Source organism: Maylandia zebra, linkage group LG12 (assembly GCF_041146795.1).
Source record: "Maylandia zebra isolate NMK-2024a linkage group LG12, Mzebra_GT3a, whole genome shotgun sequence".
NCBI lineage: Eukaryota > Metazoa > Chordata > Actinopteri > Cichliformes > Cichlidae > Maylandia > Maylandia zebra.
This window is the reverse complement of record NC_135178.1, coordinates 2,637,250-2,781,428: the sequence shown is the minus strand read 5'-3', so window position 1 is coordinate 2,781,428 and position 144,179 is coordinate 2,637,250. Positions and strand designations below refer to the sequence as shown.

Genomic DNA, 144,179 nt, shown 5'->3' with positions numbered 1-144,179 from the left:
TCACAGTGGGATTCATTATGGCGACAGACAGGGCCGCCTCTAAAAATCTGACCGAGTGTGTGCGTGTGTTTGTGCACGCGTGCCAGTGTGTGTGTCTTGACAGGCCCTCCACTAAAATGGCGTCTGAGGATTACACAATGACTGGGAAGGAATAAACAGCCTTGTGTGCGTGCGTGTGTGTGTGTGTGTAGGTTTGATAAATTATTTACATCAATGAGAAAGCAGCGTCGACACTGTTTATGCCTGCACCTGCTCTTCTCAGTGCTTAAAAGATGATTTATGTGTTATGGTCACATCGGATTTCGGCAACTATTGGTCTGCCGTCTTTTGGGACATAAAGCGGTGGTTACAAAGTGCCGCAGGCTTGTTTGGGAGGCGGCACAGTGAGAGAAGAGCAGCATCATATAACTGGACCATACAAACTCCTGTCCAGAGAGCTGTTACAGCAGTTTGTTTGCGCTTACACTCAAATGAGTTATGGACACACTAAGGGAGGGAAGGCTGGCAATGCTCTCCATGAATCTTGTAGTGTAAGAAGCTATCATCAGGATAGGTTGACACCACCTAAGATCCTCACTATTGCTTAGGAGAAGATAAAACAAGGCATCGCCGTGTGATGTCTCAGCTAATGGGGTTAATTAATGGGTATAAAACATGTTTCAGAAGTAACACAGGAAAAGATTCATGAGGAGTAACATCTGACATGACAATTGTTACTGTACTCAAGTAACAAAGATTAAAGTTGATACTGATTTAAACTATTTTTTAAAAAATGGGCACAATTCTGTAGTAAAATGATAAATGGTCTTTTTTAGTGAAAGCTGCACACTTCAGCCGGACAATGTCAGGTAAAGTTTTTCCAACAGCGTGGCTTCATACAACTACACTGCCCTCATTTCAAACGATATGACTGGGAGAACAGGGGAACAACAAAACGCAACAGAAAACCATTAGTTTACTCAGGTAACATACACTTAGTGCGTGTTGTTAAAAGATGATGAAACACAGTGATAAACATACTCCTGTCAACTTTTTTTAAAATGTGTTACTGGCATCAAGCTCTGAATGAGTAAACATGTCTGGAGGAAGAGTCGCAGTTTTCAGATTGAACAGTCATTATTTTGTCTTTGTTCTGTTTCAAAATCTTGTTTTTATTTTGGAATTTGTTTTCGCTGAATGTTTCACCCGTGTTCATACGTCAAATTACAAAACAAAGTGTGCTTGATGTGTTCTCTGCCGCTATAAACCTGACCTGACATAAAACAAGTAAAACAACAGGCTTGGATGTAGATTTGTGTCTTATTGTAAGGGAGGAATAAAAAATGTAATTAAAATTCAAATTAAATGTTCTGTTCTGAAGCATTGAAAATGTGTTTTGGATAAATCATGTCACTGATTTATACCAGCAGAGCTGCACTTCTTAGTGAGCACTGTCAGTGCCATGTACTGAATAACTGTTAACCCCCTCAATGGAATAATTTCACCTGCTGTAATTAGTGAACATAAATTCTGACAACTAAAAGTAGAAAGAAGTCATATGTACCTATTTTATAATAAAAAGGTTTTGCTACCCAGGCTGCTTGTTGTAAATGGAAAGACGCAGAAAGCTAATAATAAACAAGCAGCATAAAAAATAATAAAAACTGTCAATGGTAAACAATGTTTGTAAACTTGACCATATACTTTTACATTGAAAAAAGTTTTTATTCACTTTTAAAATGCATGTCCAAATTTTTAACTTTAACCTCCTAGGACCTGCGTCCACATATGTGGACGTCACATTTTGGGTTATTTAGACCAAAATACTCCATTTTGCTCTACAAGGGCCTGATATCCACTTACGAGGACATTATCCTGCTACCGTTCTATCAAAATCTTAAACAAATATCCTCATATGTGGCTCTTATTTTTCTTAAAAGCAAAAATAAGGTAAAAAAAAATAAATCTGGTAATTCTTTGTTTTTAAATTCATCGGGCCCCAATCAGCCCAAATATCAAAGAGAAAGTAAAAATGCTGCTGTGGAAGAGTTCGGGTCTTAGGCGGTTAAATTGTAAATCTAACGATTTGTGTATTATATTAACAACTGCCTGTAAGTAAATGTGGTATATGGTCACCGTGTGATACAGCAGGGTCTGCAAGCGTTACATGTCATAAAATCTGTAGAAAGTTTTCAGTTTAAAATTTGCTCAGTATAATAATATCAAATTATAATAAAGGCCAAACTTTTAAAGATTATTCTAGTTGATTCTTTAAGATTCGGTGTGAGATGAATACTGAATGAACAAAATCCTTCTTTTCTGTTTGTCTTCATATCCACGCTTTACATGCTCTCTTACTTGAACTTTTACCAACATCATTGCACATCTTACATTAATTTGCCTCCAAAGTTGCACCAACATTGCTCCACTGTAGCAAGCAGAATGTGATACTGCACTCGTCTGGAGCGTCTTAGCTTCACATTGCATCATTTTCCCTGTAGTAGCTCCCAACATGTCCCAGATATCAGTCTCCTGCTGCAGACAGGGGTGTCACAGCCAGATTTACATACAGCCCCAACAACACAGACACCCAGCGGTACCACAATGCCACACACCAGTTCAATATTTCATAGCCCTATGAAATATGCCTGAATATGTGCTCGGCATCTGCCATCTTTGGGGCTTTGCAGCCCCCAGGAGGCCTGTTTGATCTGTAATTGGGAAGTGTGCTGAATTAATCAGCAGTTTATCCGCTTTTTAATTGAAATAACACTTTCAAAAAACACAGATAACACAGCACCACTGATCCTCCTCATATTGTCTTTCGCCTATTGTCAATTTTCATCTGTGTATTCACGAATGGTCCGTTGAGATTCAAGGGAAATAACAGTGTTGGGAATCAGAAAAAAGCTAATAAAGACAGAAATATCTTCACTGTGCAGACAAAACAGCGTTCCATGGAGATTTCCTCTGATGTTTCGATTTTTTTTTTCCACTGTTGTGTTGCTTGTTGATTTTTCATCCTAATGCTCTTCAGTTAAATAGCAACAGTCAAATAATACTGGATTATATAATCCATAAAGCATAGTTTGCATTTTGCTTAGTGATGCCTGAGGCCATGAGCTTCTGTCATACGCGCTTGGCTTACAACCTTGTAGCATGTAGCATGCTAATGCTGTTTGCAAGATGCCATAGAAAGAATTATGCTGCTATATGAAAACGAGTGAACTCTCACAGATAGAGTAGTAGAGCTGTGGGCATTCAGAAACAGCTTCCCTTTAAGTATGTTTTTATATATTTCCTAAATCATTTTATTAGCTTTGGTGTCTGCAACTCTAAAACAGAATTCAAAGTTGCCTCCCTTCCACTACAGCATAGGTGTCAAACTCTGGCCCGCGGGCCAAATTTGGCCCGCAGCCTAATTACATTTGGCCCGCGAAGCCATACCAAATTACTATTAGAGCTGGCCTACTGGTATTATACAGCTAATATATATATTGTTTAGTATTAAGCTTTGCTTGTTCCATATTCATGTCACGGTCTGGCTGGCAGACCGTGGGGATGTGGGGAAAGGAGGACCCAAAACGCAGACTCTGCGATGCAAACAGTGCTCTTTATTTACAGTGAAAAGGCTGTAAAAACAATAACTCCCCGTTGCTCCCTCGAACCCCGTGTGCGTGCTTCCCTCCGATATCTGTGCTCGTGCTCCCCGCTGTTGTGTTTCCGCACCCCCGTGCGTGCTGCCTCTCCGGACCACTCCTCCTCCTGTAGGGAAACCAGAGACGCAGCCGTCAACACTAACCCTCGGCGGGCATATACGCACAGCACAGACCTACGCTAACACACACTGACTTGGTAAGATAACTCAATGATCCCGAGTCGGTGGGAGCTCCAAGACTCTCCTAAGTAGCTCCCCCGACGAGCCCTGATCAGCGGCAGGTGTGTGGCTTCGGGTGTGGCCAGTCCCTCCGCAGGGCCACACCCCTCAGGCCTGCAGGTGGCCGAGCTCCATCCTCCAGGCACACCCGCAGACATACACACCCATACCTCGCCTAAACATATGAGTGGGACACAGACTAACACAGCACAGAGAAACACACATATGTACACGCACAGAGAAGGAGAAACGACACCAAAAATACATAATAATAATACACAGGTCCATGACTGCCCAGGGATCCTGGGTCGCCCAGTCCCAGGACCCTGACAATTCAGTTTTTCAGCAAAACGTGTTTGAGTCCATAAGAAAAGATTAATTCTTATATCTGGAGGAATAAATATATTTCAGTAAATATTAATGTTAGCCCGCAACTTTGTTCCAGTTTTGAATTTTGGCCCACTGTGTATTTGAGTTTGACACCCCTGCACTACAGCAACACGAGCTGAACAAGGTAAATTTGAATGGTCTTAATCAGTCATATTAGCCTTTGAAAGACTGATGAGGTGATTCATTAGTTTTGCAACATCTGTGTCTAATGTAACTAAATTTCATGAATAACTATGGATAATAGTGAAAAAAAAAACAACAGAACAAAAACAACAGGACCAGAGGAAACCAGGTTTGTGTTCATTTCTATGCCAAATATTCTTTTTTGTGTGTGTGTGAGCAGCAATCTGCTCATCTCTGTCTTGCTTCTGGTTGGTTTCTTGGGTTTTTAAAAAAACTGCATCTTTTCCAAAGCTCTCAGGAGTATATAAGTATTTTAATCTAAAGAACAGTTATGTCCTACTGGAGCAGTTCCTGTAGCTGAGACGTATATTGTGGTGTGGGCCACTTTGAGACTATTTGCTTCCAATTATTTGTAAGAAAAACGCAGCAATCACAGAGGTAAGTCAGCACGACAGACTTCTATATTAATATGCTCATCAGCTATAAGAAATAACAAAGGATAGTGTTAAGATCTGAAATTACAGCCATGGCTGCCTTAATCGACAGTGTGGGGACAAAGCAGGGCTGCTAGCGCCTCCACGTCACGTAACTGGACCACTTCAGCACAATTTTTATGAAATTATTTCACAATTAATATACCCAACTATGACACATAGACAGTCCAAAAATTCTATCCTTCAGTTCTGGTCAATGACATTCTTGTATTTTATTTGTATGTCACTATAACAGGTGTCTGTATCTGTGCATATAGAGATGATGGGTGCAGGTTGCTAATCAAACTTTCTAGAATAAAATCATTACTTGGCACTCTACCCTCTCAACAAGTTTCAAGAAGAGGAAAAATGTCAGATGTGATTCAAAAATGTCGTTTTACATTCTGATTATTCAGGATTTTAGTTAATGATAATTGTTTGTTAAATCCTTGGCTATACCAGCTTTAATGGCTTTATTATTGCAGAACAGTCTCAGTGCTGCATAGCTCAGGGTTGAGATCTGAGTATCCATATGCTGTCACTACAGTACAAAAATGGTTTCTCTCAGCTGCCTGTAATGTAGCTATATTTATACTGCTTGAAAAAAACGTGGAAGTGTCTCCAAGCATCCCCCCGACAGCAGCCATATGTGATATAATAAATTGTTGCAGTGTAGATCAATGTCTGTGGGAAGAGGTGAGGGAGGAAGGGAGCAAGTCTCATTGTTCCTGCTCTCTATATTTTTGCTCTTAAGGAAGATCCTCCGCTGCCTACATGACGGATTGCGACCATTCTGGAGTGGCCGTTTGGTACTTGGCATCAAGGTGGACTGGGAGCCCGGGGCCGTCAGGTCTGAGACGGCGGCTGTCCCCAGCGCTCTTCAGACTCATCCCCAAGGGTCTCTGTACTGCCTGCATCGAAAGGAGACACCATAAATCAGCCCATCTGGGGGGCTGTGTTCTGCCTCACCATCCATCTCAGCCCCTGGTCCCCACTGGGGAAAATGGGGCAAGAGGGGTTGCAAGGCAGAGGGTATATGGGGTTCACATACCTGGGGAAATGTAGGAGTAGCTACAGGGAGGCAGGGCAGGGGTCTCTACCAACCCAATGAACCAGTAACCTAGCAGGCAGGAGACAGTGTGAAAAAAACAACCAGAGGAAAGGCCACACCAAGAGTCAAGAGCAGGTAGTGGACTGAAACACTGCGTATGTACCGTGCATCAGATTTTGGCCATTGTTCCATTCAGCAATAAAACTGGCGAGATCTGTGAAAATAAAACAGCAGCTAATTAATAACTCTATAACTACCAGCCACACTAACTGAACTCTAGTTAGGCATTAAATTTAAACATGTAAGTTAGTTAAGCTAAGGACTGAACCACATTTATTCATAGTAATCATTGACAGTGGTAGTAGAGCCTGTTTTATTCATCTCTTTAATCAATGATAATCACTACTACATTAAATCTCTCATTGTTTTAAGTTATATGATTTGTCCAATCACCTGAAAAGTTTTTTTAAGTGCCAAACATGCAAAACTGTTTCCACCAAAGGTCACCAAACCTTCCTTGATGTTCCCTGGAGAGTGTCCAACAGCGGGTGTTTGTTTGTGATGCACACTGACAGCTCAGTCTGCATATAAATAAGTGTCTGGCTGATCCCATTAGCCAATTCTAGATCCTTCGGTTCCCATTATAAAACGCATAACCCTCATGAGGTAACCAATAATATGAACAGTGTGGCTGTTCTCCCAGTTATTAAAAGTTTAACTTCGAGCATCAATTAAAAGGAGGATTTACAAGCTTTACCAGCATTAAACCTCAGATGGGCAAAGACATCTGCAACGCCATCATTTGGGAGGAAGCAGACCTGTCACACGATGAGAAGAGAAAACACACACAAGGTTAGTTATTAATGTGTCACATGGTTGGGAGCACTTACAGTCAACAAGTCCTGATCCTAAGCTTAACGTGCACGCTGAAGTCCTAATCAGCCTCTGAAGTGTTCAAATATTTGGTGTCCTGAATGCTGAGGCCATCGGATCTTAAAAGCTTAAAAACGTGCTACAGATGAATGATAGTCACTTACTACATGCACTAACTAGCCACAAGATTTCATTTGAGGAGTTTTGCAGAAATTTTGCACCGACGGTTTAGAAATTACAGCCCTTGTTTTACAAACTCCCCGATTTTTAGAGGCTCAAAATTAATGGGACATCTAGCAGTGACACACTGTGTCATGGTCATGGTGAATGGCTGTTCTCTAGTTGTTTTGTGACAAATGAAGCAGACATAATATCTGAAGCTGATTCAGATTGTTGAATCTGTATCTTTTGACTGTCATTTTAAATATGAGGTCTGAAGAAATCTATCATTAGCCTGAAAAAGAACTTTGTAGTGAGAGCTGTTTCACTGCCGCACTGCAAAGATTACTCAGGATCGGCTTTGAGCAAAAAGACAAAGGATGAAAGCAAACTCAGTGAATCTCGATGTGGTCGAACACCAGCAGGATGCTCCAGAACAGGCTGCCGAAGAACTTCTACCTCGCAACAAACAGGGCCATCACACATCAGCATCTGACACATCTGCACAGTATGTATTTGTACATAAGGAAGCTATAGTTAACCAACAGTTTATTAGCATTTGTAAAAATCTCTCCAGTTAAGCCAGATTGTTGTTTTGAACCTAAATCTGTGCCAAGCTGCAGCAACCAATGCTTACCCTGAATAAATGATAAAAACACAACTAAATAAAATGTTATGTTACAACTCTAAGACCACTGTTGCTGCTTGTTACTGGGGTCTGAGAGGGTGGGAGTCAGACCATGGGCGCATATCAAAGGGTAACAAGAAGAAGCTGAGACTGATTTTGATTGTGTGAGTGGGAATGTGTGTGTGTGTGTGTGTGTGTGTGTGTGTGTGTGTGTGTGTGTGTGTGTGTGTGTGTGTGTGTGTGTGTGAAAGAGACAGAGAGAAAAGCATTCATGTCTACGTATCAATGTATGTGTGTGTGTGCCTGTGGCAGTAGCAGGGGTCGAGGCGAGAAGCCTTTCACTCCATATCTTCAAACAGCGGCACGGTTCTGTACAGCAGGACCCTGTAGACGGTGGCAGTGCCGGGGGCTGCCGGGGTGGCTGAGAGGAGTCACACCGCTTCAAAGAAACAAGATACAACTGCAGGGCAGAGCATCCGATCCAAGCACGCGCCTTCACCCTCCAACCAACCACAGCAAGGATGGTAGGGGTAAGGGTGGTGGGGTGACTTCTCTATTCACTGCTGCCTTACTCTCTCTCCAGTGCAAACAAGAGAGAAGGAGTGAAGAGGCTACAATTACAGCCTGTCATGCAGCTTAAACACCCTGCTCCATCTCTCTCAATCTCTCCTCCTGGGAGTGGAGCAGCAGAAAATTTGCCAAAAGCTACAGAATAAACTAGAAAAGATACATTAAAAAAGAAGAAGAAGTGTTCACACGGCATGAAAAAGTTCACATTGTGATGTGACCACTTTAAATCTTCAAAGCAGTGGTATTTGAAGCAGCAGTCCTGGTAACAATAGTTCTAGCTGAGTTTGGAATGGTCTATAGCAGAGGTTACAAATAAGAGTGTTATGAGTGATTGTAATAAAGGTGATCATCAAACAGCAATAGCACTGGAAGCTAAAGCAGTAGAAACACTGACGGTCATCCAAGGACTACGGGGCTATTTCCAGCTATCAATATGTGAACATGGTGGATTTAGCCATCTAGTTTTTCTCTAGTCCCTGAATGGTTGATGCCATTTATCCGGTCGTTCAGTCTGACGTCACTAGCCGTGTCTGGGCCTAAACTCCGCTGCAGGTCCATATATCAAATGATCACTATGGCATTACTGAGAGTTGAAAAACTGTCTAAAGTCTTTCATCTTTAATAAAATGATCAGCGTTTTGCTCTACCAGGTGTAACAATTGAGTTTAACATCCAGGCATCCATGAAAACGGAATTTATGACATTTAACGGAGTTAGAAGTTAGCAGGGAGTTAGCTCGCTAGCTTCTATCTAAATACAATATAGCATGTCCTGACTGCGGGGTTTTGGAAACAAATTAAAACGTACAGCTCTGTTATCACTTCCAACATAAATGAAGACAGAAAACTAAACAGCAGTGACGTTTGTAGGGTTACTGAAGTTGGGCTAGCTGGTATATAATGATGTGCTACGTGACCGCTAGCGACACAGCTATGTTAGCATAATATAAACAAGCTAACTTTTTTTCCACTCGATAAAAGTTAACGTGAGTGTTCTCGGTGGTCAGGAACAAATGTAATCGCATGGCAGGATGCTGTAAAAGGACCAAACTTCAGCCAGGAGAACAACTGATCCATCCACAATACGAGGTTAGTCATTCATATACTGCTGCATGGGCTGGGCTGTAGTTGCATCCTAAGGTTTTAAAAACTGAGCTTAAATAAATGATTAGCGGTAATAAAAGCCGAGGGAGGTCAACAGTGATCACTGACTGTTTTAGGAGCTTTTTGAGATTAAATAGAAGAAAATACATAACATTAAACATGTTAACAACACAAAAGCCATATTAAACGCAGACTACTTTAGATCACTAAACGACCGGATAGAATGACAACACAAATATGTAGAGAGGAAAAGCAACGCTTTGTAGATCCTCCAACAACAGCAACTGTCACAAGATTCATGAAGAATGAAACAAGTGAACTCCCTAAATGAGAACGATGCTTTAACACTGTAACTGACAGAAGAGACGTCTTTGGCCGTGTCCACACTGAGATCTTTTTCTCTCCGTTTTGTCCTTCTGTCCACAGTGAGACACTGTTTTTGGTGAAGGAAAACTGAGCTTTTTGAAAACGCTCTCCAAAGCGGATAAATTTGAAAGCGCTGTTTTTCGTGTTGCAGTGTGGACTGCAAAAATGGAGGCTTTGGAAAAATATTACGCATTTTAGTCCTATGATGCAGTCATGTGACCTATTCAACTAAGATGGCAAAACTTCATTGTACAGCAGTTCTTTTGTTTGCTCTCAATTGTGACAGCCTCATTAAAGATTAATACCAGTTTGTACATGCTGCAGTTGGCTCCAGATAAAACTCGGCACTTTTCCTCGACATTTCGCCGCAACGTTTCAAAAAGCCGGAAAGTAAACAAACGGCAGATGGAAATCAGGCAGATCGAATCGTCTTACTTTTCATGGATGTGCAGTACAGGAACGTAGTGTTTTCAGTGTGGATGAAAACGACTGACAACGATAGTGTGGACACGGAGCGTTTCAAATTTATCTGGATTAATGTAGACGTAGAGGTGTATATGACACATCAGTTCTAAGTTGTAAGTTATTGTTGTTGATGTGATTTCATTACATCAATGATGTGATTTCATTACATCAACTTGTCTTAATGTTGGTTTAAAATGGAGCACTGTAACAAAAAATAATTTCCCCCAGGGATCAATAAAGTATTCTGATTCTGATTCTGATGAAATGTCTTCACATATTGTACTTTTCGTGCATCTTTTAAATGTCATGCCATGGGCCTTCTACTTGATGCTACAAGGTACAAAATCAATGAGAAAAGCTAAAATAATATATATGTGGCAAAATCACAAAAATAGGCAAGGGCAAAGCTATACGCTATATTATGCTATATTTTCATTCATTATGTCATCACTAATCATTACTAATATGACTGGACACTACTACAAAGAGATTTGCCTGAATCATAGAAGTTGTGGTCTTTTTCTGCACAATGTGGCAAAAGCCAGTTTTAAAGGGTTTTTTATGTAGTATCCACAGCAGCAGCAGCAGTGTTACCAGTCACAAGGAGTTCCACTGCAGTCACACTGCTTCAAAGTAAAAAGAGCCTTTTGCAGGCCAGAGCATCTGATCCTTGTGCGCACTTCCACCCTTCGATCACCGCGACAAGCAAAGAGGAGAGGGCGACTTGGCTTCTCGCTGCTGCCTAACACTCTGCAGTGCAAACAAGAAAGAAAAAGTGCAAAAGTTACCATTATAGCACGTCACACATCTTAAACACCCTGCTCGATCTCCCTCTAACTCTCCTCCTGGGAGTGGAGAACCAGAAAATGTGCCAAAAGCTACAGAATAAATAACAGAGCTGTAAGGAGGAGGGGGCTCTCTTCAAATGAATGCTAATTCTATTCACACCCACCATCCCCGCACCCCACCACCAACAACTTTGTTCACATATTGATGCGCACTGCAATCAACTTCAATGGCACGAGCCATCTTGTGGGAAGAGAGAGGTTGATCAAGCGAGGGAATGGGGGAGAGAGAGAGCGAGAAAGTCAGAAAAGAGGGGGAAAGTGAAATAGGGGTCCCAGATTATTTCTTCACTGGAGCCCAACCACTGCTTTCATTAGCCCCTCCATTAATTAGCCTCCTTGAGCTCATTTGCAAGTCAATGGCTGTGGCTCTAGGACCAGCAGCTTTGAGCCACAGCGCCCCTGTGATCTCTGGGTCCTCCAGCCCCTCCACCCCTCACACACTGGATGCAAGCCTTCCTGACAATTAGTACAAAAGAGATTCATGCTCCGTATAGCCAATACATTATTCATATTTTCTCCTCACTTAAATAAATCATAATGTTCTTGAGGGTTTTACTTAAACAACATGCTTTCTCTCCTTCTCTGTCTCCCAGCCACAGCCAACTCACTTAGCTAACACACAAATGAAATTGGTTTGCAATGACCTTGCCCCGTATTTGGGTCACTTCCTCAACAGTGCAAGACAATCAGACACCCCACCCCCCCAAGATCATCGTTATAGCTCATGGAAACGAGGACAGTTTGTCCACTAGTCTCCTCTGTCATCTGTAAAAGGACAGATCAGACTCTTTGCGTTTAACTTCTAAGAATTCCACCGTTTCAGATTCATCGAAACAGCCTCCCATTTTTATTATGCAAAATAGGTTTTGATGCTTCCAACTAATCAGCCCCTTTTTCCCCACCACAAACGCCCGAGTTGAAAGTCCTCCTGAGTTCTGAGCGCTCGCGCTGAAAGCAAGCCGAGGCTTCGTCTGGAGGATCGTGGGCCTCGACGCCTCTTATGTCCTCCACATTGATCTGTTAGCAGTGTTGTGCTGGACCGGTGCAGTCTGGACAGAGCAGAGAAGCTGTCTCAATGATTTAGCAGCCCTTTGTACTATTATTCATCTGACTGGAGGGAGTCAGTGTCCAGCTGAGGGCCTGCATCTTTTATGACCACTTGCACTCCATTCAGACAAAGGTACTTCCATAGAATACTTTTGAGACCCACAGCACATGTATATTGATGTACAGTATGTGGCTGCATATTGGTTTTGAACATCTTTATTTCATTGTGAAAAGGAGACGCTTTGCTATGATAACATGTGAATTTCTCGGGTTACCTTTAAATGGTCTGTCTTGTCTTCTCCCTACGTGGCAGTGCTATTATGAGACAGATGCTGTCATATTTCCCAGCACACTTGTCACATTAGCTAATCCATCGGCACCTGCCCGACCACTATCTCTTTTTGCAGCTAACTCGTTTGGAAAATTAACGCTGTTCAAGGAACAGAATCCATGTTCCCTCTCAGAAGTTGCTCAGCCTCATTGTGGCTGTTATATTTTGTGCGTTACCCCAGCATCAGGAGATCTGAAGCTTCAGCTAGAGACAACTAGCCTGTCAGCGTAGTGCAGTTAGCCAGCTGACAATATGTTTATTAGTCAGCCCAAAGACAAGATAGGAAGGCTCTGAGGAGAGCGGATGCTCAGGTCCTTTTAACTCTACTCAGGCTACTGGACCAGCTGAAGTAATATATAAAGTTAAGCTTCAGTAAATGATGCAAACTGTCAGTATAAATGAGTGCAAATATAAAAATGAAAGTAATAAATTGAAAGGACTACTTCACATAAAAATACCTCAAAAAAACTCATCACTTCTACTTGGTCTCTTCAGAAAGGTTGTTCCAAAGCTTGGTGCTGCTGAGGGGAGGTGCACGGACGTAAGTGCACGGATCCCCACCTAAGAGGCTGAGGCTCATACTGGGTGAGCTTTTCTGTTATTTAGCTTGAAGGAAAACACAGAAATGGTTTCAAAGTGATCAGAAAATTGTTGTGATGTGATTTGCTAAAAAAAGGAATCCTGGCTTCTTGCCTAGTTGGAGACAAATACATTTTCATGTATACTAGAGAGAATGAGTTACAGCTGTCAAACTTGAATTACTTTGAATACTTTTTCTAACCCTAGAAAGAAGTTACAGAGGTTTCAGGTTTATCTTTCAGGAGAAAATCTTTTGCATCCCCTTCAGGCTGTCATATTTTTTATTCGGTTTTGCTTTTTTTTCCACTCACGATTTCATTTTCTTTTAAGTGTCTTTCAATTCAAACCACAATTCATGTTTAGGCACTGAAAAAATTATACTTGGTTAAGTTTTAGTAAAGATTTAATTCCACTGTTGAAACACTGGTAAGCCTTCATAAAAGCAGGCGTCGCTGCATAAAGACATCTTCATACTGGAGACACAGCAGCAGCTTCAACAAAACTTCTTTATTTTTCACCTTTGGAATCCAGGCTGGCCCTGTGAACCGCAGAGTTCCCAATAACCAGGATGAAGGTGGTCTGAGGGGGGAGGCCATGAGGACCTGAGAGGGGGGCTGAAACAGGTAAAAGGTGGTGCTGGGGGCTTCTTTAGAGAGCTAATTTCTAGATAGAAAAAGGGGAATACCAGTACTTTCACCCCCTCGATCCAATTAGTAGAAGATTCCTCCTTCTTCAGCATTTATTACACCTATTCAGTATTCGGGATGCTGCAATCAGTTTTCCATAACTAGGCTGCACAAAGAGCAAACGCTCCATTTGGTGTGATTTGTTGCCCCGCTTGACCACTTCTTTGTCTCAGCCGGGCTGCCTAAGCGCTGTGGAATGGGGCACCCCTGCTGTTTTATCAAGTCTGCTGAATCTGTAATGAAATAAGTGAGGGTGACAGTGACACGAGCGGGAGGGGAAGCGGAGATACGAGCAATAGAAGGCCTTATTTGAATCATTTAAGCAAGGTGCAATTACAGCTGTGCCCAATGTGGAGGAAACAGCCCATTTTAAAGGCAACACAAATCAATGGGCACAGCGTTGGTGATGTGTTTGACAGAAGTGCCTGTTAGTGGAATATGGTTGCTCTCAGGGATCATTAGACACCCTGCAGACAATACATTATCACCAAAAGAGAGGAATGAAAACAAAGAGCAGTGGGAGTTGAGCAGGAGCCATTGGGCCATCTGTATGATGGTCCTGAACCGTCTTACCGAGACAGGAAATGACACTTGGTTTGCATGTTTTGAATACGCTCACATTCTTTTGGCAGTTTTGCACATTTTAAAGGATATCTGCACATTTTGCTTTTCCCAAAGTGCTCAGTGTGAATCTTAGACTTCATATCATGGACAACAGAATCACAATACTATGCCAAATAAATGCAACTTGCAATTAAAGTTTACATATCTGAGAATGACATTTACACTGCCCATGTGGAAAAGATATTTATGAATCTTACAAAGTTTGTATCTGTCTTGTGTGAAACTTGTATGAAAAGCATACAAGGGTGAAAACACATATAAGATCCCTTGAAAAATTACTTAATGAAACTTGTATGTTTTGGATGCTTACTAAAACGATATATGAAAGTAATGAGAAAGTGGCCACTTTCATGAGTAAATCATGTAAGTTTTTACTATTTCTTTTCCATATGGGTGGTAACAAATGTGCCAAATGGTCCATTTATTTTTTTCCTCAAAATTCGCTTTTTATCCGTTGTATCAGGTGCTTGGATATAGTATGTCTAATGCATGTCAAGCTTTACTTAATCTCTTTCACAATAATGTTCCATCTTTTTGTTTATCGAAGTACTGTGTTTCCATTATGCTAATTTATGATACGACCTATAGATCTTGTTAAATTTTTCCACTGTTTCTTTTACTTTTACTTAACAAGCCATCACTTGACCCAGCTATCTTACCTAATTAGAGACCAATGTACAAACTTCCTTTCTCTAAAATTCTTGAAAGAGTTGTTGTAAAAGAGCTAACTGGTTTATCTGAAGACTTTCAGGATTCAGAACTCATCGCAGTACAGAAAGAGCACTAGTGAAAGCTACGAATGATCTTCTTATGATCTTGGACAGTGGACTCATCTCTGTGCTTGTTCTGCTAGACCTCAGCGCAGTATTTAATACTGTTGACCACAATAGTCTACTACAAAGGTTATAACATGCTATAGGGATTACAGGTATTCTGATGCAGTGGTTTGAATAACATCTGTCTAACTGACTCTGATTTGACCAGACTATGTCCTTCACTGTGTATATTAAACAAACTGACAGTTTTCTTGCAATATCTCTAAAATTACAGATATTTTTAGAAACAAACTTTTTCAGAGTAATGCTGAACAAGTAGACTGTTGCAAGTCATTACTATCAAGTTGCTCTAAAAGCTCCCTGAAAGCCCTCAGTCGATCCAGAATGCTGCAGCAGGGAACGAGAGACCATATTTCTCCTATAATAGCTTTTTATTATTGGCTCCCAGTTAAATCTGGAACCAAATTTTAAATGCTTCTCCTCACATATAAAGTCTTGAATACACACAGCTGTTATATACCAGAACAAGCATGGACTGAAGGTCTGTTCCTAATATGTTTGAGCAATTAGAGGTTAAGGAAGATTCTCAGTGTCAAAAATGTATATAAGAGAGTGGTGCACCTGATTATGTTTGAGGGCTTCATGCCATCCAAGCCTTGGGTCCTCGTGTTTCTTGACACGCTTTTCAACATGAGTAGTTCAGGCGTGAGCTTCCTCCCCACTCTTTTAATCCACTGCCACATTGTGACTGCTGCATCCCAACATCCCCCAATGCCACTGCAGCCTTACAGCTCATTGATGGGGCCACGTCCATGTCCCCACAATAAAAAGTGTGGCCCCCAACTGCAGACTCAGCAGCCCCAGTCTGCCAGCGCTGGGTAGTCTACGCAGCCCTCATTCAAACCTGCATGTCAGGCCACATCTCCTGACACCGGGCCACCTGACATTAGTGCCACAGTGAGTAAAACTGTCTTATTCCCTTGTAATCTAAAGTGTGTGTGTTAGTCCCCATAGGGAAATAGTTCCTCTGCATTTAACCCATTCACCCAGTGAAGCAGTGGGCAGCCGCCAGTGCAGCGCCCGGGGAGCAGTGTGTAGGGACGGTACCTTGCTCAGGGGTACCTCAGGGTAGCCGTTCAGTGGAATCGAACCCCCGACCTTCCGATCATGGGGCCACCACTCTACCTACTGAGCTATCCCTGCCTAGTACATCATCTACATCAGCCTATAAGTAAATTCAGTATTCTGATTTTGAACTGGGAAGTGATCGTTTTTATTCCTGAGCTTTAGTTTCTGTGTTTTTTGTTCATGAGCTTGCCAACGTAAAGACTGTATTTTGTGTTTCTGAGCCAGTGAGAGTCTATATTTTGTTTTTCAACTGATAAAATCGTTTTTGTGGTTTCCACATGTGACCATCTTCAGCCAAGCTTACCTAAGATTTTCCATCACATTGATCTCCGGCCATACCACCAGCAGCATCAATGTTGCATTATACCACATGATTGTATGTCTCCCTGCTCCGTGCTCCTGGTTTTCACTTTCTCTGGCCCTGCCCTGTATCTGTTGTATTTTACGTGGCATTAGAGCTGATTTTTAAATGTATTCTGCCTTCCACACAGCTGCTCTATGACACTTTATGTGTTTATATGCAGCTTTGTGTAGCACTTACATGGAGTTATATACAGTACCAATGGATAATAACCAAGGTAAGCCACAGCTCGTGAAGCCACAGCTCAGTAAACCTTCCGGGTTTTTTTAAACTTGTTAGAGATTAATTTCTCCAGCTTACCGATAACAAAGTTTTAGCCTGCCTGGTCTGTTCGGCTGTAGAAGCAAGAGACTGAAAACTGGAGCTGGTACTGAGGAGGGACAAGAGCTGCCTAGAGCTTCACCGATTGGTTGACACGCGAGGAGGAGTAAAACAATAGGCTCATCTCATCAGAGCTCATCAATCCTTGGAGAAACTTAACCCTTGTTTAACCAGAACAAATATATAAATCTGTGTCCCCCCCTTTTTTTTTTAATAAATATTTTGATCTCGTTTCACTTTCATTAAACAAGGACAGTAAGAACAGAAACAATGAACATAAAATCTTTTACTTTTTCTTCTTTTTTGTTTAAGATGATTTTAGGAACAGGGTTACATTTGCATTTAATCCTTAGTTATTAAACTCGTGCTCTCTTCCACAGTGTGTCTTTTGTCCTGTCTCCTCCACCTCACAAAAAAGAGATTTACATCAGTGCATCGCCAAATTTGACATAACTGAGTGTTCCAACATGACAATGACTCCAAACACACATCAAAAGTTTGTGGATGGATAGAGCAGACCAACATAAAGGCTGTGCTTATAAGTCAGGTCCATGCTGGGATCAACTTAAATGAACCAATTCTGCTAAGACGACTGGTCAAGTAAGAATTATCTCAGAAGCTTTTTGATGGCTACAGTGTGGTCCAGGCAGAAATTGCTGAGAGACATTTATCAACTATAAGTGGAGCTGTGTGTATATTTTTGAGCCTGTATATAAAATTGCGATGCTCTGTCGTTAAGTCAAGGTCCAAAATATGTGTGCCAAACTCTTGTTTTCCTCAAATCATTAAAGGTGTGTGCTTTATCCTTCCATCCTGAAAAAAGATCAAAATAAATCATTAAGATATTCACACCCAAGATGAGTGTATGTAAACTTATAACCACAACTGTAAATGCCAAATACTTACCAAATTCCACATGGCTAAGGGTTGGAAACTAGCCATGATGATCTGGTGGATACATGTCAAAGAGTAGCTTTCCACCTTAGAGTTCAGGGGCAGCGGTCCCCAAGCCCCAGGCCACAGACCGAGAGTTGAGGCTCGGGTGTGAAAATTATGGTTTTCAGAGTTTTTATCGTTAACTCAATTTTCCTTGGTCTTTTCCCGTGTTGTAGTTGTGCGTCTTATTTTGAAAGAAATATTCACGCGTTACCATAGCGACCAGAGAGCAATAAGGGACAGAGAGGAGGATGTTACTCTCAGTGTTGTCATTTCAGGAGGACGCTGCTAATAAAGTTACACAATTACACAGTGAATTCACGTTTCTTATTATATTCACAAAATACCACAGTTGTTGTCTTGGTCGTATCATTTTATTTTGTTGTGTTCATCCGCAACACGGTGAACAACAAACATTTTTATTTCAGTGGAAACGAAGTGTTGTGCTTCTAAGGTGTTTTTTTAATCGTTTATGTTTTTTCTTGCTTCTTCTTCTTGTGGTTGAGTTATTTTTGTGTTCAAGCCTGTTTTTGACCAACCGGCCCTCGACCTGTGCATACCCCTATCACATTCAGGTTAAAGCATTCCACACAAAGAGATATAAAAACAGACCATGAATTAGCCACTCCCCCAAACACTGTGGAAGTGTAATACTAAAATATTCCCTTAAAACATTAAATACAGCCTTCACATCTACATTCTTAAAAGCACACTGAAGAATAAGAGTTGAAACACATTTCCGGCAAATAGTGAAATTTACTAAAAGTTGCTTTAAGGGTTCGCTTTGTTTGGCTGATTCTGCACAGGAGGCCCTCATGTGTAATAAGACAGGATGAGATAGCAATAGGGGAAAATAGTGACCTACTATGACAGTTTTGTGGGATTTAGGCTTTTCCAGTTAGTTAGACTTAACATTAGATGAGCTCCAGTAGCATCTAGACCCAGTGTTGGATATAACTGAGCCTGGCACCTCTGGGACATGTCAAGCACCAGTGCTTTCTCTCACTCAGTCTCACTTTGTGTTTATTTCTCTCTCTGTCTTTCTCCCCGCCTGAGGATGAGGCCATCTGGTCTATGTTGGTGGAGCCAGGCAAGCCGACTGGAGATGGTGTGGGCCAGACAAGTCTATGACTGGAACACAACTCGCTCTGTATATTGCCTTGTTTTGGCCACAGAGCCTAGTTGATCACCCTCAGCAGAACATTTTACATTTGGAACACTCCTCATTTACACTTGTACAGACGAGCTGCACGGCGGCCTGAGGAGTGGCATCATGAATAAAATTATCATATCAAAATATCAGTGGTGAAATTATCCATTTTTGTCGGCCTCCTTCTCTCGTGGAGGGGGAGGAGGAGGAAGAAGAAGAGGAGGAGGAGATAGACACAGGGGATTGAGAAGCAACTGTAAGAACTTGTCAGTGGAAATGAGAGGGGCTTTCTGGACCGTGGACTCACTGACTGCAAAACAGGAATCAGAGAAGAGACCCCCAGACTTTCGTCAAACCATGTGTGAAAGGAAAAGAATCTCTTTTGCCCTTTTTTATGAAGTTATTTTTGTGTCTTTTTAAGGCACCCATAAAAAAGACTTTGAGTTGAACCTCATGAATAAGACAAAATAGAAGGGATCTAGCAGGTGTTGCACATCAAAGTAACATCTACCTTAAAGATACAACCCAAACTTTCCAGAATTCTAAGGATAGTCTGATCCAATTTGGTGGAATTTAAAGGTATGTGTTAAACTTTTCCAGGAGTAAAGCTGCATGTTGAAAAAACGGTATCATTATATTTTTAATTTAATGAATAAATTTTTATTTGAGATTTAATATAGTAGCCTGGTTTAGGCTTGATTTGGTCAACCTGCGAGTTACTGCTTTTAAGAACCCTGCAATAATTTAATGCTCTTGACATTAGGTCTTATAAATCTTTGATGTTTCATAAATGAGCAACTTTCACTATCTAGTTAACATTACATCAAAAAATAATAATTTTACTTTGAATTTCATAGACTGGTTACAGTCTGTGAATAGTATGAATACTACTCTTTATACTCGTTTTTATTCATTTCTTTCCTTGTTCACTGGGTAAATTGTACAAAGGGAAGGTTTCCTTAGCCTGTACTTGGATTTGTGGTATTTGGATGTCTAAGAAAATTTGGTATTTATTTTTATGAAAGCATTTTATTCTTACACCCTACATTTTAACACAAATGTCTGTTTTTTCCACTCAAACCAGGCTCGTTACTTTTGATTTGAAATATGTGACGAGCATAATAATTTCAGGTCGCCGCAGATCTTCAAACTGATTTGAGTCTAAACAGCAACACATTAATGTCGTAAAGGTGTATTAGTCACCAGGTTACTGCATACAATGGAATAAAAGAGGCTAAATAGGCCATATAATGTATTCATCATTTGTAGCGCCACAGTCACAGGTTAGCGTGGAAAACTACTTATAAACACACACACAAAGTAACTCCACCAGAGTGCCTATTTCGGGTCACTTTTGCCGGTCCAAGCCCGGGTAAAGGAGCAGGGTTGGAATTGTGACATTAAAAAAAACCAATAATTGCTAAAAGAAATTTAATTTGTAGCTCTAAATAAACACTAAATGCATTTAGGACGTTTTTTACTGACTTTATGTCTCTTCCACGATGTTATTTCTCTCTCCAACAACATAGGTTACAATTACATTAGCATGACCTATTATGCAAATTAGGCGATGACGTCATTTAGCGACTTCTAGCACTTTTAGGACAACCAATAGCGATTTTCCTTACTGAGGAGTTGGCATCACTGCCCTCATGTTACCTTTTGTCGAGTGGAAAAAAGTTAGCATTCATCCTCCAGCTTCACTGTTTATATTATGCTAACATAGCTGTGTTGCTAGCGATCACATAGCACATCATTATATACCAGCAAGCCGACCTCAGTAACCCTACAAACGTCACTGCTGTTTAGTTTTCTGTCTTCATTTATGTTGGAAGTGATAGCAGAGCTGTACGTTTGAATTTTGTCAGCAATCTCTCAGTCAGAACATGTTTAGGTGGAAGCTAGCTAACTTCCTGCTAACTTCTATCTCTGTTAAAACTTCATAAATTCTGTTTTCATGGATGCCTGGATGATTAACTTAATTGTTACACCTGGTAAAGCAGCAACACTGATCATTTTATTAAAGATGAAAGGATTTAGACAGTTTTTAACTTTCAGTGATGCCGCAGTGTTCATTTGACCTTAGGACCTGAAGCGGAGTTTGGACCCAGAAACGGCTAATGATGTCAGGCTTCAGGACTGGAGTGCTGTCAAGAGACAGGTACAACAGTATAACAGTGTCTACAGCCATATTAGAAATACAGTAGAAGCTCTATAATGGAATGGGGCCCATTTCAGGGCTCTTTTCAAAATTAATTCAAAATTAGGAGCAGAGAAAAGTGCTCAGAGTATTTTTCCACCATCCAATACTGTGTGCAAAGCATTCAACTGGCATCATCTTCAGTTTCCAAAGATCCCACTGGATGCATACCTGAATAGAAAAACACACAGTAGCTGTCTCAGAGGTTTGACCTTAACATTACTGAAACAATGTGGGATCATCCTCACAGAAGACAGAACCAAAGGCAGCCAGCATCCAAAGAAGAGTTATTCCAAAGCTTTCTTTAGAGGGTTCAAGTTGTTTTGAAAAAAGCAGGTCATACCAAATATTGACTTTCAAGCTCCATGGAATTAAACTCTGACTTTGCCTTTTATAGAGTATTTCCATGTGTTTGCATGTGTTTTAATAAATCATTGCACCTGTTTCCCATCTTCCAGGCAAAATGTAATGAAAGAGAGGTGATTTTAGACGAGTACCACTCATGAGTTTCCTGCAAACTGCTCTGAGACTGTGTGGAGGAAGACTCAACCCGACCCCGCCTGCCTGTGGTATGGCCTTCTAAAGTTTAATGTATGCACAGATTGGAGTTAACCCTTTCATCTCGCTTGCTTCCAGGGCAAGCCTTCCTTGTACCTGATGCACCCTTGCCTCTGTGGTTTTCCATGGATCGCGGATGGCCGTTGGAGCGCCATGCAGATCCACCTCTCATTTATCAGTGACATTGCCGGATGACAGCGCACTTATTCACGCTCACTCATGAATATTCAGTTTACTCCTGCTTCAAGGGTACGAAAGAGACGTCTATACACAGGAGAGAAGAGCGGCATCTCTCATTCTCTGTTTGTTCCCTTCCTCTATATATTCCCCCTTTTTTCCTCTACCTCTTTATACATGTACAACCAAAACATCAGCAGCAATATGCAGACCTTAATTTCATGCGCATGTTTCATTAGAGGTGTCGACCAGGAGACATTTTTCCCTGGCACTTTGAGCAAGCCAACACAATCCTGCACCGTTTGCGCAAAGGAAAAATCCCATTTGTCCTTTGTCAGCACACACACTTTAATTTGAGGCTTTCACTCCTGAGTAAGCAGCATATCTCCTCAGAAGCCCGGAGAGACACAGGAAACGCATTTGGGTCCTTCAATCTTTCCCTCATCAGCAGAGGCGCAGCTCATTCCGCATGGCCTCTGTGTTTTCATCAGTCAGCAGGGGCATACATAAGTCAAAAGGAGAGGGGAAAGTTCAGGTGTGTCAGCGTATAAATAGCCGACAGGACTGGCAGTCACACTGTTGATAGGAAGTCTTCGAATGCTGCCTCATGTGGAAGTCTTGAGTTTTGTACAGTCAGGAACGCAGTCACAAACACTATCAAAGAAATTAGCCATTAATTCAAACATACAGAGAGCTCCATGGAACTGACTGGAAAAGGCTTCAGTGTGCGTCCCACGATGTGCAACACTAGGAGCTCTCCATTTTTAATTCATTTGAATGCAACGCCATGAATGCTTGAAGGGAGTGACTTTCTGGAGCTGTGCAGTGCCGAAGAAAAGCGGCTCTTGCAGAGAGATCAAAGAGACAGTGGACGCAGGAACGCCGAGGCTGACACTTTGTGCAACGTTCCATTCAGAAATTCCCGGTTTGAACATTGAAGCGATAAACTTGAAGCGCTCCGCAGGTCACATGTTAGTATGACCTTGACTAACCTGTCAGCTTAGCCAGCTGCACTAACGTTATATATTTCACACACTGCCATGTTGATGTCACCAGAGCTCGTGAAGCTTCCCAGAGAGACTTCTGGGCTCAAGTGGTGTTTCTCCTGAGAAATGATGTTCTGTGTAAAATAACATCAAAGCACAACAGAGGATGATGTCATGCTCGTATTCCTGAATCGCCACTGTTCATGTATTTATTTGTTTATTTAATTAATTAGTGTTTTATATACTTATTTATTTAATTTGTCATATTTATGGAACCATCAATGCACTGGTTGATAAATCCTTTGGCTACAGTAACGTTTCTCATTGGTGCGAGCTCAGAAGCATCATGTGAAGCCCAGTAAACCATTTATGTTACAGGAAATTAGATAAATGAAGACACGTTTCAGTATTTGCTGTCAGACTATATATAGGGGGGGGGGTTTTATCACTAATACAGTAATTGAATTTAAATGTATTGTACTCTCCACCACATTAAGTGTATGCATTGGAAAAGTACAGTACATGTAAATCTAGAGTCTCATTAATCCTACTCTGGACAGGTTTTTCTTTTTCTTTGTAAAGAAACATTAACATTAAGAAGCTACTGAGCATCAGCATTTCGTGTGTTTTCTGAACTGCTACTACCTTAATGGAAATATATTTCTTATGATGACATTTTGTTTGTCTTCTCAGGAGTCCTGTCCTCCTCACAGCTTCGTGTAACAGACAACAAGAGAAAGCTATCAGTGAAAATGATTAATAATGATGAAAGCTATTCTGTTTGGGCTGTACCAATAATTTGGGTGTCAAGATTTCCTCAGGTTGTTGCTTCCATCTGATCTGTTGCCATTCAGACGTTGTGGTGTCGCAGGTGTACAGAGAGATTATTTTGCCTCCTTTTACAGCACATGGATGCGCGTGATGATTCTCTAACAATAATAAGCAAAAATAAAATCAGGAATGCTTCCTCATTCTGGCAACGAGAGCTGGGTCACAGCTAAGCTGTCCTTTTCAGTGTGCTAAACCTTTTTTTTTCTACTTCATTCTCTGTCAGCACTTTTATTAATAAGAGACAGCACACTAGGCGTGACAGAGAAGTAAAGCAAGTGGATTCGTGCTTCACACTTCCACTTAAAAAAGCACAGTTTTATCTACTAGTCATTTTAAAATATGTCACATAGTAAAGCTGCAAAGTTCATCAAATGTTCATTTGGGCTTCTGACAATTAAATGAGCGTGATATTTAAAATGCAATCAAAAACAAATCAAGCACTCTCAAAGTGTGCACCTGACCAAATATGAGCCAATCACAGCTCTTCCCAGCACCACACTTGAAGTTTCCTGAACTGGTATGAACGAGTAAATCAGACATCCATCCATTCACTTATAGGCCCCCTTTTCAGGGTCATAGGGGGCCTATCCCAGCTGTCTTAGTGAGGGTGAGAGGGTACACCCTGGACAGGTTACCAGTCTGTCGCAGGGCTAACACAACCATTCACACCTATGGGCAATTTTAGAGTTTCAAATTAACCTATCCCCACTAACTACATGTCTTTGGACTGTGGGAGGAAGCCAGAGTAGCCAGAGAGAACACGCCAACTCGACCCGGGCCTGATGGTGGAACTGAACTCAGGACCTTCTTGCTGTGAGGCATCCACCGTGCTGCCACATGAGAGAAATATTATTATCTGGCATAGCCAAAGGTGAGGCGGTGCATTTGTCTTTGTTCATTATCTGTTGGTTGTAAATACTTTAGTGTAAGTGACGTTACCAGAAACAAAAAAAAATAATATACAGAGTGCTGCGTGTCATCACCACAAACCAACACTCCTGACTTTTTCAGCACCTTGAAAAGGCCTCACAGACTGCAGTGTAATTAATGCATGAAGGCCAAGAAAAACAGTGCAGTGGTTCCTTATGTAAGTCGTGCAACATCCACTCTGATAGTCATTAAAGCAAGTCTGTCAGCATATCAATCCAACGTACAGACTCACTGAAATCACCAATGAGATCACGTTTTCTAGCAAGGAAAGACTTTCCAGGGAAATGGTCAAAGTGAAAGCTGTGTCCTCTTTATGTGTTTTCTGTGTTAGATTTTTAAAAATAGTCTCTTATTTTCCTTTTACAACTCAGTGAATTTAGCAGCTTTGGCTGCTGCCATATTTTGTTTTGGGGTTTTTTGTAAAGCCTGCTAACACAGGTAACACTGGTAACTATCAGCGGGTGGCTGTAGCTCAGGAGGTGGTGCGGCTCTCCTGCTACTGGGAAGGTTGGTGGTTTGAGCCCCGTCTGCTCCAGTGTGCACATTAAATAACGTTGGGCAAGATAATAACTCCAAGTTGCTCTAATATGAATGTTAGATAGAAGCACTTACATAGAAAAAAGGGCTTTTTGCAAATGGGCGAATGAGGCAAGTTGTGTAAAGCGCTGTGAGTGCTCATGTAGAGTAGAGAAGTGCTGGAAGTCCACTTAACAAGAGCTACATCAGTACTGTACGAGTGCATCATACAGACATGTTTACAAGCTACTTAGGGCGGAGTAACAAAAGTAAAACATATCATCGACACACAAACACATTTGAGAAGTTCAGCATAGCAAACAGATATGTCACCAAACATGTCAGTCAAATTAGGTAAGCTCCTGCCTAAAGTTCAAATGGTTTAGTTATTTTAAAAAGCACCCAAAACACAGTTTTACACCGTACTACTACCACAGGAACTTTTAAACATTCCCGTACTGGCTTCATTCAGCACGGCTGTAGAACAGTTAAGCATTAATGGAACCAGAGATCATGTCCAGCAACTGAAATCAGAAAGCTGGTCTCTTTTTACAGTTCACTTGTGTAACAAACGAATAAACACATTTAAGAAGAGAGTGCCCGTGTAATAGTGTAAAATATTCCAAAGGCTTTTTTGCCACATGGATATGAAAATGTCAAAAAAAACAACCAAAAAAAAAACAGGTGTGCTCAACTCAATAAAGTAATGAAAAGTGTTTTGGGTGCTGAGTGCTCAAAGACTAAATGAACTGTCAGCACTTGTGATGTAGTGCATAATACTCTCATGCTTTATTGCAGCAGAGGGACAGACACACTTCAACTTGTGACTTTCAGCAACCAGCAATGCCTGACCTGTGCTGGATTTTGCATTGTGTTACACTATAAATATGACTTACTCCAGAGTAGGTTAATGCCACTGTGATGTATCCAGGTAGGATATGAACCACCTGAAACTCCGGGGAAAACCTGAAGTAAACCCAAAATCCTACTTCATGGTGCCTCAGATGTACATCAGACAAGTGTGACATCCACAAATCAGAATCATCACACATCAGAAATGCTTTTCAGATGCAAGGAAACGTGTAAGTAACACACACACACACACATATATAAATATATATATATATATATAAAACTGTGAGTGCTTGATTTAATTCACAGCAGCTGACTGACCCATTACTACCTCGGGAGTGTGCTGAAAGCATATTTTAATTCCGTTTCCAGGCCTCAGAATTTATCAGGGTAATGAAAGGTGATGCTTATTTTGCTTGAGCACGCTGTGACGAACAGCAGATTTGACTCTGAGTTGTGTTTGTGATGATCAGTGCTTGTAGCTCTCTAGGTATGATGAGGACTTAATTAGCTGTTTGTGGATCTGGCTGCCACAGATTGCATTGTGAATTGCAGCGATGACGCTGGGGCAATGAGCAGGCTAAGTGCAAACCTCTGTTCTCATAATTGCACATCTGTTTTCCGTTGCTTGCTCCTGTAATTGCCTCCTCCTCAGTCATCTCTGCAGAGGCCGGCTGCAGGTGACTGCGGGTGAAACGAGACCAGGAAACCTGTCTGCTCTCTCATCAGCAGAGACAGGCAGGGAAAACTGGGATGGATGTTTTGACAGCTTCTCCTGGGCACAGACACACATACACAGAAACAGAGACACACACTGAGTGTGGCTGGAGATGCTCAAGTCTTACACCAGAGCACCACCTAGTGGCTGATGGCTTTCCATCTATCCCTCTTGCCCTCTTTCTGACACACATACTCACCTTTCCTCCTCTCCTTTGTCTCATTATCTAATTTTTGGCTTATATTTTCTGTACTAAAGCAACATTGACAGAGCCAGTGAACCACTAAGAACACTTCTCTTCATAAATGTATTTTTATCCATCCAGTTCCTGCCGTCACTGGGGGAGAGGTGGGTAAACTCTGGATAGGCTGCCAGAGCTGTTCAGAACTGCAGTCATAATGTTGTATAGCATTTTATGAACTACCACTGTACATCTTGTTATGATCTAAATGACTTTCTTTTAGTTGTTGTTTTAAAAGTTCTATTACAAAAAATTAAAAATGTAAACAGTTACATGTAACAAGGGCTATCAAAAGCATATTTTTGGAAAACGGTCTTCACTCACATGCACAGTACACTGAAAATGTCCAGATATTTTTAAAAAACCATAAACAACACAAATACAGTTACAAAGATATGTGTAGGTATTTGCACAAAACTGTGTATAACTGCTTCAATTATTAAATGCAAAAAAAAAGCATTAGAGCGAGAGATACAGATATTACATTAGACATGCAAATACACATTTTTACCATGGTTTACCACATGGTGGCACTGTGGCACACACACACACACACACACACACACACACACACACACACACACACACACACAGTTTGACAAGTTGATCAGTGTCCACTTTATGCATAACACTATTTTCAAAAATTGCTTAGACAAATGTATTAAACTTATATTTATTTTACTTTTAATTTGATATATGACAACTAATTTGATCAAATTCACATTTAAGTTGGCTGTGAAACAAAATGAATTAATAATGATTTGAGTCAGTGGAGGCATACATGTGGATGTGAGACAATAAATAATAACACCTTTGAATATTCATTGCTGTGTCTTTCATGATACAGCAATGTGTAAATGACTGAACCTCAGTCTGCAAGTGTGATCAGAGAGACGTCAGACCGATGTGAACCTAAATGAAGGGAACAATGATTCATAAAAATACATCCTGATCACATACAAAGAGACGTAAAGGTACAGCTGCTGTATTTCACTCAGAGATGGAGAAAAATGTAAGAAAAGGCAGGAAAGGAGAGGAAGCAGAGAGGTTACATTTAAAGGTAAAGACTGCTCAGTGGCATGTGATAAACTGGAAATTTAAAGCTTACATGTAATCTGTTCATTTTTAATCAGATATTGGGTCTGTGTATGATGTGTAAGTTGTGTTTTTTTAATAGTTGTGTTTTTTTCATATTGTGAAAAAAATATAAAAGGTTTGTGTTATTCAAAGTTGCCATTAAGATACACAACAGTTTAGTGCAGCATAACCATTTTAGCTCACTGTACTGTGGTGACTTTACAGTAAATCTGTGTTCATGGTCAGAGTTAGGCTACATCAGGGGTTGGCAACCCTGGGCATGCGTGATGGCACGACCGTAGTTGGATGGGCCGATAATTTTTATTTTTTTTGTAACAGTATAAACAATGAAAGGTGGTGGATGCTGGCAGATATGTAAAAGTAAGTCAGTTGTTTGGTGGTGGCTGTGGCGGAGCTTCCACAGAGGCCAGCAGGTGGATGAGAGAAAGGGGAGACAGGAGGAGGAGAGACCCGAGGCGGCCGGCGGTCCGAGCGTCAGGTGAACTGAACTTCAGGTAAGAAGTTATGACCTGCAGTCTGTCTGGGTCAGATATGAACTAAGTTTAGGTGGAGTTTATTTTCCTTGTGCTGACTTTTTACCGTCAGTTACAATAACTCGTACTGCGTGCTAGCTAGCATGACGGAGTTTCTATACAGCTGGATGGTGCTATGATGTTACTAATGGTGAACTTTATTTTATTCATAAGGTTAGTTATTAGAGTTGCCAACCGTCCCGTAAAAACGGAATCGTCTCGTATTCAGAAAAAATATTATGCATTTCATGTTGAGCTGAAAAGGAATACAGTTCCTTTTCAGCTCAACATTCTTCAGCTAGAATGAAAAAAGGCACAAAGCTGGAGTTATTCTGTGTCTTTGCTGCACAGCTGCCTCTTCTCCTCTCATTCTCTCCCCCTCCCTCTCCTGTTGCTACTTCAATCATGAAACTGATCAATGATCAGCTGATCGGCTTTTCTCTCTTGTTTGTTTATCTCCCACTTTGCGTCAGAAAGAGGAAACCAGCGGATGTCGCGCTAAACAACAGCAGCACGTTTAAGCTTGATCAGCTGTTGTTAGAATTTATTTAATATTAATTTCTAGTATCAGCTGATGTTTGCTGGAGCCACAGCTGTAAAGCTGCTGGTTATGATATGGTTTGGTTATCTGGTGAGAGGGAAACATGAAGATGAAACCAGGAGATGTCCTTACTGGATCATCAGAGCTGTGATGGAGAAACAGGTTTACCTTTTAGGTGACATGAATGAGTTGAAGTTATGAACTGTTTCTGAGACACAAATAACACCAGGATCCTTTTCTAAGCAGCTGACAGCTGGTAACTGTGCAGGGGCGGGTCTAGCAAAGCTTTGCCAGGGGGGCAGGTAGGGCATTAACAGGGAGAGGGGGGCACAAAGAAATACTTTTAATTTAAAATTTCTCGCTTTTATTAAATAATTATCTGAATCTTACAACCAAAGTTTTTAATTGATGTAACATGTATAGAAATCATACATATACCAACAAGACTGTACATCACTGTCACCACAGCGACTGTTTTCATTCAAAGTAGGGATGCACCGATACCGATACTGGTATCGGGTATCGGGGCCGATACTGTAAAATGTGTGTGCACTCATACTTGTAAAAGTTAACCGATACCATGAACCGATACTAACTTATTTCATTAATCAGAGGGTGGCATGTCATTTTTGTTGTAGTTTTTTAGATTGGCCACTAGGGGGACATCCCGCGCTAAACAGGCACAGGGTTAGATGAGTCAGACTGGCAGCTCCAGATAAAAAAAGAGAAACTGGAGGCTGCTGTAGCTAGGCTAAACAAAATGTCAGCAGTGTGGACCGGAACAGCCAACTTTAACTCAGGTTTTGGAAAAGCGATGAAAAATGTCAAGAGAAAATCCACGGGCAGTTAAAACAACAGAGGCTCTGACTCATTTTATCGCTCTGGATGACCAGCCAATGCCGGCCGTGGAAAACATAGGATTCTTCTCAGCACACTCGAGCTGCGATATGAAATTCCCAGCTGCCCACACATCAGGGAGATAATGGTGCCAAAACTCTCTAAAGAGGTAAAGACAAGCAGTGTGTGCGCGATGTCAGTCCTTGATTTAACGGCACAGTGGACTGATGATCCACGGGCAGATGGCGAGTTCGTTCGTCAATGCCAAATACTTTCGTTATTTTGTTTGTTTGTTTACAATATGGACACTCTGCAATAATTTAAAAGTTTATTTTATTCTCAAACCTAATTTGTAATTATTTTATTCCAAACAGAAGTGTTTATTTATTATTCCGAAAGCTCGAGACAGTGCCAATAGTTCAGTGATATTTTGTTAAATTACAATGTGGAGACTCTGCAATAATTTAACAGAAGTGCTTATTTTTCACTTGAAATTTTTTTGTGGTCTTTTTTATTAAGATATTATTTATTATCGGCAGAGAATAAAATAAAACCTCTCTTCCAATTCATTGCATTTGTCTGTGTGTGTGGTAGAAGTATCGGTTTTTGTACTCTGTATCGGCAAGTACTCAGATCCAAGTATCGGTATCGTATCGGTTTGAAAAAATTGGTATCGTTGCATCCCTAATTCAAAGGCTTTATGGCTGTAATACCTGGTGGGCCGGTCTCTAGGCCGATGTTGTGTCCCAGTCCAGCCCTGCGCATGACACGCAGTGAATTAATCTGAGAAGGTGCATTCAAAAATAAATGGCCGGGCCAGCGCTGCACATCGCAAATTAGCTCGCATAGACACATTAGTTGTGCCGCTTCTTAATGACGGTATCTTAGCTAACAACCCCAACTACCAGATTCAACTTGTAATTGGCTAAAAATAACTTCGCCTACCGGTGAGAGGGACGTTGCTAGCTGACAGTTTTTTCAAGCGATGTTGAAATTTCCACATTCAGACACTTCAAATGCTTCAGGAGCTGTTCGCTCAGCATCAGCACCACGGAAATACACGGATACATCCGTAGACTCAGGACAGAATTCACAATGTGTTTTTGGGACTTTCAGGTGTTTGGACCAATGTTTTCTTTCTGATCAAACCAGAAGCTTTAATGAGCAGCTGGATTTGTCTCTCGTTAACTGGTTGGACACAGAGGACATCGAAATGCAGCTGATTGAACTGAAAGCTCGACTCTGTGGGGTCTGGATACCTCCCTGGACTTTTTAGGGGGAGGTAACAATGTTTAAAACGATAACAATAATATTTATATTTATAACAAGGTGCAATAATAATTAATGTGCAATAATAACAGTGTGCAATACACATACACTTATTCTTCTTTTTTATACTAAGTTAATATACTGTGTTGTGTTGTTTGTTACGTTGTGATGTGTCATATCGTGTCGTGTTGTGTTATATGTAGTGCCGACGTAGGACAGTTTTTCCAATTTCATTGTACTACTGTACTATGTATGACTGTGCAATGACAATAAAGAGTTATCTTATCTTATCTTATCTTATCAAAGTTCGCAGAACTACGAAGCAGCTGGAATCCAAAGCTGTGTGTGTTCATGGAGCTGCATGTTCACCTGCTGGACATCACTACCTGACAGGTTTAACTGTCTTCAGAACATTGCAGAGGCCTTACTGACAGTGTTTGGCTCTAATGTCTGTGTGAGCAGATTTTCTCTCACATGAGTCCTCAGGTATCCGTCTGAATGCTGGACACTCGGAGACCTGTGTCTCTGAGTGGGAGACCAGAGATCACATTAACATGTGTGTCTCTGTATTAACAAACATGCCATATTGGCCCAGTTTATTTTTCTTATCATTGTTGTGAGGAGGCCATAGATAGCATTTGCATTTTCTGTTGTACAGTTCATTTGCTGTTATGGATAAAAAGTCTTTTTTTGTTTCAAAATAGCTGATAACTATTCGCTGACAGCTGCCAACATCTGAGAACAAATATAATTTTATAAAGTGGTTCTATATAGTGAGTAACTGTTAATATAGAGTGTTATTAAATTTATTGCTAATGCAATCATATGGCACACTGACTTTTGAGGGAATTTTAGATAATAATAATAATGGATTGCATTTATATAGCGCTTTTTGAGACCCTCAAAGCGCTTTACAATTCCACTATTCATTCACTCTCACATTCACACACTGGTGGAGGCAGCTACAGTTGTAGCCACAGCTGCCCTGGGGCAGACTGACAGAAGCGAGGCTGCCATATCGCACCATCGGCCCCTCTGGCCATCACCAGCAGGCGGTAGGTGAAGTGTCTTGCCCAAGGACACAACACACAAATGCAGTTGTGTAAATCCACAAAAACTCAGTAAAAACTGAGACCAGTTAAAGTCAGAATAGCACCAGCACAGGTCAGCTGAGCAAAGTGAGTGACCACAGAAAATCTACAGAAGCTGACAATAGAAATTATTGTGGTAATTTCCCACCCTGAGCCACTACAACCCCCAACTGTACTCACTGTTCTGTTTAGGTGAGGAGGAAACGACAAAAGAGGTTTGTAACCCCATGTATTACAATCATTATTACAAGGTTCAGTTTGCACAGAAATAGCTGGTAAACTGTCCTTTCTTTCTAACTTTAAGTACATTTAAAAGCACTTTTTTGCTTTTACTTGAGTAAAAAAGTTGAATCACTACTTCAGCATGAATAAAGAATGTCTGTACTTTTGCCACCTCTGGTTATATTTCACACAGAGCGGATTCAAAGCACCGATGATAGTTTGAAACAACTTTCACTTGTTAAACAAAAAAAAAGCCTTTGTTAACATTTTGTCACACATGTTTTGATGTGTTCTTAAAAACATTTTGTGAAATGAAACGTGATGATTTTACAGCAGTTTCCCCGGTGAAGCAAACGTCCCTGGATAATTCAGACTTTTTTTTTTTACTTTAACAAATGTGGTATATTTTTTACTTTGCACTTTAACTGCACTAAAACAAATATTGTAAAAAATATTGTAAAAACAAAGAAATCTTGATTATCTGTTAATGTAACATTTGTGTTTGAGATGCATTGTGAAATGAAGGTATTGTTACCTTATCAATAAACATGTTGTGATGGGGTGTTGTCGTCACCCCACCAGATCAGCAGGAGGGCTTTGTCGACATTTACAATAAAGGCAATGAATCGAGAACGAGGCAGCGTAGCTTCAAATGGATACCACAGGTGCATCTACTCAAAATCTCAGGCAGCTTGTAATTGCAGTGACCTCGACCCAAAGGTCAGTGTTTTTTTGAAAATCGTGTGACTGCAATAATAGACCCTGTGCACAAGAAAATGCTAACTTCCTGTTTTAAGACCGGATGTAGGGTTGTACATTTAGCTTTATTTTGCTGTCAATCGCTACTGCGAAGGTGGACTCAAAAAAGTCCAAAACACGAAAACGGAAAGATCGCATTAAGTTACAAAGAGCTGAAGCTGGGAACACTCACCATTACTGTTTCATAAACAAATCAAATGATCAATTTTAACGTTTGAAGAGTGTAGATCGATCAGTTGTTTACATCACTTAACACAAGCAGAACTGCATTACAAAATCAGAAGACACATCGTCCACATTCAGAAGCACATCTCTGTATAGTGACTGTTCTTATGATTTAAACAGGCAAATGTTCAGCATTCAAACTACAAGTGAACAATAGTCAAGGCCAGATGTTTCCCCTGTTATGTTGATATCGGCTAGTCAAGTACATGAAAAAAAGCCACAGAAAAAAATTAATGAATGATTGCTGGTAAGAGTCTCTATATATTAGTATTTACAACTGGTATGTTGTGACGTACCTTCAAAATTACAGCGGTCCTTCGCTATGACACAGTTCACTTTTCGCGGCCTCGCAGTTTTTCAGCGCATTGTGTCCTGCGTCCTGATCAGCTGTAGGTCAATGTCGATGTCCTCCGTGCCCTCTCTCCTGTACAGTACAGAATCGCTACATCGATCGCTAGCAGTGTGACTCTGAAGTGCTATACGCTGGTTATTTTTAGATCATAACACTGACGATAAATGAGGGACCACTGTATACAAATACTGAGAAATATAAAATTTAAATCCTTTCTCTCTTTTGCTCTGAGGCGGGGGAAAAATATCGACAAAACGATGAACATCATCTACAGATATATTCGGTAAATGCCCAGGACATCTTGAGAAATATAAATCACCACTTGATTCATGCATTTGGTTGACTTGTTTTGGAAAACCCGACCGTAAACAAGGTACGAATATCACACCGGAAACAAAGCGATCTACAGGAGTTTCCCCACCGGAAGTAGCATATGCTAAGGTGCACATAGGGGGTGTCTAAATTCATGGGCTGTATCCTCCTGAGGCCGCATTTGTAGACCGATTACGTCACAGCGATGCCACGAAGGCTATCCAAATTTGTAGGCTTCTCCGAATGCAGCCGGCAAATGCGTCCTCCTTTTCTCCGAATTTGAAGGATGGGTCGGATGTGTCCAGTTTGGCTGAGATTAAAGTTGTTAGATTAGATTAGATAAAATAAAACTTTATTAATCTCTTGGGTGTTTTTCGCACAGCTGAATAAACGTCAAACAGAAAACTGATTAAACAGAAGTGTGAGACGGTCGAGAATTTACTCCAGTGTCTTGTTATATTTTAGATAGCAAGGAGTAAGTTTATTAGACTCCACCGAGACAGCGGTGACGCAAATCGGAAGGCTAGACCGTCCAATTTCACAACCGTTTACTTTCTGAATTTGGACACCCCTATAGTCTATTTCAAAACAAGGTGACGTAAGATTTTAAATTTTGTTACAGTTTTCCTGGAAGTGTCTAACTTATTTACTTTTTAGGACTCAGTTACATCTCAAGTACCGTATTTTCCGCACTATAAGGCGCACTTAAAATCCTTTGATTTTCTCAAAAATCGACAGTGAACCTTATAATCCGGTGCACCTTATGTATGAATTCTGGTTGTGTTTACTGACCTCGAACCGATTTTATGTGGTACACAGCGCTCAAAAATCTCTCAAAAAATGTTTTAGTACAACTTTGGTAAACTACAAAGTTGCAACACTTGATGGATTGTCGTAGCGTTACGGCTGCCATAGTCAGGAGCCTCGCAGAGTAATCTGGGTCCAAAACTCCGTCCGCTTCAGGTCCCAAAGTCACACAAACTCTGCGACATCACTGAGAGTTAAAAACTGTCTAAATTCTTTCATCTTTAATAAAACGATCAGCATTGCTGCTTTACCAGGTGTAACAATGAAGTTTAACATCCAGGCATCCATGAAAACAGAATTTATTAAATTTAACGGAGGTAGAAGTTAGCAGGAAGTTAGCTCGCTAGTTAGCTAAACATGATATAGCATGTTCTGACTGAGAGATTTCTGAACCAAATTCAAACGTACAGCTCTGTTATCACTTTCAACATAAATGAAGACAGAAAACTAAACAGCAGTGACGTTTGTAGGGTTACTGAAGATGGGCTAGCTGCTATATAATGATGTGCTGAGGGTTCCTGATGGTTAGGGACAAATGTAATCGCATGGCAGGATGCTGTAAACGGACCAAACTTCAGCCAGGAGAACAACTGAGATAATCCATCCACAATACGAACAATGTTCCCTCTAATTTTTCACGTGTCTGAGCGAACACACAAACTCCCTGAGCGGACACTTGGACCACTGTGAGCAACAGCAGACGTGTGCACTGTGGTCACACCAGCATCGAATCCACCCAAGTTACATGTTTATTAAAATAATCAAATTACAGCATTTACATTTATGTTAGACTACATTTAATTAACTCCTTTAGCTCACTTACAATGAAAATTTAAAAAATCTTGTTCATGACCTGTGTAGTATGTTAACACCATTGGAAGTAAAAATAACTTGAACTCCAATTTTGAAAACACATCTCTTTTTTTTTTTATAAAGTTCTGACTTGTATTATGAGTCTGTGGTCTGGGAGAGAGTCTGTAACTCTTTGTCTGCAAAATACAGTAAATAATGACCAATGTTGGGCAATTAATTATATAGTTACTTCTTCAAAAAAGTAACTGAGTTTTGCAAACAACAAAGTTTTTTGCAGCTGTTTACCTAAAAATGCAGCCAAGGCGTTTTTTAAAATAAACATTTCAAACTATTTACAGAACAATCAGCTGTTCTGCATCAAATTTGATGCCACACAAAATTATTTGTGCCACTCCAAAAATTAATTTCTGTCCACTATGAGATGAAGGAGAACAACAGCCTGATACCCGCAGGCCTGACAACAGCAGATGTATCACTGCTGTAACACCTGTAACATTCAGCAGTCGCCTCATTGTTCTGACACACACAACAAAACTATTAACTACACTACACACTAACTACACACTAACTACACACTAACTACACACTAACTACACAATATTTGCGCTAAACGTCGCAAATCTCTCACATCTCAAAACACCGCCGTCACTCCTAAAACTTCCCCCCTTCCTGAACAACTAAATGCCATGTTGCCATATCAGTTTTGATTGGTCGACATGGTACATTTTTCCACCAATAGGAAAGGCTGGGGGGGGGGGGGGGGGGGGGGGGTTGAGAGGGGGGCTGTTTTTGCTCACAGGCGGAGAGTGCTTTTGAGCATTTTCCTTATAGAAAAACAGACTTACAGACTACATCAACTTCTGTGTGGACACTGTGGTTCCCAAAAGAACATTCTTTGCTTCCCCAATAATAAACCATGGGTAACCAAGAACATCAAAGCGACTCTGAACAAGAAAAAAAGAGCTTTCAGGAACGGTGACAGAGATCAGTTGAAAACGGTGCAGAAGGAGCTGAAAGCCATGATTGCAGGGGGAAAAGAGTCCTACAGGAGGAGGCTGGAAAACAACACCAGGGAGGTGTGGAATGGAATGTTGGCCATTACTGGCCTGAAACAAAAGAGAGGTGTTGGGATGGATGGGGACATCGAAAGTGCAAACAACCTAAATCTACACTTCAATAGGTTCGACTGCCCTGCGTCTCCTGTCTCCACACCCAGCTCTTCTCATCTTCTCCATCTACTCCATTCTCCTCCCCCTCTCCTGCCCCCTCAGCCTGTCTCATCCTGTCCTTCTCAGAAGATGACATCAAGAATTGGGCAGACTCCACTCCAGTAAAGCTGCTGGCCCTGACGGTGTCAGTCCCAGGGCCCTCAGGTGCTGTGCTTCCCAGCTGTCTGGAGTTCTACATCGGATCTTCAACATGAGCCTGAAACTGCAGAGGGTCCCATCACTCTGGAAGACATCCTGCCTGGTTCCTGTCCCTAAAAAGATTAACCCGTCGACCCCCAGTGACTGCAGGCCAGTGGCTCTGACTTCACATGTCATGAAGACGCTGGAGAGACTCATCCTGAGACATCTGCGTCTGCTGGTGGAGCCTTGGCTGGACCCCCTACAGTTTGCTTATCAACCCTGTATCGGTGTGGAGGATGCCATCATCTACCTGCTGGACCAGGCTTATTCTCACCTGGACATTGTTGGGAGCACTGTGAGGGTCATGTTCTTTGACTTCTCTAGTGCTTTTAACACGATCAGACCATCACTGCTGGGGAATAAGCTCACAGAAATGCAGGTGGACGCCCCACTGGTAGCTTGCATCACAGACTACTTAACAAGTTGACCACAGCATGTTCGGTTGAAGGGCTGCCGCTCGGACAACATCCTGAGCATCCTTATACTATCTCTTACTGTACATTACTAAATCTCCATTTGCACTATTTGCCTATTTGCACTACTCTGCCTGGTTTACACTCAATGTCATTTACCCTTACCTGAATATTGTATATTGTATATTGTATAGCTTTCTTGTTAATTTGTATTGTATTTATTTAAATTTTTACTTTTTAATTATTTTATTTGCATTTTTTAATCACTCTCTTATATTTAAATGTTCATTGCTATTTCATCTAGGGTTTGAGAGTAATGAAATTTCTATTCTCTGTATGTCCTGTACATGTGGCAGAATTGACAAATAAAGTTGACTTTGACTTTGACTTTGACTGAGCAGCACGGGGGCGCCACAGGGGACGGTCCTATCACACGTCTGACTTCAGGTCCAAGTTTCAGTCATGCCATCTGCAGAAACTCTCTGATGACTCTGCCATTGTGGGCTGTATCAGACGGACAGGAGGAGGAGGAGTGCAGGAGTGTGGTGGACAGCTTTGTTGAGTGGTGTGAGCTAAACCATCTACAACTTAACATCACAAAGACAAAGGAACTGATCATGGACTTTAGGAAGCAGGCTCCTCCTCCTCCCCCTGTCACCATCAGAGGGGCTGATGTAGAGATCCTGGAGGACTACTGGTACCTGGGGGTACACTTGGACTGTAAACTGGACTGGACCAAGAACACCAACGCTGTCTTTAAAAAAGGGCAGAGTCGGCTTTTCCTACTGAGGCGGCTCAGGTCCTTTAATGTTTGTAGGAAAATGCTGACCATGTTTATCACTCTGTGGTAAAGAGTGTTGTGTTCTTTGCAGCTGTGTGCTGGGGCAGTGGGGTGAAGACAGCCGATGCCAACAGGCTGAACAAACCGATTAAAAAGGCTGGTTCTGTCCTGGGTGTCAGACTGGACCTAGAGGAGGTGTCTGAGAGGAGAATGCTAAAAAAGCTTCTTTGTATCATGGACAACCCCGCCCACCACATGCACGCCTCCATGATGAACCATCAGAGCACACGCAGCAAAAGACTCATTGCCCCGAAATGCAGAACTGACCGCCACAGGAAATCCTTTGTGCCGGTGGCAATAAAACTGTACAACTCCTCCTCACTCTGTAGGTGATTTTCCTGAGGATTAATAACAAAGCTATTCTGTTCCCATTCAGACCGTGCACCAACAGTTTTTCATTGAATGTTTGTTTCATCTCCCCATCATATGCTGCTACTCTTTTATCCATTTGGACAATACTATGTCACTTTAGAATCACCTGCACTGATAGCTAAGCTAAGCTATTTATTATTTCTCAGGATACAGTTATATTGTTCCTCGTTACAGTTATTTGATCTTATAATTTGCACTATCCTACTGTATATTACTGTATACTTGTATTCTATTGTACATATTGTATATCTTATTACTCTGTTCCTCTGTCTCTCTTGCTGCACTGAGCATGTGTATGACAAAAGAATTTCCCTCGAGATAAATAAACCTCTTCTTATCTTATCTTATCTTAAAACGCCGTTTTTACTGTTTCTTCCTGCAGTAAATATAAACAACGACAGTATTCAGGAAGAAAACCAAACATTGCAGATATTTTATCATAACTCTGGTTTTACGTGGCCGATCAACACAATTTAAAAACTGGTATAAAGTCCACACTTTTTCCGTCAGTTGTTCTGTCTGTCCTGCTCACATCTCCAGTGGTTGTACACGTTGTCATTAACGTGGCTTCACTCCTCATCAGCCGCTTTGCTCGCTAAAACACCGGTGTCGGCACATAAGGACGCTGTCATAGCCTGTCAACGACGTTGATTAGCTGCGTATATATGAATGTGAATTGCATCATTGGCTGGACTGTGGGATAAGGTGGCATCGTTCTGATCCCATACTGGAGCAGCCAGTCACTGACTAACACTGCAGAACAGAATTGTTAAAGTTTTAATCTTAATTTCAATTCAGGTGAGATTTTTTTTGTGCACAACACAGATTTTCTGTGCGCAGAGACCGTGCCAGCAGTGCGCAGCTTAGAGGGAACATTGAATACGAGGTTAGTCATTAATATACTGCAACAACATGGGAATAGAGCAGCTGCCAGAGAATTCAGCAATAATGAATCAATGGTAGAGCAGGAAGCAAGAAGAATGAGCTGAGTAAAGTTTGACTTATCTGACTGTTTTGTTTTGCTTAATGTGCCTTCTGGTCCAAAAAATATGGCATGTGGTTAACATAATGAACATATAACTATACAGGTTAGTAAAATAAACTGATGGCTGTCTTTGGCAACACAATAAAAGGTGTTTCAGTTAAAGGCATTTATTTATTTTTATTATTTTTATTTATTTGTTTTTGCAATGATTATGAGGTCATATCCTTGAAGAGTATGCATGATTTCTCCAGTGTGTTAAAAATGTTCATAGTTGTTCCCTTCATCAGCTTCCTCAGCCTATTTCTCGTCCCTCTCAGCAAACTGTTGATTGTGAGTCTCACAAAAAGTTATGTGGTACACAGCAACTTGTCAACAACTTCCATAATCTACAAATTGTGTAGCTGATGGAAATAGCTTCATAAGCCAGGGCAGTAATGGTTAGGTTATGTCCCCCAGAATGACCAGTGTCACATCTATTTCCCCAAAATCTAACGTCCAGGGTGGTAACAGTCTGTTCTGGTCTGAGTCACAAAGTGTCAACATTTATATACGAAAGCTTCATGTTATTATCTGCTAGACTTTATGAAATGACAGAAAACTGTGGTGGTGGTGGTGCAATAATTAGCTCTGGTTCTTTCTGTGCGGACACTGCATGTTCTGCCCGTGTCTCTGTGGATTCTTTCTGGGTGATTCATCTCAGAGCCCAAAGATGTGGGGTTAGATTAACTGGTAATTGTTCATTCACTGCAACTTTATTGAGAAGGTTAAATGCAAAGTTTTGATTCGGAATGATTTTCGATTTATTTTTAGGTTTATGTTAGTGTGTATTTGGTTCCTACTTTTGGAAGTTGGCCTACAAAGCCAACTTCCAAACAGTTGTAATTCTAAGCAATCACAACTGTTCTAAGTTGTGATTGCTCAGAACAGTCATGTTCTAACACTATTTCTCAGATGCAAGATGAAAGTAAATACTAATGTTTCATTTTGGCAAACTGATGTTACCAGTGTGCAGCTCACTTTCTTGTTCTGGGTGGATAGAGGTTGGTACAGCTCAGCACTGTCCCCTGTGAGCTGAAGTCCATTTCAGTCCAAAGACAACACAACTAACTCCAGAGTCGCTCATTCCTCTCTGCCTCTATCATTCTTTTTGTATCTTGCCAACACCCTCTATCATTTATATGGCTGCTTTTAAAGACAGTCTCCGTGGCGACGGCGTGACCCCTGCTGCTGCTCATCAGTAGTGTGTCTGATTGATAGCCAGTAGGTGGCCATAAAGGCTATCTGCCGTTGCCAGATTAGCCCAGACAAACATGGCTACTAACCAGCCAGAAGTGTTTACTATGGAAAATTCCGCCATCTTCAGTCTGCAGATTTACGAATATGTGTCGCCTGAGCCTTACATGTGGGCTTGTGCTGTTTCACACTACGTTTCTGCTGTTTCATTTGAATAGAAGCACCATAAAGTACAAACAGAGCTCTCTTTTGTTTATTCGTAAAAGGGTCTTCCCTTCACAGCCTGCTCTATTTTCACTAATTTCTCTTACGAGGTGCAGGTTTACAGTCTGGAGTCATCTTCATCCCAGAGCAGGTGGATGAGATTAAAACAGAAGGAGCTTGAGGGGGTTGTCACAGCATTTCTGTCCTTCCTCTGCTGGGCCTGTTCTTCTGGGAACAGCCTTCATCTTCGCTCCATATGTAGGTCGTTGGCCTTTTGTGTGTGACGTTGTGCTTCCACCAAGTGTTTGGCGTTTCCATACCTCTCTTACATTCTGTGGGTTGTCATGGAAATGCACTGGGGGCAGCAGCAGCAAAGTTACAGTGGAGGAAAGAGTGAGCAGTGGGAGGAGGTCAATTAGTCCGGGCCTCTTTTGTGAGCCTCTGCTGGCCTGTTGATGAAGAGCGCTCTGACTAGAGATGTTGTTGGCTTCAGGAAAAAAGTAACTTGGAAAAACCCAAAAACTGGGGTTCAGCTCTTAGAGACAGTCACGCGGTATGACGTTAGATTTATGTGGCTTTACTAAAGCAGAACCCAAATAGCCCTTTCCTGAATGCTTCTCTTTTGAAGTGCAATTTCTTGCACTATTGTGTTGATTTGGCTCTGGTAAAACGAGCTGTGAACAACTATTTACACACTGAGCTCATAGTGTAAAGAAAACACTCTGTATGCACAAACACACTAAGTGCTCTCACTCCAGCCTCCAGATAGGTTGCAATTATGTCTGCACATATGGTAGGAGAATATATATTTGAAAGGTTAAGTGTGATTTTGTCTTTTTGTTAAAAATAATCTTTTATTGTTGTAAAGTAGGTCAGGGTTGCTTTTATCATGTGGTATTGCTCTGGGATGCACAAAGATATGCCTTAGTATCTCTTGCTCTGCATTTCTGTAGACTGCCACTGGTTTTATGACCCAGTTTGCTGGGTTGCAGCTGACCCACTCTCTGTTTTCGCCAGCTGCCAGTTTACTAGGAATTTGCTACACTATAACTAGAGGAATATAAGTTTGCTTCTTTCCTGCCTTTTTGTAAAGCTTGGGTATTCTAGTATTTTTTACTTTTTTAACCTTGTGAAATTGCACTATAAGATGTGGTCTGAAAGAGACATTCAGCAGGAAAATATATGCAAATAAACATGTCAAACTCTACTTAGATTTCAAAAATAAGCTTCAGAACTTGACTCAGATGCACCACTCTAAGTTTTTTAATATCATTAATAAATGTTCAGTTAAATTACATCACGAAGAAATTAGTAGCTACACATGAACCAGTGCAATATTTGACCCCTACATTGAGGGGATCAGGTGGCTCTATTGTTTTATGGTCAGTGTTTTCCTATCATGGTTTAAATCTGGGGAATAGTCACTGAAAATTAGTACAAAGTCTTTCTGAGAGAGTGCCTTTACAGTCTAATTCTTTCTTGATTTTTACCAGGGTCTATCCTGGGCCTTGATCTGCTCTGGAGCCTCCTCCCAGTAGGACATGCCATAACCACCTCAGCTGGGACCCTTCAATGAGGACGACCAGGAGCTCCTTCTCGAATGACTGAATTCCTCCTCCTATCTCTAACCATCCTTTGGAGAAAGCACGTATCTGTGATCTAATTACCACAGGTAAAGGTAGGAACCAGTGAATCATCAGCTTTGCTTATCTCTCTTTACCACAACAAACTCTGAGATACTTAAAGATATCTACTCGTCCTTGACCTGGAGTGGGAATTCCATCCTTTCCTCCTGAAAATCATGGCCTCAGACGTGAAGGTGCCAATTCTTATTCCCACAGTTTTACACATGCCTGTGAATATGGGCTCAAATTGTGGTCATAAATATTTTGTACTTGTAAATCAGTTTTGTTCTTGTAAATCAGGATTTGTATGTGCAAAAAGAATTTGTGTGTGGACTTAGCCAAAAAATATGTGTGAAACTCTGCACTCAAGTTTCAAGTTACAAGTACGAATTTTGACCCTGTTTTTCTTTTTCTTTCATCTGATTGGCCAATGTCATGTCAATCACAAATTTAACTATACAATCAGAGAACAGATGGGTTTGGCTGTCAGAGGGGCGCTTTTTTGAACTGCAGGTCCTGGAAGGGTAATACAGTTTGAAGCTGGAAGATCTCTGTGTAAATATCCGATAGCAGCTAGGTCCCCTAACTTTCAGCAGCTGTTGAAAGGATAAAGTTGTGGTATATCAGTGGTTAGAAATACCATTATTACTTTAGTATTAGTTTAACACAAAGTCAGGGCTGACCCGGGACCATTGCTGTGAGTCACAGTGTGCAGTATAAAGGTCCTTTCACATCACATGTGCTGCTAATGCTAACTGCTAACTAAAAGCCAAGGATCCAGAATTTGTTGCGCTGGCTGCTGGGCTCTGTGGGTTTTTGCAGCAGCTCTACCTGTACTAGATGCACCTGCTCCTTGTTGTTTCTATCTCTGACTTTATGTCCTCTACAAGAGTTTCTGGGTTTTTTTGCTGGTTCTTCAAATATTCAATAAAAACATGTTAACGGAGAAAGCTTTGTAAGTATCCTCACTAATGAAGACTGTCATTTCAACAACACTGCCCACCCCCCCACAAAAACTCAGACCACCACAGACTGTTCTCCTTCGTGGTGATGAAGGAAAACGCTGGGCTGGCATCTAAAAGGGCATTTATTCCCTTCAAGGACCTGAAGCTCCATAATGCACCCCTCCAATAGCCAAACCCACCTGTTCTCTGATTGGATAGTTAAATTTGTGATTGACATGACATTGGCCAATCAGATGAAAAAATAATTTTTTTAATTAATTTGGTCAGTTCCCAACGTGATTGGGTACAAAAAGAGAGAGGGAGTTCCTCAGAAGTAAGGTTAGACAGAGGTTCACCAATGTGCAATGCATAAATAAAATAAACACCTACAAACATATTATGAATATCTCATTACGTACTGTACATAACACCATCAAATGATTGTGAGAATCTGGAGAAATCTCTCTGCATAAGGGACGGGGCTTAAAATCAATATTAGATGCGTGTGATCTTCAGGCCCTCAGGCAGTACTGCATTAAAACAGTCACGGAAATCTGAACTGTAACTCAAAACCTCAGCTTTATTGCTGGCATAAAACAAAACATAAACGGAGCAATGGCAATGAACGTGAAACACTGACACGAAAACACACAGGCATAATCTGAGGATACGACGCGACACCGAGCATGGGAAAACACAGGGCCCACACACACAGGGCAACAACGGGGGAATCGGCAACAGGAGGGAGACACAGCTGGGAGAGACCAGGGCCAACGAGACAGGGGGAACAAAGCTGCACACACCAACACAAGACAAAGACCTCCACAACAAAACAGGAAGCATGAATCACAACTCAGAGACACGGACCCAACACAGAGAGACAGAAAACGACACATGGAACTAGACATATACTAAGCAGACACAACCGAAGAACAAATCCTAAACACAAATAAACAGAAACATGAAACTCTAATAATAAACATCATAATCATCATCATCATCATCATCATCATCATCATCATCATTAACACAACAAGAGAACAAGAAAACAATCCCTGATGCAAAATTAAAGCAAAACATAATAAACTCAAAATACTGGGTAGAAACTGACCCAGAACCGTGACAAGTGGAGGAAATAATTATTTGATCCTCTGCTGAATCTGTATGTTTTTCACTTACAAAGAAATGAGACGTCTCTTTTATGGTAGTTTCATTTTCACTGAGAGAGAGAATATCAGCCAAAACCAAAAACACATGACATAAAAGTTATGCACTGATTTGCATGTCAGTAAGTGAAATGAGTATTTGATCCCCAAGAAAATTATATGAGTTAGTACTTGGTGGAGAAACACTTCTTAGCAAATATAGCAGTAAGGCACTTGTGGTTGGTCACCAGATTTAGACACGTCTCACGGCCGCGGTATGACGAACGCGGCCGTGACTCTGGCAGACGAGCTGAACACTTTCTATGCTCGCTTCGAGGCTGCAGCTAAGGACTCCAACAATGCTAGTGTTAGCGGCGCTAACGGCTGCAGACAGGAAGATACTGCCAGCACCGGAAACGTGCTCGTCATCTCCGAGCATGAAGTAAGGAGAGCCTTCAAGAGAGTGAACACCAGGAAAGCAGCAGGACCAGACGGCATCCCAGGTCGTATCCTCAGAGGCTGCGCATACCAGCTAGCTCCTGTGTTCACTGAGATATTCAACATCTCTTTATCTCAGTCGGTGATCCCCACATGCTTCAAAGAGTCCATCATTGTTCCTGTCCCGAAGAAACCCCACCCTGCTTCTCTCAATGACTATCGCCCTGTAGCCCTCACCTCAGTAGTGATGAAGTGCTTTGAACGCCTGGTCAGAGACTTCATCATTTCTTCACTACCAGACACACTGGACCCACTACAGTTCGCTTACCGTCCAAATCGTTCCACAGACGATGCCATCTCTCATCTCCTCCACACATCACTCACTCACTTGGACACTAGAAGGGGGAATTATGTTAAAATGCTCTTCATAGACTACAGCTCTGCATTTAACACCATAATTCCCTCCACACTCACCACCAAGCTGGAGCATCTGGGACTCAGCTCATCTATGTGTCAGTGGATCTCCAACTTCCTAACTGGCAGACCACAGGCAGTAAGGATGGGCGGACATGTCTCAGCCTCCACCACTCTCAGCACTGGAGCCCCCCAGGGGTGTGTTCTGAGCCCCCTGCTGTACTCTTTGTACACATATGACTGCGTGGCCACTACCAGCTCCACCACCATCATCAAGTTTGCTGACGACACCGTCGTGGTGGGCCTGATCTCTGATAACAACGAGACGGCCTACCTGAAGGAGATTAGGAATCTGGAGAACTGGTGCCAGAGGAACAACCTCCTTCTAAACGTCAGTAAGACAAAGGAGCTGATAGTGGACTTCAGCACTAAGCAGGAGAGGAACTACCAGACCCCCGTCATCAACGAGTGCCCAGTGGAGAGAGTGGACAGCTTCAAATACCTCGGAGTTCACATCACGCAGGACCTGTCATGGTCCTGTCACATCAACACCGTGGTGAAAAAGGCCCGTCAGCGTCTCTACCACCTCAGACGCTTGAGAGACTTCCAACTGCCCTCCAAGGTGCTCAGGAACTTTTACTCGTGCACCATAGAGAGCATCCTGGCGGGAAACATCTTAACCTGGTTCGGGAACAGCACCATGCAGGACAGACGAGCTCTACAGAGGGTTGTGCGGTCAGCTGAGCGCACCATCCGCTCCGAGCTCCCTGACCTGCACTCAATCTACAGCAGGCGGTGCTGGACCAAGGCCAGGAAGATGGTGAAGGACCTCAGCCATCCCAACAACAGACTGTTCTCTCTGTTGAGGTCAGGAAAGCGATTCCGCTCCCTGAAGACCAACACAGAGAGACTGAGGAGGAGCTTCTTCCTGCAGGCGATACGGTCTCTCAATCACACCACCACACAGTACTGACCCACACATACAGTTCTTACACACACACTGGACTTTCTGGACATTGTTTCACTTCATCACTTTAAGCATATTTGCACTGCACAAGACATAATGTGGATTGCACAACACTGGTCACTATATTCTTCATTTCCAGTTAATACTTGTACAGCTGCTGTTATTGTGTATATATATATTTATATTTCGTCATACATTCTTATATAGTTCTATACTGTGTATTGTGTATTTTTTTGTACAGTTATTTCATTTTTAACTTTAATTTTTATATTTTGTTTTATTCCTTCCTTGTTAAATTGACCCTTTTTAATTTTTCATATTTATTTCCTATCTTAATCATAGCCTTTTCTTTTTTTTCTTTAGGTCACGAGCAGTTGTCTAAGCATTTCACTGCATATCGTACTGTGCATGACTGTGTATGTGACAAATAAAATGTGAATTTGATTTGTCTCAGGAGGTATTCCAGCCGATTCCTCTTTACAAACACCGTCTACATCATTTCGGTTTCTTGGCTGCCACTTGGCATCTCAAAACTTCAGCTCCCTCCACAAATTTTTGACCGGACTTTAGCTGCTCCTTTGTTGTCGGTATGTGCTGCTGGTAAAGTTTCTGGGCTGCCTTTCCTCATAACAGCCATCCCTCAAGATTCTCTCCATTTAAAGCAATGCATCATCAGGGACTATAACAGCTAGTCCTTTTACTGAATCATACTGGGCATTAGCCTGGTGAGCTGACAGGATTTTGGGTTAATAAGTCAATTGAAGGGCCATTGTGCATCAGCCCTATAAGCGTTGACAGCAGTCCAGTCATTTATTTTCATTACTGACATTGTATTGCCCAGTCAAGTCTCTTAATGCAACTGGCCCCTTGCCTAATTTAATAATCATTCCAGCCTTGTGCAGATCTACAGTCTTGCCTAGAATAGTAAAATTCTTCGACACCTTTTTCATTTCTCTATGTGCTTTCTGCATTTAATCATTAGCTGTTAGTAATCTCTGGCTGTCTTCCACAGCCTGTCTTTTTTTCTGTCTTCCTCAGAGATGGGCAGTAACGCGTTACAGGTAACGAGTAAAGTAAGGGATTACTATCGCAAAAACGGTAATTAGATTACTGTTACTTTCCCGTAGGAACGCTGCGTTACTAAAACCGTGATTTTTTGCGAGAATGTCTCATGACAGTGACGTAAGCGAGTGCGACGTTCGTGACAACAGCTGTGTGCAGATCAACAATGGATCATATATCGAGTGCAGAGAGAGTATGAGCGTGCAGCGTTTAAAGCGTGGAAGTACTGACCTTACTTTGAGTTTGATTCCATACAAAGTGACAAAAACATTAGTGTCCATTGTGCGTGGGAAGAAAACTTCTTTTTACAGCGAAAAAACCCCTAAACTTCCAACAAGCACCGAGTAGCTACGACGTAATGGGAAACTCACAGAGAAACTCACGGATTCTTCCACTGACCGCTGTACACCTGCACCAGGGTAAACCTCTGCCTGCCCCACTCCTGCTTTACAGGTGAAAATAGAGCAACAGGACCGCTGAGTCTTTGACTTTATTTATTTTCTGCTGTGTTTTACTTGCATCTATTTGAAAGACTGAGTGTAAACACGAAAAAAACCAAACATTTTATGTGCAGAAAATAGGTTTAAATGTTAAACTAATTTCTTCCAGTCAGAGAATGTTGCAGATAATTAAATTTTTGCTTGATGCATAAAGTTAAAAGATTAAAACTAATAAAACAAGTTTTAAAAAGAGACTTTTCCATTTGATTACATTTTGTATGATGGATTATGCAGAAAAAGTAGAATTGGGCTGAAAGATCTATCGCTTTATCACCTCTTCAGGTTGTAAATCGTGTTTTTAAAAAGTAACTAAGTAACTAAGTAATTAATTACTTTTGAAAATAAGTAATCAGTAAAGTAACGGGATTACTTTTGGGGGGAAGTAATCTGTAATTAGTTACTGATTACTTTTTTCAAGTAACTTGACCAACACTGGTCTTCCTCGCCTCAGCCCAACCAGTTGCTGTAGACGACTGCCCTACTTGACAATTCTGGCTCAGGGATAAAATACTTATTTCACTCAGTGTCATGTAAATCAGTTAAAAAAAATTATGAAGTGTGTTCTGACTGAACTTGCTGTTGACTCTATTAGATGAAAAGATATTTTTTGGCATTAGCAAACTGAATTACAGGTTCTTGTGAGGGGAAGGCACATGAACACAGGAGTAACCAGACTTTCTGCATCTTTGAGAACCTCACCTCAACTGTGCGTCTGACTGGAGGAAATAGCTTTAGCACAGTACTACTGCAGTATCAGTACTACTGCAGAATAAGACAATAATCGCAGTCTTTGGAAAATACTTTTACTACGCCATGTACTTAAAACTGTCAGACATAAAGTCGTTGTAATGTACGACTGCTGGCTGGATTTCTTGTTGTTGGTTAGTGATTTTAGCAGCCTTTGTTACACAAGCACCACCTCGCAGGATGACACAATAGAAATAACTCATTTGGTTTTCTTCTGGCTGCCTCCAACAGTCCATGTGTGTCAGGTTAATTGTACAGGTACAGTAAATGTAGTGTTTGAAGAGTACACAATGTGAATGGGTGAATGTGACTTGTAGTTTAATATGCTTTGAGCAGCCAAGAAGACTAGAAAAGTGCTATATAAGTTCCAGTTTAACCAGTGGTTTGCTTACAACCTGTAAAATGCAGTGTATGTTTCTTGCCCTTCCTTTTTGCTGTTGACACATAGTCAGTGCAATGCCACTGGATAAACCTCAGAGCAGAAGATGCCTGTTTGATGCAGGAAGTGTACTGTGAAGGTGAGGAGATGCTTGATGCTTGTAAAAGCTCGCTGACATGATGCACGAAGCCACCTGATGAAATCTGTCTACAAAGACAAACTTTGTGGGTGGATTACATGAGTAGCACTAATGTTTTACTAACTTTGAAGTACAATAATGAAACAGATGCCCCACTTAACACAAAGTGTTCTGTAGTAAACATAAATAAGGCCCATACAGTAAAAATGTCTGCCACCCTGCTGCTGCTGCTGAACTCTCTCTGGCAAATGCTTGACACTGCTTACGTAAATAGGCTTCTTTTAAAAATGGCTCTATTTGCATGACAAAGCCCGATGGTTTCAGGGTGGAGGGCAGAAGGAGAGGGAGGAGTTTGAGTCTGTCGCAAAGAGGAGGCAGGACAGACTGGGATTGTTGGACAGATGCACTGGGATCGCCAGCTCTCTCCCAGTCAGGAGATCAGACTGCACTGCAGGGTATATCGAACACTGTGGTTGAGGTATTAGCGGTACTCGTCTGGATTTGGGTTCCATTATCCGGTGTAGCTGGATCTTGTTCCCATATTACCTCACACTACTTTTTGTACTGGTTGGAGGAAAGAAGGGATTTAACATCTCCCATAAACTGGGAAAAAATTGAATATTTGCGAACCAGCTGTGGAAGAGTGACACATGCTTGCCACCAGCACTGTCATGCACTGCTCACAGCAGCATCTGAAATGTTTATGGCTTAAATGCTCATAATCAGTGGCGTTTATCTAGATTTAGCAGAAATATAATTCATAATTGCACTGGTGACCTGAATGGTTTATTACAGCAGAACGCTACACTGGCTTAGAGATGATGGGAACCCTGCTTACTGGACTCATACTCTTCCTGTTTGAGGTAATAACCTTCTCATTTTTCCATAATGATTTAAATTGATACAAATTATTTGATGTGTGATTTTTTCATTGTTGTTACCTTTTTTATGTAAAAACAAAAACCCCAAACAAACATTTAAAACATGGAAATCCAAATTATTTTAATTTGGTATTTTGGTGAACTGGTTTCCTTTGTCCTGTAGGTGGGATGTGAAAGTGAGCCGACACATGCCGTGCCAGAAAGAGTAGAGGGCTCAAATGGTGAGAATTCTGGCTTCTCCACTAAAGGCTAAATAAAATCTCTATATTATCCATGTTTAATGAAACTTCATGTATATGTCTGACTTTCTAGGAGAAACACTGGTGTATCTGACACCACACTGGGCTTTCCAGCTGGTCAATGACTCGCTGTCCTTCTCTAGGGCCGACAGCTTCTGCAGAGGGCGGTTTAGCTCTCTCATCACCTCAGACCAGAAGGAAGTTCTGGAGCTGCTTCGGCAGGCTGGACTTCATTCCTCCGTCTGGGTCAGGGATTCCAGCAGAGTAGCCTCCAAGCCTGTGGCGCTCTCCCAGCAGTGTGAGTGAAAACGCAGTTTTAAGCTGCAGATTTTTGTTTTGTTTTGTTTTACGTGAAACACCTTTTTGGTCTCATCTTTCAGATTTGCAGTTCTCAGCTCTAAAGTTTCCAAAGGAGTCGCGTGACGGCTTTGCACACGTCAACAAGTCCTTCCCAGCCCTCTCATCTGTCAGTGTTTGTGTTCGAGTTCAGTGGGACCCATGGTGGAGTGAGGTGTCGACCATATTTTCCTACGCTGCACCTGTCTTTACCAATGAGTTCCAGCTGCGAGGCCAAGCAGACATGCAGGGTCGCATTTTGCTGGCGCTCATCATCCATGGGAAGCACCTACCATACAAGGCATCCTTCCCAAATGATGGTGCGTGGCATCAAATCTGTGTCACATGGCAGCAGAGTGGTGGCCACTGGGCTACCTATGTGGACGGAGACAGGAAAGACACAGGCTCAGACACAGACACTTCCAGGGATATCTACGGTGATGGGATTCTGATCCTGGGGCAGGACCAAGACTCTTTTGGCGGGAATTTTACAGAGCCTTTCTTTGGAAATATAACTGACCTAAATGTCTGGAACATGTCTTTGGAATCACACCATGTCCGTCTGCTAAATGAATGTTCACCAGTCACCCAGGACCTGCTTTTCAGTTGGAACCTTGAGCTCCTTAGTAGCCACCCTGTGGTCAAAGAGGTGCAGGCCCGATTGTTTTGCCCGGGTAAGATGACTCCTTTTAAAATCTATAACTTAAATTTATTCTCTGCTAATAAGAGCTGTTGTATGTTGGTATACTTTGTTGGCCTTGTCAACCTTGCTTTGATGATTTTTGCTCTACTTTATGAAGGAGAAATACAAAGTAAAGTAGATTTTTTAAAAATATGCACAATGTCAGACGGTTAAAGTCAAACTGCCTTGAAAGCTAGCAGAGAAGTGTAATAATTAGACAGTGTTCAAATTTAAAAATGAATGACAACTAAAAAAATAAAAAATGAAATATAAAATAGTCCCAGGTAGCGCAAACTATCCAGTAAACTATAAAGATTTGATCTAAAACTGGTAAATATTTAAAATTATTGTAGGTTAGTTAGAAGTAACAGATAAACAAAATGTCACAGCTAAAACAGAATAACATACAAGCAACTGAAAGACAAATAAATTATGAATAAATAGTTAAAAATGTTAAATAATTGTAACAGCTAAACAGCTGTGATGAGTAAGTAAATTTAAGGTTAATAGGACAGCTAAACGTAATCTGTGCATTTTATTAAAGAACTGCAAAAGCTAAAATAATGACTAAAAAGTAATTATGTAAAGGTTAAGCTGGCCACGTGTAACACAGAAATAAAGCTGAATCCACTTCATTCAGTTTGATCTACTTAGTGGCAATTCACAACAAAAGTCAACCTGGTTTGGCCACCAGGCTGACAGCCTAGCTTACAAGAACAAATAAACAGTTGAGCTGACAGTAACCCATGTAAAAGGTAGTCATTGGATAAAACAGTCAAGGGGCTGAAATAGTTACTTTTTTAAGAATGCGACAAAAAATACTTGTGTAAAATAACAGTAAACAGTTAAAATTTCACTGATGTATAGTCACCAGTAAAATTAAACTATGAAAAAGAATTACATCCTGTTATTCTAACTATGGAGGAACTGATTCTAACTGTACTGTCTACACAAAAAAGAAAATCTTTATAACTCTTTCATGTGTTCTTACACAAAGCATCACAGAAAAGCCTTTCTGTCACATTCTTACTTTAGTATAAAACCAAAGAATTAAATTTATACAGGAAAAGTCTGGGATGCTTCCAGAACGAGCAGAAAGAAAGTGTGCAGGGAGGGCTGGATGACTGCAGGGGATTCCCAGAGCTCAGTCAGTGTGTGGGGGGGCGGCTTGGGAAGGAACAGCTCCTAGCAGTGTTGACTACTCCCCCATATTTCCTCTTACTAGATCTGAGCAGTTTTTTTTCTTATCAGCACTAAGATAGGTTTCATTTGTGTTTGCACATTACCCAGATGCAATTTGATATAATTTAAAACCATTATTCAGTTTTCTGCTTTAATCAAATGTCATACCCTGTCCATTAATTCTCACCTAACAAGGCTTCAGATATTTTTTTCATACTAACTCTTGTCTTGTGTGACCATTGGTACGTGTTTGCAGCAGTGCACCAGCAGGTGGAGCTACAGGGCTGCAGAACATTGCAGGGCTGGTCAGCTGAGCTTCCACAGTTGGGTCTGACGGACTGCCTGGATCTCCTGCCTTTCATCTGCAGGAGCAGCAGAGGTGAGCCTCACAGGCTGTACGCTGCAGAGGTCTGGTACATGATGTGACTTATTTAACCTTCCACCAGTTTAAGCCATTTACAGTTTTTTCTGAATGCTTAAACCCTAACTGTGATTCTTACAGCACAATTTCTAAAACTATTAATATTTGTAGCAAAACCACTGACTGAGTGTGCAAAACTAAAAGCACAAACACTGCTTTGCACTCAGTTTGCCATTTTGTAACACACACTTTGCAAACCTGTAGCTACAATCCACTGCACAGCACTCTCTTTGCAGAACTGTAAACACAACTCACTGCTTTACACTCGATTCCCAAATGATCAACACACTCCTAGCAAAACTGTACACATTTACGGCCATTATTTACAGTATTTTGCCAACTGTCTGGCACACTGCCACATGTGGAAACTGTTTTAGATAATTAGTTCACTTTGCAATCAGCCTAAGCACTATAATACAGGTAAGCTGTGTGTGCGGAGTACAATGGAGGGAGCAGGAAGAGTGAGAAGTAGAGGAGGCCGAGGAAGAGGACGTGGAGGTGAAGAAGTAGGACGAAGAGGACGACAAGGACAAGGAGGAGCAAGAGGAGGACGAGGAGGGGGGAAGAGGACGAGGAGGGGGGAGAGGAAGGGTAAGAAGAGTAAGAAATAGAATTGCTGATGACATCAGAGCTACAATAGTGGACCATGTCATCAACCGTGGAATGACCCTGAGGGTAGCTGGCCAACGGGTCCAGCCTAACTCGAGCCGCTACACTGGAGCAAGTACCATAAGGACATTTTGAAATGAGAGTCGGTGAGTACAGTCACTTTGCACTAAGATTTGTAGCACTGCCGTATGCTAATGAGAAACACAACAATACCATAGATGTAAAAATATTGAAATTGTTACTTTACAGAGTTGCTAGACGAGCAGATGCTGGGGCAGAGGAAGCATGTTCACTGCAGACCAGATTGCAAATAATCCTATACTTGGAAATAAACACTTGTGTTTGTTTTGATGTGTGTGAATAAACAGCAGTACTTGAAGTTTGGATCCCTCTATGCTTATGGATCTATGACAAAAGTATGAGCTCCAACTGACATGGCCTATTGTGCACAGAGAAAGCAAAAGCCAGATGTGTTTTTTATTCATACCATCAGTGTGCAGTTGGTGCATTGTGTGCTTATTAATGTGATGGCTTGTGTTAACTGTTGGATACGAAAATACCATTTTTACAAAGGTGTGGAGAGTTACAGTTTTTTCTGATTGCTTACAGTTTTTGCCCACTGCTTGAACACATTTTGCAAAACTCCGCTCTCTGTGCCAAAACTGTACACACAAGTACACATGACACAACACTGGGAAATATACCATTCACATCTGCACCAAATTGAAACTCTACTCCCAAAACCTAAACTCTGCTGTCAAAACCTGACATTCCTTTGTCAAAATGTAACTCTGTTGACAAAATGACACATACTTGCATCATATGCAAACACTTACAGAGCAGGGGGAACACACTAGTCTTCTTTATATAAAACACTGCAGTCTTTGATTTCCATTGTTTATTCAGAAGGCACATTTACAGGAGACACATTTTCAAACAACCAAAAAAGCAAATAGACCTACTCAATATTGTACATTGCAGTACCATGAATTCAGATAAAGCAAAACAACAACAACAACAACAACAACACAATACAGTTTTTCTTGATTGCTAAAACACATTTCTTGAAACTACGCCTCATATCCTCACAACAGTAAACACAAATCCATAACATCTCACTCAATTTCCCAAACATCCTATTTCCAGGTCAAAATGAAGCTCTACACCCAAAACTATTCACTCCTGCTGAAAAACCAAACTTTGCCCTCAGACATCAAACACAAGCCCTCAAAAACACACACACTACAACAGAGTTTTGCACACTGGTACAATTAATTCAAAACAATAGTTCCAAAACAAATAGGTTGCTTATGGTTCTCCCCTTCAAAACCCTTGTCACATGATAAACACAAAAGACGCAACCAATGTATGTACAGTGGCACATTGTCATTCATGTACTATACAGTACAACACACACCAGAAACATTATCCCACCTCAGCATCTTGTCTTTGGTCTGGGTCAGGCCAGAGAATCTCATCCACATCACAGGCTATATTGGCCCCAGCCAGGCAGCGGGGGTAAAATCCTCTTGCATGCCTGATCCACCCCTGGCATGCATCTACTGATATGTCTAGGCAGGCCTCTTCCATGGCCTGAAGGAGGTGAACACAGACATAAGGTTCTCGGCCATACACTTTCCACCGCCATGCCGAAAATAACTCCTCTATCGGGTTTAGAAAGGGAGAGTATGCAGGCAGAAAGATATTAGAAAACCTTGGGTTATTGGTAAACCAGTCACGAACCAGAGCAGCGCGATGGAAGCTGACGTTATCCCACACAACAACGTAGTGAGGCTGCTCTGGCTGTGCTGGTTCCCTGTAGTCCAGCTGGAACATATGTTGTCTTAAACCATCAAGAAAAGCAAGGAGAAGCATAGTGTTATAGGGTCCTAGTACGCCATGGCGGTGGAGTACCCCTCGTTGGCTGATGGCTGCGCACATAGTGACATTCCCCCCACGCTGACCAGGGACATTTACAATAGCCCGATGGCCAATTATGTTCCTCCCCCTTTTCCTTCTTTTGGTCAGGTTAAAACCTGCCTCATCCACAAAGATTATTTCATGGGGAACAGGCCGTCCTTCAATCTCAAAGATTCTCTGCAAAACACATAACACAGTAGAGTCAATCGGTACCCTGAACCACAGTTCAAGAGTGCTGAAATGGCAGCATAAACTGCCATGCTGTGATGGTACACAATACTTTATACAGTATCAAAACTCATACCTGAACATATTCCACACGTTGGTTTTTCACTCTGTCAGAGTTTCGTTCGAAAGGGACTCGGTATGCCTGTTTCATCCGGAATTGATTCTTTCGGTCAATTGTGGAGAGGCTGATGGCATTTATGCCTCGAAAAAGATGATCATCCTCAATCACTCTCCTTTGAATCTCTTGCAGGCGGATTACATTATTTGCAATTACCATGTTTACAAGTTCCCTCTCTTGCTCCTCCGACAAAAGCCTTAACCTGCCTCCACCAGGTGGTCGTCTCTGTGTCCTACAAAAATAGAAGCACTCATTACTGTAACTGTCACACATTCATTTTACAGGCAAATAATGGAAACATACTGAAACTCAAGACACATAAGTTCAGTAACTTAAACGTTACTGTACAAAGCAGTCTTACTGCAAGTACACCTACCTGTTTTCCTCCCTGAAGGTTCTGATGATGGAGGCAACAGTGAAGCGACTCAAATTTGGTTGTACTCGTTGCCCAGCCTCCCTCATAGTCATCCCATGGACAAGGACATGGTGAACTAAAGTGGCTCGAATTTCATCCGAGACTGACTGTCTTCTTGCCCTTGCTCTTCCCCTTCCTTGTCGCCGTCGTTCTCCACCTCCTTCACCACGTCCTCTTTCTCCACCACGTCCTCTTCCTTTGCATCTCTTTGGATCCATTGTTTCAAACCTGAATGAGCTGACTTTGGCCCTTTTATCTATCTATCGCAGGTTCTGATTGGTGTGTGCTAAATTTTGACTCCTAGTGTTTCCACCTGATTAATTGTGTGCTAATTGAGCTCAAGCTATGCTGACTTAAGTTAACATTATTGCATGCTAGTGCTTTCTAAATGACTACATGGTGTAAGCACTGTAAAATGTAGGGATTTGTGTGTAGAGTTTTGCAGTAACAGTTCACCAAATTTGAGTCATGTGTCAAAGCAGGGAATAGTGTTTATAGTTCAGGGAAATGGGTGAGCTTTTTGAACAGTAGCGTTACGGTTTTGAAATTTTAGTTTAGAGGCCTGGTTATAGTGTTTAAGCAATCGAGAAAAACTGTAATACTGCAATAGAAAAAACACTATACTGTAAACACAAAAAACCATGACAATTGTGCATAAGTGGGCTCATGGATCCCGCCGTCTGTTGGGGTCTGGCCACAGGACCTCATCAACATCGCAAGCAATGTCCTCTCCCGCTAGGCACCGGGGAAAATATCCTCTTCCATGTCAAAACCATCCATGGATTGCTGTCACCTGAATGTCGCCGCAGGCCTGTTCCATTGCCTGCAGAAGAGGCATGCGGGCATGTGGTTGGCGGTCATATACTCGCCATCTCCAAGCCGAAAAAAAATTCCTCTATAGGGTTCAAAAATGGTGAGTAAGGGGGCAAGTATACCACTTCAAATTGATTGTGGTTGGAGAACCAGGCCTGGACCAGAGCAGCCCGATGGAAACTGACATGATCCCATATCACCACAAACCTGGGCTGATCTGGTCTGTTCTGTACAACTATATCATGGAGAGCATCTAGAAATGTGAGTATGTGTTGGCTATTGTATGGACCTAGTATTGCATGATGGTGCAGAAGCCCTCGAAGGCTTATGGCGGCACATAATGTGATGTTTCCCCCGCGCTGCCCTGGGACGTGCACAATTGCCCTTTGGCCAATTACATTACGACCCCGTCGTCTTGTTTTGCTCAGGTCGAATCCAGCTTCATCAATGAAAATGTATTCATGAGGCTGTGCAGCTCCATCCATGGCCAAGATTCTCTGAAAAAAAGGGGAACATATCACTGTACTACAGTGCTACACATACAGCACCCTCACCCCATCACACAGGTACCTGTGTAGCTCTCAGAATAGATCCATGTGGTACTGATATGGTACATATTCAGCTGCTGCTGGACTTCACCAATACTCTATTGTAAATGTAAGGGACAGTTACACGTACCCGTACATATTCAGCTCGAAGTCCTTTGACCCCGTCACTGTTCCTCTCGAATGGGACTCTGTAGAGCTGCTTCATGGTGATGCTGAGTTTACCCAAGATGCGTCTGATGGTGGTGATGCTCACATTGTCTATGTTGTTGAACACTTGCCTGTCTGCAAGTATTTTCCGTCGTAGCTGGTGGAGACGGATGGCATTGTCTGCCCTCACTAGGTCCACAACAGCAAGTTCCTGCTGTTGTGTGAACAGGCGTTGCCGTCCTCCCCCAGAAGGTCTTCGGGTCATTCTGGAGAAATACAACCACATATTGTCATCGGTTTGCTTATTTTTCTTACAGTACTTTACTGTATGTACTGTGTCATCCACTGTACAACACTGTACTTCAATATAAGGAATCAGCCACTTTGGCTGCAAAAGGAGCATTAGCACCCCGTACACTTGATATGGTAATGTGATATACTGTAGAACAGTGCTATGGAACCATCTGAGTAGAGCAGAAGGTATGGAGGTGAAGACAGACCTGTTTTCTAGTCGGAATGTTTGTATTACAGATGCCACTGTGAAGCGGCTTAGATGTGGGTGGACTCTCTGCCCAGCTTCCCTCATAGTCAGGCCATGGTTGATGACATGGTCCACCAAAGTTGCTCTTATTTCATCAGAAATATGGGTCCGTGCATGGCCTCTTCGGCCTCCTCCTCTTCCTCCTCCTCCTCCTCCTCCTCCTCCTCCTCTACCTCTTCCTCTTCCTCTTGCTCTCCCTCCATCCATGCTTGCAAAGTTCTTGAAATGGCTACGCTGAGGGCTTTTTGTAGTTGGCTAATTGGTGTTTGGTTTTGCAAGTTAGTGCCTTCAGGTGTGTATTTGAGTGGTTGCAATTACCCGATGTGTTTTGTATTTTGGATACATGTGTTTTCCAAATGGCACCCTGACATTTCATTTTGTGAGCGAAGTGTCTTATGTATGAAATGGAGTGTAGCATGCAGGACCATGTGTGTTGCATAAAGGAGTAGGTGTGTTGCATAATTGGTACTTGGGTGCAAAGCAGCGCTTTTGTTTAAGGTAGGGGTACATGTGTTTGAGGTATGGTAACAAAAGCTTCAACTTGTGTTACTTTAGTCTAGGCATGGGTTCATGGTGTTCAAGCAACGGGAAAAAACTGTAAGCACATTTTTTGTAACTATTGGCTAATTTTGCCAAACTCTTCACACAAATAAGAAAACCTGTCACCCAATAATCAAAACATTGTAGTTCTCTTGCAAAAGCAAACACAGCTAGATTAACTCTTCACACCTTCGTAAAAATGGTGTTTCCGTATCAAACAGTACACACAAGCCATCATCTACTAATCACACAATGCGCCAACTGCACACTGATGGTATGAATACAAAACACATCTGGCTTTTGCTTTCTCTGTGCACAAGGTAGGCTATGTCAGTTTGAGCTCATACTTCTGTCATAGATCCATAAGCATAGAGGGATCCAAACTTCAAGTACTGCTGTTTATTCAAACACATCAAAACAAACACAAGTGTTTATTTCCAAGTATAGGATTATTTGCAATCGCCATAATGACTATATGGGTTACTTGGTCTGCAGTGAACATGCTTCCTCTGCCCCAGCATCTGCTCGTCTAGCAATTCTGTAAAGTAACAATTTCAGTATTTTTACATCAATGGTATTGTTGTGTTTCTCATTGGCATATGGCAGTGCTACAGATCTTTGTGCGAAGTGACTGTACTAACCGATTCTCATTTCAAGATGTCCTTATGGTACTTGCTACAGTGTAGCGGCTCGAGTTAGGCTGGACCCGTTGGCCAGCTACCCTCAGGGTCATTCCACGGTTGATTACATGGTCCACTATTGTAGCTCTGATGTCATCAGCAATTCTATTTCTTACTCTTCCTACCCTTCCTCTCCCCCCTCCTCATCTTCCTCTCCCCCCTCCTCGTCTTCCTCTTGCTCCTCCTTGTCCTTGTCGTCCTCTTCATCCTACTTCTTCACCTCCACGTCCTCTTCCTCGGCCTCCTCTACTTCTCACTCTTTCTGCTGCCTCCATTGTACTCCGCACACACAGCTTACCTGTATTATAGTGCTTAGGCTGATTGCAAAGTGAACTAATTATCTAAAAAAGTTTTCACATGTGAAAGTGTGCCAGACAGTTGGCAAATTAGTGTTAATGATAGCCATACATGTGTATGCTTTTGCTAGGAGTGTGTTGGAAATTTGGTAATTGAGTGTTGTGCAGTGAATTGTGCCTACAGTTTTGCAAAGTGTGTGTTACAAAATGGCAAACTGAGTGCAAAGCAGTTTTTGTGCTTTTAGTTTTGCAGACTCAGTGAGTGGTTTTGCTATAAGTCTGAATAGTTTTAGAGATTGTGCTACAGGAATCACAGTTAGGGTTTAAGCATTCAGAAAAAACTGTAAGCAGGGTTGTTCACTTTTACAAGAAAACTACAATGTTTTGCTGATTGGGTGAAGAGTTTTCTTATTTGTGTGTAGAGTTTTGCAAAAATAGCCAATAGTTACAAAAAATGTGCTCAAGCCATCAGAACAAACTGTAAATTTGAGCGTTGAAATCAGGTCAGGGTCACATCTTTCCTGTTTGCATGCAACTTTCAGCTGTGTTGGAAACATTTTGACACATGAGCTGTAAAGATGCTTTGTTAGAGGAGTTGATGCTGTACTCCTTCAAAAAACAAAACAAAACCATGATGACCATGAAAATGATCCTCCATGTTTTCTACACTGACTTCCTACACTGTATCCCCCCCCCCCCCCCAAGTTTCTTCTAAATGTTGATCAAAAGAATTGATCTATGGTAAAAAAAAAAAATGGTTTCAAGCAGGGTTGCTGGAGTTACAGTCCTCGACTGAGCATTAATACTGAGTAATAAAGTCTCAGTTCTTTGCCTCCTGTAACTAAATCACACTATCTGAGCTCTAAGTACGGGAGGTCACTTTTGATTTGGGTTTAGTGTTGTACTCTCGGAGGTTGCAGCAGGCCCAGGACTGAGTAATGATCTGTGAGCAGCAGTGCATGCTGCTCTTACTATATATCACCTACATTCATGTCATATTGTTTTTGGCACAGAGCGTTACCTGAAGATGAAGCAGATGAGTGACTCTCAGAGCTCTCAGCCCACTGCTTTCATGAGCCAGCTGATGAAGCTCTCCAACCAGAGCCAGGTACACTTCTACATGTTTTATATGTTTTATAACTGCACTGCATTTTTTATATCTTTATTTAAATCTAGTAACATACTTTGCATTGAAAAGTATCAGGAGACTGGTTCCAGAGCCCACACCGTGGGTTGAGGTGGACTTTATCTAGCTGGGACCTTTCAACTGCACTAACTCAGGCTCCTTCCACACCAGAGAGGTGACATTGCATGTAACAATTGCTAGTTCTGGTAGACAAGGATCGGTCCGCCAGGGTCTCTGCCCCTAGCCTCCCCTGGCCCAGAACACATTGCACCCAACCCCTAATGCGCCCCCTGAGGGTGGTGGGTCTACAAGAGGGTGGGCTCATGTCCCTTTTTCAGGCTGTACCCGGACTAATGGCTTGCTACCAAACACACACCCTACCCGGGCCTGGCTCCAGGACAGGGCCCCGGTAACCCTACCCCAGGCAGGCAGACAATTCCCTTGATCTCTGCTCATAGTGGGTCTGAATGACTCTTTGTCTGGTCTCCCCTGGTAGGGAGACGCTACCACAAACCCCTCCACCACGATAAGGGAGCGATTCACGGAGGGGTAACTGCAACATATGAAAACGAAATATTGATAGTGTGTCAGTGATATACAGGTCATGCTATCATTAGGAAATCAGACTGTTTTTTCTTTTTGTATGCTTTTGTGCAGTTAGTGTCTCCTGCCAACTACATGAATCTGCATTTTTTTAAAATGAAAAATAAATCTGAGATGACGCTGACTAATAACACAACTGTTATTTTTCACCTCCTAAACACATTGTGATCATATTGTTATTGTGCTATTTATGATAATTGTGACAATAATTGTGTCCAGACTGTATCCAGACTTTTTAAATTTGATTTCTTATTCTTTATCAGGCCTTTTCCACTTTCCAACAGGAAAACACCAATAAAAACACATGAACTCAACCTGATGTCACAGAAAGTTATTAGTAAATATTAATCACACTAAAAACTCAGCGTCGCTGTGTCCTCTCCTAGCTGATGCTGCCATCAGGGCTGAGCAGCCTGGCCCAGGCATCTGCCCTGCTTGACGTCTCTGTCCAGGCCCTGGAGGACACCCGGGACGAGGGACTGCAGCCAGCAGACATGATGTCCCTCATACAGCTTCTGTCTCTAACTGCAGACGTCCCCTCACAGCCATTTACCCATGACACTAACTACAGCCAGGACAACATACAGGAGCTCAGCCAGCACTTCATCAGCTTGGCTGACAGCATCATCAGTGAAGAAGACACCTTAAAGTGGCAAGCCATCAAAGAGGTAGTTCACACGGAGTGACTCTGATACTGACTGTGTGTTTTTACCTGCAGTGTCGCAATATCAGAAGTTTTTACACAACCTCAACTTGTCATTCAGACTGTACCAGAAGTGCTTAGAGTTCCTTGTTTTCCTGCCCTGTGGCAGTCCTGGTCAGGGTGTACCGGCCTGTCAGCCTGTGATAGCTGGGAGAGGCTGCAGCAAGCCCGCACTCCAGGATTGGGTGAACAGAAGGAAACTGATGGATAAAGGGTAAATGGACTGATTCTTACATAGTACTTTTTTACTCTACTTGAGTACTCAAAGCTTCATTTACCCTCATTCACAAATAAACACAGTCATCATTCTCTTCAGCATCTTCTGTTTGAACAGCCAGTTCCTCTAAGACCAAAAAATCTTTCCCTCTTTTTGTTATTAGAATAAACGTAAAGGTAGAAGATGCCAAATGATTACTTTCAGGATTGTTCAGGATACTTTTTCTAGTTTGCCAGAATCAGAATCAGAAAGACCTTATTTATCCCCACGGGCCAATTAAGATACAGCCAGGAAAAATGGGATGTGGCCCAAACCATAGCCTACAACAGTTATTCTAAACTTTAGGGATCATGTTCCATCTCTCAGGGAATTAATGCATATTTTGTTTCCAAATGTGTGCAATATATAACTCTACATCTGACCTGATTACTATTGTACAGTCAGACAGAAGAATGTAGTTGTCAGCCTTAACCCACTCTTCCTTTAAGGATCCGAAGCTCAAGTAGTAGGAATAGATTTTCAAATAAATGGAATAATGGCAGCTTCTAAATGGGAAACAAGTCTTTAAGGGTCATTATTCTTTGTATATGCTGAAGAACTGCTGCACAAACTCCTGCTCTCTCGCTCAACGTGGCTAAAATGGAGGCAAGGCAGGAAACGTCTGCTTAACTCATCGCTGATTATTCTGTTTGTTTTGATGTTTAGTACTCTCTATATTTGGAATTAAACCTTTGCTACATGTATTTAAAGTAACTTGAGTTAAAGTAACTAACAAAATAGTGGGTTCACTGGTGATCTGTAAATTCACCGTGGGAGTGGATTTAAGAGTGTGTGTGTGGTTCTCTATTCAAGAGCTGATCCTGATAAATTCAAAATACATTTAGAAGCAAAAATGAATTCACTGTCCTCTTCTATGATGCACACACAGATCGAATTCTGGTATTTCCTTTGTTTGTAAGTATTTGAGGTATGAAGTACTAACTTTTAGAAAGCACCAAAAACACACAGACGTAACACTTGTATCATCCACAGAAGTCCCATCCCTAAATATAAACAGTTAAATATAGATTTGCAAACCTTTTGTTAAGCCTATTGAAAATGTATTGAATTTTATATGCAATTAACATAAAATTAGTTTCAGGGATATAGTCCTGATGAGTACCTCAGATGATTAAAGGGCTTCAAACTCCCACCCTGGGTGCTCAGGAACGTCTACCCTTGCATCCTGAGTTGGAGCATCACCTCCTGGAAGTAGAAACACATCTGATGGAACCATTTGGTCCTCAGGAAGGTAGCTCATTCAGCTAGTTTAACCTCCTGAATCTGTAGGACAGACAGCAAACGTTACGCATCTGCAGCCAGGAGGACAGCAGGGGAACCAGCCACCTTAATAACAAGCTGCCATGTGCGGCTGCCAGGACAGAACGAATGAGGAGGAATGTTTACACTCAAGCCATAACGCTGCTAAATGGCACTGGAACTTAAGCCCCTACGTGCCAATTGTCCTCGGGCAGGGTACTAACCCGATGCATCCGTCAGAGTATAGAAAGGACTCAAGTAAAAAAAAAAAAGTGCTTATGTGAATGAGGCAGCTTTCGTACAATCTTTGAGTGCTCAGAGTAGAAAAGTGCTATAAAACCCAGTCCATGTCACATGACCCAATCCCAGGTTCAACGAGGGGATAATGGCAAGAAAGGAGAGTGCTTGTACCTGAAAACTGAAATGTACTAAAGACGTGTAGAAATTGTTCTAGATGTCACTATGCTTTGCTGAATCTCATAACTGTTGGTACACTTTCTATTATTTATGGTCATCATATTATATTTATATTGATGGTCCATGGGCCACACTTTCAGGACCCAGGCATTACAACCTCACTGCTACGTAAACACCTGTGACTACATTCCCTAATTTGCGAAGCTGCTTTATGCTAAAATAACTTTTTAAACTTTGAGAACTAATTAATTGTACAAGTGGTTCCCTGCCTGCTGCACTTTCCAGAATGAGACAGCTGACTCTTGATTGATCCAGGATTGGTGATGTTTCTTTTCTTCGTCAGATGCTAAATAAAAGATGCTACATGTTAGATTGGCTTTGCCCAACCTTTATAATTTGGTGAAGAGAGCACTGGTCTAATCACTGCTCAGTATCAAAAGATGTGAGGAAGTGTGAGGACCAAGAGAAAGGCTGTTGTCCCACTTACGCTCCAGTGACTGGTTTTGTAGGAACATAGGTGTTATTTTCCTTCAAATCCACCAGAGGACAGTATGCTTCTATGGTTTGTGTTGTTCCAAGAGCTCAACATCAGCTTCAGTGATGAAGAACAGAGCTGATAAATTTAAAGTCTGCCTCCAAGTCATTGCTTAGTCATCCAGATTTTCCCAAATTTTCTCTAATTATTGAGTAAAAGCATCCATGTAACCCTGTTCACACTCGCTGCACTGTGTTTTCCCTCATCTCTGTCACCAGACTCTGTTATTTTTTCCTCCTCTGCTTCTGCACTATTGATGTGTATGGATCTGTATAAAGGTTGCCTTATGACAAGTGTTTCTCTCAGCACTTTGCCTCCCTTCCCCCTCAGAACTCGCAGTGCTCCAAGGCCAACTCAACGCAGACTCAATGATGAGCCATTTAAAAAAGCTGTGCATGTGCTCATCCATAAACCTCCCTCTCTTGCTCTGCTCCCAGCTGTCTCCAAGGCTCAGTTCTTCAATGGGCAAATTGAAATCAGAATGCAGGTTTTCAATACAGACAACAGGAAATCTCTGATTGTGCGCTGCATTATAGGCCCATCCACTGAGGTGTGTACGTGCCCAGTTCTGCTGCAACAGTGTGGGAAACAGTTAAGAGGATAAAAGTACTGTATGAATGGCCATTTTGAGATCTGCCTTCTTTGGTTTGATGACTGCCGTGAGCAGGCCATAGTGGGCACGTGTCACTGCTGCTAACCTGCTCGTGGTCTGTGTTTGAGGTGGTGAACGGCCCCATGGATGTGGTCAAACGCATTGACCACATGGTGACCAGCCTGAGCCCTCGCTTAATGGCAGAGACCAATCACCTAACCATCCGCAGCCCCAACATCAGTGAGTCTATCTCTCTCTCTGACACACACACACACACATTAGAATGGCTTAAATGTGAAAATAGAGCAGAGGAATTTGGACACAAAGGTATAACAGATACAGGCTCTGGCTTCATCATCAAGCAGTTTTAGAAAGCTTCTGAAAAAATGCAATTATGTAACAAATGACCTTCAGAAAGATGAGATCTATTCACCAGTGATGACAGAAACACAATAATAGAACATAAAAAGGAGTTTTGTACTGATAATCAAATACACGTTTAACAAAATGATATACTATGACTAACTGCAGAATGTATCTTAGCTTTAATTTTAAGATCGTAGACCTTTTTTCCAGCGTGTATTCATGAACATGGATCATAAGACACTGTTTAACAAAACTATTGAATTAGCTGTTTAGGAACTGCAGCCAGTTCAGTTGACAAGTATCATTTGAGCTATAAGGATGGTTTTTAATGAAATCCACTGTTATTATTCAGACACTGATGGATTAAACTGTATCCAAACGATGTTTAAACTGATCTGTTAGACACTTCCTTATTGCACTGCTCAAATGGTAAAATCTGCCATTGTCCTGTGGATTTTGATGTCCTCAGTGCAACTATGACAATTAAAGCTGATTGGCTACTGCTTTAACAAATTCTCCACAAACAAACAATGCACACCTGTGTACCTGTGTTTATTTTAAAGTTAAGTATATGCCTTCTCGTCTGCTGATGGTCACTTTGTATAGTAATTTTTCACCTTTCTTCACTATGTGACACTAACTTAATATGACACAATATCTGAGGAAACTGAGCAGTGCTGATTTTCTAACACTGGAATATTTCTAACATTTTGAGTTATTTTCCAGTGTTAGAAGATCAGCACTGCTCAGTGTTAGCCATTGTTAATCTTCAAAACTGACTAGGTTACTTTTAAACATATAACACTGTCAAAAGTGTTAATTTAACACTCAGAGGTGTGGACCCATATAGACACTCTCCAGTGTTAATTTAACTCTGGAGTTTTTGCTGTGTAGATATGCTGGGTGTATCACTTGGCTGCATGTCTGTCTATGGATGGATCTGTATTCATATAGATATTTAATTTATATTCTGTCTTTCTCCATTAAAATAACATTACCAATCAAATCACTATTGGCCCGCTATAAATCAACACCATCAAAACAAAGTCTTACAGTAAGTCCAAAGACAAGGATGAGACTGGATTAAGTCCCATACAGAGAAGCCTCCAACAATCAGATGACCCCCCCACCCACGAACAAGCACTGGCTGACAATGGAAAAGAAGAATATGAAGAATCACTGCAGAGTGACATCATTTTAACTCGCTCAGCCTGTTACAGCCTGTCCGTTGCTGTCATCTACTATCATCAGATCACAACAATCTCCTCAAGACGCTTTATATTGTAAGGTTGCTTTATATTAACGACCCTACGAAAATACAGAGAAAACCCCAACAATCAGGTGAAAAACAGGAAGAAAGAACTGGGGGACAGACATCTGCCACGATCGGTTTGGGATGAGGAGAAAGAGCAGGACAGAACACAGACTGTTAAAGAGAGCCAGGGATTAATTATAACAAACAATTGAATGCAAAGTGGTGGATAAACACAGAGAGGTAGTGAAAAGAGGTGAGTGAAGGAGAAAGACTCGGTGCATCATGGGAAGCCGACAGCAGCCTAGGCTTATTGCACCATCACTAAGGATGTATTCAAGGTCACCTGATCCAGGCATAACTATAAGCTTTTTTTTTTTTTTAAAGGAAAATTTAAAGCCTAATCTTAAACGTAGAAATATGGTCTGTTTCCTGAATCCAGATTGGGAATTGGTTCTACAAGACAGGGGTCCTGACAGCTGATGGCATGACAGCTGTTTCCTGTTCTCCTTTTAAAAACCCAGGAACCACAAATAGGATGCAGTCTGAGGGGGAAGTGCTCTGTTGGGGCGATAAGGTACTGTGAGGTGTTTAAGTTGTGATGGGACATGAATATTCAAGACCTTGTATATGAGGAGAAGAAATAAATTCAATTCTTCATTTGATTTAACCAACTGGGGAATAAACAGTGATGGAGACATGACAGACTGGGAAGAAAAAGGACAAAGCACAGATCAGACAGATGGAGGCAGGACACAGAGACGAGACAAAGACAGACTGGACATGAAAAATGGAACAGAGATGAAAGCAAACAAGAACCAAAACTAGAAACATAAGTAACAAAACTCAGATGCTCTCAGACTGAATACAATTCAGTTCAATTCCAAAGAATCAATAACAAACACTGCATGCGGTCTGGGTCTTGGGATAAAATAACATAGTATTTTTTTAATATATACTGACTGGATGAACACATGAATGCAGCATTGGTCGTAGCAATTAAAAAACACGATGGAAAAACAATAAGCATGTAAACAATGCTCACTCTTAGCCTTGAAAAATAAAACATGGAGAAAATAAAAAATAAAATATGAGAGTAAAGTCCAAACTTCACTGAGCCAAATGTAAACATGGTCACTAACAAATTCTCTGAACTTTATTACCCACACCATAAAGCAGCTGACCCCCAACCCAACAATCATATGACCCCCCCAGTTTTTCCCTGTGTGTATTATTGTAGGGTCTACCTTACAATATAAAGCACCTCAAGGTGACTGTTGTGAGTTTGTGTAATTAATTGAATTGAATTGTAATTGAATTATAGAGAGTCTGAGACAAAACTACATGACAACAAAACCTCACAACACAAGGTCGTGTTCAGTTTCCTGTTATCACTTCAGAGTTCTGGTGGAAAAATTATTAAGAAAATGGCAACTGTGTAGCTTCTGGGTGACATCTTTAGTTTGAACTTATCACTAATAATAACATTAATAATAACATAATATTTAGTCTGAAAGTCACTGATACTAAAAGCAAAAGGCCGCAAATGTGATCTCCCACTCACAGATATGTAATAATTACAATCTAATATTCTGGTCTCATTTCTTTGTCTGGTTTGTTTTATTTGCTTTCAGGACTTTTTTAAATTTCTGATGATGTTTGAGTTATGTAAAAATACAAAATTGTAAAACTTATAAAGCTTGAAGCACCTCTGCAACAAGAAACTGTCTATTATTAGATTAAAGTCCTGGTTTGGTGCAGTATAGAAATAATGTTGCTACGGAAGATGTTCTATCTTGCTGAGGTGGCAAAGGTACAGACATTTTTGTATTTATGTAGAAGTACAGATACTTGAGTTAAAAAATACTCCAGTAAAAGTTGCAGTACTGATTCTACTTCTTTACTCAAGTAAAAGTGAAAAGGTACAGTCTCTGAAATGTACTCAAAGTAAGAAAGCAAAACGTATTATTCACAGGGAGAATGACTAATATTTTATTGTAAGATTATACTATATGTGATATTAACTGCACACAAACAGTTTGTGTGTTTGCTGATGTTTGTTGGGCTGGGTGAAAATGTGTACAAATGTTACGTTGTGTAGAAACATTACTCATGTTTATTCCTCTAGAAGCTCGACTACAACATATGGACACATGCACTCGGCCCAGTTTTACCTGCTAAGTATAAACGCTATAAATGATACTGCTGAGCCTGAAGTAACGGGCCTGCTTTGAAAATGTAAGGAGTAGAAAGTACAGATCTGTGTTAAAAATGTTGGGAGTAAAAGTAAAAAGTTGTCAGAAAAAATAATATTCATGTAAAGTACAGATAACTGAAAGTGCTGCTGACATGCAGTAACAAAGTATTTGTACTTCATTACTTCCCACCTCTGTATCTTAGCTTTCTGCTAAGATGTTTTCAGTCTTTGTAATTCACATTATTGTCATTGTTTTGAGACTTTGGTTTAAACCTGCTACTGAAAAAGTGTAAACGTGTGTTACTAAATGAATATAACACGAGTTGTAATATGTACTATAAGCATTAAAATGATGAATAATGTATCTAAACCTTTTTACTCCTGTTCGTAGAATTGGTGGTGCAGCAGCAGAAGCTGCAGGAAGTATTCAGAGGATCGAGTTTCTGTGGACCTGAAACAGAGACGCCAACCATCCTAGACTGTATTTCAGTCCCACATCAGAAGATGCAGGATCTCCATAACAATGGTTGGAGATTGCTACAAAAACCATCTTCCCTGTCTTGCTCTTCAAGCAAGCAAAAACAAAACATGTTCTTTTTCTTGGTTCAACCTGACAAACCTTTGCCATCGTATTTTATCACATGTGCAGGTTTCCATAAGCTCACGCTGGTCAACATGTGGTACGGCTCTCTGCGGCCTTTTTTCAATCCTGAGGAGAACATCACCATGGAGCCCACCGTCACTGATGGCAGCCAAAGGTAAAAGTTTAACCCACTGTCATGTGTTATCCATAAAGTTGTGACTGTGATGTAAAAAGATGGGACTTTTCAGCAAACATTGACATTTGATAAAATGAAAATTTCAATATAATTTACAGCACTGCAGTTTATGTTCACGTTTATATGGAGGATTATTCTGGAGTTATGTGAGAGAAGTAACTCCCGGGCAAAAGGCTTTAAAACCTGATTTGTTGAAATAATTCTTTTAGATGAATTTCGACTGGGTATTTGGTGCATATAGTTTTTAATGAAATTGCAGTTAATTTAGACCATGTTTCAAAGCAACTGTCCCAATAAGCACCTGGATCATTTATTCCCATTTAACACTCTGCATATCACTGGCTTGCATTAGCTGTTTATAGCCAACAGTCTGTATTGTTGATCATTTTTGGATAAAGTTTCAAAGAAAATACATTACTTTCTCTTATATTTTGATTAGTGTGAAGATTTAAGACAAAATCTAAGACTTTAGACAATATGCCACATATTTTGTTGATGACATCAAAGCATTAAAACACTGTGGTTTTAAGTGAGCCGCAGCACTCTTCACTATGAGAATGCCTGGCCTAGATGCATTTCAGCATGACTTGCTTCTTGATTTCAATCTAATATTATGATTCTTGCTAAAGTCCAATTTAATGATTTGAAAGCTTTATACTGACTCGGAGCTGAAGAATAGCCATCGTGGCTCATCAAATATCAGCTTATAAACTGTATAATTCAATTCAGCTGAATAAAGAAGTAAAGCTCAGAACAGCAGCAGCAGGTCAGCTAACCTGTGACTTATTAGTAGTTGAGGCATTTCCCCATGTTGCCCACAACACCAGTATACAGGTATACAGTATCTCCACCTCCCATGCTTGAAAACCACCAAATTACAATCAGTTATTACTCAAGGTTTTAGCTTTATCTGTCAAAATGAAAAATTACAGCTGTATATTTATGTAAACTTTTTCATGAAAACTAAAGATACAGTTATTGGCTTCAGAGTGAGAAGCTGGAGAAACCAGTGAACTTGTGCATTGTAAAATTTCTCTGTTTATTTCAGTACAGAAATGGTTATAGCTTAGTCAGTTAGCTTTTTGCTGAGGTTGTAAATGACTATTTTCCTGTTTTAATAATACACCAAATACTTTTTTAATGTTGGGAACCAAGACATCAAGGAATTTCAAAGTGATACAGGATACACTAATCCAGTGTGCTATAGACATTTTAATGCTCTAGTTGAAAAAAGAAAACCTGGCTGGTATTACATTATTATATAAAAAATGTATTGCTAGACTGCATCAAGTTTTTTTCACCTTATAACCTATTTTTTTATTTTAAGAATTTCACACTGTACACAGATGTAAAAATAATTACATCCCTTACAAAAGTACACCATTTATCTTGATTCAAGTTTGATTAAAATAATATTAAAACACTGGTTCATTTATTATTATAATATAAAAATAGAGAGAACATGCACACACACACACACACACACACACACACACACACATTGACATTCTTGATGAGCTCCATGAGGTCGTCATCTGTAATGTTTTCCAAAAGTCTTGAAGGACTCAAATTCGATTCTTGGTCAAATAACACGTACACGGCCTGTTTGGGGTCACTGACCTTTTCAAAAATAAATGATGGTCCAACTAAACGCAAACCAGGATGGCATGTTGCTGCAAGATTTTGTGTTAGCCATGCTGGCTCACTGTGTGTTCATAACATCATAACAACAATCCTCCTCCTCCATGCTTCATGATGGAAACCATGCATGCAGAGACCATCCATTTACTGTTTCTGCGTTGCACGAAGACACGGCGGGTGAACTACTCTGCAGGAGGAGACAACAAATTAATGATGACTCATAATGGTTTAGAATAACAGTCAACTTGCTGTTTTCTTTGAAATTTATATACCTCACATCCATAGCCAATTTAGAATCAGCAATTAACCTAACACGCATATGAACCCACACAGGCACAGGGAGATGCAAACTCCATGCAGAGAGGTCCCAGCTGACCGGGCAATTCAATCAGATAGCCTCCTTTCTCTGAAGCAACGTGCTAAATACTGAACAATTATGTTCTAGTCAAATCTACTATTTTATAATAAAGGTGATTAATTTCTGACTTCTCAGAGAAGCCCGGTGTGCTGGCTCAAATTTGGGTAAAAATGTGAATTCAGATCAATGATTTCAGTAATTTTTAAACAAACAGATGGCTCAACATCAAGTTTTATTGAATGGTACCCTCAAAACACGGACTCAGCATTAACAGTACTGAGGCAACCCCAGAATCCTGGCTTTTGAAGTTGAGTTACAAAGAAAAAGGCGTAGTTGAAACTGTCCAGTAGGCTCACTCTCATAAGCAATTCACTCTTAGTTTGACGCTTATTACTCACATGTGTTAAGTACAATAATAACTTCATGGAGAAAATCTGTGTGATACTTTACATTCCAAAAAGTTTAGGGAGTACATTCATTTTTTGTCATGGGCTGGGTCCAGTGTTTGAGTTTTTATATATTTTGGTATTCATTTGTGCCCTAGTTTAGTTCATCTAGTTAATTTCAAGGTTGCAGTTCAGTCCTTTGTTTCTTAGTTGTTTATGTCATCTCCTCCTGGTTCATGCGTCTACCTGTCATGTGTCATGTGTGTGTGGTTATGTTCAGTTCAGGTCACGTCTAATCCCCATGTTTCCTGTTTTACTTTGAAAGTCTGTGTCTAATGTCAGTGTATGTAGTTTCACTTTCCCTGTCCTGTCATTAGGTTCATGTGTATCAGCTGTTCCCCCTCATGTGTTTCTACTTCCCTTGATCATCTCTTATGTGTATTTAGTCTCTGGCTGTGTCCCAATTCAGGGTCTGCACGCTTGAAGTACGCGCACTACGCGTACTACGTACGGTGCATACTATAAGTACGAGAAGTGCGGAAGTGAGAGGCTTGTGAAATGGGACGGTCTAGCCTACGTAGCGCTGTTCAGGTTGCCTAGCAACCATGATACTAACCGCGAGAAACGTCTCATACAGCTGTGTTTGACAGAAATGAAGGAGAAAAAATGTTTTGTTGGTCATTCATTTTTGTCATGACATCACTTTGATTAGTTGAGTATCTGAGGATATATATATATATATATATATATATATATATATATATACAAAAAAAAAAAAAAACACCCAGCACGCCCCTGCGGGCGGTTTATCCTTCAAGCTCGGGTCCTCTACCAGAGGCCTGGGAGCTTGAGGGTCCTGCGCAGTATCTTAGCTGTTCCCAGGACTGCGCTCTTCTGGACAGAGATCTCCGATGTTATTCCCGGGATCTGCTATATTTTCTCATTTATTGTTTTTTCTTTATTTGTATTACTTTCTACATTGTAGATACATACCAAAGACATCAACTATATGAAGCAAGATATATGGAATTATGTAGCAAAGAAACAATTGATGAATAACTCTAAATATGTCTTATATTTTAGATTTCTGAAAGTAGCTGCCCTTTGCTTTGTTGACAGCGGTACAAACCCTTGGCCTTCTCTCAGTGAGCTTCATGACGTAGTCACCTGAACTCGATTTCACTTCACAGGTGTGCCTTGTGAGGGTTTAGTTGTTGCCTTCTTAATGGAGCTGGGACCATCAGTTGTGTTGTATTTGACAACTGTTAGAATTCATATTATGGCAAGAACCAATCAGCTACGTAAAAAAAGGACAGTCCATCATCACTTTAACAACTGAAGGTCAGTGAGTCGAAAAATTGCTAAAACTTTGAATATGTCCCCAAGTGCAGTCGCAAAAACCATCAAGCACTATGACAAAACTGGCTCACATGAGGACCGCTGCAGGAAAGGAAGACCCAGAGTCCCTCTGCTGCTGAGGATACGTTCTTCCGAGTCACCAGCCTCAGAAATCACAAGTTAACGGCACCTCAGATTAATGCCACACAGAGTTCCAGTAGCAGACACATCTCTACATCAGCTGTTCAGAGCAGACTGTGTGAATCAGGCCTTTATGGTCAAATAGCTGCTGAGAAACCACGACTAAGGAAAAGCAACAAGTAGAAGAGATTTGTTTGGGCCAAGAAACACAAGAAATGGATATTAGACCTGTGGACATCTGTGCTTTGGTCTGATGAGTCCAAATTTGAGCTCTTTGGTTCCACCTGTGTGACACAGAAACGGGGAAATGGATGATCTCTACATGCATGGCTCCCATCATGAAGCACGGAGGAGGAGGAATGTTATTATGATGGTGCTTTGCTGGTGACACTGTTGACACACTGTGCCTTCAACATTGAAGGCACACTGAACCATCATAGCTACCACAGCATCCTGACCAAGAAGAAGAGTGATGGAGTGCTGCGCCACATAGCCTGGCCTCCCGTCACCAGACCTAATTCCAGTGGAGATGGTTTGGGATGAGATGGACTGCAGAGTGAAGGCAAAAGGGCCAACAGGTGCTCAGCATCTCTGGGAACTCCTTCAAGACTGTTGGAAACCATTTCAGGTGACGACCTCATGAAGCTCATCGAGAGAATGCCAAGAGCGTGCAAAGCAGTAGTCAAAGCAACAGGGCGGCTATTTTGAAGAATCTAAAATATAAAACATGTTTTTTCATGTTATTTCACACTTTTTGTTTAATACATACATATGTGTTCATTCATAGTTTTGATGCCTTCAGTTAGAATCTAAAATGTAAATAGTCATGATAGTCAAAAACAGAAAAAACATCATATTAAAAGGTGTAGCTCTCTCTTTATAGTTAACAAGACCAGAAAAGTCTCCAAAAAAAGAGTCCTCATCTGCTTGAATGCATTGCAAAATAGCAGAAAATCTATATGAAATAATCTGTATAATAATATATAATACACTTTTATTTTAAAAATGCGCTGCATTCAGAAGCATTTCAACAGTAACATTCCCAGAGTAACTGACAGAACATGGCAGCATTTCTAAATGGTAAATGGTCTGTATTTATATAGCGCTTTACTTAGTCACTAAGGACCCCAAAGCGCTTTACACATCCACCCATTCACACACACATTCACACACTGGTGATGGCAGCTACATTGTAGCCACAGCTGCCCTGGGGTGCACTGACAGAGGCGAGGCTGCCGGACACTGGCGCCACCGGGCCCTCTGACCACCACCAGCAGGCAACGGGTGAAGTGTCTTGCCCAAGGACACAACGACCGAGACTGTCAATTCAATTCAATTCAATTTTATTTATATAGCGCCAAATCACAACAAAAGTCACCTCAAGGCGCTTCATAGATACAGAGAAAAACCCAACAATCATGTGACCCCCTATGAGCAGCACTTTGGCGACAGTTGGAAGGAAAAACTCCCTTTTAACAGGAAGAAACCTCCAGCAGAACCAGGCTCAGGGAGGGGCGGGGCCATCTGCTGCGACCGGTTGGGGTGAGAGAAGGAAGACAGGATAAAGACATGCTGTGGAAGAGAGACAGAGGTTAATAACAGATATGATTCAATGCAGAGAGGTCTGTTAACACATAGTGAGTGAGAAAGGTGACTGGAAAGGTAAAACTCAATGCATCATGGGAATCCACGTCAGCCTACGTCTATTGCAGCATAACTAAGGGAGGATTCAGGGTCACCTGGTCCAGCCCTAACTATATGCTTTAGCAAAAAGGAAAGTTTGAAGCCTAATCTTGAAAGTAGAGATAGTGTCTGTCTCCTGAATCCAAACTGGAAGCTGGTTCCACAGAAGAGGGGCCTGAAAACTGAAGGCTCTGCCTCCCATTCTACTTTTAAATACTCTAGGAACAACAAGTAGGCCTGCAGAGCGAGAGCGAAGTGCTCTAATAGGGTGATATGGTACTACAAGGTCATTAAGATAAGATGGGGCCTGATTATTTAAGACCTTGTATGAGAGGAGCAGGATTTTGAATTCTGGATTTAACAGGAAGCCAAAACAGGAGAAATCTGCTCTCTCTTTCTAGTCCCTGTCAGGACTCTGGCTGCAGCATTTTGGATTAGCTGAGGGCTTTTCAGGGAGTTTTTAGGACATCCTGATAATAATGAATTACAGTCGTCCAGCCTGGAAGTAATAAATGCATGAACTAGTTTTTCAGCGTCACTCTGAGACAGGATATTTCTAACTTTAGAGATGTTGCACAAATGGAAGAACGCAGTCTTACATATTTGTTTAATATGTGCATTGAAGGACATGTCCTGGTCAAAAATGACTCCAAGGTTCCTCACAGCGTTACTGGAGGCCAAGGTAATGCCATCCAGAGTAAGAATCTGCTTAGATACCATATTTCTAAGCTTTTCAGGGCCGAGTACAATAACCTCAGTTTTATCTGAATTAAGAAGCAGAAAGTTAGCGGCCATCCAGGTCTTTATGTCTTTAAGACATTCCTGCAGTTTAACTCATTGGTGTGTGTTATCTGGCTTCATGGACAGATAGAGCTGGGTGTCATCTGCATAGCAGTGTAAATGTATGCTATGTCTTCTAATGATGCTGCCTAAGGGAAGCATGTATAATGTAAACAGAATTGATCCTAGCACTGAACCCTGTGGAACTCCATAATTAACCTCAGTGTGTGAAGAGGACTCTCCATTTACATGCACGAACTGGAGTCTATTAGATAGATATGATACAAACCACTGCAGCACAGTACCTGTAATACCTACAGCATGTTCTAATCGCTCTAATAGGATATTATGGTCGACAGTATCGAACGCTGCACTGAGGTCTAGCAGGACAAGCACAGAGATGAGTCCACTGTCAGAGGCCATAAGAAGATCATTTGTAACCTTCACTAAAGCTGTTTCTGTGCTGTGATGAGCTCTGAAACCTGACTGAAACTCTTCAAATAAACCATTCCTCTGCAGATGATCTGTTAGCTGTTTGACAACTGCTCTTTCAAGGATGTTTGATATGAAAGGAAGGTTGGCCTATAATTAGCTAAGACTGCTGGGTCTAGAGATGGCTGTCGGAGCCGGGGCTTCCGATTACAAGGCGAACTCCCAAATTTTGAGCCACGATCGCCCAACATTTCTACATACTGTTCTGTTGAAATTTCATCCTCAGGTTATTTAATTCAGTTTTTTTTTTGTACAGCACCAAATCACAACAGCAGTAGATTTATCTTGTAAGGTAAAGACCTTACAAACGTACAAAGATTCATCAGTATTTGTTTCAGATAAAAGGTTTTGGTGCCTGTTCTTTATACTTGGTTCTACCTTGTGTGCTTTCACTGTGAGAATTCACAATCTTTTGTGCCAAACCAGGTATTTAGGCACCATCTTGGGTTCTTCAGTCATTTCTACCACAGTACTGGGAGATGACCAACCAGTTAGCATGGCAGTTCGCTTCCAGCTCCAACATAGAGTACAGGTCAACAAAATCTCTCTATTTTCTGCTAACTGTACATGTCTACCATTTTTTATAACTATATTCATATTTCTCATATGTTCTACAGAATCCAGATGGTACTGTGTATGATCCCGTGTGTGCCTTCTGGGATTTTAATCTAACGTAAGTAAAAATTACAGTTTTTTTTTAAGGATTTGTATTTTGAATTTCTTTAAATTCCCCATAAAACCAGAATAAATGTAATTTTTTAATCAAAAATGGGGATGTACATATGTAAATTGTGTTTGTTGAATAAATTGTGTCTTATTAGCCCAGACGCTGGTGGGTGGTGGAATACCAAGGGCTGTGAAATAGTGTCCAAGCAGTATGGATATACTGTGTGCTACTGCAACCACACCACCAACTTTGCATTACTGCTGCAGGTGTATGAAGCCCAGGTAATATTCCTCTACTCAGCTGTCACGGCTGTGGTACTCTGGATTTTATTTGTGCTTTCATCTTCACTATGAGCTATTAATACAACATTTGCTCTGTGTGTGTGCGTGTGTGTGTGTGTGTCTGTAAATGTGTGTTACTGTGTCAGAGGAGCCCAGAGAATGAAAAAGCTCTGCAGGTGCTGACGTTCATTGGCTGTGGAGTGTCTCTGTGTGGCCTCCTCTTCACCTTCATCCTCTTCATCTCCGTGGGGTGAGTCACAAACGTCACAGAGTGCACTCTGTAAAGCATCAAGGGTGAAAAGCATTTCATATAACCCTGCTAGATTCCCATCAATAAATGGAGCGGAAAAAAGCAGAACATTGTGCTCTGTAGATGTGTGAACAGCATCGCAGTAAAACTTTTTTAATCCCGAGAACTGCTGTAAGAGCTTTGCTCACATATTTTTACTGTGTGTCCTTGCGTGTGTGTGTTTGTACAGTGTCCCTAAATCAGACCGCACAACTGTCCATAAGAACCTTATAGTTGCTCTGGGAGTGGCTGAGCTGCTGTTGATGTGCAGCAGTTGGGCTTCTGAAAACGAGGTGAGTCTTTGCATATAATTGAACACATCAAGTGTTTTAAAAATAAAAATACATGAAATTAAATCAAGCAATTTCTAAATCCTGAGAACTTTGTAACTTTATGTTCTTAATATTTACTGGCAAACCCAGCTGGGGTTTAAGGAAGAGCAAATGAATATCCCCCATTTAAAAACAAAGAAAAATCCTGTTTGGACACCCAAGTGGAAAATATCTGAATTTTTATAGGTCATTTAGAGCGATATCAGCATCAGTGTTGATCCTAATCCTACGCTATCAGAATGTGGATTTTGTAAAAAGCTTTTTGCTCTTAATAAATTGATAATTTATTATTAATTGTTTATTGATAATTGCTTTATCTGAAACATTTAAGTGTGAAGAATATGCAAATAACGAAGATTTTTTTCACTACATTTCATATTTAAATGAATAAAATGATGTTTGTCATGTGGTTATGTTTCAGTTTGTATTCCTTTTATGTCAGAGTCTAAAAGACTCAATCGCGGACTCAGAATGAAGTTTGGTGAACTTATTTACAGTGGCTGGAAACGGTGGGCTTGAGCTGAGAGACGTGGAACATGGATGCACATGTTGCAAACAAACAAACTGTGACAGGGTTAATTAGAAAGTCGATCTCAAATGTTCCGATGTAATTAGGAGAGAGTTTGCGGGATTCAGTCTGTACCTAAAACGCTTGCTGGAAAGCCAAACCTTTTGACCAGGTGAGTAATGCGGTTCAAGTGTCCTACCGCGATGCGCACATTGTTTATTCTGCTCTTTCGTCCAGAGCAGGGCTGTTTGTGTCGCCCTCCTGAGTTGCCAACACCTGCCGAGATGGTGTTAAACAGGTGGTACCAAACACTCACCTTCCACAGAGGGCAACAAGAATCACTGATAGCCTATCAATAGCGGGAGCCCAGTCGCTGAGGATGTCAGGGAGTTATGCGCATACTCGACCCAGGCCAACCTGGAGTTCCACCTGGGAACTCCAGGTGTATTGAAGAGAGGCCTGCAGCTCCTGATTTGTCCTCTGCACCTGACCATTAGTCTCTGGGTGAAATCTGGGCTCCCAGAATGGAGCAGAACTCTTTCCTCACCTGTGAGGCAAAGTGAGAGCCACAGTCTGACACGATGCAGCTGGAGCCCATCATCAGTCATTAGCTGGGCCATCTCCAGTGCGGATGGCACTTTGGGTGATAAAATGGGTTGTTTAGAAAAGTGGTCAACAGTAGTGAGGATAATTATGTTACCTGCTGAAGGAGGAAGGGCGGTGATGAAGTCCAGAGACATGTGGGTCCAATGCCCCCAGAGGAATCCTGCGGGCATGGAACTGGAAGCCTTACTTTGGACACACGCCTGACAAGCTGACACATACTCCCGGTCATCCTTTTTGAGGGAAGGCCACCAAAACAAACATTGCAGGAAAATTATCATGCAGTCCAAGTCTGGATAGCACGTGAACCTGGCCGCATGCCACCAATGGATGACCTGGGATCAAACTGAGGATGGGTCGTTACCTGGATCAGGGAACCTGGGACTCGCTCTCCCACATCAGAAATCCAGCGATACAGGCGGCGATAATATAGTGGTCTCCTCTGCAGAGGCATCCAAGGGCAAGAACTGACAGAAAAGGGCATCGGGTCTGACGTTCCAAGAGTCGGGTCTGTGAGTAAAAACACAGCTAACTGATCCGGAATTAAAACAGGACTACAACAGTTCAAAATCAGGACTACTGAGGACTTAACCAAGACAGAACCAGAATCAGAACTAGATGATAGCAGCACTAAAAATCATCATAGACCTGCACTATACTTATTTTTTAATTCTACCAAAGTACAATATTTAGATTGAGAAAAGTTTATATAATTATTTAGTCTTGTTGTGCAAACAAGCTGCAGAACTTAATAAATATAGAATTTGAAAAATAGTAAACCTAAAAAGAAACACTAGGTACGAGATACATGAGGACCTGTGATACGGTGATACTTCTGGTAAACAACCATTTGACTAACATGTGTGTCTCACCTGCTCTTGTTCCATCTCTGTTCCTCTCTCTCCCTCTTTGTGCTGAAAATCATCAAATATACAGTTGAAACCAGATATTTACTCTTCAGATAAAAACACTTTTTTAATTGTAACATCAAATCAGACTAAATGTTTATTTTTTTAGATTGATAAATATAAAAAACATGTTTGTTAACTTTATTCTGAGCCACACTTATGGAGCTCCACAGTTCTTTTCCTGGTGTTTTGGTTGACATCTCCTGATGTTCCCATGTCACAGAAACAGGCTCTGTGTTTTGCCTTATATGCATCCACAGCTGTGCCACCAGTTTACTCACATGGACTCTACGAACCTATCAGAAGCTTCTTCAGCTCAGAATGGAATCGTCTGCAGTTTTCTTATTAATTAACAATAAACTTAGTGTACATGTACTCCTAAATTTGAAAGTGATAAAAACAGAAGCTCTGTCTCTCTTTATTCTGACATTTAACTAATTCGAAAGATATTTCAATATTTATTTACCCAAAACAAAACAAGTTTACTTTAAATTGATGTTGTACAGTAAAAAAACTGTTCTTGTGTTTTCCATAAAGTGTAAATATCTGGTTTCAGCTGTGAATATACTGCTGTGTGTTGAAGTTCCTCTTGTTTTGCATAGAAATATACTGAACAACATACAAAGCATAATATATAAAATAACATCTACCTGAGTTTTTCTTTGAAAGAAGCTCCTTATGTCCATTGTTGTGTTCATCAGTACATAACTGAAACGCTTTGTTTAGCCGTGGAGGGAAACAACTGAAAATATGAAATAAACACATGTAAGCTGAGACTCTCTAAAGAAACAGCTTTGTTGTTGTTCGGCTTTTCATTTCGCCATTTGTTGATTCACTTGAAGAGCGAGTAACGTAATATGGGTCAAGTGATCAGTTTGATATCAATCTTTCGTGATTCACCGTCATATTTACATTATTTGTACAGTACAAATGATTTGCTTTGGTACCTGGTCGAACTTCAGTTCTCCTCTGTCTGCCTGGCTGCGTTTCTCCAACAGCGCACTCGCAGGCAGCAGCTGCCCCGCCCCCTCGCTCAGTCGCTTAGTGCCTGAGCTCGGATCATACCAATATCAGGGGGGATTCACGCACAGTCGTAAATTCCCACAGTGTGCACTATGTGCTTCGAATATTGTGTGTAGTTTTTGCTTTATACAGTTGTCAGCCAGGCATCTAACTATGAAAAAATTACACTCCAAAAGACCCCGGGCTTCTGACAAAACAACCCGGGCTTAAGCCCATTAAGCCACACCCCCGCTCCGCCCCTGGCTAATCATATGTGCGGGCCAGTTGATTACTACCTGGATCTGCCTGGATCTATTTATAGTCTGATCAGTGACTCAGCAGAGAAAGTGCACTGCAGTAAATGATATAAGTGCATGTTATGACTTCATGCTGTGAGTAGTCTGTGAGCATAGCAGAAATATACAGCCATGTGTCATTAGCACAATTTTTAAGTATAACCATTAACCAGTAATTAATGGCTATGTTTTATGAAAATCTGCAAAGACATGACCAACAAAATCGTTTTCATCCATGATTCAGGGAGGTAATTAACAATGCAGCTCAGCCCACAGCTCACCTTTGCTTTTGTATTCCTTAAATCCTGCAGACAGCATGCTTCCTGGTGACTGCACTACTTCATCTCTTATTCATGGCTTCTTTTTCCTGGATGCTGGTGGAGGGCTTGCTACTGTGGAGTAAAGTCGTGTCTGTCAATATCAGCGAGGACCGCAGGATGAAAGTCTACTATGCCATTGGCTGGGGTAAACTCTAATCTCACTGAAGCAGCTTGTCAAATTTCAGTCTGGTTTATGACATTCAGAAAGAAACATTCATTCTAAAAACTTAATATCAGATTAGAAACTCAGAGTGTCGCCATTGAGTGAGTGGCAACAAGTCCAACAAGGATTAATTCCATTTCATCATCTTTAAATAAAATCTTTTCAAATCAACTTTACAATATCACAAAACTTTATAACAGTTAATTCTCAAATAAACTCCTGATAATGGCAGAAAGACTCTTCATCTTCCCAAATCTTCAAATATTTACTAGTTATGGGAAGTTTGGCTCTCTTCAGAGAGCCGGCTCTTGTGGCACGGCTCCCAAAGAAGAGCCGGCTCTTTTGGCTCCCAAATGGCTCTTAATTTGTTATCATCTGTAGCCTCATATTTTAGCTTTATTTGGCAAATATGAATGCTTTGTGTGTTGATAAACCCTTTTGCATTTAGCGTTTTTATGAGAAGCCTTATAATTGCCTAATTTAGTGTATTTGTTCTGTTTCAAAAGCAGGATTCTTACAAATCCACTGAACAGAAGCAGAACAAACTCAGCAGTCTGTCCTCAGTGCAGGCTGACATTCAGAAAACTCAGAAGCCTCAGCTTGGATGGGCTGATGTGATTTCTCCTCTTAGTATCTGCTTCTTTAAACTGCAGCCAGATGCTGCTTCATTTGCTGCTGTCAGTTATATGTATGTGTTTCTGCGATGCACTCGCACTCTCCTCCTCACCGCTGTCCTCGTCTCACTCACTGACTGAGGGGTAGTGACGCAATCCTGAAATATTTATACTTCCGTTACCAGCGTTTCATGTTTCAGGATCAATTCCTATATGAAAATGTAAATATCTATCTTGATTAAATTTGTTTTTAATCGTAAATATGACATCCAGACAAAAGTAAACTCTGCAATTAGCGGGATAGTCGGAAACACCCTGTTAATAGGAACTACAATCGCCTCCCGCCTCTCATTCATGTGCGTGCTACGCCTCCGCAAGAGTGGGAGCCAATGAGAAACCCGAGTCACAAAACATTAGAGCACAAAACACACAGTCTTGACTTGTTCACAGATCATAGCTGCGTTTACGTTCAGCATAGAAGTGATGCTGTGTGTGATGGATGTGGGAAGACAGTTAATACAAAGAGCCGATGCTTTTGTGCACATCACTAATATTCACCAAAGTGGCCTTAATGATAGTAAAGTGTTCACTTTGTTGAGTGGGCTCAGTGTAGCATAAACAACATTTAGCAGCATAAATACAACAAGAATGGTCGTGTATGTTAAACAGACAGTTAGTTTTGGTTTGGTTGGCTCTCCTTACAAACTCACCTTTTGGGCTATTTGTGCATTATTTAAATGTAATAACTGCAAAGTCCGTCACAGTCTTTCAGCAGTCTGAATGACATTTTGACGAAATTTGTATTAACAACAAAAATAGGTACAGCTGCTTTAACAACAGTGTCAAATTATTCTGTCTATAAAGTGGTTCCTCAAAGGATACAGATAATCTAACCACAGAGAGAGTACACGTTTATTGTTTCTGTGCGTTCACAAATCCCTGACAAGGTCACTTTTAAAGCTACATTACGTAGTTCAGCTGCTACAAGAATAAGACAATGATTGGGAAGAAGACTGAGTTAACTAGCTGCTACATTAAAAGTGTAAAATGTAGACGTCACTGTAGCACATAGTGGCCACTAAGTAGTTCTGCTTATGTTTCTTTGTCCAACTTTCATTCCTTTCAAACATGTGCTCATGTCTGCTGTCACTAGATACCACTACGGCACAGAAGTCATCCAACAACCAAACTGTGTTTTGATCTGTAGCTTGGCTCAGCTGGTACTGGTGGCCAGTGAAACTGTGAAAGATGTGCAGAAGCAGAATGATGGCGAGCCCTGATGTTGTCTAAAGCCACATGTTACACATGCTTACAGTAGTTAATCAGTCAAACTGCAGATGAACTCTTTTATATTCTAGACATGATTCCTACTAAATAGCAAACAAACCAAACAAAACAAGTTTCCTGCACCTGACTTTCAAACTTCCCAGATCCATCTGTGAGTCTGCGTGTTTTGTCATATGATGAGAAGTGAAGCACAAACAGTTTTCAGGTGTTCCTCTCATCTCTCCATGCAGATGTGCAGAGTTACCCTTCAGAGGAGACATTCAGTGGGACAGGCTTCATAGCGCTCCTCTGTTGAAGCAACGTCTTTAAACGTGTCGCCTCTGTGACACCAGCACAGCAAGGCTGGTATAGTTCAGCACAATAAACTAAAAACTACAAGTAAAAACAGAACTTTAGAAACAAAACTTTCATATTATGGAATTACAAAAGTAAATAATTTAAAATTAGAGGAAATATCTTTGGATTTGGTCTTTGTGTGAAGAACTGGCGTGAGAGAGCGTTGGCGCACATTGAGGATGAGACGTGACATCTGTTGTGTCTTTTATAACTTCTTATAAAATTTCCTTGAAAAATGCACACATTATAATAAAAATGATGTATTTAAAAACCGAACACTAACATACTAATAATGTAATATACCACACCAAACTGAGACAAAAATCCCAAAACCAATTTAATAAGCACAAAAAACTGTAAATGAAGTAAAAATATAGAACTATAACTATAACTCATAGTATTATTTGATATGCAGTTGTTCTGTTATTAAACTGTTTTCAGGTGTGCCTGTTCTGGTTGTTGGGGTAACCCTGGTGATATCCATGGACAAATACAAAGCAGACGATCATTGCTGGCTCAATGTGAAGACCGATACAATCTGGGCCTTTGTGGGACCTGTGATATTTGTCTTGACAGTATGTAATCTTATTTTTGCTGTATCTGTCCCTGATTTTCATTCTATTCAGTATCTTTATTGGCCAAGCAAACAAAATTTCATGTCGCACATTTTGTTCCAAATTTCATGAAAGTTTATAGATGGTAAATGGCCTGCATTTATATAGCGCTTTTCTAGTCCTTAAGGACCCCAAAGCGCTTCACACTACATTCAGTCATCCACCCATTCACACACACATTCACACACTGGCGATGGCAGCTACATTGTAGCCACAGCCACCCTGGGGCGCACTGACAGAGGCGAGGCTGCCGGACACTGGCACCACCGGGCCCTCTGACCACCACCATCACCATGATGTAATAAATCTTAGACATAATCTGACAGAATGCTGTTGCCATAATTAAGCCAACAGTAACCACATAAGTAACTATCCTTATACTAAAAAATTAGAGATCATCTATTGTTACTAACAGAGTCGTTTTTAACAGTAGAAGGTTCAAGTGATGTGAGATTGAAAAGAAAGTTTACAAAAAATAACATTTTTATTTGTAGCCACTTATATCCTGATGAAGAGACTTTACACTTTGTCTTATGTGTCTGTTTGTGTGGTGTTTTTTATGTTTTTTAAGAATATTTAAATGTGTTACATATAAGTTCCCATTCTTTTCAATCACTTCATTTTATAAGGTTAAAACACCGCAATATTAGAGGAGAATATTATCATCCAAAAGATCAAATGATTCCCTATGAGACAGTGGGAAGGAAGAACCCGCTTTTAATGGGAAGACTTCAACAGATCCAGGCTCAGGGAGGGAAACACAGAGTCACCAAACCAAACACAAACTGGAGAGTAGACAAAAATGACATCACAATGCATCAACAAGGAGCTGCAAAGAACCTGCTACTCAAATGTGGGGGCAAAAAATGCAAATTTTATATTTTTAAAAGATTATTAAAAATGCTTTATGACAAAATGCATTTATTTGGTTTGCCTATTCATACGGTAAATTTTACTAATAGAAATACAAATATATAAACAAATACCTGGATGTCTTAATGAGAGTATCAGGTCATTCTGGATTTGTTGCAGAATCATAACAGTGAGTGTTTCCTTAATTTGTATATTCTGTTCCCTCCACCTGACAGAGGCGAGGAGCTGTGCAAACTGAAATCACGTACACTGCATTCACTGAATGCTGTTTGCTGTGATTTGATTTCCTGCAGCCTGAGCAGAAGGGGAACATCTCCCTCCTCCTCATGTGAGCTGGAGGCCAAGTGGTTCTGCAGTGGCACGTCTTGTGTTTGCCGGAGGCCGTGTTGATGCTGTTGTCCTCTGCCTGCAGGTCAATGCGGTTGTGCTGTGTCGGGTTGTCATGGTGACTGTTTCCAGCGCTCGTCGCCGTGCTAAGATGCTCAGTCCAAGCTCAGCATCAAAGATGCAAACCTATGACCTTACCTGGTGAGATACAATAAAGTTTGTAGCACTCTCTGTCACTCCCTCTCCTCCTGCTTTTTCTGTGCTCTCCTACGATTTTTTTTCTTCTGTTGTCTGGCCAAACTCGCTCTGCCTCTCTCTCTCTTCACACAGATACACACAAGCTTGCTATTTTCTTTTTGGTTGAGCAACCCATGATGAATAGAGACAGTGTGAGAGACGGGGAGTTTACTGTGGGAGTTGTAAGTGCTTATCAGCTTAACACCTGGGCCCTGCACAATTGTTTCTGTGTGTGTGTGTGTGTGCGTGCGTGCGTGCGCGCGTGCGCGCGTGCGTGCGTGCGTGCGTGTGTGTGTGTGTGTGCGTGCGGTTGCTACAACTTTGCTACAACTGTTATTCTTTAAAGCACTTTTCTTTAGAATTTCTCCTCACATTAAAGGACCGGATTGTTCCCTTCTCCTATTTAGCATTTCTGTTCCTATCAAGTCCTCTTAAAATTAGGATACCTGAAAAAATGAGTTCCCCACCAGGATTGGAAGAGGCACAGAGGAAGAGGACAGCCAAACGCTCTCTGTAGATGTCGTACAGTACGGTGTTTGTTCGTTTTATGTAACAGTCATTGTTGCCCTTAAAGTTGTGGCAGAAACAACAAAGTGTTGTTGTCCTGCTACACTAACTGTTAATTACATACATGTAAAAATGTATTAGTCTTCCAAATGCTGAGCAGCAAACACGACTTCCACCCAGTTCTGTTGCAGTGCTACAGTTAAACTTAGTAGCTCTGCTACGATATGCTTTTTTCTTTTCCTGTTAAAATGCAGATCTGTGGTGAGTTTTTGTTGTTTTTTACATAAATATTATTTCAGACACAGTCGAGTTTTCATTTTCTGGACAAAATGAATCCAAACCATTTGATGTTTACCCCCTTAATATCCACTCTTTCATCATCGACCGGTTTAAGGTGTGTCTTTTGTTTTAGGCCCAAATAAACGTTACTTTTTTAAACCGTGCAAATATATTTCCCATTACATCCTATAAATGTTAGTTTTCTGCTTCCAATTAAGCAGATATTCTTTAAAAAGTGGTTAAGATGTTAAAATCATTACAGGTAGGGAAGAAATTATTATTTAATGCACATCTACATGTACCTGTAGATATTTTATATGTAGAATGTGTGGGCATTCTTCAGTAATGTGCTTGTCAGAGGATAATGCACAGGTCAAAATATTACAATTAGAAAGTCTTGCTGTCTGAAGGAGAAACTGGGATCTCACATATTTTACCTGATGATAATTTCAGATTCAGGTAAACAAAATGCTTCAACCCAGCATCAAGCAGCTCTCTTCCTTTTTATCTCAGCCCAAAGCTGTTTCAGTCTGTTTGTGAGGGAACGAAGAGACAGCGAGAGCGAGAGGGGTGTTACGTCAATTGAAGAGATTAGAGGGAAAACGACTTTCAAAAATAAAAGGGAAGAGAGTGTTGGCTTTGTCCTTGCAGACACAGTGTAGTCTGAAAACTCAATCTCTCTACCCAGGTGCAGCAGTGTGACAACAATAGTGGTTTGAACAAAGGCAACCTCTTCTGCCTTGCCCCACGAAATGGTTATTGGCCGTATAAGCACCGGGATCATTGAAAGAAAGATTGCAAAGGAACAGGAGCATGACTGTGGTAGGCGGTAAAATCTTTAGCTATGGAGAGATCTTTGATGAGAATTCAAGGAGGAAATATCTGAGAAGAAAATGTCATCAAAATAACTTGAAAACTCCGCTCTGCTTGTTCCTTCTGTCTGTCCTCAAGTTTTATAACAGGGTTAACAAAGAGAAAGAAAAGTACTCAGGAATCAACACAAGGTGAATTTTCTTTCATAGGTGTGAGACCTCGAGCTCATCTTTGCACACACCCGGTGTTCATGGATGTTTCATGTACATGTGTGCTTGCAGGGCTGTGACCCGTCCAGTTCTGATCCTGCTGCCTGTCCTGGGTCTGACCTGGCTGTGTGGCGTGCTTGTCCATCTGTCTGTGGTAGTTGCCTATATTTTCATTGCTCTCAACTCCTTCCAGGTAAGCAAAGCCCCAGCTCTTTGCATATTGCTGTAATATTAGTGGTTACTTGCAAAAGGAAACAAAACAGCAGCTGAATTGTGTTCATTTAGAGTCTAAATGAACACAATGTGTCGATGTGATATATAATCTTTCTTCTTCATTTACTCAGAGAGGAGAATTCAAATTACATCATTCATTTAGACTTTTGATGCCAAAAGCCACACTTCTGGCTTTATGACGTGCACATGTCATCTACAGGAGAGGCTCTTAAATGAGTAAATGGCATACAGAAACATATAATACACAAGCTCAGCGTGATGAAACATTAATAAAACACACCACAGAGGTGTTTGGACCAAACAGCACAGAGGACTCCCTGAAGGTAACTGCCCAATGAGATGCTCTCAGATAACCGCATACTTCAAATGATACAACAAAGAGACAATAACAAGTATTGGTTGTTTTGTATGGTTAGAAAGCAGAGGTGTAACTGTAGACTGTCTTGTGAAAAGTAACATTTGTGTTTTATTAATCATAATTACTGCAACATTACAGTTGCTTATGTATTGGGGGTTATCTACCAACTGGAATGTCAGTGCTTTGAACCTCGGCTTTTCAAGGGAACAATTCTATACTGAGAGTAGCTCCAGGTGCATCAGTCAGTGAGTGGGTGTGATTCAAAAAATTTAAAAAGTGCATAGAATAAAGTGCAATATGGATGTGTTCGTGAATTGGTGAATGTGTTGTGTAGCGTGGAAAGTCTTTGAACACCCAATAAATGTTTAAGAATCTCCCATTGGCTCATTCGGGCGGCCTTTTCACTTGAATGGGTTGAATTAGGTATTCAAGCAATCAATTACTTGGTTACTTTTGTCAAAAAGGTTTATTGTTAAAATGATGAAATGTATTAAAAAAGGTTTAAAGCATTTTGCACTTTTGTTGTAAAGAGGGAAACAAAGAACCCCAGCCTCTTCCAGTGGTTCAGTCTTCCTCCACCTTCTTGGTTAGCAGCTGCATAGTGAAGTGTATCCAGTGCTGTGATGTTGTGACGATACATGTTAGTGTAACCAGCACAACAGCGGAGAATACCAGAGGTGTGGACTCGAGTCACATGACTTGGACTCGAGTCAGACTCGAGTCATTAATTTTATGACTTTAGACTTGACTTGAAAAAATGTTGTAAGACTTGTGACTTGACTTGGACTTTTACACCAATGACTTGGGACTTGAATTGGACTTGAACCGGTTTACTTGAAAAGACTTGATATTTCACCCCAAATATAAAATTTAACATGCATATTATATAGAGATTGAAAATGTGACGTCATTCACGGGTAGAACCGCAAAGGATTCTGGGAACTCGTGGCAAGCGGTACTAGCGCACGCAGGCTTTCAATTGAAATCAGTCACACAGCGATAAAAAGAAACACAAAAATGTCAAGAAGCTGTTGTATTATTAACTGCAATAGCCGGTCGCATGACAGCCACGGGAAGCCGACGGGTAAAGAGATCGGTTGTTATCGGATTACGTCGTGGAAGAGAAATTGTTCGAGCCATGTTTCCGAAGTAACAAAGACGCAACGGATGGCCTGGATTGCAGCCATTCAAAGATCAAATATAACGTCCCAGAACACTCCAGCTCACAGGTTAGTCTGCTCCAAGCATTTACACGAAGGTCAGTGTTTTTTAGTAGTTAATACGTCATTTTCATAACATAATTGGTGATATAGGTTACAAGCAAGTCTGGCGCTGAACAGAAATTGTGGCGCTATGCTCCTTTGTTTATTGTGCATAAATAGTGAATTGTCCTGACACAATATTGCGTTTCGCTTCTGTTATTATGGTACACTGACAAAAACATATACTTTTATTCACAGGATAAAACAGGTTTTTTGTATCACTAATTGTCCAGTACGATTACAGCATACAGTATTATTGTCACTGCTACATTTCTGTGATGAACCAGAAATTATTTCCACTGCTAATTAATTACCGTTGAGCTCAAAGGTCCTATTAATAAACGGTTAAGGAATGTGTATTTATGACGACGATTTGTGAGACTGGTAAACTTATGATACGTACGATGGTCTTTCGTTCTACACGGTGCATTTCAAGGTCCTGCACCCATCCGTCGGTAAACTGTACCTGGGCTTGTTGCAGTGACCTGAAGTTACTAAACTTCATGAGTGTATGCACTCACTCCAAGAACCGTATGATTATAAATATGCATATAAATATGCTACGATGAGATAGCTGACTTCATCTAACTAGCAAATGTTGTCCAGGCTACGTTGGTGATACAGTTTTTTTTAATGTGTATGATATTTTTGTCATGCGATTTTAAAGCTGGTCCTACAACCGCATCCAAGAATAACATGCAGCTTATCTCAGAACTGTCGGTGAAAATTATTCTTGGAGCTAGGTTTAATTGAGCTGCATTTTAAAGAGGTGCAATTTCACAATTTGTGTATATTTTCTACGTTCACTATTTTGTCATGTGTTGAGAAAAACACAGATTTTAAAATTACATGGTCTAATATTTACATTTAGCATAACTGCAACATTATTTTTTCGTTTTGTTTTTTTTAAAGACTCGAAAGGACTTGAAATTCAAAGTTTCAGACTTGTGACTTGACTCGGACTTTTACACCAGTGACTTGAGACTCGACTCTGACTTGCCTGACATTACTTGAGACTTGACTTGAGACTTGAGGATAAAGACTTGAGACTTACTTGAGACTTGCAAAACAATGACTTGGTCCCACCTCTGGAGAATACCACCTCTATTAAAATTCAGTACAGTAGTGGTGTATAAACACACAGAGCCTGAAAAGTGATGAGTGAAGAAGAAATGCTCAGTGCATCATGGGAAGCCTCTCAGAAGTCTATTGCACCACACCAGGGGATTCAGTTTCACTTCAATTATAAGCTTGATCAAAAAGACTCATTTTAATCCTAAAGTTCAAATCCAATTCAACTCAATTCAATTCACTTGTATTCATGAACAATAATACAACTATAATTCAAACTGGGGGCTGGTTCCATAGTAGAGGGGCCTGATAGCTGAAGCCTCTCATTGTACTTTAGGAAACTGTAGGAAGCACATGTAAGCCTGCAGTGTTCTGCATGAAGTGAAGGAGTTTTAGGGCGATTGTCAGGTTTGATGATAAATGAGAACGCCACATGCAGACTCATAAGCAGGCGGGGATCTAATGAGAATAACCTTCTATTGAAGGCGGGACTGAAATCCAGGCGATAACATGATTACTGCAGACATGTCTGAATAAATAAAGCTGGATATGATCTGCATAGCAATGACAATGTATGCCATCTTTCTAACACTACTCCCAAAGACAGCATACGTATGTAATATCAGAAGTATTGTGTAATGTGAAATCACATTACAATCACATTATTGATACAGTGATGTCCTTATACGTACATTCTTCAGTCATTTAGACAATAACCTAACACACAGTTTGTAGCAATAAAAAGCAGTATGGCATTAAAACTGACTGTATGCCAACCAAAGCCAACAAGTACCTGCAACAGAGATGAGCAATCAGGCTGCCTTTCAGTTCAAGCCAATTCATGACTCAACAAAATTAGGGAGACACACCAACAATCAGATAATTACCTATGAGCAAGCACCAGGAAAAAACATCCGGCAGAACCAGGCTAATGGTGGAGCAGCCATTAGGAGTAAAGGGAAGAGAAGGGAAAAGAGAAGAAGGTTGTAAGGAGACAGAAAACATCCACACTATGGGAGAAAGAAGAAAAAACAGCATTGCAGGCTCCATTTCTTCATTACTGCTACAGGGACTTATATCTAATAAGATTAACCCCAGTTATACCTCAAATACCAGCTTTCATAAGAGAATGCAGCCACAGACACATCTCCAGCACAGGCCTTTACAGAATGTAAAGCATCTGCAGCGTTGTTTAACAGAGTAGTTTTCGAGATGCATGGAAAAAATAAATACATAAAAACAGTGCATACAGGATCATGGTGCCACTGAGTTGCTCCCCATATGGAAAAGAAATAGAATAAACTTATAAAAGACTTGCATCAGATGTGGCCTTCTTCATATAGTGACTCATATAAGGCTGATATGATTCACTCATGAAAGTGGCCACTTTCATATATTGTTTTAGTAAATATCCAAAACATACAAGTTTCATTTATATCATTTTTCAAGGGATCTTATATCTGTTTTCATTCTTGTATGCTTTTCATACAAGTTTCACACAAGACAGATACAAACTTTATAAGACCTATAAATATCTTTTCCATATGGGCATATTTTAATCTTTCAACATTCACCAGGTCACAATGAACAACTTTCTCTCAGTAGTCATTAGTATCAGTATTTTAGCAGTAATATGATTTTTTATTTTTAGCTGTGATATCTGCTGTTGTTTTGTGTGTGTGTGTGTGTGTGTGTGTGTGTGTGTGTGTGTGTGTGTGTGTGTGTGTGTGTGTGTGTGTGTGTGTGTGTGTGTGTGTGTGTGTGTGAGAGAGATGCTGGAGACACCTCCTATATCACTGAACTTCAATAAGTAGTTGGTTTGAAGAACTTTTGGCAGATGTTCATATATCTGAGTGCTGACAGAAGACAAGTTTTGTTTATCTGATAGAAACATGACGATGCAGGAAGTGACATCACTGACTTGAGCTCTAAAAGTGCACCACCGCCAAGCTGCAGCAGTTCACCACAAAATACTTTAATATGTCTTTGTGTTCTGTTTATGTGCGTGTGTGTGTGTGTGGGAGGTGGCAGTCAGTACTTTGAACCACAGGTCATACCACATCTACTTCGAGCTCTCCTGATAACACAGGACTCAGTTCCTCTCTCACATTCATCCTTACGTCCCTCTTTCCACACACTGGCTCTGTTATTCTTGTAGCTTTCTGTGCATCTCTCCCTCTCTGCCTCCTTCCTTCTTCTCTTGTCCTTTCCTAAACCTCCCACCCCTCTTTGCCCTTCCCAGGTCTTTAATTAATCAAAATGAGCTAGCCCCTGGGTGACCCTCAGAGAGCTGCTAGTTAATTTAGATTTACTGCCAGTGTCCAGCTGAGGGCAGATAACACTACAGTAGGAGTTTTTCCTCATGTAGGTAGGAGGAGGATGCTGGGCCAGCCTGTCTTCTTCTTCTTTCCACAAAAAAGAAAAAACAAGGGTGTAGAGAGAAAGAATAATAACATATCATTTGAGGTTAGACACACTGCAGGTTATGGTGGAGGGGGGTACAGTAGCTATAGTACAGCATAGCTACTATAGTCCCATCTCTTTGTATTTACATGAGCATTTATGAGACTGCATGTCTTCTGCACCTTCAGCAAAGTCTGAAATTAAAAGTGTTACTCCAGGAAAAGACACAACATGTGTTGGAAAACAAATAACGCTGATGAATTAATAAATGTTCACACACTGTCCAGTTCAGTAGTTGAACCATTCAAGCCAGTTACCTATTAATCATACAATGAACTGACTGCAGTATTTAAATGTTTCACGACATCTCAGTTTACATTTATCATTCATTTTACACACTGTAGTTTTTAACTATGACCCGAGAACAAAAGTAACTTAATAATGAAAAAAATATATTTTTAATTTTTAGTAAAATTACATTTGTTTTCATAATCAAAAGAATTAAGAACTAAAGACGTGTTGGACATATGTACTTAAAATACTAGTAAGAACACAGAGGCTTTAGTAAGAGCTATGTCACACAGAACATGCTTATTTATACACACAAAGGCAATAATTTAACAAGAAACAAAATATTAACAATAATAAAGACCTAGCATAACAGAAGCCAGCCATGGGGAACCACAAACCAGTGTACTCTCAATGCTGGTCCCAGGCCTGGAGAAACTGGGAGGTTTGCATCAGAAAGGGCAAATCAAACAGGCCCAGGTTAGCAACGAACACCTGCAGTGGTTTGGCTAACACGTTGCCAGCTGATACTGTGTTACTGCTGTCTAATTGGAGTTGTAATTGGAGCACACAACAGTTGGTATAAAGGTGAACAGAGCGAAGGTGATGACAAGGTGTTGAGTAGGTTTGGCATTAGGAAAAGGAATGTGGAAGGATAGATGGTAGTGGACAAGGATTGGAAGGGCTGTGCTGAACTCACAGAGTGAAATATAAGAGAGGAGGAAGGTGCCCACAGGTGTACTACATCCTGAAGAAGGTGCAGGAGACTGCAAGGTGCTATCAGCACAGTCGTTAGCGTACCTTTAGGATTAAAGAAGAAGCAGCAAGTGAGGGAAAAGATTAAATGTTGCTGGACAAGCTGACAGATGAGGTCAGGCAGGAGACTCTTTGTGATAATGATGTTATTAGACAACACTGATCTGCAGTGAGAGTAGGGAGCAGGTGGGGGAAACCTGGAAATGTGGAGGTATGCTCTGTAGAGAAGGGGAATGTATGTCGAGAGCAGAAGACAGGATATATATGTGTGAATGGGAAGGCAACAGGTGTAACGGTGAAGATGCAAGAAGCAGAGGTAATGAAGGTGGAGGAAGAGTGCAAGGAGAGCGTCACAACATGCTAGTGAGATCAGTCAACGTCTGGTTTAGACAGAGTTGCACAAAAGATGGGAGATGCTAACATTGTCTTTGGGAGTAATAAGGGACGCAATTAGAAATGAGTCTGTGAGCTCAGACAAAGTAAGAGACACGCAAGGCTGGATATTTGAAGAGGAGGGGTGGTGGGTGTGTTGCACACAGGATGAATGCTTACATTCAAAATGCTTATAAAGTGGAGTTATTATGAAGAAGAGGAATTCTTTGCTGAGGATTTTATTTTATTTCTGATTTGGGCGTCTGACAGCCTCATTCTGACAGAATTCAAAATCTGTGAATCCAGCCTGTTCAGTTCTCACATCACATCATCAGTAGTTGTCTGCCATAGTGGATGTGATACTAATACTGGTTACTGCTTGGCAGTGGTTTCTGGAGGGTGCTGTCTTTGCTGGGTGAAAGCAAGCTGCTGCAGTAAAAACCTTCATAGGTATTGTTCTGATTGCTGGCTCATTCCCCATAGATGCATGTTTGTCTGCAAACACTAGCTGAGCAGCAATGCAACTGAAAAAGTGTGGCACAGACTGGAGATGGAGAAGCTTTGCCTTTGCAGCCATTTTTCAGAAGATACAGCTTTTACTTTGAAGGCGATTAATCTCCATTTCCAGTTTGTGTCACATTTTTCAAAGTTTCACTACGACTGAGAGAACCTGGACAGTGTTTGTAGAGTCCATCACTTCCATTCAAACTACAATTGCAGCACTATTGGAGCAACCAAAGCAATCACAAAAAGGGTTGTGCCAGCTGGGTAATACACAGGTGGTGACCAGCTGTCACTGACAATCTAGGGCTATGTGACTGGGGTCACTTGGACAAGTTAATATATGACATGGTTAGTGGTCACACATCTCAGTAAGTATTTCTATACAGCCTTAAGTATTTTACATGTAATTATTATATTTTACCCTATTGTTACATTATTAGCACAACATCTGATTACTTTCCAACTCTCTGTGAATGGTACTCATGGGCACTGATCAATGAACAGTGCTCTGATTATCAGGTTGAGGAAACCTGCAGCTGAGACTGATGAAGTCACTTGGATGAGTGATGAATCGTTTCTACGTCCACATGAACAGAATCAGCTTTTTGGGGAGCCATGAAATGCAGCTCTAAAATTTGTAGTATTGCGTTCAGTTGAGCTGAAGCTGAAATTTGCTGACTCTAACTGCAGCTCTTGTCAGGAGTAGAAAACCACATCGAATGACGGTACCACAGTATGAAAGCTTTGTTTGAGCGAGGTTACAAAACAGAGCAGTGAAATCCATATAGTCAGTATGAATGGAGATGATTCTTTTCTGTCTTCATACGTGCTTCTTAGTGCACCTCTCTTCTCTCCACAGGGTCTGTACATCTTCTTAGTCTATGCTGTTTACAACAGTGAGGTAAATGCATTCAGTCCAGCTTTTGTCCTGCAAAATCAGAGCACATCCTTGTGCATTATGTGAGGCTGCAAGCCTTTTGGACAAATCAGTGGGTGTAAAGACTGCTTCTCATTTAGGTGAGGAATGCCATAAAGAGGATCAAAGAAAAGAGAAAGGCCTTATCTTTCACGGTGAGTGGGCAGAAGGATCCATCGGGACAGAAAATAAATTCCCTCTTCAGAAAAGTGGACTGAAATATGGACTGGATTGTGATGTTTTGGCAGAACTGCTCCCAGCCAACCAGCTTCCTACCTTCTCAGAGGACCCCGATCACTTCCTGGGGCCACAGCCTACCGACGACCTCCAGCCCTGAGACCAGTGAGACGTCTGTACCTGCCGGCACTACTTCCACATCCATGGTCATCAAGAACGGTGAGCTGACGTGATGTGCTCCTCACTCAAATATCACACATTTTGTTAAGAACACTGATTGGAGTTTACTGATCATGTGTCTGCTGTTAGAAGAAGGCTCAGATTCAGCCAAACGCTGCAGCACTGGTCAGATGTACAGTGCAATAAGTAATGACCCACAGCAAACTGCCCAGCCTGCTCTCACCCCAACACTGAGAACAAAACTGAATAGGGAGGTGGGTGAGGTGGGCGGAGCAATCTCAAAAAAACTTTTTGCAAACTCCATGAAACAGACAGTGATTATTAGCATCTACATGTTTTCAGGTTCTGTAGCCCTGGTTATCTAAATGCACATAGACCCGCCTGTATATTTGCCTCACAATCACCATAATCGTCTTATTGTTGGGCTTTGGCTGATTAAAAAGTTTTTTTATGATAATGTTTGATCACACTTTATACATTTATGACTCAACAGGTTTATCACCCAATGCAAAACACAAAATGAATCTGATTATGACCCTATCTGATGAAGCAATCCCACTGCAGTGTAGCTGAATGATGTTTCTGTGAACACTACACAGCGGCAGCCTCCTCTGGAGACAGCAAGAAAACATCACCTTGATCCAGCTTCAGTGTTATGAGTCTTTGTGAGTTACAAAAACTGTTATTGTGGGAACTATAATAAATCAGCCATCCTTCAGACTTATCAGATGCTGTGGATGTGATGCAGCCATCATCAACTGACTTTTGGCCATTGTGAATATTATCATAAGAAAACATTGAATGAAGTATTATTGTGGTGCAGTTATATTTATCTGCAAATCCTTCAGTTAAACTAAAGGCATGTTTTGAAGACAAAAAGTCTTGCACGAGTTATTTTTCACCTCTAGAAGAATAGTGAGAACCATGGAGTCTGATTTATAACCAAGATATGTACTTTAATGCACACATTAAGCAAACTAGAAGGTTAGTCAGGTGACTTAGTTCAGTATTTGGACGAAGGCACAAACTCAGTAACAACACTGTGACATTTAGAAACATTTCATATCAAAATGATTCTGGAAAACTCATCCAGGCGTGAATATGAGTGAGTTTGTTATCATAGAACTTATTGTTATAATGATAATGGATTGCATTTATATAGCGCTTTGAGGGCCCCGAAAAGCGCTTTACAATGCCACTATTCATTCACTCTCACATTCACACACTGGTGGAGGCAGCTACAGTTGTAGCCACAGCTGCCCTGGGGCAGACTGACAGAAGCAAGGCTGCCATATCGCGCCATCGGCCCCTCTGGTCAGCTAACCCAATCCCTAACATGGTCCCCTGTTAGGGCTAAATCAGGGGACCATCAACCTGTAGAAGCATGATAACTTCCTTATGTGCTTGGTTCAGTGGAGTTCTTCCTCCCTGCTATGATGATTGAGATGGTTGTTGTTTGGAAATTGAGCTATATAAATAAAAACTAACTTGAGTTAAGGTCAAGAAACACAGCATGTTTGCTTCAAATATTCTATTAGAGATGACGAGCTGTCTGTGATGTGAAACGCTGAGTCTCTTGCCCAGATTGTTACGTCGATGTTTGTGAAGGACACCTCAGCAGCGTATTTAAATGCACTGAGTCAGCATCATTTATGAACATGTTGGGTTAAAAGACAACTGCTCACATTGCTGTGACAGCTGCATCACTATATCAGTGCCAAAGAATATGTTCTGTAATGTTTGTGATGTAAATCATCTAAAACAACACTTTCAAACAGTCCTGACAGGGATGCTGGACCAACCTTCAGCAGGTCATTAAAAACAAGAAAAATCTATTCTCCATATTTCAGGTCACTGAAAGATCGTCATCTCTGAACAAGACTTCCCTCAGAAGTCATTAGCCATGATCGGGGGTCGGCAACCCTGGGCACGCGAAGGGTTAACTGATGGCACGACCATAGTTGGACTGGCCGTGATTTTTCGTTTTTATGGGCCGATGATTTTTTTTGTTTTGTAACGGTATAAACAAAAGGTGGTGGATTGGGCAGATGCAGGCCGATGTGAAAAATAACTCAGTTATTTGGTGGTGGCTGTGGCGGAGCTTCCACAGAGGCCAGCAGGTGGATGAGGGAAAGGGGAGGCAGGAGGAGGAGAGACCCGGGGCGGCTGCCGGTCCGAGTGTCAGGTGAACTGAACTTCAGGTGAGAAGTTATGACCTGCAGTCTATCTGGGTCAGATATAAACCAAGTTTAGCTGGAGTTTATTTTCGTTGTGCTGACTTTTTACAGTCAGTTACAATAACTCGTACTGCGTGAGCTAGCATGACAGAGTTTCTATACAGCTGGGTGGTGCTATGATGTTACTGATAGTGAACTTTATTTTATTCATAAGGTTAGTTATTAGAGTTGCCAACCTGTCTCGTATTCAGAGAAAATATTACGCGTTTCGTATTGAGCTGAAAAGGAACACAGTTTGTCCCGGACTTCAGCTACAATGGAAAAAGACGCAAAGCTGGATTTATTCTGTGTCTTTGCTGCACAGCTGTTTCTTCTCCTCTCATTCTCTCCCCCTATGGAGGACCACAAGAGCCACGCGCATGTCCTCTGTGTCCAGCCAGTTAATGCGAGACAAATCCAGCTGCTCATTAAAGCTTTCTGGTTTTATCTGTCTCGAGTCTACGGATGTATCCGTGTATTTCCGCAGTGCTGATGCTGCGCTGAGCGAACAGCTGCTGAAGCATTTGAAGTGTTGGAACGTGGAAATTTCAACATCACTTGAAAAAACTGTCAGCTAGCAACGTCCCTCTCACCGGTAGGCGAAGTTATTTTTAGCCAATTACAAGTTGAATCTGGTAGTTGGGGTTGTTAGCTAAGATACCGTCATTAAGAAGCGGCATAACTAATGTGTCTATGCGAGCTAATTTGCGATGTGCAGCGCTGGCCCGGCCATTTATTTTTTAAAGCACCTTCTCAGATTAATTCACTGCGTGTCGTGCGCAGGGCTGGACTGGGACAGAACATCGGCCTAGAGACCGGCCCCCCAGGTATTAAAGCCATGAAGCCTTTGAATGAAAACAAACGCTGTGGTGACAGTGATGTACAGTCTTGTTGGTATATGTATGATTTCTATACATTTGACATCAGATAAAAACTTCATGCAGTCTCTCCTGCATGAAGTCCAGGTGCTGGTTTTCCAGTGTGTGCGTCTGAGGCCCCAAAGCTGACTCACACCCGTAACAGCATCAATGGCTGCTAGGGCTGCCACAAACGATTATTCTGATAGTCGACTAGTCACCGATTATTTTTGCGATTAGTCGACTAATCAGATCATCATCCATTGGACGTAAAACTACAGCTTATTGCACCAGCAGCATCTGCTCATATAACTATCATTAGCTTACAGCTTTAAGTGTTTAAGGTCTGTGCTAACTAAAAATAAAGACAAGATGATAGTTTATTAAATTTTAATTAAACTTGCAGATTGTTTCGGTGAAGTTTAATAAACTCCTTGCTATCTAAAATATAACAGGACACCGGAGTAAATTCTGGAGCATCTCACACTTCTGATGATCAGCTGTCTGTTTGATGTTTATTCAGCTGAGTAAAAACTATAACTTTAATCTCAGCCCTACTGATTTACTCAGGAACAAATAAAATACTAAAAAAAAAAGCCAAACAATAACATTTTAAAGTTATCTAAGTGACGGCCGGGAGTCCGGTGTTCTCACGGCTCTAGTTAGCCTTGCCCCCGGCTCGCTAACGAGCTAGTGGGTAACAGATGTCTCCGAAAACGTCGGAGCGCTTTTGAAAATATGTGGTGTCCTGATAAACTGAGCAGATATTTGAGGTTTACACAGCTACATTCTCGCCTGAAAATATGTTAAACGTTTATTTTGTGACCCAGAAAGAATAATAAGAGTAATATTAAAACTAACTAGCTGCCGCCATTGTTGGAAACTGAGCTGGGCTGCGCTATGAATTCTGGGACACAGCTTGTTCTTCTTCGGGGTTTAACGGCAGCTGGCATCCTTGTACATGCAGTGCTGCCATCTTCTGTTTCAGTCCGTTATTACACTCTTAAATCCTGCTACTTATTCCTGCGTCTTTTGTGATCTTACAAAGCTTCAAACGAAGCTTCGACTATTAAATCAGTCGTCGACGATTTTGATAGTCGACGTAATCGTGACTAGTCGACTAATCGTGGCAGCCCTAATGGCTGCAGTATGGAACAGATGTGGGTGTGTCCTCATGTCCCAGAGGAGTCCACATCGTCATCAAACAGCCCTACAGACACAAAAACGTGAAAATATGAACAACCAGACTATCAGCAGTGATTTAACTACTTTAAGACCTCTGTGAAAATCATTTACAGTATATATCACAGAATTTAAGGCCTTTATAATCACAGCATACAGAGAAAAGTACTGAGCTGAATCAATTTCAGCTTTTGTTTCTCATGATGTATATTGTATTAATAATTAAATTTCATTATCTGTGTCTTTACCACACATTTGCCACACAGGTGTAGATACTGTGGGTTCAGTGAATGCTTACATTGCACTGATTAGAATATATTGGACATTCAAAGCTAAGATTCAGCGCACTGTGTTAGAGGCTGGGATTGGATGAATTCCTCATACATACAACCTTTGATCATCGTTTATGTCCAGTTGAGAATGAATCAGTGCACTCACATATTAAATGAACTGAAACCAGTAGTGTGATCTCCAGTTTTAATCAGCCTGTCTCAGTTGTTTTAACTCTTAAGTATCACAAAGTAATGTGGTAACATCTGGACTGACGGGTTTACTGTCAGCATTTTAATCGCTAGTTTAAAGGCCGTCGCTCTAACACTGTATAAATGTAACAGGCCTCAGTGCTGGTTCTAACAGTCTGAGCTGCTTCCAGCTTTATTTGTGAAGAAGCTAAGCTAAGATGACCTTAAAATAACGGGGCTACGTGCGGTGATGCTAGCGTTAGCCATGTTAGCACGTTACCTTCACAGGTGGTCAGACTGCATAAACAGGCACTCAGTCAGAGGTTGGGCTCTCCGTTTCGCTGCAGGGTTCCTTCATTCTTCATTTATCCGTGTAGAGCCGAGTGTAAATCCCGAGGTTGGACGGCCTTTGCACGAGCACACACGCTTCTTAGCAGGGCGAAGCTATGAGCTACAAAAGTCCAGGCAGACAGCCTGTGTCTGACCAACCAATCAGAGAGCTCCTTACATCCCACGGTGTGGCTAATTTGAATAGCAGCAGGATTTTTAAAATGAAGTTGTTAATCCAACTGCTAATCCAAAAATTAATCCCTGAGCAAACAGGAAAGGGAAATTGAAGCATTTTGAAAATCACTTAATATTAAAGTGCAATTCGAAAATGGTTTTTGAAATGAAGTTTATTAAATTGGAATTCAAAAATGAATTTACAAATGCAGAATTGTACAATTCATTATTTAAGCACAGAATTCTTTATTTCGAGGCTCTTGTGGTCCTCCATATCCCCCCTCCCTCTACTGTTGCTACTTCAATCATGAAACTGATCAATGATCAGCTGATCAGCTTTACTCTCTTGTTTGTTTGTCACTTTGCACATCGCAAATTAGCTCGCATAGACACATTAGTTGTGCTGCTTCTTAATGACAGTATGTTAGCTAACAACCCCAACTACCAGATTCAAACCATTCAAACCAGAAAGCTTTAATGAGCAGCTGGATTTGTCTCTCGTTAACTGGTTGGACACAGAGGACATCGAAATGCAGCTGATTGAACTGAAAAGCTCGACTCTGTGGGGTCAAAGTTTGCAGAACTACGAGCACAGCTGGAATCCACAGCTGTGTGTGTTCATGGAGCTGCATGTTCACCTGCTGGACATCACTACCTGACAGGTTTAACTGTCTTCAGAACATTGCAGAGGCCTTATTGACAGTGTTTGGCTCTACATGTCTGTGTGAGCAGATTTTCTCTCACATGAGTCCTCAGGTAGCCTCTGAACGCTGGACACTCGGAGACCAGCGATCACATTAACATGTGTGTCTCTGTATTAACAAACATGCCATATTGGCCCAGTTTATTTTTCTTATCATTGTTGTGAGGAGGCCATAAATAGCATTTGCATTTTCTGTTGTACATTTCATTTGCTGTTATGGAGTTCTTGTTATGGATTTGTTTCATATAGCTGATAACTGTTCGCTGACAGCTGCCAACATCTGCGAACAAATACAATTCTATAAAGTGGTTCTATAGAGTGAGTAACTGTTAGTATAGAGCATTATTAAATTTATTGCTAATGCAATCATATGGTACACTGACCTCTGGGGGAATTTTAGATGCACTCCTCAAAAACACATTAAGACAATAACAAAGTCAGCTTACTATCACCTCAAGAATATATCAAGGATAAAAGATCTGATGTCTCAACAGGACCTGGAAAAACTAGTCCATGCATTCATCTTTAGTAGGCTTGATTACTGTAACAGCATCTTTACAGGTCTACCTAAAAAATCAGTCAGACAACTACAGCTCATTCAGAACTCTGCTGCTCGAGTCCTCACTAAGACCAAAAAAGTGGACCACATCAGTCCAGCTCTGAGGTCCTTACACTGGCTGCCTGTCCGTCAGAGGATAGACTTTAAAGTTCTGATGCTGGCCTATAAAGCTCTGAATGGTTTAGGACCAAAATACATCAATGACCTCCTGACCCAGTATGAACCTTCCAGATCCCTCAGGTCATCTGGATCCGGTCTTTTATCAGTTCCCAGAGTCAGAACCAGACACGGAGAAGCTGCATTCAGCTTTTATGCTCCTTATATCTGGAACAAACTCCCAGAAAGCCTCAGATCAGCTGAAACACTCAGTTTATTTAAATCCAGGTTGAAGACTCACCTGTTCTCAGCTGCATTTGAATAAAGCACCAAATCCACACTTTAAGCTTAAATTTCAAAACTTACATTTAACTACTGATTTTATCTGTTTTGATTTTATATACTGTTGTTTGTTTGTTTGTTTGTTAATTAGTTAGTTAGTTTATTTGCTTGTTTTATTCAATTTTAAATCCTGCTTTTTATTTGTTCTTGTTTCTAATGTCTCTGTAAAGCACTTTGAATCACCTTGTTGTTGAATTGTGCTGTACAAATAAACTTGCCTTGCCTCATCAGAAAGGTTGCCGACCCCTGGCCATGATGATTGAATGAATGATACGTTTTAATAGTGTGCTTCAGACTCGGCTCTTTTCATAGATGAGTTGATCCCATCTGTCCTGCTGACATAAGCAGTGATTAAACGCTTCATTGTTAATAAACAGAGGCAGAAACAAAAGAAAAAAGTTCTCCATGAAAATTCTCATAATGCTCTTTTGTCATTCAAATTGTTTGCATTTTTCATTCTCTCCGTGTTTTATAAAGCTTCCTTTGTACTGTGATGTGCTTATAAGACTACTTTGGCCTTGCATAAGCAACTGTGTGTGTCCTCAAAGACAAATGCAAAGTTTAAATGCAATTAGGTGTATTTTGTGCTTGCAGAGAGTTTCAGAAAGGAGAGCTTTGTGAGTTTCTTTTTGAACCCAGGATCCGGAAACCAAGTAAGTCATGTGTATGCGTTATCAATACATAATGTTTTCTATTACATCTGCTGACTAAGAATGTATCGTGTTTTTGTCGTTAACAGGTGGTACAGCTGACGGGGTTCAAGCCATCAGGTACAGAGCTAAAATCCCCCGATACTGTGTTTGAGTTGGTTGGGAATGTGTTGCTTTACGTTCACACCACAAGTTCAACAGCAGAACAGAGAAAATGATGCAAAGAGAACTTGTGAGGAAAAGAAGAAAGTATCAAACATGATGAGCTGAAATAGTGGCACCGAGCTGAAAGTCAGAATTAAGGAGAAGCAGCAATAAATAATTACAAACTGACAGCAAACACAGCAATGCAGGGCAGCCGGTGAACAGTGAAGTGGAACGACTGAATTAAAGGCCACGAGTTGTTTTGGTCTGATGTGAGCAGCAGTGACTGAACTGCACAGTAAACAGCAGCAGGAGCTCTTCTTCACACAGAGACACCCTCTCTGAAAAAAACAACAAACAGCAGTTGTTGAAAATATGAATATTTTTGCATTGAATTGATTTGAAGTCTGTTGCTGGACTCGCTCACAAGCCTTACTTGGTGCTCTCCATTTCAGACGGGCAAACTGGATGTATCACAGTGTGCAAAAATCAGACAATCACAGGATTTCAGGGGGTCATAAAATAAATGAAATCTGTGAAATCCTGTCAGCTCATTGTCGGCGTCAGTACACAGCAAAATCTCCAGTGTTAAATTAACACTTTTGACAGTGTTATATGTTTAAAAGTAACCTAGTCAGTTTTGAAGATTAACAATGGCTAACACTGAGCAGTGCTGATTTTCTAACACTGGAATATTTCTAACATTTTGAGTTATTTTCCAGTGTTAGAAAATCAGCACTGCTCAGTGTTAGTCATTGTTAATCTTCAAAACTGACTAGGTTACTTTTAAACATATAACACTGTCAAAAGTGTTAATTTAACACTCAGAGGTGTGGACCCATATAGACACTCTCTAGTGTTAATTTAACACTGGAGATTTTGCTGTGTACCAGAGAAGTAAATCGCATTGTTGACCACTTAATATCCAGTTGTTGTATAGTAGCCAACAACTGTCCTTGTGGCTTAGAATTATGGACAGCTGTGGCTCATCAGTTGGTTCAGGTTGTCCCTGCACTACCTGATGTGGGGACAACCTGCCCCTTGTTCCTCCAGTGTGCAGTTTTAAGTGTCCTTGGGCAAGATACTGAAGCCCGAACTGTAATTGGTGTGTAAAGTTAAAGCAGCTTGAGCGGTCGGTACAAGTCTGCCGACCATTACACTGACCGGACGTGTAGAAAGAGTGTGTAATTAAACCTTTGTTTCTATGTGCACATGAAACCTTAACCCTGGCCTGATGGTGGGTGCTCCATACTTCTGTGATCGTTCTGATCAGAGAACCTCTGATGGCAGAGCTGCGTTTATTCACTCTTTGTGAGATGAGTTTGGTCAATGCCATCACCTATAGGTTTCTGAAAATGACTGCGTGCTGTTGGCTGCCTCTACCGTTTTAATATCCATCTGTGGCCTCTGTGCCTTCACAGATTCCAGTGTTAGGAGTGCTTCGAATCCTACCTGTTTCTTCTTTATCTGCCTTCAAACTACACTACATGGCGTATTCAAAAAAGCCTTGAGAACAAAATAGAAATAAGCATCTGCAATTATGCTCATTCAAATTCCTCATTTGACATTTGAGTTGGCTGAATGAAGTGACTCATATACTTCAGTGGGCTTTTGTTGATATTATCTTTTAATAGTATAAGAGCTCTATAATGCTGTTAGAATGTGGAATGCTGTTTTTAGAGTAATTTCAATGCTTGTTGCACAAAGAGCAGAAGAAAACATAGTAGCTGTAATTTTTCACTTAGGATGATGAGATTCCTTCCAATGGTGTGAAGAAAATCCACATTTAATAGAGAGAGCTGGGGTGCAAAAATTAAGGAGGGGCAGGTTACCTTTTCTCCCATTGTCTCTATTTCCTGCTTAGCGTGTAGCATTAGGCCGCATAGCTGTCTTTCATAAAGATGAATGTGCAGACACACACAACAGATGGTCCCCATATTTCCAGAGGGCTAGGTTGTCTTCAATGGCTCCAAATTGGCCGCCGGTAGAGAGAAGGAAGTTTGGAATAGATTCATTAAATGTTTAGGCGCCTAGGAGGACGGTTTGGAGTGCTGCGGGCGTTCATTGTTGACAGCAGAGACAAAGCAGAAGTTCATTCCCTTAATCAGAAAAATTCAGCGCTGGCCATTCATGCTGTCAGCCATTAACCACTCCAGCACCTGCTCTCTCTCGCTCAGCCTTTCATTCCTCTCGGTCCCCCTCTTCTCTTTTGTACACAAACATGCTCTCACTCCCGTAACGCAGACAACATTAAATGTCAGACGGAGCCGGGAGTCATAGCTAATGCCTTTCACTTTGCTATTTCAACGCAGGTTGTTGAACTACAAATGGAGTGGAACCTACACTCAGTATCTACACACGCATCTTCATCATCGTCATGACGCTGAAAAATGGATGAAGATGAAGCCCCGATGCCGTCACTGTCCTCTTCTCAGATCTCATCAGAATCCGTCTGATAGTTTACTCATTTGATGTCTGGCAAATGTTGGACTGAAGAGGCTTTTAAATCCCAGGACACGCAGTCCACACACAAAAATGTGCTCTGTTCACTGTTGTTGCTCCAGAACAATGTGCCCATGTTTTTCAGTTCAAAGTGCAAAATCAGAAGCAGGTTTTACGACCTCACACTTAACTGTGAGCAAATCCAATGTCCCACAGGTGACCCGCAGCAATAGATTCTATCATTCCATCTTTTGTTAATTAGAGAAAGGGGCACAAGTGCGATGCCAAATCCAAATCAGTCCCCGTAAACTCGACAGCATTAAAAAGCATGTTTACAGCCTGATGCTGCTTTTCCTGACAGGCACCTGTAACCAACAGGTGTGTGCTAACTCCTCCCCCATCAGCGTTATCTGACAAATACTGCGTGGGGCAGTGTGCTCCATTTTGGTCGCATTAATTAGTCTGTCTTCAGCTAAGCACTAATTAGCGCATATCTGTGGATCGGGCCTGCACAGAACACCAGCACGATCCCACCCGAAACATTCAGGCTGCAAAATATACTGAGTCCAGAAAACACGAGGAAGCGTGTCCATCTTTTATATACAGGTGCATATAATCCGACACAAATTAGTGATGTTTCGTTTTTTTTCTCGGGAGACCTTTGAGTTTGTGGCCACTTGTTTAAATGTCTGTAGAAATATTTTGTCACAGTAACCTTCACCCTCACTTCACCCAAATAACATCAGCTCGGAGGTGTTTCGCGGTGCTCCTGTTGTCAGTCAGTTAGAGCTTTTTCCAGGTTTCTGTGATTGCAGATCTAAAGTACCTCCCTGAAAACTGTTCCAGGGAATTCTGCATCATATTCAGGAAACAACAGGAACAACTGGAAGCTGCTGCCATAATGAATTTCTAATACAACCAAGTTCAAGTTCAAGTTCAACTTTATTGTCACTTCAACCATATACAGTTTAAAAATACACAGTGAGGCGAAACAACGTTCCTCCAGGAACCAAGGTGCTACAAGACAAGTTAGTGCAAAAAAAAAAAAAAAATAATAATAATAATATATAATATATCTAGTAATAATATTGTGCAAAAGAGCATTTACAGGTTGGTGTGTGCGATGGTTTGGTGGTGTAGGTCAGTGTGTTTGCGCTTGTGTTGGTTAGTCAGTCCAGTCTCAATGTTTTGAGGTATTTGAGTTAAGCTGAGTGATAATGTTAGTGTGTGTATGTGTGTGCGTGTTTATCAGTCAGTCCCTTTTTGCTGAGGAGACGGATGGCTTGTGGAAAAAAGCTGTTGCACAGTCTGGATGTGCGTGCCCGAATGCTTCGGTACCTTTTTCCAGATGGCAGGAGTGTAAAGAGTGTGTGAGAGGGGTGTGTCCGATCAGCCACAATGCTGGTGGCTTTGCGAATGCAGCGTGTGGTGTAGATGTCCTCAATAGAGGGTAGAGAGACCCCGATGATCTTCTCTGCTGTTCCCACTATCCGCTGTAGGGTCTTGCGGTCTGATATGGCACAGCTCCCAAACCAGACAGTGATGCAGCCGCTCAGGATGCTCTCAATAGTTCCTCTATAGAAGGTGGTCAGGATCGGTGGTGGAAGCCGGGCCTTTCTCAGTCTTCTCAGAAAGAAGAGACGCTGTTGGGCTTTCTTGTGCAGGGAGCTGGTGTTGAGGGACCAGCCGAGGTCCTTCTCCAGGTGTACGCCCAGGAATTTGGTGCTGTCAATGATCTCCACAGAGGAGCCGTTGATGCTCAGCGGTGAGTGGTCGCCTCGTGTCCTCCTAAAGTCAACAACCATCTCTTTTGTCTTGTCAACATTCAGAGACAGGTTGTTGTCCTTACACCAGTCCGTTAGTCTCTGCACTTCCTCTCTGTACGCTGACTCGTCGTTCTTGCTAATGAGACCCACCACGGTCGTGTCATCAGCGAATTTAATGATGTGATTTGAACTGTGTGTTGCTACACAGTCATGAGTCAGCAGTGTGAACAGCAGAGGACTGAGCACACAGCCTTGTGGGGCCCCAGTGCTCAGTGTGGTGGTGCTGGAGGTGCAGTTCCCGATCCGTACTGACTGAGGCCTTCCGGTCAGAAAGTCCAGGATCCAGTTGCAGAGGGAGGTGTTCAGGCCTAACAGGCTCAGCTTTCCGATCAGTTGTTGGGGGATGATCGTGTTAAATGCTGAGCTGAAATCTATGTACAGCATTCGGACGTGTGAGTCCTTCTTGTCCAAGTGTGTCAGGGCAAGATGGAGTGCAGTGGAGATGGCGTCGTCCGTTGAGCGGTTATGGCGGTATGCAAATTGCATTGGGTCCAGTGAGGGGGGCAGCAGGGTCTTGATGTGTCTCATGACGAGCCGTTCGAAGCACTTCATGATGGTGGGTGTAAGTGCGATAGGGCGGTAGTCATTGAGACAGGACACAGAAGACTTCTTGGGCATGGGGACGATGGTGGTGGCCTTGAAGCACGTGGGGACAACGGCACTGCTCAGAGAGCAAGTGTCTTTGTATATGGGATGGTTATCTAATCATATTTCCCATTTAGACACATTTAGACATGTTGCTCTCTCATTCGTTTAAATCTCATGCACAATAAATGCCAGGCTTCATTCTGCTTCCTCCTGCCCACAAGTTCAGTGGAAATAGCTCCGAATCCAGCTTAGCATTAAAGATGAGAAAAAGGAACAGATTCAGCGGACCACTCAGATTATTAATGTGGGTTTAATGTTCATAAAGTAAGACTGTAGACGTACAGTTCAACATGTGGAGTGTAAAACACAGATTTGTACTGACCAGATCTCAACAAACAAGTGGAGCAATGAGTATGTTTGTGCCTGAAATCCGATGTATCTGGCTCGTGTTATTTGCCACAGTAACTGTGTGCTCGTGTAATTTGTTCTACAGCAACAACGGTCTCAGTATGTGGAGGGGAAATGATCAAAATACTGTTCAGATATCAAAGTAAGAATTTGACATGTTTTTATAAATCGTGCATATTTAGAGATTATGTAGTTGGACAGTAGAGGAAGACAGTTTCTGTTCTGGCATCCTTAATCGCTTAATATCCACCAGATCATTGGCGACCTGTCTGTGATTAAATTAACATCTACACCTTTAAATAGAATTTTATTTGAAACGCCAACAGAAGCTTTAGACAGAAACATGTTGTTTGTCTAGTCTGCCTGTTTAGCATGTGGCTAACAAACAAACCCTAGACAGGTCACTGATCAGCTGGTAGATGTTGGGAGGTTAAAAATATTTTTTAAATGCATAAATAAAAACATCTTTAAAAGACATGCTACCCTTTGGAAGAACTGTCAGTATAACTGTTGTATATTTCAAACCACTGACATTCCTGTCAGGATGTCACTCGTGTTGTACAACATAACATAACTGACGGGAATATTTCCACAGTGAAACAACGCTCTGTGCCTTTAGTGCAAAGCTGATGAATGTTGTGTAAAAACAGCCAACACACCAATCGAGCTTTACTTCATTGATTTTTTTTTATTGGTTTGATGCTGTTACAATAAAATATATTTAAAAAACAAAAAAAGATTTTGGTCACTCTCTCTTTGAGGAGAAAAGCACTTCAGTTTAAGACAGGACAGACGCTCAACTCACAGGAAAGAAGAGAGAACCAAGACCAGAACAAAGAAAGTGAAAACAAGAGAATCAGCTCCACAGTAGTAGCAATTTGACCTCAACATAAAGCAGAGAACGTTTTTGTGCTGAAATGTATCTTTATCTTGCAGCAGATATTCACTTCACAACATAAATATACTATACAGAGTGATTACACATAACTATCTCAATTGGAACACTAAGTGTGTGTGTGTGTGTGTGTGCGTGTGTGCAGGTGGTGTGACAGACGTAAAGGTAAGGCTGGAGGAGTGATTGTCGACGCCCACATCAGTGGACCAATAACAAATGATCTTAAACAGCTGCACAACATTAAAACATTTGACTGTTTTTAACTCTCACTGTCACTCTGACTGTGTGAGACCCTAACCCAGCGTGGGACAGAACAAAGGAAGTGCCACAGATGATGCTGCAAACACAGACTTCAGTGCTGCGATGCAGTGGATGCTCGACTGCCTCGGTTTAAAGCACGCTGTCATTATTCTTTGTGGTACAAAGTTTGGCTCCGCGAGTCGTTGCACACGTTGCTCTTTCACGTAGTGCTCGCTAAATCTGAAGAGAAATGCCCACTAAGCAACACGTCAACAACCACAGGTCAGCTGTACAGCTTGTTGTAAGCTAGCTTTGTCTCGCCGCTCTCGTTGAGCACTGTCACCAACATCCGCGATGATGTCATCAGAATGGAGCAGTGGGCGGAGAATGAAGATAAATAACTTCTAACATTCTTAAGGCTGAATAAACAAATGAACTATTTATCCTGAAAATTGGAGGTCAAATTTCAACAAATGAGAATAACACCTGATTTTTGTTTATGTACATAATTTTAAAAAAACAAACAAACAAGCAAATGCATCAGCAAAGTCATCAGATATCTCTAAATATTGCCGTCACTTAAAGGGAATCTGTAGTGGAGTTTCCAATTTTATATTTAGTCTTGTGTCCTGTTACAGAGGTGGATGTTCATATTAAACATTCAAATAATGAAGTCAAATAAAGAGAAATCCCTGTGAGCCTGAATGTTTTCCCTCTGACTGGACGCTGTTACAGGAGACATCACACACACGTATACGTCTGTAATTATTTATTCAAGCATGTTAAGTGAAGCTGAAATGAGCTTAACCAGATTCATTAATATCCTTCTCTTATGTTTCACTTCAGTTTTATTTATGTAGCACCAAATCAAGGTACAACAATAATACAATATTATACTTTTCAGTGTTTTGTTTTTAGAAGCTGCCAATAATTCAGTTATTAATACGTTTGAACGTGTGCATCCCAAACATGGTCACCTGGCTGTGACCACTGGCTGTGTACAGTTTCTCTCTTTTATCTCCTGCGTTGTTTGTCTCTCTCTTCTCTGCCTCTCTCTCACTTTCTCTTCTTGTTGTTTGATAAAACACTTAATGTGTTTTTCTCAATACTGCCTTGGCATTTATATATTAACATCTAGATAGATTTAAACTAAACTTTATTTATGTCTGTTGGGCTTCTCTAGCAGTGCTACTCTAGTCTGACGACATGACATCATCAAAATAATAAAGATAATCTAGGATAAGCATCTAGGATGTAGCATCAGATACTGGGATCAAAAACGTCTCATTCAGATATTAAAATATTACTTTGGAAAGAGAAAACAAATATTTGCTGTAAAAAGTAAACATTTGCTCATCCAGCAAATACCTCCATCCAGTGATGTGACTGCAAATTTCACGCTGAAGGCCTTGTCAAAATTTGGTAGCGATACGACAAAGATATTTTGAGTGTGAATGTTACAGATTGAAAAAGGTGGCAATGAATGACGTGTATCTAAAGAGTAACTGTTTGATGGGCAGCTCTGTGGAATTCATGTTATATTTGCTCAAAATAGATAGAATGTAACTCTATACGCAGGTCGAACTTTAGATGCTTGAAAACAAGTTAGAAAATCCAGTTTATAGGTATAAGGTCACGTTAATGTAGCTCTGCAGGACATGAAAACATTAATATTCAAAATCTCCAAACTACCGGTGAGCACACACGCAGCTTTATAATTCCAAACTTTAAGGAACTTTTTTTCCATCCAACTCAAAACATAAAAAGTGCCACAAAGGTGACCCGGGGGAACCTGTCTAGTGTCATTCAACATTTTCGTCACTCGCTCTTTTCCGTCCACACACACTCTCACCTAGACAAATAATATATGGTGGCGGAGCGTCCTGCTCACGCTCCTCACACACACGCCCTCTTAGCGTGCAGCATCTCGATCAGCAGGTTGTTGCAGGGCACCTCTCCACTCACATGCATGTAGCATAGGTAGTCCTCGGCCTGCGTGCTGAGGGAGCGCAGCTCCGGCAACCGTACCAGCAGCTGGCTGAACTTCTCTTGGAACTGAGGGTAGGCAGACAGGGTGTACTCCAGCAGAGCAGCGTTCACCTGCTCCTGGACGCCCTCCACAAACGCCTGGTTCTCCAGCAATTTTACATCTAAAGAGAGCAAAGTTAGTTCAGGTTAATGTGTGAGCAATTACAAACTGGCTGACGAGTGCAGAAAGAAATCATTCATTTATTAATATGCGCCACATCACCGGTGAGCTGTCCAAGGTGGAGACCAAGGTCGGTTTGGTTAATGCTGGGTTTGAAGTCATATGTAAACAGACACATTTTTGCAGTAGAAATGTGGCTTTTCTAGCAGATGTTGTGCAAAGTCTGTCTCATATATAAAATTTGACATTGGCAGCCTGTTCAGACTACAGAACAAATTCTATAAAGAATGTTAAACCCTACCCATCACCATGAATGTCACACATGGAGGATGTTGTGTATAAAATGCACATCTCCAAAGTCAAAAAATAGGAATTCAAGCCAACAAACATCAAAGCTGTTTAAATGTTTTGTGAACTTGGGGATGAAGTACATCAGCACAGTGTGGAGCTGGAACAAGACATCAGATGTTTCCTTTTTCACAAACTCGTCTTTTTATGTCGGTGGCTTAACAAACAACCACGCCCCAGACTAAACCCTGCATGGGTCACCACAGTGATGAGCGTTGACTCAGCACCATTTAGCCATTTGAAGTAAAATAACTTGTTATAATTTGTTCTGCACATTTCTGTCTTCTTGAGACTAAAGTTTTATTATCAAAAGTTAACTATGGACCAGAGAGGACTGGGAGCTGCTTCAGAAAAGATTTGCAGGTATGTTTTTCACACCAATGTGAAAATTAGTTACCTCTGTAAAGGCTTATGGAGCGATTCACACTGATCATAGCCGGCAGCGCTCTGTGTAAAGACCATTTTCATTTAGAAACATTTCTAAGTATCTAACTATTGTTCTGCTATGTCAGTTAACCTTGGCTTTACATGTATATATACATATATATATATATATATATATATACACAGGGTTTTTCATCTTCACCACAGCTGCACATTTTCACCTTGGAATTGCAGTTGTACCAACAGCATCAGAAACACAAACTGAGGCAGAGTCATATCGTGCAGACCCAAACAAAACAATCCTGTTAACTCGAAGGGCGGGGCCTGGTTGTGATGAGCACAAAACGATGAATGAACAATATTATTAGCTGTTTGATGATGCTGAAGGTTCATTTCAGCCCAGTTTGAAGGCTGCGTTATCAGTAACATGAACAGCTCGTTAAGCCACCGGTATGAAGGTTCTACAGGCTTTGTGGTTGGTGTTTGTAATCTGTTCCCACCCAGCAAAAATAAGTTAAAAAGACGCTTTTGACAACAACGAACGTCACCTCAGGTTCAAAGGAAGAGCGCTGAACACGTGTGCATTCCTCAAACACAGCAGATTTGAATCCAGACCTTTCTCCATATCAGTGCTAACCACTCCACTACCAAGTATAACAGTTTACTTATATAGCAGCGATTCAACCCAACATTTTAAATAGTGGTGGAGAAATAAAGCCCTTTTAACGGGAAGAGACCTCCAGCAGAGCCAGACACAGGTGGGGGCCATTATGGGCCATGGATGGGTGGAGGTTGGGAAGGGCTGGCAAAAATGTAGCACACAAAGACGTGTGTTGCAAGTGATTTGAGGGCCATACAAGCTCTACGTGCAACACACAATGACCTGGTCTGATCTATATTCAATTTTAACATTTTTTTTTAATTATGAAAAGTCGGCTTCACTTTTTAGCCAAATTTGGACGTAAAGGTTACCATTACTGACCAACCAGAACTGGCCAAGAAAAGAACATTTTTCCCTCTCAGAGCAAAAGGTGCAGCAGGACTCAAGGCTTTATTTCAAAATCGGTTTAAAAGCGCTCATAAATCATTCATTTGAGGGATAAATACACTGAAAAAAAAGGGATTGGCCATCTCTTGGATTTACGTAAGCATCTTGCGTGTATTTAACACAAGTGCCTCATGCTTTAAAGTTAAGTGTAACTATATAGTGTAGAAGCTACATGATATGCAGAGAGGGTAGATTAAATTGTTCATATCATGTTTGATTGAAGTAAGTCAATAATATAGCAACGTTAAATCTCGCGACCCTGCACGGGATTCCAGTCTCGCACTCTTTGGATCGTGGTTTGAGGAAGGCATCCATCTCAGGCAAGTCGAGCAGCCGCCTCTACTTTTTTCAGTTTACCGAAAACAGTAAATTGGGTGGTTGTTACATTAAAAAAGGCTTCCTTGTAATTTGAACACAAAAAGTTCATGTTTCTTTCTTGAATGTAATTAAATCATGCAGGATCTGTTTAATTTGTTCTTGTTGAGATGACCTGATACAATCTAGTGAGAGTGGTTAGTTGCTGGACTCATGAAATTCACAAGATCACACGAGATTTCAAGCTGCAGTAAAATCAGTGGAGTTATAGGAGGCAGACAACTGCACACACACCGTGCATGCTATCGCTATTTATTGTGGTTTAACTTGTCAAGGACAAAAACGTACAGAAAATTCTGCATCAAGCCTTGAAATCACAGCTTTCCTGCTTTTGTTAATTCTGGATTGGTGGTTAGTGCTGTTGCCTCATAGCAAGAAGGTTCTGGGTTCAAATCCACAATCTGCCTAGTTTGCAGTGGTTTCTCTCTGGGTGCTCTGATTTCCTCCCACAGTTAAAAGTCGTGCAGTTATTAGAGTTAAGTTAATTTGTGATTCTTAATTACCGTGAATGTGAGTGCAAATGGTTGTTTGTCTCTATGTGATAGAGCTGTCAGTTCAGGGTTATACCCCTGCAACCCGGATAAAGAGGATGGTAGTCATTGTAGATCCATTCAGCTTTTATGTTAACCACACTCTAGACTTTGTTGAACATTATGTAATATGAAGTCAACATGTAGTATTTAAGTGACCAAGTAGTATTGGGGTAAAGGTTATTGAGTAATGTTCAAATAAAATGACAAAATTGCGAAGAATTAAAATATTCCAAGAGCTCAACTTACTTCATCTGAACATGTTTCAGTCGCGTTTTATCAACACAACATGCACAGGCTTATTGAATATGAATAAGTTGTGTTGGTTTAACTCAGTTGTTTAAGTTTCTGCCAAAGAAAAACAGTTGTGTGCAACCAATGTCCACATGGCCTTTTTTCAGTACTAGCTTTATGTGTATGATGTACCTATACTTTATGTATTTAGTAAGGTGAATGCGTGTGGGTGGCTGCGTGTGTGTTTTTATGCGTGCGCGGTGCATGTGAGACAATAGCCGAGCCCTCTGGTGGACTGGCATTCAGCATCAGCTGAGCTCATCGTTGAGAATCCATTCACGCAGTAATTAAATGTTTTGAATCAATGTTCTGAATCATCTTTTCAAACTGCTTAAGGGCAATTAAATTACCCCTGACAAACCTGACTCTGAAGATGAGGGAAAGCAACAGAGCAAGCAAAGGAGCCACTGCCAAAGGCAGCAAATATTTTCTGCCTATGACAAGTGCTCTCCTCATTCAAAAAGCTCTTTGTTCCCTGCTTTGCCAGCGCTAAACAGCAAACACTTCAGGGAATCTGTTCGAGCCACATTTATGCTCTCTCCATCTGCACAAGCCGCTACATGAATGCCGGCCCTGCTATCAAATGATAGACCCATCCATTACGCTTCTTTTGAATGCCATTAGTGGACAATGGAGGAGGATGTCTTTGTTAATATCAGCTTTTGTCAAGCCTAGAAATTTAATTAAGTGAATTTATTGGAGGGAAAAAGGCCAGTTTGGAAAACACTTGTAACCTCATAGATAAAAATGCTCCTGCAGATTATCTGCAATTGTGACATTTTTTTCATTAGGATGTCAGTGTTGCTATTCACAATCTGAGAAAAGACAGCACCAGTATGGCCGTGCAGCTCCATGAAGTTGATTGATTTTTGCATCTGCTAGCCTTTGAAAAATGCGTGATTTACAGACCACACACATAAGTCCACACTTTTCAAAACAGTTTTATTTGCAAAAAAGGTCAAAAGGTTCCCTCTTACTGTACTTAAATAATCATTTTTAGAAGAAGAGACTTTCTATCTGAAATGTCTGTATTGTGTCTCCTCCTTCAGCCTCTAAGCTGAGAAACTTATCAGCAGTTTGTAAAAACATCGTAGTAAGTTGGATGGAAGCAACGGTAACGGTGCCGGATGCTAGTTATTTGCCGTCATAATGCATCCCCTCATTGTATTGCAGCAATGATGCACAAACAAGATGACTCACTTGGGTTGAAAAGGAGGAGGAATTTCAGACAGGCGATCTCTCTGCGGTCGACCTGCAGCACCCGCAGCCTCGCTGCCAGCTCCTGACCTCTTTGGACCAGACTGGAGAGTGTCCCCTCAGCCTGAGACAGGATGGATGACAGCTCCACCTGCAACACGGGCTACTGGTTATTTCCTTTGCCCCTTATATTCATGAGACTTTAGCAAAGACAAATATCCCGGGTTAGTGCGTTGGAGGATTTTTTTGCCTGTTTAGCACATGGCTAACAAATCCACTCCCCCTGGACGGGGCAGCAGTGAGCGGGGGACACGATTACATTCAAAACCCAAAGGCTTGGATCACCTCTGAGTACATAAGTGTGACATTTTATTTTTTTCCACAGTGTCATGTTAAGTATTTGACTTTCCAAACACTAAAGCTTACTTGTTCCCCGAGGTTAACTGCACCCATTTTGTAGAGAATATCGATCCCGGGGAAATTCCAGAGTCCCTGCACCTCACAGTGATGACAGTCTAACCACCAGAATTATATATGCTTGCAAACACTGATGTAAGGTGAATTAAATAAAGACAAAGAAACATAAATAGCCTTAACTTTAACACTAAACTGGACTTTGAGAGATTTATTGGATAAACGGCCTTTCCAGAGTTTCCCTTTTTTTCTATATGTCTGTTAAGTTTATTTCACTAATAATTGTTGGCAAATAAAAAAAACTATATGTTTTTTTTGATGAGACACATATGTCTCTCTATATTTAGTTTAGAGCATGGAGATTTTGCATTAGAATTTGAACTACTGTTAGGATCAGAATATGTTAGTACAGATATCAACAGCCAGTGAAATATAAATGAATACTGCTAAACATAGTGTATATATATTTTTATACGAAAACAGTAAAAACAAAACTCCTCTGGATTGGGTGCAATGTGTGGAGCACACTGGGTGGTGTGCTGATGGGAAGTTGTGCGAGGGAGTTGTTACCTCCTGGCCGGTCACCAGCAGAATGCTGTCTTCCTTTGCGTGTTGCACTTGTCTGAAAATGTGATCCAGGACGAGCAGTTCAGACCAGCAGTTATGAAGCAGCTTCATTTGATCTCCCACCTTCAGGAAACGCAGACAGACAGACGCAAGAAAAGCAGACAAAGAACAAAGATGAACTCAGTGGAAAACAAAAGACATCTCATATTGTTTCATAAACTCGCTCTCACATTGAGCTCGTTTCTGACCAGAAAGACGAAAAATATTTACACCACTGTCACCAATTAGTTTAAAAATAAAAGGACTATGGGGGGAAAAATTAGGCTTTTAATAGCAAAACATCTGTGTGTGTGTGTGTGTGTGTGTGTGTGTGTGTGTGTGTGTGTGTGTGTGTGTGTGTGTGTGTACTCTCCTTTCATACTGGCCCAGCAACACCTAGGACCTCTCCAGCCTCCTCACCTCTCCCCAGCACCCCCACCTTTCCCTTTTCTGCTCTGCTCTGGGGGATGGGTGCATATGTGTTTCCCCCCACCCGACTGTATCACACCCATAATCCTGCTGCCACAATATTGTCTGTAAAGTGAAGGACACAGCAGTCAGTAATTTTGCGGTCGCAGCTGCTAATAGGCCCAGACCCCATTCATCTGACATGGAGCTGACAGAATTACAGTCCATCTGAATGAAGCTATATATCAGTCACAGAGGTTGCAGTCTTGCCACAACACTCATCTGCACCGGTGCAGTGGTGGGGGTCTGGGCGTGCAGTGATAAAGGAAGGGGTTAAGGAAGCAAGAGGTCTCGGCGACCTCCTTTGCTTCCTCTCCAAGAGAAGTTGGACACTCAGCTGCGGCCCACAAAAAAAAGCTCAGAAATAGCAGGCTGAGTGTAGAAGGAAGGCATTTCTTTCATTTGCCACATGGATTCTTAATGTTTGTGTCTCTGCTGGGTTGAAACTGATATGTCAGGTATATACGTGTTAAGTGTCATATTACCTGTGAGGGCCATATTTTATGAAATGACAGGAAACTGTAAATGTTGTCTGTCATAGTCTACTGCCTTTACTGACATCGTAACTGCACACTGATACTGTATCCATTCCTCTGCAGAGCAGCCAACCGTGATGATATTTCCCAAGCGATATCTGTGTTGCATGTGGAAAAGGTCACCGATGGGCGGGTTGGCAGTTCAGGAATTTTTAAAAATCATCACCTATTTGGTTAAAAAAGCTGTAAGCAAATTTTCTAGATTCTGAATGTAGCAAAAACAACCCCTAATTCTATTTCTATGCTTTGTTGTGTCAGCAGTAACCTCACAGATGGCTTCATTTGGTCATCAGTTGGTTTTCACATTGATAAAATAAAGTCTGGTTAAACTTTGGTGTAATAATTTGGGCTTCTTGCTACTTTCTTCTTATTGGACAGCCACAGCTATATGATTGAAGTTTGCTTTTTTGTAATGACAACAGAACAAAAGAACAGGGCTACAAAAAAATCTAAATCAGAGGACTTATTGATTATATCTCAAAACACTTTAACTTGATTCCAGCTATCAGCTGAACCCTTGTTTTAACTGTTCAGGGTTCCAAAAGCGTTCCAGCAACTATACTGGCCCAAGTACTGCAAGGCAGAATGATCTGATATGAACACAGCTTTATTCTCGAGGTAGAGAATGATGAATGTACTTCACCATTCCTTCTAGGTCTGTTTCCAGCCTTGATCTTCCAAAGACAGCTATTACATTTTGAGTTGCAGAGGCTGGACCTGGCCCTGCCAGCTAACAAATATGGTGTTAGTGACTTTTAAGAAAATATATTAGTTTTGACAGTTCTGGTCAAAGTGGCAACTTGGGAACAGAAATGTGCATGCAGCACCAGTGCAAGCATGGGAATATAGCAGCAGAGCTTCTTGCATGCCAATCAGTCAGTTATTTATCTTCTGAGCTTTGATAGAGAAGTGATAGGACAGTTTTTCAAACAAACCTGGGGGTTGTTTGCTTTCTGTGCACCTGTGTTTAGTAACTAGCGAAACACTTGGAGTACTGCGGTAACACTCTGAGTGCACGTTCACTAATATATCACACACTCTGGGGAGCAAAGAACACAAGCAATAATTCATGACCAGAAAGCAACATTCAACTAATCCAAAGTTTTTGATTTAATATTTAGATGTGATCTTTAATAAGTTTGACCCTGCAGTCATTCCAAAATGCAGTTTTTGCCTTCTGTCCATATTTTCATGAATAACGTGTATTTTAAGTAAAATTTCCAGCCTTTAGTAGCGTTTGTGTTCATTGTGTGCATCTCAGCCACGTTTTCCATCATCACCAGGTGAGCAGAAGGTCAAACATATGACAGACAAAGGCCACCTCTGGGGAAATTGCAGCAATCGATAGCTTTCATTCTGCAAATAATTTAGTAACAATGTAGGCAAGCGCAGAGAAGAGCTGCGATGGAGAGCTGACATTCCCCCGTTATCGTCTGCATGGAATGTAATTATCCAGCCCAGGGAAACGGCTCTTTCAGCGGGAGGCTTTCTTGGCAAAATATGCACAGCTTTGTTCTCACTGTCCATGTTGGCTGTCCACTGTGCATAAAAATGGTGTAAATGTCAGCACAAGTACATTGGATGTGTATAAAAGGAGACTCCTGGCAGGGAAATGAAACTTGTGAGAAAAGCTGTCACTTCAAAATAAGGATATAAGAGGAAAACCAGCATTATTCATCTTTTTCCGTATTTTGGTTCATGGCCTGACAAAACTTTTATGAACGGGGAATTAGACATTAATGCAAATTAGAACATATTTCAAATCTGAAGCGATATAATTATGTTTTAAAAGCTGTTGTTTAGTCTGACATCTAGAATTAGACATTTCATGAAGTCCGTGAGAACCAAACCAGTCCAAAGTAAATCTGTTGTTTGTCAGATTTAGGTTTCTCTATAGCAGCAATACTTGCTTGAAAATGCATTTACAACATATCTTACTAAGAATGTTATATATATCAGATATTATAATACCATCACGTTGCCTTCCAACTACCAAGCAATGGGTTAAAAAAAGAAGCACTCGTATTTATTATTGTTCTGTCGTGATTGATTATGTCTGTTTGTCCAAGCAGGAAAAATAATTGTGCAGCATGTACTAGCAGTCCTGCTACTAGTACTATGACTACTACTAATTATAATAATGTGCTCTTTTAAATGAAAGCTACAAATTATATGCTGTAATTACAACTATTTCTAAGTCTGATTAAAATGTTTTATATTAAATAACAAAGCCTAAGGTTACAGAAGGCTAAGGTTAGCTCTCATTGATTTCCTGCTGCCGGGTTATATATATGTACGAGTAAATAATTTGATATTAGCAAAAAGAAAATCACCTTTGTATCTTATATTCAGTTTTTAATTAGTTTGCATTATTTGAAGACTAACATGAAGTATTTGTGTAACCCATGCTAATCTTCAGAGGTGTATCCCCCCCCCAGTAATACCTTCTCCATTTACATTATTTTAAATATCACTGATAATTGGTGAGAATAAATGACCATTATTATGTTTCTAGCTGTAAATTAATAACTGGGAATGGGCATGTTGTGGAATGTTCCAGCGTGTGCATATTTTGTCATAATGTGTTGTTTTTTGTGTTTCTTCCACAAAATTTACATTTTGGTTTTGTGACTCTGTGACACCATGAGTGCAGTGGGTTTCTGACAATCACTGAAGAGATAGGCCGAGCATAATGCTCTACTGTTGCTTCACATAAAGTGAAGTAGTAATAATAATTATAATTAATATAAATGTATTTGTGCATCACAGAGTTAAAAGTGCTCCTCAGCTCAAATGTATAAGCATGCATGTTCCAACATGCAGACGCATTGTCAACCATGCGGTCCAACATTAATTCCAACACACTTCTATACCTACAAATAGATGCAATATAGAGGGAAAGATTTTTAAAAATGACTTTTCAGCAGTTGTATAAAACAAACCACAGATTCAGCCAAACTGGAAAGCGCAAATAGGTATGATATGTGAGTCCTGAGTAGCTGTTGACTTGCTGCTGTATTCTGCACCAACAGGAAACTGGCTAAGCAGGAGCAGCAGTTAAAGTTCCAGATTATTGAATGACAGTAAAGATTTGATTTTGGGGGGATATATCTTCGATGAAGGAAACGAGACTGGATGAGCTTAGCGAGCTTAGTCAGATTCAATATTTAGATGTTGGTCAAAGATGATCCCAAGCAGATGATTTGATGTTACTGGTGAGGAGGCCAAGGTCCTGACCTCCTTAGAGGAGCTGTCAGGACCAAACACTAGAACATCTTTTTAACTAAAACTGAGAGGATATTTATCCCATTTATCCCAAAACTTTGTACTGTGCTTGTGTCGACTGTATACCAACACACACTTTGTACATTATCAGTAGAAAGAATTAAATGTCTGCAGCTGGATTAAAATGATCAGATATTAAAATTTACTGTATATTCTGATGATATTTGTTGATAACAAAATATGATGAGCTGCTGTGTGTTCCTCCTGTGCTGCTGAGACTGAGCAGCAGTTTGGCCAAGTATCCCCTCACACAGGCACAGACGCAGTATAAAGATACCTCGTTGTGTTAGTGTGAGAAGATGCAACCAAAAAAACCATCATCCCCACAATGGGAGCTTTGTCTCTGCGACAATAAACAGACAAAGTAACAATAAAATAACAATAAATAAGTAACAATAAAATAAATTAATCAGCATGCATCGATGTTCTCAGAAACAAATAATCATTTTTAGTCCATTCAGTTCATACTTTGAGTTGCTATTTGAGCAGGACAGTGAGCTCGAATAAAATGTTATAAAATCTGGAAGCTGTGAGCTACACTTACTCAATAAAGCTTTCCAAACACACACACACACACACACACACACACACACACACACAAAGAGCTTACAAAATCGTACAAAAACATCAGAGGGCCTAATACTGTGTTTAATGTTTGAAACTAATAAGATGTTACGTCTTATTAGTCTTATTAGATGTTAAAATTCATCGGATCTGTAGACCAGAGCAAAACCCATGAAGGATTTTGGAAAAACATTCTTATATTTAACATTTTAAAAAACTGTTCGGCCTCTGACAATGGGGGAGAGAGGGGTGGGGGAGAGAGGGGTGGGGGTTAGTGTTTGTCACTGGAGAAAGAAAAACTGAGCTCAATGGGAAGAACTGTTACAATTCAAATTCCATCTCCCTGCATGCAGGTTGGACTCACAGAAAGGTTTATCTGACGATCAGTGTAGGTTTTCTTGTGTTTTCTTTTTTTGGTAATTTTGCATGATTAGTTTTTGACTTGACTGCATAAATTGCTGTATGCATGATCTTTTTGCTGCAAGCAGTAAATCCAGTCATAAGGAAACCACTCAATGCTTTTCACATGCAAGAATATGAACCACTGGCTCCTCACATCCAAGACCCAGGAGTAAATATCTAGACGTGACTGCGTGTGAAGCAGGAAAGGAGCAGAACTGCTCTGACTGTACCTCAGTAAATAAACTGCATCTGATGAAAAGACACCAAGGACCAAATCACACCAAGGACAGCATCAACCTTTTGTTGCTAGTTAAACTGTTTAATTGGTAGAATCCCTTTGGCCATGGCTGGTTGACAGATGATTGTTCGTCAGCACAGACACATCATATCATGACTTATTGAAGAAGGTGACATTTTCGTCTTTGTTGTGTTACCTGTCTGATTTGTCAGGAAAGAATAATAATTCTCCATTTTCACTCAGAATACGAGGTGTGCGTGCAGCAGTGCCATCAGCAGCAGCGCAGTGAGTTCTGACTTCGTTCTGACTGCGCTGCTAAAGCTTACAGCGTACACAGACGGGTCGGCACACAGACAGATGTTTGATCATCATTCTCTGAGGTGTGTGTGATATTATCACCTACCAGGAGGAAATAAGAGGCTGAAAGTGCTGTGTTACACAGCTAAACGACATCAGACCAACTAGTCCAGTTACTCCAACTGCAGCTTTTTAGAGCTGCGCAGTGTTGGAAATAACAGTTCAATATCAGGAACACTGATTTTTCAAGAAAAACTTATTGAAGGCACTGACTGTAACAGGACATCATATAATGTAATAATGGGGACTGGTGACAAATTAAAGGAAAAGGTTGACTCTGTTATGCTTGGTGAGGCCTTTTGCTGCCATGGTTTAGGTTTGCTTATCCCCATCTACGGGCCACAATCATCAGGTTTATGCACTGGCCTTCACACACCAGATCTCAGCCCAACCAAACACCTGTATGACATGTCACCAGCATACTCGACCAAATAAGAGAAGATTTTTTTGGCAGAATGGTGTTTCTCCCTTCAGCAGATTTAGAGAGATTTGAAGAATTAAAGCTGTTCTGGTTGCTCAACACCTTAGAAAGACCCTTGTTTTCGCTTTAATCTGTCATTACTGTCATACATCATAATTATTGAAGTTTAATAGAGCACTTCTTTCTGTTCGTTTAGAGGAAAAAAACATATTTTAAGAGTTATGAAAAAGAAATTCTCCTCTGCAGTAAAAATTAACGGGACATTTGAGAAATGTGAAATCAGAAATAGCATTCACATGAATTCAAGCAAGTGAGAGCCTCTATGAGAACGTGATAGCAGCAGCAGTCGTGCTGGGAACACTTTCTGAATGGACTGCGAGTGGATTGTGAGTCAGCCGTGGGCGCCAGCTTCATCACATTTGAATTGCATTCATGTGTTTGTTGGGTCTGAAAGCCTGTGAACTTATTAATACAGACTTAAAACAAGCCATCGTCTTAATCCTTTTCAGAAACAGTAACATCGCGGCACCGTGCTCCCTTTTTCTGACAAACAGCAAACAGAAACAAAGGAAGAATGGATTCAGCCGTCCTTGTAAAAAGCTTTTGTGAGCGTGATGAACTTTTATTTTTTCACTTCTGCATATTTTAGACATAACCATAAAAGATCTTCAGAAATGTTCGGCTTTTACTGCTTGATTGTCACTGGATCAATATGTGTTTTCTTTCGTATCTTTTATTTCAGTTTTTATTTGTGAATTCTTGGAAAACCAAATGTGGGACTCAAGCGGCTGAGTCTGAGAAAACATCCCTCAAATCTAAACCGACAGATTCTTTTTGGGTGAATGCGCCACATGAAAATTCTAATTTTGGGTTATGAAGCATTTTCTGGTAGATCTCAGGTTTACTAAAATACTGCATGGAGCCTGTATGTACATGTATTGTGTCTTTGTCACATGTTTTGCAAGTGAAACCATGTACGGTTCATTTCAAACACTCAACACGGTAAAGAGTTTGCTACTCACCCTCAGCTCCTTAAAGAAGATGCAGCTCCGAGCCCACTCCACTATGGAGAACAGAGTCTGGTCTGCCATCCGACACATGAGGCTGAAGGTGCTGGGCTTTTCCAGCCGACCCCGGCCGTTTTGCTCCTGTTGCAGGTGAGTCACAATCTTGTTCTGGACGACCAGCTCGTCCGGGTCACAGCGCAGCAGCTCCAGAACCAGTGGCGGCAGGCTGGGGGGTTGCAGCGAGGCTGAGGGGTACATGTCTGGGTAAGGGTATCCTGTAAGAGTCTCAGGGGAGCTGGTGTAGTCGGGACACTCGGCTTTAATCGCCCTTCCGGGAAAGGCTGTGTACTGGTACTGGGTGGTGAGGGGCACGTGTGACTGCATGGCCATACCCAAAGACGGGGGTCCGTAGAGATTAGCCTCGTAGTCTGTGGGAGTGATGGAGCTCGGGGAGGAGGGGAGCAGGCTTTTAGAGATGGTGGGAAGGGTGTGCAAGGTGCCAGTGAAGCCGTAGTCTGCCTGCAGAGGAGAGGCTGGCGGAGGAGCCGTGCTCTCCAACTTGAAACCGTTGGATCGTATCAAAGCTTTCTTCTGCTGTTTCAAGGCCCTGTCTCTCTTGTACATGGGGCCAAATTTATTCCTACCCCCACGCATGCGGTCTGCACGCACCGCTGTCACACATGAGACAAAAGGAGAAAACAGGTTTACAGACCCAAAAACCATCGACTGCCTCTTACACTGTGCAGACGTGCGGAGCTTTATGAGCACTAAACTCTTGTTCACAGTATTCCTACAAAGTAATTAACAGCCTTGTCTGTCTTTTTTTTTTTTTTTTGCTTCCCTTTTTAGGGCTGAGAAGAATCCCCGAGGAGTCTGTGCAGCTTTACTCCTTCTTCCCCGGGGAGTCTCCAGAATTTTATCAGCAAGACAAGAATGTGTCGTTTTTCTGCTACGGAAGCAGGTGCTTTCCTTTGCATTGCTGTCTGGGAATCAATCCCATCCCATGTGTGCAGGAAACACTGCATGATAGCCAGCACCATCGCATAAAGAAGTGGCCTCAGATAGACTTTAATATTATTTATTAGATTTATTTTATCATATTAAAATAAATGGTGGCAAATCACAGGCAAAATGTCCCTGTTTCATTATTATTATTATTATAATTACTATTATTATTATTATTATTGTAGTAGTTTACCTTCCAGCCGCATCCCAACACTGAGGCATTTCTGGAACCGACAGAAGGGACATCTTTTCCTCTGGGTCTTGTCTATTTTACATTCCTGGTTTTCCGCACACGTGTACCTCTTGTTGTTCTGCACTGTCCTCTTGAAGAAGCCCTGAAAACGAGCGACACACTGGTATCAAACGACTGGGTTTAGATTTCAAAATAAAAGGTCGAGAGCGACTGCCGTTTTTGTATTTAGATTTAATTATTTCGAAGCACATTTCATTAACATTAAAGCCTTCACACGTTAGCTAAATTGGGATAACGTAAGTGTCCATTTTTCGCTGCATTTATGTTTCACGGACATTAAATTCAGACAAGTTCAGCAGTTATTTCTAACAGCTGGAGAAGCAATAATTAGCAGCAGGTTTGTGGTTAGCGCTCATTTTCAAATAAATAAAAAAACCATGTCCTCGCGCATGGCTACCGTTTGCGTACCTTGCAGCTCTCACAGGTGAGCAGGCCGTAGTGATATCCAGACACTTTGTCTCCGCACACAGGACACAGCTCTTCCAGGTCCTCGTCGTATGTGTACTCCATCACCTTTAAAGTCACACCTGCCACACACACGCACAGTGAGTCTACCATGCAAATCGCCTCTGATAATTATTTCTGCCGTGTTTTTTAAAAGAATTATCAATTATAAAAAACGAATAAAAAAAAAATACAGATTCGCGTAATATTGTGCATTATTCCAACAAACATGACTTTTTACTTTTCGGCACTTAATCATTTTCCTACAATTTATTGTAGTTTCATCTCAACCTTTGACAGTTTGTTTTCATGTGAATGTGATATGAAATAACGATAATGTGTTTTTTTTCTAATAGAAGTTTAAATACATAAATTGCAATAAATCATTTAATTATTTTACAGGCATTTCTAGATGTAAATTATGAAATTTGTTTACATCATACAGTTAAATAAATGTTATGTAGGAGTGGAATTATTGGGTTATGTAAGATTTTAAATGAATAAATTATATTTTTTTAAATACATAAAAATAAAAAATAAATAAAAACAAATTAGATGAAAAACACAAGAGCGGATGTATTTAAAGACTTTTGCCCGAAAGGTTATTTAAGTAAATTTAAGCTTTAATTTTGTGTGTTGTTAGAGAAGCTCATCTCTACGGAGGCATACCGCAGAAAAACGTTATGCGTATATCTACCTGTTTTTTATTTTTTTATTTTAAATTAAGAAAAGTCAAATAAAAATGAATCTACATACAGCCACTATCGGCATCAATGAGACTCTCTCTCTATTGCATTATGAAATAACTGACAGACTATTCTTAACAACGAAATGTGTCTGCAGTTTGTTGTTGTGGTTTTGTTGCTTTCACCTGATCTGACTCCGCTGCTGAGTCTCGTGGTTCAGTCTCTAAGCTGACGTCGTTCATGAACCTACAGACACACGCGGCGGTGACTGATTATCCGGCCAAATGTTTACTTTTAGTTTTTTATTTTTACCGTTTTTGTTTGTTTGTCTTTGACGTTTCTGTAGAAACTGTCCGCACACACTGAAGTGAATCGGCGGTAAAACGAAATGAAGGCCGCTGAACAGTGAAGTGTGGAGGCCTCGCAGTTTGACGGGTAGTATTATTATTAGATCATAAGCAATATCATATTTTTTTCTTTATTTTTCACAGAGCAGCAATATTTCAAGATTTTAAAACAAAGTAAAAAAAATGACAGATGTTTTCCTGGACTGATGATTGTTTCAGTTAATTGAAATTTGCATTGAGGAAAAAATGCTGCCGTCTTATTTTCAAACAGTCTGAATTAACTTAATAATTAAACGACGCGTTGTGGCTCTTTGGAGCTTGTGTGTTTCTTTGAATATTTTTCTGACTGCATGTCGCGGATTTTTGTTTCTTGACAAGCATTTGGTTAAAATAAAAAGTCACAGCTGTGAAGGTGACAGAAGCTGGAGTGTAGAAGGCCATGTAGGAAAACGGAGGCACTTACCGTGAGCCTTGTCTCCCAACATTTGAGCAGCAGACAGCAGGCAGGCAGTGATGATTGTCTGATGATTAAAACCTGGATGTAGGTGTTGCAGCAGCCTTGCATGGGCTGCAGAGGAGAGCAAAATAAAAAAGAAAGAAAGAAAGAAAGAAAGGCCAACAGAATTCCGGGTGAGTGCTGTCTATATCGGGATGCTTTAGGAGCCAGAAGGGCCAATAGAAAGTGTAGTACGATGATGACCATTCACGAGCTCAGAGTGAAACTCCTTTCCTTCGCTCGCTCTTTACTGCGATTCCCTTATCGCCAAAGTTAGGCTGCCACGCTGCTATTGGTGGATGCCGAGTCATGTGACAGATGCTCTCCGCAGCCACAGAAAAATGCCTGGACAGAAGAGCCGAGCCGATGGAGGAGACGCACTAAACGTGCAAGTGAATGAATAAATTGTCAGAGAAGATTAGAAAAGCGCTCAGCTTTCGACGTTTAGAGAATAAAACACGCGTGTTTTCTTTCGATCTTTGTTTTCTTCTTTCATCATTTGAATGATCCACATGGTTGCATTACAGTAGAAAAAGAAATGTTTCAACTCTGGTAGGCTTAAAACAATTTAACGTTAATAATAATAACTGGGAAAAACGAAACAGGCTGTTTTAGTGTTTTAGCGTATTTCTGTACGATTACTCTAAAAGATATTGTTACTGTAGTTTTGTTAGTTTTTATGTGAGTGTGTTGCACATTTCATGTAATCAGAAGAGATTTTAAAAATGAGTTTATGTTTAATCGTATAAGCCTAAAAACCCTAAACCTAATTATGCTACAGGCTAACTCCTTATAGGCCTACATATAGATATTGCTTAGTAAGTCTATCAGCTTATTGTTACACTGGCTGTTGAGACCATGTTTGCTACTTCATGAGGCAGATTGCTATATTTATCTGCACTTGCTGATTGATTACATACTACAGAGTGGTGCCAGCACATAAGAGGGTGTTTCAGCAAAACGATACAGATCGCCATTAATAATAATTGACTCTGACAAGTCATTTTGCTTGGTAAGCGCAAAGAAAAAGTCCAACTGCCTATTGTTAGCTGATGCAGGAAGCCGTGGGTGGCTCCTGAAGATCCGTCAGGGCGCTGAGGGTCACTGTGAGACAGACAAAGCTGAGAGTCCTCAACTGTTAGGCCCCCAGTGTGATTTTTAAAGACCGGATGAACACAATGGTGACTGCAGTTGTGCTGCAAAACTCTCACATTCATTCATATCAGAACAGTTTCATAGACCGCTGACTGTCCTTGAGGAGGTGGGCCTGTTTGTTTTGTGTTTCTTCAGTTTACAAGAAAACAGGTCCAGTGATGTAATAAAGACAGTATTACCAGAGGACAAAATCCAGAGCGGAAAAATGAAGTCCCACAAACTGCAGCATTTACAGCCTGGGATGAAAGACACTTTTGACCTCTTTGGACAGTTTCCCTGGTGCAGCATTTCTGCCATGCTTTGCTTTTGGTGCCTTTACTAACATTTCTAATGGACTGTCAGAGTAAAAGTATATTATGTTATGACCTACAAGGACTTTTTACTTCAGATTTGGTGAAATGAAATTTGAGTGTCTGCTGCTTATCACACTTCTTCTGGGTTCTTGTTTTATTTGCCGCCACAGCAGATCATCTGTTTCCATTTTATTTATTTATCTAACCTTCATTACCTTCAGCCCACTGAGACTCAAGGTCTCATTTACATAAGACACCTGTTCCACAATAAAACTGCAACAATACAGTTACACACAGTTACAGTTTCATCCCTGGGATCCTCCTCTGCCACCCTTTGAACATCCACCTTCATGAACCTCCACTGAGCTCTTCTTTGTTTCCTTCTGCCTGGAGGCTCCATACTTTGTCCAGTCTATCCTCTAACCCTCCTCTGCACATGTTTGTTTCCACCTGTCTCCTTCTCATTCACACACATATATTCTGTTTTTCATTCGTCTTCTCTCCAGCGTATACCTTCAGCTATCCCGGCTCTCTTCCACCCGCCCACTCTCACTCACAGTAATGTGTGCAAACATCTTGCTTAGGAAAACTCCTAAGCATCTGTCTATCATCTGTCTATCATCTGTCTATCCGCACTGCAAACAAGAAAAGGCTCAGAGCTGCCTGATGTAATCCCATCTCCACCTTGAACCCATCTCACAACTGTTTTGCTGTCCGAATGCATTTCATGCACCACTGTCAGTACTTCTCTGTCACTTTCTCCTACAGCACCACAGTTCTTCTCTTGGATGCAGTGAGATTCTTACTGACCTTCTAGGTGTTCCTCACATCACCCTTGTTCTTGAAATTCAGTACCAGTGCACTTCTCCATTCTCCAGCATTGGAGAATCCTGTCTGGCACTCTGTTTCTCTCCACAGTGCTGTTCACATACTTTTACATACTACTGCTCCACTTGTTTTCGTGTCTACACCATAGTTAAAGAGCTTGATTGCACCTTCAGTGCTCCTGGCCTTGTTTTTTCCACAGTATGTGTGTTGCAGCAGTTTAGGATATCCAGACAAAAACAAAAACTCTGGTTTTCTGTGGTGGACCCAAAATGCAGGATTCAGACTCGGTACAGACACAGGTAGGGATGATCGGAGCAGTAAACACACGACTCAAACCCTACGAACAAATACAAAACAGAATAAACTAGAACATAATAACAGTAAACACAAAGCGCTGGGTCACCGACCCAGGACCAGGACATGAAACCTGATGACAATAAAACACAGCTTGATGAGATTTCAAAGGCAGTGTATTGATTTGGAGTCCTTTAAATTTGGCACCCCCTAGTGGTAGCATGGGAACAAGAACAACTGCATCATAAATCTGATTTCACATATTGAATTTTATACGTTTAAAATGTTTTTGTAATGTTTAGTTTTCCTCTGTGAGGCACACTGCAGCAGCACGTTGTGTCTGTGGCTGGCCTTCACCTGGCATCAGAATAAATGGATATTTTATAAGCGTCATGGTAACAAACACACTAGGGTCCACTTTTTGTTTTCCTTTATCGGTACAATGAAAAAAGAAAAAGTGAGTTTCTCTTTTTTTTCTTCTTTTTTTTTTTACTTTTATTTAACTTTTTTTCCCCAACAAATACAAGACTGCTTCACATCCAAGATAGTAACACTGCACAGCACTAGAATATTACACATTCTCCAGAGTCCACAGAGAACTTGTGATAAATTATGTCCATAATTGTTGTCCATTAGAATCCAGTTTACAGGTTGCTCCCAGTGTTTCCAGTGGTTTCTTCCATTTGTCCACAAAAATTCGGGAGCTCCCATCAATATGATGTCCCGGCCTGATCAGAGTCATAACATCAATGATGAGCGACTTCCATAGAGGAATGGAGGGAGGCTCAGCCCCCTCCCATCTCAACATAATGCTTTTCCTGGCCAACATTAACAGTGACTGAATTACATGCTCATGTTGTACCAGTGAGACAGGGATATATTCCAATAAACACATTAATGGGTTTTCTGTCACCTGATGACCAATGGCTGTACTAACATTGGCGCAGACCTCTTTCCAAAGTGACTGGATAATAGCACTTTCCCCACAAGCAATGAAATCTAGTGCCCACTCCGGCCTTACGCTGGAGACAATTTGGAGATGTTCCCATATTATACTTACTATAAATATACGGAGAAATATACACATTGTGCAAAATTTTGTGCTGCAGTTCTTTAAATCGGTTACAAACAGAGATTTTAGATGGAAGGAGCAGGATTTTGTCCCATGCCTGTATATCTATTTCACATTTAAGCAACGTCCCCCAAGATTTTCTCAACCATGCCAATTTATCCACAATTAGGGCATAAATCTCTGAATCAAACTTTGATACAAAATGTTTATGCTCCCTTTTATCCAGAAAAACTTCTCCAACCGAGAAGAGGCTGTTGAGATTTGTAATGATTTAGCATTTTTTAACACATATTGTCTCAATTGCGAATACTTATAAAACTCAGTCTTTGACACAGAATACTGGGACTTCAGGGATTCAAATGATTTAAACTCACCATGTTTAAAGAGGTCTTAAAACCTCTTTACACCTACTTTATGCCATCCCACAAAGCTCAACACTATGTCAGAAGGTCTGGATTATTTATAAGCATTGACAAAATATTAAACGGATGACTACTGTTAAAAAGTTTTCTCAGTTTTCCCCACGTCCACATAGCATTACATATCAGTGGGTTGTGCTTTGTTACGTGAAGTAAGTCATTTAGGCGTTTCCCTAGAAAGCTAACAGGTGAGGATGGTTTACATAATACTTCCTCAATATTTAGCCGTGGCAGCCCAGAATGTTCATGAATCCTCGCTTGCATTGAGAGAACATAATTTTCTATGTTTGGCACTCCCCACCCGCCCAGATCTTTCGGTAACTGTAGTGTCTCCAATTTAATTTGGGGTTTGGGAAAAATGAGTTTCTGACTTTTCAGTGTGCTCAGGATGTCGGGATACATTTAAACATATAGACCATTAATCATTGCTGCCCTTTCCCTAGTTTGTTGGTGGACATTGATGAGTTATGTCTAACTGCTTAATGCAAAGACCATTAAGCTAACCACAGCACATATCTACCACTGAAGTGTTTGCTCAGGGAGACCGCTTCTATCGATCACTGTGCTTCCCTTCTGACCTCACAACAAGGTCCTGCCTTGGCCTATATCTGCAGCTCCGATTATTAGGGAGCACAGGGCACCTACCCAGACAAGCTGGCAGGAGGAGACCCCCATCCCAGCACCTCACCTCACCCTTCTGTCACAGGGACCAAGAAATATGGCCTATCTCCTGTTTGTCTCTGGCATGATTTTGTTTTGCAAGTGTGCTGTGGCTACAGGTCAGTGAGCTAAGCATCCGACAACTCTGTCTCTGTCTCCCAGATATATTTGTACAACAAATAAATGAGAAGAGCTACGGCCTGGCTGGTGTTTTGACTTCACCCTTTTATTTGTTCATCTACCCCCCACCCCCACTTCCCACAGTCACACACACACACACACACACACACACACACACACACACACACGCACACACACACACACAGCTGTTTTGTGCTACAGTTGCAGGATCTTTGTGGATAAAAGCAGATTGCTTTGCAATCACTGGGTGAAAGTGGCAGCAATTTAAAGATAGTTTGTAAGATTTCAGATTGTCAGCTTATTGATTCTCTTTTACAGGACTTGGTTGTTAAAAAATAATTAAAGCAAAATCATCTGAACTATAATGAATGGGTCTCTTTGTATGTCACTCACAAGTATACATTACACAACAATATTACAAACTGAAATGGGTTCAATTCTTGGAAAGATTTCTCAGCTGCCGTGCTTTCAAGGCTACCCTCCATCTCATATTTGTAGTTTTACTCTACCATCATGTATTTGAAGAATTTAATGCAACTTTGCTGCAAGTGCGAAAGAAAATCAGACTGTGGGTCTGACTGTGATTGTTTAAGAAGAAATCCTGGAGAGTTAGTCTGCTATCGTCCACTGTTGACTGGTCTGGGGTTGGTTTTAGTTTTAGTTACAAACATTTTCAGAAATTAGAGGAAATGACACATCTGAAATGAAGGCTCGCACATGTTAGCATGAAGAACAGTTTTTCTGGTAAAATTATTTCCAAAAGTTCTAAGGAAAGGAAACACAACCCTGAATCAGAGGAGTCACCAGTAGACTTTAAAAGGTGAAAGACTGGCTCTCTGTGCTGGTGTGGTCTGTGTGTTTCCACCCAAAAGAAAAGAAAAGAAAAGAAAAGAAAAGAAAAGAAAAGAAAAGAAAAGAAAAGAAAAGAAAAGAAAAGAAAAGAAACTCTTTTGATACTTTGACAAAACTTTCCTATCCTATATATATCTATTTCAGCAAGGACAGCACTGTCGAATGACTTGAACATGTTTTATTGAGATATTCAATGTGATGATTAGACTCCAATGAGCCATCAAAGCAGAATGAAATCCCATCGCTGACAGGACTCAGGCCCATCTGTGATCAAGATAAAGATGCAGAAAAGCAGGCAGATTACAAATCTCCTTATTTCTGAACAAATGCTAAGCTTGGCTTGAACTTTCTGTAAGTGTTGGTGGTCTGAGCCTGACTTCCTTCTACCAACATGTCAAAATAATGCTTAGAGTCTCAAACATTACAGGTATAGATCATTTTAACTCTTCCCTCAACCTGTCCTTTGGGGAAACTTTGGCCATTTTTATATTTAAAAATATTTTTGATGTTTATTAGTTATAACAATTATTTCTTTGTTTCACTGACTGACAAAACAAAAGTTTTCTTTTTTTCTTTTTTAAACGACATATTCTGGTTGCCCAGGGTTACGACTGCGGTTGGTTCATTTTCTTTAAGCTAACATTTTTCTTCGTCATTGGAGGAGGGACTGTAAACACGTTATAAAGACACAAACCGAAGCACAGCTTCCAAATTTAGAGGCTACTCAATGAAGAAGTTAAACTGCTGATCAGGAAACATTCGTTTTGCTCTGTCAGGACAACAAGTGTGTCCAAATACGTATCTGTGTTAGTGGGATCTGGAAAGTTGGAAACAAAATGAGTAAGATTGGGTTTATGTAAATACCAGTGAGGGGATTTTGTTTTCCCTGCATCACTACGTGATAAAGCAGTGAGCTGAAGAGGTTGTAATCACTATGTCAGAATAGCTTCAAGGTTTTCAGATTAGCAATATAAACAGTACTTGAGCGCTGAGAGTTGTGTTGGCTATGATCCCCAGAAGTGAAACTATTACTGTGACGATGAACAGCTCAGTTGCTCTGATTCATTCTGTATCATCGCCACGAGAAATGTTAGGTTCCCATAACCAGCAGTCCACAGACCATTTGGAAGGAGCTCAAAGGGCTGGTTAAATGGACTGACTCAGTTTCATTCTGCAGCTTCTATATTGGAAAGACATTTTACTTTCAACATGCTGCCACAGTGCGGGCAGCAGGTGGTGGACTCTGTTTTCTACATATTACTGTGTAATTCAATACTACTCAACTCATTAAGACATGTCAGTCATTGACTTCCTCCATTAATGTGGAGGAAAAGATGTTTGTATTAATTAACTCTGCAGATCAAACACATTTCACTGCAACCTAACTTTGGTTGTTTTAATGAGGCATCCGTGTGTGCTACAAACATGAGCTGGGACATGGACCCTCCTCATTATGATGCACAGCAAGCTCAACACTGACGGCAGGCAAAAACACACTGTAAGTAGATATGCAGTCAGTTTGATGTGTTAAATAACAAACTTAATCTTTTTAACTTTCACAGAGTCAGCTGAGACCTGTTTGGGTTAACATCCACCTCTTTTATAGGCAAGGCAAGTTTATTTGTACAGCACAATTCAACAACAAGGTGATTCAAAGTGCTTTACAGAGACATTAGAAACAAGAACAAATAAAAAGCAGGATTTAAAATTGATTAAAACAAGCAAATAAACTAACTAATTAACAAACAAACAAACAAACAACAGTATATAAAATCAAAACAGATAAAATCAGAACAGTAGATAAAATCAGTAGTTAAATGTAAGTTTTGAAATTTAAGCTTAAAAGTGTGGATTTGGTGCTTTATTCAAATGCAGCTGAGAACAGGTGAGTCTTCAACCTGGATTTAAATAAACTGAGTGTTTCAGCTGATCTGAGGCTTTCTGGGAGTTTGTTCCAGATATAAGGAGCATAAAAGCTGAATGCAGCTTCTCCGTGTCTGGTTCTGACTCTGGGAACTGATAAAAGACCGGATCCAGATGACCTGAGGGATCTGGAAGGTTCATACTGGGTCAGGAGGTCATAGGTTTGTCTCCTGTTTGTACGACCCAAATAGGAAAGCTCTTAATGGAAACACTATAAAGCCAGAATGTGGATAACTTTATTGAACAGGTCATTCTTCTTATTTTTTGTGCATTTTAAGCATCGTGTGTCTAACGCTGGACAATTTTCCAGGGACACGATGGATCTTAGTGGATGTTGTGATCTTTTTACGTTCTTTGTCCACATGAGGAAAAACAAACTACTGCCTTCAGGTGACTGTTGTTGTGATGAAGCGCTGCATAAATAAAACTGAATTGAAGTTTGTTGCACAGTCTTCAACATTTCATTTTCAAATTGTGTGTGAAACCAATGACAGATTTCATTTTAGTGGACGTTGGCACTTTCTTTGTTGGAGCTCATTATTTTCTCTACACAACATTATATGACATCACAGTGACACAAAAAGATTACTATACTACGCTCCACTTCCATATTACCACTGCTGACATCAGCACAAAGCATCAACAGTTTAGTCCAGCTCTTGCCCTTCGGGGGCAGAAAGAGCCCCTGAAATGAAAGAGCTTCCAGCATCAACATCAATGTGCAGTTTGAAAAACGTTTTGCAGTATTTGGTGTTTTTGTGTACCACCTTGGTGTTAGATGGAAAGTTTTTACTGCACTTACTTCAATATTTTTTTTAAAAAGTTGTCTTTAAATGAAGCAGCCTAATGTTTTCTTCTCTTCATCTGTCTCTCTTCTGCTTTAAATCAGGACAGCAAACAGCAGGCAGTCATGGGAAAAAATGTAAAAGACTTTTGATGTGTATATCTTAGAATCATGTCCTTTTCTTTGTCCTCTTATTTCCAAGATTTTGAAGAGTAATCTTTAAGCAAAAATGACAAATTCACAGGGTTAGCATGCGTGTGAAGGTCATTACTGATGATGACTTAGGTTAAGAAGCGTCCCTGGGCTAAAAGCTCACACCGCACCATCATCAGGTCAGCTGCAGCCAAAGCTTTGTATGACTGGCAGAAAACTGGATCTGGTATGTGATCGGTTTCATTTTCATTTCTGCAACTTCATCATTTTATGAAATATGGTGTAACATGTAAAATATTCACAAGTACTGAAAAATAAAAAAGATTTGAGGGGAACCACTGAATTTGTTTCCTGTCATGGACACGACGTGACAGTGTTTACAATTATTGACTGTTGCAGTTTGACCCGTAAACGTCTTTTCTTTTTGGAAATATGGAAAGTTTTGCACGTCATTTACAGACACTACAGTCTCCAACATGCTGCACAAACTCAGGAATATCACATGCATGGGGTATGTAGAATATGAACAACAAGAAAGCACTGTGAGAGTGCAAACCTGCATCAGTGCAGTACAACACTTCAATACGTCCATGCAATGCCGTACTCTCTCAGCAGTATTTACTTTTATGGGAACTGAATTTTGTTTGTATTAAAGTTGTTTTGTTTTTAAACATACTGAAGAAAAAATAATGTGTTTTTGGGTCAACTTGAAGTATCGGTCTGAAGTGTAAAATTAAGATCAGAGGTCAAATGTGACGATGCTCTTTCTAAACGCTGAGCGTACGCACCACACTCATAAGACCAGGGGCGGAGCGGGGGTGTGGCTTACTGGGCTTAAGCCCGGGTTGTTTTGTCAGAAGCCCGGGGTCTTTTGGAGTGTAATTTTTTCATAGTTAGATGCCTGGCTGACAACTGTATAAAACAAAAAGTGCACACAATATTCGAAGCACGTAGTGCACACTGTGGGAATTTACGACTGTGCGTGAATCCCCCCTGATATTGGTATGATCCGAGCTCAGGCACTAAGCGGGGGGCGGGGCAGCTGCTGCCTGCGAGTGCGCTGTTGGAGAAACGCAGCCAGGCAGACAGAGGAGAACTGAAGTTCGACCAGGTACCAAAGCAAATAATTCGGTACAAATAATGTAAATATGACGGTGAATCACGAAAGATTGATATCAAACTGATCACTTGACCAATATTACGTTACTTGCTCTTCAAGTGAATCAACAAATGGCGAAATGAAAAGCCGAACAACAACAAAGCTGTTTCTTTAGAGAGTCTCAGCTTACATGTGTTTATTTCATATTTTCAGTTGTTTCCCTCCACGGCTAAACAAAGCGTTTCAGTTATGTACTGATGAACACAACAATGGACATAAGGAGCTTCTTTCAAAGAAAAACTCAGGTAGATGTTATTTTATATATTATGCTTTGTATGTTGTTCAGTATAAAATAAATAAATATTGAAATATCTTTTGAATTAGTTAAATGTCAGAATAAAGAGAGACAGAGCTTCTATTTTTATCACTTTCATCAAATGTAGGAGTACATGTACACTAAGTTTAATGTTAATTAATAAGAAACTGCAGACGATTCCATTCTGAGCTGAAGAAGCTTCTGATTGGTTCGTAGAGTCCATGTGAGTAAACTGGTGGCACAGCTGTGGATGCATATAAGGCAAAACACAGAGCCTGTTTCTGTGACATGGGAACATCAAGAGATGTCAACAAAACACCAGGAAAAGAACTGTGGAGCTCCATAAGTGTGGCTCAGTTTGAATACAATTTGGTGCCATTTACAATTAAGAAATACAGACAGTTTCTCTCTTTACTCTTAAAGTTAACAAATGTGTTTTTATATTTATCAATCTAAAAAAATAAACATTTAGTCTAATTTGATGTTACAATTAAAAAAGTGTTTGTGTGTAAATATGTGGTTTCAACTGTATATTTGATGATTGTCAGCACAAAGAGGGAGAGAGGAACACACAGAGAGAGGTGAAACAAGAGCAGGTGAGACTCACATGTTAGTCACATGGTTGTTTACCAGAAGTATCACCGTATCACAGGTCCTCATGTATCTCGCACCTAGTGTTTCTTTTTAGGTTTACTATTTTTCAAATTCTATATTTATTAAGTTTTGCAGGCTTGTTTGCACAACAAGACTAAATAATTATATAAACTTTTCTCAATCTAAATATTGTACTTTGGTAGAATTAAAAAATAAGTGTAGTGCAGGTCTATGATGATTTTTAGTGCTGCTATCATCTAGTTCTGATTCTGGTTCTGTCTTGGTTAAGTCCCAAGTAGTCCTGATTTTGAACTGTTGTAGTCCTGTTTTAATTCCGGATCAGTTCTGGGTCTGGTTGAATTGGGGTTTAGTCCCTGTGTCTTGATACAGCCCTGATTTTGTTCTGCCTCGCTGCTTAATTAAAAACCTAGCTTAAGGTGTCCTGTATATGTGATATATTTTTTTCCTATATGAAGTCATTCTTTTTTGAACAAAACTCAAAACAGAGCCAATTAATCTTTCAGTCATTTCTACCTATTCTACCTATTCTAAAAAAAAAAAAAATCCCACATGCATACTACCCTTTAGGGCTAAGCCCCAGGTGTTTCAAATGTCTGGCTCCGCCTCTGCATAAGACTCACAGTTTCTAAGGTGTGAGGCTTCGAGACCTTGGTGGATATGAGCCAGACTGAGTTATTGTATTGAATAGGACCCCACTCTAGACCTCTACAGATTTTCATGAGAATTCATGCTGTTGTGTTCACAGACTCACACATGCAAACATGACAAAACAACAGAAACTCCTTGGTGGAGATAATTCAACAAAGTATTGTTTATATATTCTGTTGCATCATTTTGCCTTAGTTGTAGTTTGTTTGCATCAGTATTGGTTATTTATTTATTTTATTTATTTATTTTATTTTATTTTATTTTTTTCCTCGCCTGTCCCATTTGGTTCTTTAGCCGTCAGAATTGTTGTCTGAAGACCAACAAGGATACCCAATGGATTTACTTTGCCAAATGGATCATCGTGGCATTGCCGTATTGGTCCATTTGGTCGATCTTTGTTTTTATTATTTATTATATTTTTCAGACCAAACATTGTTACATTATGTCAGACGATTTTGTTTTATTTCATTATATATTTTTTGTTTATCTGAACACATACGTGTGTGTGTGTGTGTATATCTACATATATATTCGTATCTGTAAATGAAAATATATGTAGTGTGTATATATTGTTTTTTGTTTTATATGTCTGAAACAAATAAAGATACAATACAATACAATTTTCAGATGTTACAGACGGGACAGACATGAGTGAGGGATAGGAAAGGGAGAAAGAAAGAGGAAGGAAAGGAAAAACAGAAGGGGAGAGGGACAGTGAGAAAGGGGGGGAGAAAAAAAAATCTCCTGGATCACCTGTTGAGAGAAGAATAGAAAACAAGCAAAAAAAGACAAAAAAAAGAAACAAAGCAACATACTAAACACAACACCATCGCATTAATCTAGCTAAGTGTAAACAGCAGTAAATACTAAATATTCAATGTTGTTGTGCAGCACGCAGGACAGATGTGCTTCGAAGTAGCAGCCAAGAAAGGTGTAATTTGGGTCTACGAGCAGTGAACACCCGTGTGCATACCTGTGTGTATACCTGTGCGGATCAGCGCGCTTGTATTCCAAAGGTTTCTCCATGTAACGATCTGCTAGGGAGTGTGGGGGGGCCACAGCCCCGTCCTCCAGGGTGTGAAGCAGGTATGGAGGAGATCAAAACTCCAGACATCCAGAGGCCCCCAGAACACAAGAGACCAAGGAAGACCAACAGAGGGGCAGCCGCGCCACTGTCCCAGTAAGAGCTGAGGGGAGTCCCAGATGAGGGCTCACTCAGCAGCCGCGGAGCAGAAGCCAGGGGGAGTTGCAGTGACGCGCCCGTGAGCTCCGCCGGCCGCCAGCTGTGCCTGAGTGACCGAGCCCCAGGCCCAAAAAAAATAACTTCTCCCTTTGAATCTCCATAATCCTTCTCTCTCAAGATATACCACAACCATGGAAAAGACTGCATAATTGCTGATTATTACAGGAAGGGGTTACCATACACGGCTGTACAGAGCACAGTTGTTCAAAATGGACTTGCATGCACAAGCATATTGCCTAGGTTGAGGACAAAGTTTCAATTAGACAGTAAGGGTTTTGTTTGTCACTAATCTGTTTTTGGTGAACCAACATAAATAATATTTCAGATGGTAGCATTTTTTACCAAAAAGCATAACTTCTGAATCCCTGGTGAAAGATGAAATAGGTTATAATGGGCTTCAGTTGCTTCTGCTGTGAAAAAAGTAATAGACCGATTTGATCCTGAGAAATTAGTATTAGCAATCAGGAACAACACACAAGTTGCTGTAACTTGTTGAGGATGTGTGGGGTTGTCACATATTCATTGACAGTTACACTGTATGGATAAAAGTATTAAACCACACTTTTGTGTAATTGTTGAATCCAAATGTTTCAATCAGTCGCATTTCCACGGGTGTGTAAAATCAAGCTCCTAGCCATGGCGTCTGCCTCGACAAACATTTGTGAAAAAATGGGCCTTCCTAAAGAGCCCACTGGTACTGTAATATAAAGTAATGTCAGTTTATGAAATTTCTTCCCTCCTAGATATTCTATGATAAACTCAACCTCAACAACTCATTGACAAAGTTGCAGAACATGTGAAGTCACAGAGCTGGGTTGCTTAGTCCCGATGCACGTAGCACATGTGTCACGGACCCGGTTCCGGGGACTCGAGGTCCGTGAACAGTGTGGACCATTATTGTTATTATTATTGTATTGGATGTATGTTTGCTGCACTGTGCTCTTGTGTTCCATGTTGGTGTGTGTACGTGTGGGTGTCTGCGGGTGTGGCTGAAGGATGAAGGACAGCCACCTGCAGACCTGATGGGCGTGGCCCTGCCGGCTGCCGGTCACGCCTAGGTTCTCACACACCTGCTTCTGATCAGGCTCGTCGGGGGAGCTACTTAACATAGCGATGGAGCTTCCTCCAGTGCAGGATCGTTGAGTTAGACTCCATGAGAGCGGAACACGGGACTGCAGGACGCACAGGCTGTGCGCAGGCACGGGAGCAGAGAGCACGGAATACCAGCACTTGGGAGAAGGCACAACACAGGAGTTGAGGGAGCACTCTGGAGACCTATTGCGTGGTGTACATTTACCCCCACTGTAAATAAATGCACTGTTCATTGCACTAGAAAAAAAAAAAAGTATTGGTTATTTATTTATTTGCCTATCATCTATATTTATCATCTGCACTCACAAATGTTGCTTTAAGCATCAGGGTGTGCTTAGATGATCAGCTACTGCACCAGTGCAGCTCGACTTCTGTGTATTTGATTTTTTCTGTTAGACTGGAAGGATGATATTTGAAAGTATATACAATTTACCAGACAGTACTTTTCTTTGCTAATGGCCTATTACCACAAGAAAATCAAACATTTTATCAAAGTCAGAGAACACAGGAGTGTCAACAGTGGCACAGTCTTCAGACTGTCCTTCACTTTGTATAAACACAAGAGCAGACGTTCTGTTTCTGTGTGACGCTTTTACAGTGAAAGTTTCAACTGTTCACTGGATTTGTCCAAAGGTCATGAGAGGCCAGGTCCTCATCTCTTAGGAATCCATGAGCTTTGCTTTTAAAGCACACATGGACTCAAAATTCCTTGTGACTGTTAATTTAACTGCTCAGTATTCACAAGAAGTCTTATTGCCATGCATTCATCCATGCTGTAGATCAGGGCTATTTTCTATGAAGTGACTAAATCTGCCTGCACAGACTGATCGACAGTACAAGGTGCTTCAGCTGAAACCACACACTGTGTATAAAACTGTGATAGTTAGGCACTGAGTTAGCTTCAAAAATGGGCTTTTGATACAAATTTATCCCTCAAGTTTTCACAGATTTTTTTTTGACAATGTTCCTCTTCCATACAAGTGACCTGGTCTTACAGAGCACATTACCAAATACCATTAGCCTTTTCATATAATCAAGTTCATATAAGTAAATTGGGTAATCTATAGCTGAGTTGACAGCTTGGTGAACAGGTGAGAGCATCAGGGCTTCGTGTTGCACGATAAGAAAAGACGAGGAGTGGGATTTTGTGCTAAACAGCCCACATTCAGTGTCCTCGTGTTTGTCCTTGACCAAGTCGGGGCACAACCACAACAAGCCACTTAGAAAAGGGAAATTAAATAGAATGACTACAATAGCAAGGAAAGCAAGCAAACTTGGCAGGGTTTTTCCGCAGTGTTGTCCTACAAGGTCAAAACAAAAAGCCCTAATATATCTCTGTGCTCCATACAATGAACCACAGCTCTTCTTTAAATTTACTCCAGATTCACCTGCACAAATGTTGCATTAAATGGTTTGTTCATTAAAAAGGAAAATAGTGATTGCTTGCTAATAGTTGCTGACTTGTCTGGCTGACGTGTGCCCCCTGTTGGTTTATTTTAACCACTGCCTGACGTCTTTCACAACATACAGCATATTACATAAGCATAATTTTAAGAACCTAATAATTGAATTCTGGTTGATTTAAAGGGACCCCAAATAATGCATCTATCAGTTAATAATGCATGTAACC

The 144,179-nt window shown here is 40.9% G+C and overlaps 3 protein-coding genes across 3 annotated transcripts; 2 read left to right on the top strand and 1 right to left on the bottom strand.

Annotated features, from left to right (window-relative positions):
* Nucleotides 1-49,933: 49,933 nt before the first annotated feature.
* LOC143421398 (adhesion G protein-coupled receptor D2-like) lies at nucleotides 49,934-62,519 on the top strand. The gene is made up of 7 exons (XM_076890504.1): nucleotides 49,934-50,371; nucleotides 50,553-50,610; nucleotides 50,702-50,926; nucleotides 51,009-51,638; nucleotides 53,085-53,207; nucleotides 61,118-61,212; nucleotides 62,220-62,519. Exons 1-7 carry the CDS (start codon nucleotides 50,327-50,329, stop codon nucleotides 62,517-62,519), a joined length of 1,476 nt encoding a protein of 491 aa, XP_076746619.1. The 5' UTR covers nucleotides 49,934-50,326.
* A 3,215-nt stretch (nucleotides 62,520-65,734) lies between these two features.
* Nucleotides 65,735-108,214, top strand: LOC101481282 (adhesion G protein-coupled receptor D2). The gene is made up of 18 exons (XM_024804398.2): nucleotides 65,735-65,836; nucleotides 69,803-69,937; nucleotides 70,061-70,169; nucleotides 77,436-77,541; nucleotides 77,627-77,682; nucleotides 77,831-77,957; nucleotides 78,104-78,207; nucleotides 78,437-78,539; nucleotides 82,207-82,360; nucleotides 85,057-85,190; nucleotides 86,515-86,630; nucleotides 88,547-88,667; nucleotides 96,582-96,623; nucleotides 96,740-96,793; nucleotides 96,887-97,034; nucleotides 104,510-104,568; nucleotides 104,655-104,685; nucleotides 107,022-108,214. The coding sequence occupies exons 1-18, from the start codon at nucleotides 65,740-65,742 to the stop codon at nucleotides 107,027-107,029; spliced, it is 1,704 nt and encodes a 567-aa protein (XP_024660166.1). The 5' UTR covers nucleotides 65,735-65,739; the 3' UTR covers nucleotides 107,030-108,214.
* A 2,402-nt stretch (nucleotides 108,215-110,616) lies between these two features.
* Nucleotides 110,617-129,193, bottom strand: LOC101466168 (nuclear receptor subfamily 5 group A member 2). The gene is made up of 7 exons (XM_004558597.5): nucleotides 128,930-129,193; nucleotides 127,398-127,516; nucleotides 126,930-127,071; nucleotides 125,747-126,402; nucleotides 118,418-118,537; nucleotides 117,437-117,584; nucleotides 110,617-113,258 (listed from the first exon to the last, which is right to left on the bottom strand). Exons 1-7 carry the CDS (start codon nucleotides 128,949-128,951, stop codon nucleotides 113,005-113,007), a joined length of 1,461 nt encoding a protein of 486 aa, XP_004558654.1. The 5' UTR covers nucleotides 128,952-129,193; the 3' UTR covers nucleotides 110,617-113,004.
* Nucleotides 129,194-144,179: the final 14,986 nt, after the last annotated feature.

Excerpts from the sequence above, each read along its gene's own strand:
- LOC101466168 (XM_004558597.5), bottom strand. The coding sequence starts at position 128,951 with ATGTTGGGAGACAAGGCTCACG. Across the intron at positions 126,403-126,929 it reads TGTTGGGATGCGGCTGGAAG|CGGTGCGTGCAGACCGCATG; the intron begins GTAAACTACTAC and ends CATGTGTGACAG. Across the intron at positions 117,585-118,417 it reads TGCTGGTGACCGGCCAGGAG|GTGGAGCTGTCATCCATCCT; the intron begins GTAACAACTCCC and ends CCCGTGTTGCAG.
- LOC143421398 (XM_076890504.1), top strand. The coding sequence starts at position 50,327 with ATGATGGGAACCCTGCTTACTGGACTCATACTCTTCCTGTTTGAG. Across the intron at positions 50,611-50,701 it reads AAGAGTAGAGGGCTCAAATG|GAGAAACACTGGTGTATCTG; the intron begins GTGAGAATTCTG and ends CTGACTTTCTAG. Across the intron at positions 50,927-51,008 it reads TGTGGCGCTCTCCCAGCAGT|ATTTGCAGTTCTCAGCTCTA; the intron begins GTGAGTGAAAAC and ends CTCATCTTTCAG.
- LOC101481282 (XM_024804398.2), top strand. The coding sequence starts at position 65,740 with ATGGATGTGGTCAAACGCATTGACCACATGGTGACCAGCCTGAGCCCT. Across the intron at positions 88,668-96,581 it reads TTGCTCTCAACTCCTTCCAG|GGTCTGTACATCTTCTTAGT; the intron begins GTAAGCAAAGCC and ends TTCTCTCCACAG. Across the intron at positions 96,624-96,739 it reads ATGCTGTTTACAACAGTGAG|GTGAGGAATGCCATAAAGAG; the intron begins GTAAATGCATTC and ends CTTCTCATTTAG.